At 44.9% G+C, this 144,179-nt stretch overlaps 1 protein-coding gene across 1 annotated transcript; it reads left to right on the top strand.

The window, feature by feature from the left end:
• Positions 1-27,030: 27,030 nt before the first annotated feature.
• LOC146829835 (nicotinamide N-methyltransferase-like) lies at positions 27,031-128,024 on the top strand. Its single transcript, XM_085608512.1, has 3 exons — positions 27,031-27,205; positions 38,124-38,331; positions 127,235-128,024. The coding sequence occupies exons 1-3, from the start codon at positions 27,058-27,060 to the stop codon at positions 127,668-127,670; spliced, it is 792 nt and encodes a 263-aa protein (XP_085464638.1). The 5' UTR covers positions 27,031-27,057; the 3' UTR covers positions 127,671-128,024.
• Positions 128,025-144,179: the final 16,155 nt, after the last annotated feature.

The following is a 144,179-nucleotide window of genomic DNA, read 5'->3' as shown; positions in this document are numbered from 1 at the left end:
AGTGCTCCCTCATGGGACCTGGCTGCCTTATATCTGCCTTCCTGGCCTGTTTCATGCACAGGAGTACAGAGTGATTGGTCACTCACATTTGCATCCTATGTTTCCTCCAATCCCTTCAAACGTAGCACAGTCAGTGGGTTCTTATTGTGTTTTTTTCTTCAGCATGATGTCAAGTCCACAAACACATTGCAACAAAGTAGATTCATTCCAACTGACTTCTGCTGTGCACCTTCCGGAACAAATTCAAACTTTAAACTTGGTCTCCATGACAACCAGCATGCATGTAGGCCTTTATACTTGTCCCTCATGTGTCCCCTATGTAATTTGGAGCTTCACACACAGGTACGGTGCGTTCCGGGGCCCTAGGGCACCCCAAATGCATATCAACGGCCCGTACAGGCGTGTGTACGCTCCATACCACTATGGGTGTTCTCGCGTATGCGTACTCATGGTGGTACGGACCGTACACACGCCTGTACGCTCACTATCACTATGAGTACGCATACGTGAGAACACCCATAGTGATAGTGAGCGTACGCACGCGTGTACGGTCCGTACCACTATGGGTGTTCTCGCGTATGCGTACTCATGGTGGTACGGACCGTACACACATGTGTACGCTCACCATCACCATGGGTACACATACGGCAGCACTCCCATAGTGATACGGGAACGTACACAGGCCCTCTTTGCGAAAGTACGGTGGTTTTCACACATCACAGTGGTGACAGGCAGCACACAGGAAGGAATAGGGCTGACATACTTGTCCATGGATGGACATCAAGGCATTGTCTGGACAGTACTACATGTGTGGGGCACAGGTGTGAAAGGCTGTGATGTGGCACATTACTCCTGAGTCGAGAAGGCACCAGATGTATGATGAGATGTGTACACATGTAATGTGTGACGGTGCAATGTGTTCCAGGCATGCCCTTGACTCCTTTGACATGTGTGCATGTCGTACTGCACACTTGGGATGAGCGTCACTGGCATGGCACGGACAACAACACACGGAAGTGTCCCCTGAGGCCCGGTACAGGGGTTACCACACCTGACATGTCACTACCCACGGTGCACGATGTGACTATGTCATGTATGTGTGGGGGGTTCCCATTAGCTTGATGTTGGAGCTCCCTCAAAAGCAGCAGCTGTTGCAGCAACCAACATGTGTCTGTGTGTAGATTGACATGGCACACTGTTCCGCACACCATGCCACATGTGGTATCGGATGTGAGGTGCGTATGTATGCATGGGACACGGAGTAGCGTAACAAGGACATGTCTGCATCCTCTCTATGAATGTGTGGTGAGTCATCACATGTACACCTTCATGGCAAGGTGTGTGGGCTGTCCTAGTGTAATGTCATGTGACCTGTGGCTCTAGTGTTCCGCTACCAGTCTCTGCAATCGACATCCTACTTCAGCTGATGTGTGGATGTATGTCACTCTTGTGTTGCGTCTGGCTGTTCACTTACACTGGGACACAGCTAATCCCATGGCATGTGGAGGTTCACAATCTCCGTGTGTAGCTGGGCCTTGGTAGGAGTGTCACCTGGCAGCCATACGTGTCCAGGGCATGTGGCACATACCTGACTCCGTATGTAGCATATGTGTATTGACAGATTAACATGTGCTCAGTACAAATAAATTGTTGTTGTGGTGCACTCACTCTTCCTTGTCACTTCCAAATTACTGCAGAGCGCCGCCTCTTCCCCGACCAATTCCGGACTTGGCTGCCATGCGGGAGAATGACTGTATCCGGTGCTACCGCTTCCCCCAACTGTTGATTCTGGAGTTGACGGCGAGACTGGCACCACACCTGCAACCGCTGCACAGGTATCCTACGGCACTGACACCCAAGCTGAAGGTAATGGCAGCCCTACATTTTCTTGCCACGGGTACCTTTCAAAATACCATAGCTCATGTTGGTGGCATGTCCCAGAGCATGTTCTGCCGTGTGCTGCATGATTTCTTAGAGGCCATGTTGATTCACCTGGATGACTTCATCAAGTTCCCAACCCCTGAACAGATGACTGGGGTCAAGCGTGGATTCTATGCCCTGGGAGGGATGCCCCATGTCATTGGGTCCATAGATGGGACACATGTAGCTTTGGTACCACCACACGCACGGGAGGTAGCGTACCGCAATCGGAAGCACTACCACTCCATCAATGCCCTTGTGGTGTGTCTGTCCAACATGGTGATTTCACATGTCTGTGCTCATTTTCCAGGATCAGCACACGATGCCTACATCATGAGGCGTAGCAGGATGCCTGAAATGATGATGCAGCTGCGCAACGAACGAGCATGTGTTGTTGGTGGGTACAGTCTGTCTGTCCTGTATTTTGCATAGCCTACCAGCACGACCGCCTTACCACTTCTAACGATGTCCATGTGCTTCCCATGTAGGGGACGCTGGCTATCCCAACATGCCATGGCTGCTCACACCTCTCTGCAACCCCATCACGCCGGCCCAGCTCCGCTACAACACCGCCCATGGCCGGATAAGGCGAGTGATAGAGAGGACGTTTGGCCTGCTGAAGAGCCGATTTCGGTGCCTCCACAAGACCGGCGGCGCACTCCCATATGCCCCTGCGAAGGTCTGCAAAATCTTCATGGTCTGCTGCATGCTGCACAACATGGCAGTTGAGAAAGCTGTGCCACTCATCCTGGATCAACATGACGAGGACCATCCACCCGTGGAGGACGAAGGGCTTGGCAATGGTGCTAGTGATGTGGAGGATGTGGAGCTGCAAGAGGACATCCGGACTCGGCTCATACGCGACTTCTTTGCTTAGTGGTGAGTAGCAGTGTCCGGTGAGGGGTGGCATTGGCGTTGTCGCCTGCCTCCTCCTGGGTGCCCGGGACACCGTGTCCCTCCTGGCCAGCCTGGCTGCATTGTGGTAGTGGGGCAGGGATCCTGGGTGTCTCCTGGGATGTGGCAGGAGTGGGGGTGGTGGTTGGCCCAGTTGTACCTGACGCAGGTGCTGCAGATCGTTGGACACCAGAGGGGCCAGGTTGGTCGGGGCCGGGTTCGTCCACAGAGTGGTGAGAGTCGTCGCTGCCGGTGGGTCCGTCATCCCGCCGAGCCCGGTCCTGTGAGTCTTCCCCCCCAGTGTTGGGGGGTGATCCACGACGTTGACCTGTGTGTGAGAGAGACAATGTTAATTTTGTTCCATGCAACATCCATGTTTCATTGTTTTCAAAGTTGGCACATTTCCTCGGGGAATTTGGATATGTCTTGCATTCCACTGACAGTGCACTTGTGCATGAGTATGTCCCTTGGCCACAGCTTTTGAGACTTTACCTATGTGTGGCACAGTCTTACTTGCTGCGTCAATTGTGACAGCAGTCAGCAGTGGAGTGGGCAGGTGTGTCGAGCCATGCATTGGCGCCTTCCGTGTAGCACTGTAGGTGTGCATATGGAGTGGTTCCACACACTTATATGATGCAGGTAGCTGTCATTGTGCTCGTGCACAGGTTGTGACATGGCCCTGTGTTTTGCCATGGAGAAGAGGGGGGGTTCTGGCACTGGCCACCCTTGTCTACATGCACGCAGTCCACCTGCTGAGGAGCAGACATCCCCACACCCCACAAGGCTGATTTGCTCTCCCTCTGTGTCCCTTTCTCGCTCCCTCTCTGTCCCCCTCTCCCTCCCTCCGTGTGTCAGCCTCCTCCCTCTGTCCGTCTCCCTGTGTTTCCCTCCCTCTCTCTCCCCCTCTCCCTCCCTCCGTGTGTCAGCCTCCTCCCTCTTTCCGTCTCCCTGTGTCTCCCTCCCTCTCTGTCCCCCTCTCCCTCCCTCCGTGTGTCAGCCTCCTCCCTCTGTCCGTCTCCCTGTGTCTCCCTCCCTCTCTCTCCCCCTCTCCCTCCCTCCGTGTGTCAGCCTCCTCCCTCTGTCCGTCTCCCTGTGTCTCCCTCCCTCTCTCTCCCCCTCTCCCTCCCTCCGTGTGTCAGCCTCCTCCCTCTGTCCATCTCCCTGTGTCTCCCTCCCTCTCTGTCCCCCTCTCCCTCCCTCCGTGTGTCAGCCTCCTCCCTCTGTCCGTCTCCCTGTGTCTCCCTCCCTCTCTGTCCCCCTCTCCCTCCCTCCGTGTGTCAGCCTCCTCCCTCTGTCCGTCTCCCTGTGTCTCCCTCCCTCTCTGTCCCCCTCTCCCTCCCTCAGTGTGTCAGCCTCCTCCCTCTGTCCGTCTCCCTGTGTCTCCCTCCCTCTCTGTCCCCCTCTCCCTCCCTCTGTGTGTCACCCTCTGTCACCTCAGCCCAGCTTCCTGGGCACAGACTGTTAGCAGATCTTTGAATGGCCCTTGGATTGTTGATGTGAGTTTGTTTCTGATCTCCAGGCACCCATTGGGTGTAGTGTGTGTGTCTGCACTGCTGCTGTGGTGGTGTGTGCTGCCACTCTTTCACAGTGTTGGCTGTTCATTAGCTGCTGTTATGTGCAAGAACGTGCCGTCACCCCCATGTGTTGATGCAAGGCGTCCGCCATTTGCTGGCGAGTCTTTCCTGTGTGGGGACACACTGTTTGTCTGGCTGTGACCTAGGCCATATGGGCAGAGGGCATTTTTGTCTGCTTCTGAGTTGCACTATGTGATTTTTGGGGCCCACACTACCGCCATCCGGGTTACCGTGTCTTGTGTTGGTGTTTTCTGTGGCCTGTGACTTGACATTGTCCAGCTGGGTGCATGGGGCATGGTGGCGCTAGTGGCATGTGCGTGTTCATGGAGTGTGGTTGAGTCATGCGATAGCTTGGGGTGGTTGCGTGCCTGTTTGTGAGTTTGGTTGTGGATGACGTTCCCCCCATGTGAGGTGAGTTGTTTGTGTACGCACCCGGGTCTCGGAGTACGTCTAATCCGTCCACTGCCACCACCGGCAGTATGGCCATCACCCTCTCCTCCCAGGGATGGTATTCTACGCGTCTGCGGGGCGGCCCTCCTCCAGTGACGTTGGCCTGGTTGTGTTCGTCCGTCATTTTGGCTCGGACCCTCCTCCGCAGATCGTACCACCTGGCTTGGCATTCATGCCTGGTCCTTCTGGTGTCCGCAACAGCATTCACAGCATCGATGATGGTCTGCCACATGGATGTTTTTTCTGAAATGCTGGTCTGTCTGACCAATGTTCCAAAGAGGTGTGGCTCAACTCTGAGGATTTCATCGACAAGGACCTCCAACTCTGGGCTAGTGAACTTTGGATTCTTGTTAGTGGGCATGGTGAGGGGTGTGGGTGTGGATGGGGGGGGTGTGGATGGTTGTGGGTGTGGTTGTGCAGGTGTGTGTGTGAATGTGATGTGGGGGTGTTTGTGAAGGTGTGTGTGTGAAGGTGTGCAAGTGTAAGGTGTAGTAAAGGTTCAAGTATGGTGCTGTAGGTTGTCTGTGGGGTCTGGCAGCAGTGAGTCTGTTGCAAAGGCTCATGGTTTGTGTGTGTGGGCCCTTTTTATTGGTCCATTGGTGGGTGTGGCTGTGTTTGAACTTTGGGTGGGTGTGTTATAAGGAGTGGTTGTGTTTTGAGCCTCTGTTTTGGATTTTGGCAGTTGCAGGTCAGTGATTGTGTTGTTGTTGAGCTTGTTGGACATGTTTAGTGGCTTTGTGCCATTCGAATGGTGTATTCTTGTGTTGTTTTGCTTTGTCCTGGTTGTGTACGTGCGTTTTTAGCGTGTGTACGGTGTGTACTTCGGGCATATTGTTGTACAGTGCTGTCCTTGTGTCTGGCTTGGTACGACTCGTACATGTGCGATGTTGTGTGAAGGTGCTGGTGTTGGGGCCTGGGGTACGCTCCATACGTCCGCGGGTGAGGGTACGGTTCGTACAGACACGGGGGTACGACACGTACACGGGTGGGGGTATGACTCGAACGTACACGGGTGTACATACACGGGTGGGGGTACGACTCGAACGTACATGTGTGTACATACACGGGGGTACGACACGTACACGGGTGTAAATACATGGGGGGGTATGACACGTACACGGGTGTACATACACTGGTGGGGGTACAACACGTACACGGGTGTACATATATGGGTGGGGGTACGACACGTACACGGGTGTACATACACGGGTGGGGGTACGACACGTACACGGGTGTACATACACGGGTGGGGGTACGACTCGAACGTACACGGGTGTACATACACGGGGGGCTACGACACGTACACGGGTGTACATACACGGGGGGTGCGACACATACACGGGTGTACATACACGGGTGGGGGTACGACTCGAACGTACACGGGTGTACATACACGGGGGGTACGACACGTACACGGGTGTACATACACGGGTGGGGGTACGACACATACACGGGTGTACATACACGGGTGGGGGTACGACTCGAACATACACGGGTGTACATACACGGGGGGTACGACACGTACACGGGTGTACATACACGGGTAGGGGTACGACACGTACACGGGTGTACATACACGGGTGGGGGTACGACACGTACACAGGTGTACATACATGGGTGGGGGTACGACTCGAACGTACACGGGTGTACATACACGGGGGATACGACACGTACACGGGTGTACATACACGGGTGGGGGTACGACACGTACACGGGTGTACATACACGGGTGGGGGTACGACTCGAACGTACACGGGTGTACATACACGGGGGGTACGACACGTACACGGGTGTACATACACGGGGGGTGCGACACGTACACGGGTGTACATACACGGGTGGGGGTATGACTCGAACGTACATGGGTGTACATACACGGGGGTACGACACGTACACGGGTGTACATACACGGGTGGGGTTACGACACATACACGGGTGTACATACACGGGTGGGGATATGACACGTACACGGGTGTACATACACGGGTGGGGTTATGACTCGAACGTACGCGGGTGTACATACACGGGGGGTGTACGACTCGAACATACACGGGTGTACATACACGGGTGGGGGTACGACTCGAACGTACGGGGGCTGGGGGGGTGTTCAGCGCGTATGCGGGCACATGTCGCCATGGTTGCTATGGGAGTTCGGTGCGGACGGTGTTTTTTCCATACGGTTGTAACATCGGACGCACGGGATGGATCGTGATTCCGCGGTCGGACTTCACTTTTCACATTTGTACGGTAAATCGTCCGGAGAACGTGTCGGACACGTTTTCCGACCCGAGGACGTGTGGCGAATTATTCCCAATGCGATTCGTATGGTCTTTTTCCCATGCGAATCGTAATTGGCAGTTTGTACGGCACTTGTACGATTCGTACGGTAAAAAAACCGGATAAGAGTCGTACGGGCCATTTTTTTACCGGATCGTAATTGGCACCTCTATGTGTATCAGAGTGCTCAATGTAAAACACTGTGCCATTACCCTGTGTTAACATATATAGAGTAAAAACAAATCTCACCCTATAATTCATGCCACAAAATTGATCACAGCGCGCAACCACAAATCTGTCAAGAAGGCCTTATTATCAGGTTGTTTTAATAAGCATCATCCCATGCAAAAGTATAAATTATGTAACCTTTGGAATACAGCTAAAAATTAGAACACAAATGATCTTGAATGTGTAGACACGAAGTGTGAAGTGTTGCTAGAAGACAACCGACACATGTTTCGTCATTTATACGACTTTTTCAAGGCTGTTAAGAAAAACATTATAGCCAACACTTTAAATTACATGGTAGTGTACAAGAGGTTACATATTTCTCCTAATTAACACCAAGCAAAAAGATAATTTAATGGTGTAATTACTCAATGTCAGCTTCAAAAAGGAGGAAAGAAGAAGAAAACAAGAGAGATATCTTACTATGTTTTAGGTACAAAAGTTTGTTTGAGAATAACCGACAAGTTGTTGAAAATATCTCCAAAGCATCCATGTGTGAATAAAATTGAAAAAGAGGAGGGGAAAAACACAAGGATGAAAAGTGCATAGGAAAATAAGAAATAGGTATAAATAAGAACCATGAATTTTAAAAGTGCAAGAAAAAGAGCAAAACAATAATAGTGATAAGTAAAAGAAATAGCAAGTGTGACTTGCTCTACAGAAATGGAGAGTTTGGAGAAATTGTGCAGTTTTAGTTTGAAAATGCCTTCTCACGGGGGGGCGTGGCCAGCAGCATGGTGGAGTAGACGTGCTCCACGAGAGCTCCGCTGGCCCCGCTCGTTATCCTGTCTGTATGCTGGGTCTCTTCGCCGTCGCAGTGTAGCGGTGCCGCCGCCGTGACTTCCGACCTCACCCTGCCTGAGATCTGGGTGGTTTCTGGCACCCGGGACTGGGAAGTGGCCGCTTCCAAGATGGCGGCGCCCATGTATTGAGGTGAACCCGGCCCGAGGTGGTGCTGAGTGGTCGTGGTGCTGCTTGAGGCTGATCCGCCAGTCTGCGGCGTCGATCCCCACCAGGAGTGAGGCCTTCCCCGAGGCGGACGACGTGACGAAACAACCCCCCAGGATGTCGCTGCAGCAGTGAGGCTGGCAAGTGAGGAAATGCCATATATCGCGGGGGTGGTGTTGGTGCCAAAGTGACGGACGGCATCGGACTCCTTCTAACGGCCCTGACTAGTGTTGAGGTGGCCGGTCACGCATCACTCCCCCTGGGGTGGCCTTCCCTGTATAAAAGACGTCCTCTCATGCCTCCCCTGACCCACGCAGCGACTGCCCGGCATATATCCCACTTTGGAGGTGACTCTGGAGTTAGCAGTAAGGTTTGTCCGCTCTCCCCCCCTTGCTATGACAGCATGTGATGTCTGTACCCGCGTGGAGGTGGTGAATCTCCGTGTGCAACACCTTGACCTATAGCGCTATCTGTGTGGCTCACCCCACCTGTTTGGTCTGCCATATCAACAATGTAAGCACTAAGCTGCGCTTTCCAAAATACCATGGGCGAGCCGTCCTGTCCTTGAGGACAGACTATGGGACACTTTGCAGACAAAGTGTGGATTGACTACATGGCCACGAGGGTGGGCCACGAGGGTGGGCGCACCATCCCCCGGAGCTGAGTCACCCCGATTTGATCCTTGAGGGTCCTGGAGGCCAGCCGCGCGGTGGCGCTTTGGAACAAGGGATGGAACTATCTGGGAGGGACACCACTATCTCAGATTCAGCGTGTTCAATGAGGAGGCCTTGAGGGGCGCCGCCGGCTCATATTAGCCCTGCTTTCCTTGGCATGCTGTCGGTCGCCTATCCCCCGTAGACTTCTCTGTTGACCGCCGCCTTCGTCCCTTCTCCCCTCCTCTTGTGGAATGGTTGACAGTATATGCGGAGGTTCAGATCCCCTGACTGCGGAGCCCTCCCTGGGAGCATAGGATGGCGTTGTAAGTGAGAGTGCATGGCTGGTTTGCTCCCATTGCGGTCTAGCTGCATGCCTACACTGTCGGGAGAACCTCGGCGGCCACCGGGCTGCGGTCTCCGCTGCAATACCCTAAGTCAGTTGACACACCACCCGTGCCATAGAGGACAGCCCAGTGATCCTTGTTGGTGCCAGTGTAACTGACCTTCCTTGTGTCTGCCCACCATGACGAAGGACAAGGAAAAAGATAAAGAACCTCGTCTGTCCCGGCAGGGTAAACTGGATCGTTTCGCCAAAGCGCTACCAGCTGCACAGGGTGCGGAGAGTGGACCTTCCACCATCCCGGATAATGCGTCCATTCTCCAGGCTATCCGGGAATCCAGGGGGAGCTTGGAGGGGAGAATAGCGGAAGTCCGCTCTGAAGTGACACTTCTGCTGCACGATCTCCGTAAGGTCTCGGACAGGGTGACCGAGGCAGAACACCGCATCTCGGAGTTGGAAGATACTTCGAAAGTCACGCGAAAAGATGTTGTGGGCCTTCTCTCGTCTGTGGCGGGGGTGGCATGGAGAGCAGATGATGCAGAAAACCGGGCCAGAAGGAACAATCTTCGATTTGTTGGATTTCCTGAAAAAGTGGAACAAAGTATTCCAGAACAATTCCTTCTGACCTTCCTGAAAGACCTGCTGCCCCAGGCACCATTCTCGACCTGTTTCATAATAGAACGAGCGCACAGGATGCCCGGCTTTGCTCCACCGCCAGGGGCCCCTCCATGACCTCTAATAGCGCGCTTCTGAACGTTCACGATCGAGACTGAATACTCAGAGAAATCCAGAAGAAAGGAGAGATCCGCTACGAGAATTCTAAAGTGATGGTATTTCCGTATTATTCCCGCGATGTGCAGAAGCAGAGACGGACTTTTGATCAAGTTAAAATCAAACTGCGTGCCATGGGGATCCAATATATGTTGCTGCTTCCAGCTGAACTGAAGGTCATTTTCCAGAATAATACGCTGTTTTTCCAAACTCCGGAGGAGGCATGGTCCTCGGTGGAGGAACGACCGCAACTACGAAGGCCACCGCTGTCAGGCTCCGCCACGTCCCCACTCAAACGACAGATACGGTCCTAAGACAGGCTCGGGGACAGGTGTCGGAGATGGGATCTGCGGCCCAAGTCATCAGCTGGGGCAACACCGGGCAGGACCCTGCGTCCCGGAGGCACAGACACGCTCGTATCGGATTCTGGGGAAGAGACGCGCCGCTCAAAGTCAGCTGATCCTTTGCAGGGCCTGGAGGATATGGGCCACACCGACTTGTCTGAGGGAAATGACTCTGATAGAACACCCAGTGCCCATCCGCTCCTGAACAGTATCCTGGGACTGGAGACGGCGGATCAAACCCCCCGGGATCCAGATGACCAGCCCAGACACCCTCGTGTGGAAGGCGAAAATACTTGAGAAGTGGGGCCTGCTGGCCGCTGTCGGACAGTAAGACTTTCCTGAGCTCCAGTGGTTTTCCACTGGTTTACCATTGCACTGGGAAAGTGATTGACGTGTTTGTGTGTAGGGGGTTTTTGATATTGGGTAGTTAATTGGGAGGGAGGTGCGGGGGGATAACAGAACTCTTAACGGATGATTCGCTCCAAAGTTGTCATGTTGACGAATGGGGGGATGGGGAGAACGTCAGAAGAGAGTAGGGTGGGGGGGCTGTTTTCTTGTTTTGCATGTACTTTGGAGATTATTTGATGGGAAAGGAGTTTGTTTGATTCAACCTAGTTCTCACACTGATGTGCAGAGCGGGGGAGGTAGGAGGGGGGAGTATTTCTATCGAACACAGACACTAGGACAGATTTTGCTATCGTACTACCTTGCCGGAAGATGAATATGAATCACTGACAAAATATCGAAGGTCAAAAAATCGACCTACAAAACTATCGGAGCAAAAATATCGATGACAAGAATATCGAGATCCTATCTACAACATGGTAAGTACAAAAATATCGAAAATAAAATATATAGGTGCCGATTACGATCCGTTAAAAACCGGGTACGAACCATCGGTCGGAGCGTTTTCTCCGTCCGACTCGTACCAGGTCGTAAAACTTTACAAACATGGAATTACGATTCGCACGGAAACACCATTTCCATACGAATTGTAAAAAACACCGACCGACGAAAATATACATACGAATGTGATCCGGGAATGCTGCGACGTGACGTCGGGACGCTTTCAGGCAGCGTTTCACGACCCAGGAATTACGATTCGAACCGACAGCAGTCCGGACGGCAATATTTTCACGGCACCCAAAAAGTGCCAGAAAAGCGAAGTACGGTGCGAAACAACCAGAGTAGGTGGCCCGGTACGCGCTGTACCCCCCCAGCCCCCGTACATTCGAGTCGTACCCCCGTGTATGTACACCCGTGTACGTGTCGAACCCCCCCATGTATGTACACCCGTGTACGTGTCGTACCCCCGTGTATGTACACCTGTGTACGTGTCGTACCCCCCGTGTATGTACAACCGTGTACGTGTCGAACCCCCCGTGTATGTGCACCGTTGTACGTTCGAGTCGTACCCCCACCCGTGTATGTACGGTGCGTACCCCCAGCGACGCTGGGGGTACGCACCGTACATACACGGGTGGGGGTACGACTCGAACGTACACGGGTGTACATACACGGGGGGTTTGACACGTACACGGGTGTACATACACGGGGGTACGACTCGAACGTACACGGGTGTACATACACGGGGGGGTTCGACACGTACACGGGTGTACATACACGGGGGTACGACACGGGTGTACATACACGGGGGTACGACACGTACATGGGTGTACATACACGGGGGTACGACACGTACATGGGTGTACATACACGGGGGTTACGACTCGAACGTACGGGGGCTGGGGGCGGTCGGCGCATACATACGGGGGCTGGGGGTGGTGTTCGGCACGTATGCGGGCACATGTCTCCATGGTTGCTATGGGAGTTCGGTGCGGACAGTGTTTTTTCCATACGTTGTAACATCGGACACACGGGATGGATCGTAATTCCGCGGTCGGACTTCACTTTTCACATTTGTACGGTAAATCGTCCGTGGACGTGTCGGACACATTTTCCGACCCGAGGACGTGTGGGGAATAATTCCCAATGCGATTCGTATGGACTTTTTCCCATGCGAATCGTAATTGGCAGTTTGTACGGCACTTGTACGATTCGTACGGTAAAAAGACCGGATATGAGTCGTACGGGGAATTTTTTTACCGGATCGTGATCGGCACCAGAATGTCAAAAATATCGTTATTAAAAATATAAAGTATTTTTTAGTTAAAAAAAAGATGTAAAATAAACCAAATAATACTTATAAAGAAAATAAACATAATTAAATATATTTTATAATGTTTAAAATTAATAATTAATATATATAATTTAATAAAACATTAATTCAACATATACATATAATATATAATATATATACTTACTTAATAATAAATTTTAATAATTGTTTTAATAACTTATAACGTGTTAAAAATTATTAAAAATTACAAATACATCATACACATAAAACAATAACATGAATAAAAATTAAATAATTATATATAACACATTTAAAAAATTATATTTAATTTGAATATTGTTAAAATTAATTATATATTACATTAGCTAAAATAATACAACAAATATTAAATAGCACCGACAATAAAACTACTACTCCAGCTCCAAAACAAAACAGTAAAGAAAATGTTGGATAGCGTAGAGCTAAAAAGTACTATTTCCACTCCAGGGAGTGTAATAATAGGGAAAGTGTTGGATAACATACAGGTTTAAATTACTATACCCACTGCAAGGAGTGCAACAGTAAGGAAAGTGTTGGATAGCGTAGGGGTAAAAATGACTATTCCAACTCCAAAGAGTGCAACAGTAGGGAAGGTGTTGGATAGCGTAGGGGTAAAAATTACTATTCCCACTCCAGAGAGTGCAACAGTAGGGAAAGTGTTGGATAGCGTAGGGGTAAAAATTACTATTCCCACTCCAGAGAGTGCAACAGTAGGGAAAGTGTTGGATAGCGTAGGGGTAAAAATTACTATTCCAACTCCACAGAGTGCAACAGTAGGGAAAGTGTTGGATAGCGTAGGGGTAAAAATTAATATTCCCACTCTAGAGAGTGCAACAGTGGGGAAAGTGTTGCATAGTGCAGGGGTAAAAATTACTATTCCAACTCCAGAGAGTGCAACAGTAGGGAAAATGTTGGATAGCGAAGGGGAAAAAATTACTATTCCCACTCCAGAGAGTGCAACAGTAGGGAAAGTGTTGGATAGCGTAGGGGTACAAATTAGTATTCCAACTCCAGAGAGTGCAACAGTAGGGAAAGTGTTGGATAGCGTAAGGGCCAAAATTACTATTCCAACTCCAGAGAGTGCAACAGTAGGGAAAGTGTTGGATAGCGTAGGGGTACAAATTACTATTCCAACTCCAGAGAGTGCAACAGTAGGGAAAGTGTTGGATAGCGTAAGGGTCAACATTACTATTCCAACTCCAGAGAGTGCAACAGTAGGGAGATTGTGGATAGCGTAGGGGTAAAAATTACTCTTCCAACTCCAGAGAGTGCAACAGTAGGGAAAGTGTTGGATAGCGTAGGGGTAAAAATTACTATTCCAACTCCAGAGAGTGCAACAGTCGTGAAAGTGTTGGATAGCGTAGGGGTAAAAATTACTATTCCCACTCCAGAGAGTGCAACAGTAGGGAAAGTGTTGGATAGTGTAGGGGTAAAAATTACTATTCCAACTCCACAGAGTGCAACAGTAGGGAAAGTGTTGGATAGCGAAGGGGTAAAAATTACTATTCCAACTCCAGAGAGTGCAACAGAAGGGAAAGTGTTGGATAGCGTAGGGGTAAAAATTACTATTCCCACTCCAGAGAGTGCAACAGTAGGGAAAGTAATGGATAGCGTAGGGGTAAAAATTACTATTCCAACTCCAGAGAGTGCAACAGTACGGAAAGTGTTGGATAGCGTAGGGATAAAATGTACTATTCCAACTCCAGAGGGTGCAACAGTAGGGAAAGTGTGGATAGCGTAGAAGTTAAAAATAACATAGTTATAAATAAAATAATTATTTAAAATAATTAGTGATTTAATTATTAAATAACTCAAAATCATTTAAAAATACCAATAAATAATTATTACAAACATAACTACCAAAGAATAATTAATTAACAATACATTAATAATAAATACCAATAAATAATAATTAATAAATATTAATTACCAAATAATAAATATTAAACAATAAAATATTTTTCATAACCAAAAACATATGAATTATTAAAAAGTAAACACCAATTAAAATATATTTACCAATTTAAAAAAATATATACCGCAAAATAATAATTATGAAACATTAATTACCAATTAAAAAATATTGAACTATTAAATATTTTTCATACGCCAAAATAATAAATATTACACATTAATTACCAATTAATAATTACTTATTAATATATTAATTAGAAATATCAATGCATAATATTTAATTATATTTAATTCACAATTAATGATTAATCAACAATTAAATATTTTTCATAACCAAAATATTATAATTTAAAATATTTACCAATTAATAATTATTGTCCAATTAATTAATTATCAATACCCAACAACAAATTTAATAATTACTTAATTAGATTTCAATTACTTACAAAACTATTCCCCTATAAACGCACGACACACTCCACTAATAAAATAATACACTTAACATAATTATCAATTAATCAACTAATTAAAACTAATTGCCAATTAATAAAAATTAATTACCAATTAATACTTAATTAACAATAATATAATTATCAATACCAATAAATGAAAATAAATTATTAATTAATTACAATTAAATTACTTCCCACCCTATTCCCCTATAAACCCACAACCCGCTACAGAACTTAAATGCAAAAATGTATTAGAATGAATTTATAATTCCTAAAAATGTATAATTAATTCCATATAATTAAATTACTTCCCACCCTATTCCCCTATAAACCCACAACCCGCTACAGAACTTAAACGCAAAAATTAATTAAAATTAATTTATAATTCCTAAAAATGTATAATTAATTCCATATAATTAAATTACTTCCCACCCTATTCCCCTATAAACCCACAACCCGCTACGGTACTAAAACACAAAATTGACTTTAAAAACCATTGTTAACATATAAAAATTGTATACATATATTTTAAAACCAGTAGAACACTTAACAAAAAACATATAACACATACATATTAAATACATAATAAAATACATAACAATAATATAAATATCGATATTAGTAACATCAATATTAGTAAAATCGATATATTTGATGTCGATATTACTAACTTCGATATTACTAACATCGATATTAAAATACTTACCTTAGGATCGATATTCTGTCCATAGATATTATTGACATCGATATTCTGTCCCTTCGATATTTAAAACTCGATATTAGTGTAGGTAGATATTTTAGTTTCGATATTTTGGCTGCTCACCGATGAATATACAGTAATGACATGGAATGTCAATGGTTTGGGTAACAAGGTGAGACGGGGATTGGTAACCAAATATCTCAAAAGACATAGGCCTGATATAGTATTCCTACAGGATACGCACCTTTTGGGTACTACATGCTCCTTTCTGGGATGGGGGTGTTACACAACTCTGGCACACGCAGGATTTACCAAGGGCTCCCGTGGGGTGGCGATCCTTGTTAGGAAGTCCCCAGCTTTTCATGCTACGCAGACGTGGGTGGACACTGAGGAAACATATGCTGCGGTCAGGGGGGTTGGGAACTATAGGACTTATTTTCTAGCTAGTATCTATGCACCGCCTCGCCTCCAACAACGCACGTTCGACAAATTGACTGGCCTCCTCTTGCACTCCGGCCCCGCCATACACATCCTTGGAGAAGACTTCAACGATGTAGTGAATCCCCTCCTGGATCGCTCCTTAGCCCGAAAGGGCACCCCGGATATCACACCTTTGGCTGTTTTTCTAGAGTCACTGGGCCTAGCTGACCTGTGGCGACGCCACCACCCGCTCTGGTGGACATACTTTTATTTTTCCCGAGCCCATAGGGTGTTCTCCCGCCTGGACTACCTTCTCGCTCCGGTGGGGGAGATGCAATGGGTGGCCAGCATTGACTACCTGGCTAGGGGGATTTCGGACCACTCCCTCTTGCTCATGAAAATAGGTGGTGGAGGTGGACGAAGGTTTCCACAATGGAGGCTTACTGCATGGGAACTGCGGGACGACACTGTAGCTGAAGAGCTCCGTGTTGACTCCCAGCTATATTTAATTGAAAACGAAGGTTCTGTCCCGTCTGCCATTACTCTGTGGGAGGCCTATAAGGCTGTATTGCGTGAAAGGGCTCAAAATATACTGGCACACAAGAAGAAACATGCAATTCAAGAGCTTGAAGAGCTAGAACATGCCCTCCTGGACTTGGAAGAGAAAAGTCAGACCACAATGACAGCGGAGGATTTGCGCTGTCTTGAAATAACCAGGCGCGAATACTTAGCACTTGCAACTAATGAGGTTAAAACATGCCAACTAGCAACCCAACATCGCCTGTATGAAACGGGAGATCGGGCGGGGAAACTGCTGGCGTGGCTGGGGTGGAAGGAAATTGAGTCACGGTGGGTAGGGCCGATAAGGGACCAGGAGACTATTTATACTGCTCTGGAAGATGTCGTGGTTGCTTTTGAGCGCCACTACATGGCTCTTTATGGAGCCCGCATTCATGCGGAGGACTCCCAGATACGCCATTACCTTCAGAATATTGACATACCTGCCCTTACACCCGATGAACGAGATAGCCTAGAAGGTGACCTGACACTGGCGGAGGTTACTGAGGCCATAGGTCATCAGAAAGCAGGCAAGACTCCGGGTCCTAACGGCCTCCCGAGTGAATTCTTTAAATTGAACACCACGCAGCTGGCACCCCATCTCCTAAAGCTGTTCGTGGAATCAAAAGAACAAGGATGTCTCCCCCAAGACCTTCGTCTAGCTACAGTGGTGGTCATACATAAAGCTGGGAAACCACCAGAGGACTGCGGGTCCTATCGCCCCAAATCACTCCTTAATATTGAAACAAAAATCTTGGCCAAGATTCTCGCACGTCGCCTGCTAAGCGTGATTCTTTCGTTGGTGCACCAAGACCAATCTGGCTTTATGCCCAAACGTGCCACCTGTCTCAATTTGCGCCGTCTAGCTAATTGGATGGATACAGTAAGGGGTTGTGACACTCCCCATTTTCTTCTCTCGCTTGATGTGGAGAAAGCGTTTGACACGATCCACTGGCCCTTCATGTGGCATACTCTGGAAACAATGGGCTTCGGCCCGGGTTTTCTAGGGTGGCTGGCATTATTGTATAATGCACCTGAGGCACGAGTACGGGTCAATGGCACTCTCTCTGCCAGTTGGCCAATACAACGCAGCACCAGACAAAGCCGCCCCTCTCTCCTTTATTATTTGCCCTCATACTGGAACCCCTAGCATGTGTGGTTCATTCCAGACCTGACTTAGGGGGCTTCCTTGGTGCTCCCGGTTCGCTGGAGAAGGAACGCATATGGTTATATGCAGACGATATTCTGCTCTATGTCACGCGGCCTGCTGACACCCTGCCCCGTCTTCTCCACATCTTTGAGGAATATGGCAGCTACGCTGGCTACAAGATTAACTGGACTAAGTCCACCCTCTATCCAGTAAGCGGAGGTCCTGCATCTTACACGTATCCCAGCTGCCTACGGCTGGCCGAGGAGGGCTTTCTTTATTTGGGCCTATATATTACCACGGATACCGCCCTTCGCGTGGAACGCAATATACGACGGGTGTTGCTGACTTTTCAAGCAGATGGGAAACGATGGAGGAAATTACCTCTCAGTGTCATGGGCAGAGCCGCCATGTATAAAATGGTGACTCTCCCTCAGCTTCTTTATGTTCTTCAGAACACTTATCACAAACTACCTGATACGATTTTTGCTTCTCTTGATAGTGAGTTGCGCCTCCTCCTCTGGGATGGAGCTCACCCACGAATAGCTCTGCGGACCCTGCAACGGAAGCCGTGCCAGATATCAGAGCCTAAGACAGGGCGGCTCACCTTATCGTTATTAATGAGTGGATTCATGCACCAAGAGATCATCCGGCATATCGACTGGAACGGCTTCAATTCCATGAACGCTCCCACCTACACTACCTATATGGGTGTGCGGGCACGGCGCGACTCCTTCCCGCTACCCATCGGGTGATAGAGGCCTGGAAACTTGCTGGGAAGTTGATAAGATGGGAAGGGAAACCTATACGGGAGACCCCATTATGGGAGGGAGCTCATCTGCGTGAGATCAGAAAGCTGAAGGGTTTCAAACAATGGGACCTCATTGGCATTTCCAAAATAGGAGACCTCCTGGAGCGAGGCTCCCAGGCCTCCTTCTCATTCCTTCAATTCAAATACCAAATGCATAATTCCCAAGCCTATGCGTACCTTAGGCTTCGTCATGCGCGGCGAGCAGAGTGGTTGGACAATGGGGCGCTGCCGGAATACGCTCCCCTTGATGGCAGACTCCTTCAGGAGGAGATCCAGATGCAGGCGATTTCGCTGACATACAAAACAAGGCTCAACAATATGCCAGATAATCTTGGCCCAATTCTTGCGAAGTGGGAACTCACCACAGGACCCCTTGAGGATATAGACTGGGAAGCGGCCCTCATGCATCCACGTGAGGTGGCGATCAGATTAAGATTGTGGCTCATCCAACATAAGATCCTGCATAGGGTCTATTATGATAGGGAACGATTGCACAGGATGGGGAGGGTGGAGGACCCTGCATGCCTCAGATGCCACAAGGAACATGGTACATACATTCACACCCTTTGGGAATGTGCCCACATCCAGACCTACTGGCATAAAATAGTGGGCAAACTAAATAAAATACTTGGGGCAACAATTGAGATGGATGTGAAATTCCTGCTATTGGGTATTCCCACTGATGTCGATCTTCCACGATATGGGCTCTTACTCGTTAATCTGGGGTTGGTGGTGGCGTAGCGCTGGGGGTACGCACCGTACATACACGGGGGTACGACTCGTACGTACACGGGGGGTATGCTCCATACATACACGGGGGGTACGCTCCATACATACACGGGGGGGTACGCTCCATACATAGACGGGGGGTACGCTCCATACATACACGGGGGGTACGCTCCATACATACACGGGGGTACGCTCCATACATACACGGGGGGTACGCTCCATACATACACGGGGGTACGCTCCATACATACACGGGGGTACGCTCCATACATACAAGGGGGGTACGCTCCATACATACACGGGGGTACGCTCCATACATACACAGGGGGGTACGCACCGTACATACACGGGGGTATGACTCGTACGTACACGGGGAGGTCGGCGCGTACTCACGGGGGCTGGGGGGGGTACGGCACGTACTCACGGGTGCTGGGGGGTGTTGGGCGCGTATGCGGGCACATGTCTCCATGGTTGCTATGGGAGTTCGGTCCGTACGGTGCATTTCCCATACGGTTGTAACATCGGACACACTGGACGGATCGTACTTGCGCGCTCGGACTTCACTTTTCACATTTGTACGGTAAATCGTCCAGGGATGTGTCGGACACTTTTTCCGACCCGAGGACGTGTGGGGAATTATTCCCAATGCGATTCGTACGGACTTTTTCCCATGCGAATCGTACTTGGCAGTTTGTACGGCACTTGTACGATTCGTACGGTAAAAAGACCGGATACGAGTCGGACGGGGACATTTTTTACAGGATCGTAATTGGCACCCTTGTATTGATGACTTCTTATCCCATCTGTCAGTAGTATTGTTATTAAATTGCATTAAATTTATAATAAAGTTATTAAAAAAAAGAAAATGCTTTCTCACAGAGAGATAGGCTCCTATGAATGTGTATACCTGTAAAGCACAGCTAGTTTGTTTTCTAACTCTAGAGGAGTTCTATTAGTGAAAATCAATATCTTGCAGAATCTGAGCCACACATGATACATATTCTGAAGAGTAACATGCTGGATATTAAGGGGTAGATTTTCAAACCCCTTGCGAAACTTTTTTGCCGCTGTTGCATCACTTGTGTGACACAGCAATGGCATAACAAATGCGGCCAATTTAGGGAGATGCATCACATTGTAAAGCCCTGCATCACATTATACCTGCCTCAGGTAAAATGTACGCAGGGTGGGCTTTCCCATGCAAAACGCCATGTAGAACTGACTCAGTGAAATCTACCAGATTTCACTGCATCGCTCAAAACCTTCACTGCTTCAAAATCCCAACACTTGTTCAGATCAGGCATAAGGAATGACGCACAGCTTTTTGAATGGGACTCACCCGTCTGTTGTGGCACATTGCTGAAGTTGCTTCACTTTCATGAGGAACTCCAGCATTGCATCACTTTGTGCCAACAGATGCGTCAGAATTTCTTACACACCTGTTACTCCTTGTACCATGGAGCATTGTATTGTAAATACAGAGCATCCATGGTAGCGCAAGGACATTTGGCACTGGTGTAAGGAAACTAACCCATATATGCAGATGCGTGAGAGTTGGGTTTCCGAATATAAATCTGTGTTTCCTTACAAGTTGTTTGTATAGTTGTTGTAGGTGTAGCAGGTAGAAGAGATACTTCATTTTTTGATATTCCCAACTGGGAAGTAGAAGCTTCAAAAACTTCAATGGGACTTGCTGTATGTAGTGAGTAGAGACAGGTAACTACTCAGGATCCCACATGGCCTACTTTGTAAAGCCGGCATATGATGTGGTTTTATGATATCTATTGACACAAATCTCGTGTTTTTGCAATCAGCAAGAGGTGGTAGAAGAAGAGTTCTGGTACCTTTAACAGCCTGAATAGGCACAGAAACAAATTATTCCTTGTCCGTAATTTTCTCCCTGACCAGTTCACAAATCAGAGGATGCTGTTGTTTCCTTCACTTATCCAGTAGTGATGCATTTTATTTTGATGTTGCTTTAAAGATTTTGGGCCATATGTAGGTGGCCTAACATTTAGCACTTCATAAATACCGAATTTTACCGATTCGGTATTTATGAAGTGGTAAATGCTATGTAGGTAATCCATCGGTAATATTTACCGATTCGGAATGGGTCGGTATTTTAGAATCGGTATTTATCGATTCGGTAATGGTAACTGGCTTCCCATTGATTCCTATGGGCCAGGAGGCCCATAGGAATCAATGTGAAGCCAGTTACCATTACCGAATCGGTAAATACCGATTCGGTAATGGGGGGAGCACAATCAAGGGTGGCAGGGTGTCACAGTGACACCCTGTTGCACCCCTGATTCCTGCATGTGTGCACATGTGGCACACATACATGCCCTAAGGGCATGTATGTCTGCCACATTGCACACTTCTAAGTGCAAAAAAATGCTTTTTCAAAGCCATTTGTCATTTACCACCAACTTTTAGTTGGTGGTAAATAACGAATCCACACAACACCCACACACTCCGGGCCCGATTCACAGAACTAACTCAAGACAAAATCCTAAACTTACTACCATTTTGGTATTCAGAGAAGGCACTTACTCCTTTTGGTATTCACAGAAGGCACTTACTCATTTCGGTATTCACAGAAGTTAGGAGTCCTAACTTTAGGACTCCTAAATGCCTTCTGTGAATACCGAAAGTCTTAAAATTAGGATTTTTCTCAGTTTAGTAGTAGTATAGTTAGGACTCCTAACTTTAGGACTCCTAAATGCCTTCTGTGAATACCGAAAGTCTTAAAATTAGGATTTTTCTCAATTTAGTAGTCCTAAATTTAGGACTCCTAACTTTAGGACTCCTAAATGCCTTCTGTGAACACCGAAAGCCTTAAAATTAGGATTTTTCTCAGTTTAGTAGTAGTATAGTTAGGACTCCTAACTTTAGGACTCCTAAATGCCTTCTGTGAATACCGAAAAGTCTTAAAATTAGGATTTTTCTCAATTTAGTAGTCCTAAGTTTAGACTTAGGACTACTAAATTGAGAAAAAATTGAGAAAAAAAATGAGTAAGTGCCTTCTGTGAATACCAAAATGGTAGTAAGTTTAGGATTTTGTCTTAAGTTAGTTCTGTGAATCGGGCCCTCCCCCTACATCTCATTTCTGGATTCGGTATTTACCGATTCGGTAAAATTACCGATTCGGTAATTTTACCGATTCGGTAAATTACCGAATCCAGAAATGTGCCCCCTACATACCAAAAGCCTGAATACCGGTCGGTAACAGGGTTTTTACCGAAAATCGGCCGTTACCGACCGGTATTGGGCTTCCTACATATGGCCCTTAGTTTCTGTGAAGCAGTCAAGGATTCATTGAAATCAAATAGTGCTTTTTCCGCCACTGTGCTGGGACTGGTGAGGTCTGGTTCCTACATTTTAACCCCAAAGAGGATCTCTTTGAGAGTCTGTCTACCTAGGGATTATCTAGGCAGATTGTTTAGTACTCCTTGGACCCCTTATAGGTGATGGACCCAACTGAGACCTGAGCCTAATACTCTTGCTGTTAAAAACGTCTTTAGGTCTCAATTTTCCATTTCCACTACCATGGTATTTCCTAATATTAACTGATGATGTTTGACATATTTCCTTTGGATGTGATTGGGCTTGAGTAGCGTGCATAATGACTCAGCTGCTATTTTGTATGCAGGAGTGGGACAATTCTGTCACACGCTAACCTCATGCGAGTGAGAGACCAAATCTGTGCAACAATCTTTCTCCAATGATGTACTTTTGTTCCATGTTAGGTTAACCCCTTCACTGCTAGGTCTTTTCCTTACCCGGTGCTGAGCCTTTTTATGGCTATTTAGGGTAGTTTGCACTCAAGCCCCCATAGCGTTTAGTTTACATAAGGTATTCATGCCAAATTTACACCCTTGTTTTCCAACATCCTGAGAATTCTGAAGGTACCCAGTGTTCACATATTCTCCAGGAGAGGACTGGGAAATTAGCTGAAATACAGCTACATTTTGTTTTTATGGCAAAATTGGGAAAAAAATGCTGCAGAAGAGTCTGTTTTTTTGTCCTGCAAATGGTATCAGCAAAGGGTGCTGGTGCTAAAGTAAACATCTTCCAAGCTTTCAGGAACAGGCAGACTTTTGTCACAAAACCAACATTTTTTACACAGTTTTGACATTTAACTGGGACATATTCTATTTTCTGTGCTTGCAACCTTCTTCCAGTTAGTGGAAGAAATTGGTGTGAAACCAATAATTGATACTGGAAAGCTATACAAATCTAAAAGGTAGACACAATTCTGAACTCAGCAAGGTGTCACTTGTGTAGATCCTTTAAGGTTTTCCTATAGAAAAAAAACAGTTGAAATAAATTTAATATTGAAATTGCGTTGAAACAAAGAGCCATTTTTGCCTACATTCTCAACTTTGAAAGCAATATAATGGTATGTCTGCGGGACCCTTCTGATTGCAGGGATATCTGAGGCTTATAGGTATACCAAGAACACGAGGAACCTAGAGACAATAACTTAGCTGCACCTTGAAATGTGATATTATTGTGCATCAGGTGTACAGCAATTATTTTGAGTAAATTATAAAGAGTGAAAAATAGGAATCAAGGAAACCTATGTATTTCCAAAATGGAAACAAGATACAGAGTTTGCACATATCTGGATTTGTGGGTATCCATAGTAGCACGTTAATTAGAGGGCATTTTTCTAAATTACTTTTTATTAAACACTGTCTTATATTTGGAAAGCAGAAATGCATAGAATGACAATTGGTAACAACACTTTTTCAACTATTCGGTGTTCACCTTATACTCCACAAAAAAGTTGTGTGGGTAGGCCTGGTGCCAACAAAAGTAAATGGGCCAAAATGCAATGTGGACACATCATATTTTTCTACCGAAAACTGACCCTTTTTTTCAAATGTGCCTAGCTGAGGATTTTGGGCAGTAGCTCAGCCAGCATTAAGGGAAACCTAGAAAATCTGTACATTTTGAAAGCTAGACACCAAGGAAATCCAGGATGGGGTGACTTGGGTGGCTCTCGCCAAGTTATGTTACCCAGAATCACTTGGAAACCTTAAAAGTTGTCTAAAATACATTTTCCTCACATTTCTGTGATGGAAAGTTCTGTAATCTGTGTGGATCTGCAAACTTCCACCCACCCAGCGTTCCCCCAAGTCTCCTGATAAAAATAGTACCTTACTTCTGTAGGGAGCCCCAGTGCCTGCCACAGTAAGCGTCTCAAATCACAACATGGACACATCACATTTTTCCACTGAATAATGTACCTTTCATTTCACAGTGTGCCATGCTGTTTATTTTGGGCCCTAAGCTTAGCTGGCATAAAGCTAAAACTAGTAAATCTGTACATGTTTGAAAACTAGACACCCAGGGAAATCCACGATAGGGTGACTTGTGTGGCTTTCACTGGTTTTGTTACCCAAAATCCCTTACAATCCTGGAAATTTGTAAAAAAACAAAAAAAAATTCTTCATTTCTGTGATGTAAAGCTCTAGAAACTGCAGGTAGCCAGAAACCTGCATTTCCCAAAGTCACCCGATAAACAGAGTACCTTGTTTGTGTGGGTAGGCCTAGTGTGCATGACCGGGACCGGCCAAAAACATATTGCCGAGAGATCAAAATTAGCTATCACAAAGGCCCTTTTTTTGCAGGAAGGTCACCAGCATTATTGGTCCCAGGCTTGGTGGGAATATGGGGAAATCAACCAAACCCAGATATTTCTGAAACATAGACACCTGGGGGAGTCCAGGGAGGTGTGGCTAGGGTGGATCCCCCAAAGTTTACTTTCACAGAATCTTCTGCAAACCTCAAATTTAGGTAAATAAAATCAAGTTTTGCCCCCATGTCTCCCGATTAAAATTCAGCCTCACTTGTGTGGGTGAGCCAAGTGCCCACAACATGGAAGGGACCAAAACGTATTGTGGAGGCATCAAAAAGATCAATCACAAAACGACCTGTATTTTTGGTCCCAGACTCGGTAACCATCTAAAGAAACATACCAAACCCAGACATTTCTGAAAAGTATACACCCTTCAGAGTCAAGGGATGTGTTGGTTGCATGAATCCCCCAATGTTGTTCTACCCAGAATCCCCTGCAAACCTCAAATTTAGTTAATAAAATAACATTTTCCTCACATTTCTGTGTGTGATCACTGCCCCAGTACAAATCTCCTACCACCCACCATTCCCCTCAATCTCCTTAGTAAAATATTACTTCATTTCCCATTGTGGGAGCTTGTACATGGGAGGCCCACAGGGGGATCTCCAGCACTTCCCCCCTGGGCTGGGACAGGTCCTAATGAGTACGTCCTCAGCATGTGAGCGCCATGGCTGAGGACGTAACTGTTATGCGCTTTGGACCCAAGCAATTAAGAACTTTGATCTGCTGACACAATTTATAACCAGTCTTCTTTACAGTGTTGTGGTCATTTAATCACTAATAAGGATTGACTTAGGGCTACTTGCACAAACCATTTGTGGAGTTGCAAACGGCCCAATTCACACAATCGGTCTATTCCCAGTCACAAAAATGCTTAGCAAGGGGCATTTTGAACACAAAGTGGAATGGTACATACAAATGTCTTGTGACTAAAATACTGTCACAAAACATTTGCCATTTACAGCTAATTGAAAGCTGTTAGGAATCCATTTGCAAATGTGAAGGTGTCACTAAGAGACCCCTTTCCCCTTTGATAATGGTTGAAAAAACATTTTTTAAGGGGAGGCAGTGGTCCTAGGGACCAGTTCCACTACCTAGATGTTCGCTCTGATCAAAAGAGAGTCAGTGGGACATCTTGCCAAAGGCACGCAGCATTGTGGAGCCTTGCACAGCCTTGCCTTGCTGGAGGATAGCAGCTTCCAAATAAGGACTAAGTCCAATGGTAAACCCTTGAACCAGGGAAGCGGATACATCTTTCTGCCTGGTGAAGCACTCTCCAGTGGAGCATAATCCAGGTTGGTCCCACTGAGAGCAGATTGCTGACAAAATCAGTTTATCCAGCAAGTCTTGATGATGTTACATAAAGTTTGAAGGACCCTAATGGACCTTGTTAAGAAGGAAACAAGTTGACCTAGATGGTTTTCCTAGTTTTGTGCTGCTTCAGCATAGCTCACATTTCCTTGAAGTCTGTTGGCTACTTGTGCTATAGCCACCAAGGGTTTAGTGGAGATTCTCTCAGAATGTTGTTTTGATATAACTAAAGTGTTTTTTGTGTTTTGGTATGAGTACCTCCTCTCAAATAGTAAAACCATTTTTAAAAAACATGTTCACAAAGTGGTGATTCCCTACATTGGAACATTGATCAGATTTTTAGTGAATCTAATAGCACTCATATGGTTCTGCTTCAAGGTTTGAGTATTTTTGTGATACTCATAATTTCATTGACAAAAAAAAACTAAAGAGAAAAAGCCCAAAACCAAGAGTGTTCAAAGAATGAATATCAAGAGCATGTTTTTGAAGTACTTTTATAAAAATTCTATTCATTTTATTGGCAGAAATTACATTGCTGTATCTGTTTCAGTTAAGATGATGGGACATGTGGCAAACCTGACCACATTATGCTTTGCAAACAGTATGCTAAATATGTATAATCTTGACTCAGCTGACAGCAAAGAGTAACAGAAGTTTGAATGACGTTTGGAGCAAACGCAAATCAAACCGTTTTCTGTTCCTCAATAATTTGCAATTTAGATTACTTTATTATAAAAGTAGGTGCACACACAGAAGACGTAGATTTTGAAACTTCACATTATTGAAAATGGCATCATTTTCTGAGCTGAAAAAGCTCCATGATCGACACTTGGATCCGACTGCGTTGGTGACTGAATATTTGACAAAGGATTCTGCCTTTGTCGATGATGTGTTAACACGGATATTTCCTTCGATCAACAAAATCTTCACCTCAGGTCTGTTTTTAATATCTCCTGCCATCCCAGCTGAAGGTGGGGAGAAATATTGCGGTTGACAAATATGTAATCTATGTTTATGCATTGAATTCTTGCTTTTGGTGCCTCAGTTGTTTAATCGGTTCTGGTTATTCAAAGACAAGAATGATCAATATATGTTAATGCAAATTGATGTAGCTACTGAAGTCAAAAGGATTAATAGACAAATGACAAAGATCAAATTACATTTTTGTGCTTGGGGGCAAAAAACACATTGATAATGAAAAGTACATTGTAATTTATATACATATTTACCATTCATCCATAGATTGTTGTTCATTGTGCATTGAAAAGCAAGATGAATGTCAAGAATGTCATTTATTTTGACTCATGTTGCACAAATAATGTAAATTTTGAGACTGGAGAATCGAAATAAAAAACAGGAGGCTGTTTCTACAACCCAATATGAAAAATTCACTAGATGGGACCTTAAAATTTTAATGATACTAACATTCTGATGCCTCATGAATGAAATATGCAAATATATTTCCCTGGTTCTTTTAATGAATCTTGTATATCTCAGTACTTCATGATAATACAATTATGAGCATATGTGCACAGTTTCATATATTCTAGCCTAGATTACATAAACTAGACTTAAATTCACATCAGGCATAAAATGTAACCCCTCTTTACCATTAGTTTGCCCTGAGCATGAATAGTGCTCGTTCAAGGGCTGCATTCAAAGGTACTTCTGTCTCCCACATTTATGTAGTCAGCAGTGCTTTCCTATTGCCGCATATTTACATTTTGTATTATATTGGTTTACTCCGGCGTTATTCACAAAGGTAAATCTACTACTAGTAGAATGCACAATGGGTTTTTACATCTGCGGGTATTAACAAAATAGGAGTGTAAAGTCACCCAGGCATTTAGGGCCTAATCACGAGTCTGGCAGTCCTTGGACTGCCGGACTTGTGGTGGGACAGTTTTATGACTGCCACATTACAACCCTAGTGGTCCTGCCACCCTAGGACCACCGTCTCTGCTAGGGAACCACCGTTCCAGGTCTGTTGGCTCAATGGACTAATGCGTCCTCTGCAGGGGCCTGTGTTCGACCTTATGGTCACATGTTCAAATACCAGAAGGCCCACTCAGCCTTTCATCCATCTGACGTCGATAAAATTAGTACCATTGAGTTGGGTAACAATAAACATCTGCTATTCAGCGCAAAGATACCCCCGCGTGAACGTACGCTTTACAAATACACATTCCCTGCCTGTGGCGCAGAGGGCTGCCGTGGTCCAGGCAAGCATATTACAAGTTTCTTCTCTATTAGGGTTATCATGGTGGTTTCTATTCCTTAAAAACCCTGGTAGAAAGGAAACAAAGGGGGTCCTACAGGGCAACCCTGTGCCTCATACCCTGTAGATGCAGACAGTGGCAAAACATGTGCCCCCCTCTGTGCATGTACAGAAGTCCCAGCACAGTATGAACTTTTCAACTTTTTTATAGGCACCGCAGTGGGATACCAAAGGAATCACCCGCCAATGACAAAGGTTTGCCGGTGCAGCTGCGAGAAGGTCCCACCAAAGCACCATCAAACTAAATCAGTCACATAGAATTAATTTTCTACACCCCTGTAAGAATTTATAAGTGGAAAGTTACTACTGCCAAAAACGAACAGTAGTAAGTCCAGCACCATACATGCTCCACCACTGAGACGGAGCACTTTCATGGAAAATGAGGGAGACTGGAGCCTATTCACAGAACTATCTTAAGACAAAATCCAAAACTTACTACCATTTTGGTATTCACAGAAGGCACTGACTCCTAAATGCCTTCTGTGAATACCGAAAGTCTTAAAGGATTTTTCCTCAGTTTAGGAGTAGTAAAGTTAGGACTCCTAACTTTACTGCTCCTAAACTGAGAAAAACCCTAACTTTAAGACTTTTGGTATTCACAGAAGGCATGTAGGAGTCCTAAAGTTAGGAGTCCTAACTTTACGACTCCTAAACTGAGAAAAATCCTAACTTTAAGACTTTCAGTATTCACAGAAGGCATTTAGGAGTCCTGAAGTTAGGACCCCTAACGTCTGTGAATACCGAAATGAGTAAGTGCCTTCTGTGAATGCCAAAATGAGTAAGTGCCTTCTGTGAATACCAAAATGGTAGTAAGATTAGGATTTTGTCTTAAGTTAGTTCTATGAATCGGGCCCTTAGGGCCTCATGTACGTAGCCGAATACCGGTCGGTAACGGCCGATTTTCGGTAATTATACCGTTACCGACCGGTATTTAGGCTTGTGACATGTAGGGGGCTCATTTCTGTATTCGGTAATTTACCGAATCGGTAAAATTACCGAATCGGTAATTTTACCGATTCGGTAAATTCCGAATACAGAAATGAGATGTAGGGGGAGTGTGTGGGTGTTGTTTGGAGTCGGTATTTACCACCAACTAATAGTTGGTGGTAAATAAAGTATGGATGTGTGAAAGCATTTCATAGCGCTTAGAAGTGTGCAATGTGGCAGACATACATGCCCTTAGGGCATGTATGTGTGCCACATGTGCACACATGGCCGAATCAGGGGTGCAACAAGGTGTCAATGTGACACCCTGCCACCCTTGCATGTGCTCCCCCATTACCGAATCGGTAAATACCGATTCGGTAATTACCGACTCACTCCGATTCGGTAACATTTACCGAATTTTTACCTACATACACTTTACCGATTCTTAAATACCGAATCGGTATGATTCGGTATTTTAGAATCGGTAAAGTGTATGCCACCTACATGAGGCCCTTAGTGTCTTAAAATAAACCGCAGAGTTAAAATTTAACTACATTATTTTAAATAATGAAAAACATAAAACATATTTTTTTATGTTTAAAAAATTATCTAAAACAACATGTTTTGTTTTCTTATGAATTATTTTAACATTTTATAATTTAATAATCTAAAGTAAAATATAATTGAATTACTTTAAATTAATTATGTACTTAACTTTTGCACCGCCTTTCATTCACTTATGTGATTCAGCGGTGGTGTAAAAAAGTGGCCAATTTTCAACGTGACTCATCTAGGGAGATGTGTCATGTTGTAAAGCCCTGCGTCACATTATACCTGCGTCAGGAATATGTATGTAGGGTGAGTGTTCCCACACAGGAAAGCCTTGTGAAAGTGATGCAGTGAAATCTACAAGATGTCATTGTACCACTTCAAGGACACCACAGCGTCAAAACCTTATGTCTGCTTCAAGCAGAGTGACGCAGTACAATAAGTATAGACCTCAACATGCATTACTGGAGTTGCACCGTGCTTGCGACATGACTCAAGCAATGCATGACTTTTGGGCCAGCAGATGTGTCAGAATTTCTGATGCATCTGTCAATCCTTTTGCCATGGTGCACCGTATTATAAATACAACGCATCTATGGTGGTGCAAGGGTGTCACAGGCTGGTGCGGAAACATTGACACATCACTACAGATGTGTCAGTTCCTTGTAAATCTGCCCCACAATATTTTAACTTTATGTAGGATTTTTTTGTCTTCTATACTTCAGAAAAATAATAGTAATTTAATATATTTGACTAGAAGGAGTACCTTTCCAACAAACAGTTTGTCTCTCTACCGATTTTAGTATTTAGTATAGGGAGTGCCACCAGCTTTCTGTCGAAGCCCTCTATTGATGGAGAGCTACCTGTCAAGGCCCGATGGAATGGCAGCTGTCTTAGTAAGCACCTTACACAGCCCACCTTATTTAGAGCATGCTGTCTGAGGCCTTTTTTTCTGTTTCCCACTGCCAGGTAAAACCAGGTGGTGGGGCTATAAAAACAAATATTGACTACGTACACAGAGGAAACACTCTCTGGATACACGGCTAAGTATTTGTTTGATTGTTTTTGTTATGCTCCGGTGACTCACTGTGTGTGATGCTCTGCATGTTCTGGCATGCATCGGACCTGTGGACATTGAGCAATGGTTCAAGGCACCGTAAAGACAGCAGACGCACAAAGACACAAAGATTGATGAGAGGAATTCCTGCAGTTTGTCTAACCACCAGCAATCCATCAGGGTAGTATTCTGACCCATTGTTCTTTTGGCCATCATCTGTCCAGTCCTAGCAATATGCAAATTAGTCTTGGTACTGCTTCAATATGAAAAGTCCATCCCAAATTGTAAAGACACGCCCTCTCTGAAATGGAACATGAGAAACGGAAGAAAGGTTTGAGCCTGATTGGGCCTCATCAGTTGGGTACAGGTTGGTTCCAGGTGCATAGTGAGCAAGGGTCACTTCGCCGCTTAGGGTTACATTTATTAAAAACAATGCTTGCAGCTCTGCATAATAGGGAAAGGGCAGCAATGTGCCATATTTAAAAGAATTTCAGCTTCTGTCCTTGTGCTACACAAAGCAATGAGGCAAATTACTTGGAATGCAGCACACATGGAAAGAGTAACAACAATAAGTAAAACTATTTCTCCTCATTATGCCTCCCCTGAGAAGCATTGCCCTCTTACTATAACGTCACTGTAACCTTTGTTTTTTAGTGAATTTACAAGTTTTTTTTAAAGCTATTTATTCAAACCCAGGGCCCAGCAACACATTTAAGGGGAAGGGAACATGTATCCCCCCTCCCTTGGCCGATGTAAAACCCGGGTACTCTATCTACATGGGTCCAGCTTCATATGTGAAAGGAAGGGGCACTTAGGGTATTCCAATGCAACTGCCGTGGTTTTTGACACATTCAATGATTTACCAACATCTCTGTGTGACTCTGCAGATGAGGTCCTTGGGTTCTGATGTGAACGTGAGACCCTGACTTGTAATGATCGTCTGGAGAGGAAGTAAGCTATCCTTTTGAGTGCTGGGCCTAATATTCCAGCAGTGTGTAGCCTGGTGAAGAGTGTGTAGTGGGAGACAGTGTAGAAAGCAGCAGAGCAGCAGAGAGGCCAAGGAGGAAGAGGTCAGAAGTCTGCCCATGGTCCAGGATGGTGCGTATGTCATCTGTGGCAACGATGAGCACTGTTTCGGTGCTGTGGCTGTTTCAGAATCATAATTGTGAGTCATCCAGGAGGTTTTTGCATTCTAAGTGGTCCTAATTGTGACTTTGGCTAGACAAGGGAACAGAGAGAATGGTTGGTAGTTGCTGAGTACTGCAGGGTTGGCTATAGGTGTTTTTGAGGAGGTCAATGATTTCGTCAAGTTTACAGCTATCTGGGAAGGGGCTATTTTGTTCCAGGTGTTGATGATGGAAGTGAGTGCAGCATTTATCGTGGCTCTTCCCAGGTTGTAGATATGGTGGGAGCCCCTGAGTGGACTGTCTTCATATTGCTGCAGTGTAATTGGTAGATAGAGGGTTATCATGCTATCAGTTGGCAATCGTTGGTTGATGAGCTTAGCAGGCTGGAACGATTGACAGAGGTGACTCGGGTTTAAAGTTGCTGCAGATCTTGGTGGTAATTTCATGGAAGAAGTTGGAGAGGTCGTTATACATCATGGATGTATGTATGGAAATGGGCATAGACTACCTATTGAATGTATGCCTGCCTGACAACTTATGTAACAGAGATCAATCATCTGCCATGCTTCACATGTTGTTATAAAGCCATCCAAGGCCACACAAATCAGGCCTTGTGTGTCTTATTAGTAGTAGTAGTAGTAACTGATTTCTTTCCATAAAACATACATTCCATACAATTTTTTATTCTATGAAATAATCCAACACTTAATACAGCATTAAAATCAAGTTCAATTGAATAAGTGCATCATGCATGTAAAATAATTGCTCCCTTGTCCAATCAGCCTGCCTCTTTTAAGTAGTAATAGTTTTTGTAAAGTCAATAATACGAGTAAATGGAACACAAAAACAATTCCTACCTTTTGATGCTTTGTTACGTTCACCGAGCCTACTATTCAGCTAACCTATTCCTACAGACTAGTTGTAGACACTTGCTAAGATTAAAATTCAATTTAGTTTCAGTAAAAAATGTAACAAAAGGATAATGAACTTGAAACTTGCCCGGACACTAGTCATACTAGGGGACACAAGTACTAGTGATGGTCAGTGTGCTGTTCAACTATGCTCCTCTGCCACCCCTAGAATGTCTGCTATTTCGCTCACCTTATCAGCCCTACGGCAAAGAGATATTTACCTACTGTGGCCAATGTGAACACAGAGAACCTTAAATCCTCTGTATGTCTCATAATGCTTAAGTAATAACACAGCGGGTGAATCCATTTGCCTCTAGGCTTGTTATATTTGGGGAAAAAAGCAAGACATGGCTTAAGCTTTCATGGGCTGACATAGGGCACATTGTACAGATATTACCATGACCATCACTTCTGGTAGCATTCCACATAGATGTAAAAGTCCTTATTTCAAGTGTATCATAGCAAAACTTTGGGTACAAGGTTTTTGGCAATGGCTGCTGTCTATAAAGTCTTTTTGCCAGTCTATCAGAAGGAGGAATTGATTTGTAAGTCTACCTAGAGGTGTGACGAAGACTAGCCTGGATATACTGCCAATAACACGTTTTTAACTGATTCTTTGAGGAAAATGTCAAGGTAGTACAGTCTGTCCAAAATATGTGAAGCATGTGGGCTGGCATGAGCACAGCCTCAAGGGCAATGGGCAGTATCTAAGTTGCTTTTTACTATGTATCAATGAAGCCTTTGTGCACTATTTGTGTGGCCTTGCATGGTGCAAGCTAAATGCAAATGGGTACTAAACTTGTGGCCGTAGAGATTGCATAATGCATGGGCATTAAAAGCAATATCAGTTCATATCAGACTATCAGAATCATATTCACATTCAATGCCTCTGAGTGGTTGAATACACTCAATTATGCTACACTGCACACATCAAAGCATAGCCTCACACAGCAAACATTGTGCAAAAAATGGCTGAAGTATGGATTTTCCTATGCAAACACCCATAATAGATTCCCATGTATTAAGGCGCTGTGACAAATTCATAGCTGTCATTCTTGGCCCTCACATACACAGTTGTCAAGAGCAGGAACATATATATTGCAGATACCTAAACCTATTTTCCAAGTGTCCACCTTTTTATTTTATTTTTTTGAGTTTTACATAGGTCTGGCTAGACCCGGAGGTATCAGAGTGCTTTAAATGAGGATCAGAGTTACAGGTTACAAGTTACATTTGTTCCAAGAGCAAAAAATCAAACATGGGAAAAAAGAAAGCAAAGTTACGGAAATTCATCAGGGGAGGGGGAGGGAAGGGATAAAAACAGGGAGATGGGGAGAAACTGTGCCCAATGTCTGGCTGTGTAGGTGATGGCCTATGAGATGAACCAGGGCCGCTCTCCTCTATAGCTGAATCGAGCAGCTCCACCAGGCATCTTACAAAGTGCTCGGACTCCGCTGTCAGGATAATGATCAGGTGCAATCAGAGAATGCCGCTCCACCACTTGCCAGGAAGTGTTCCTACTTCTTCAAAAGAAACAATCCTGTTCCTCTCCCCAACACTGGGGACCAAGTTCAGCACCTGTAAAATCCAAAGCCAGCACCCATTTCCACCACTGGGGGTGGAGAACTCAACGCTCCCGCTCGCCGCTGGTCAACAACTCCGAGCAGATTCCCAGTGTGGCAGTCAGTCTCAATTCTGCCTCCCTATGTGGCGGGCGCCATGTTTAGGTCAGGCAAGTCCTGTCTGAGTGCCATATTGAAGTCAGTCAAGTCCCTCCCGGGCTCGTCCGGTACAGTTCTCAGTCCCCCAGGCAACCACACTTCACCTAGGAATGTTCTGCCCCCAAGGCTGACCTCCTCACTGCAAGGAGGTGCCACTCCTGCTCATCAGTGGAGGACCACACTCCCATTACCTCTTCTCAGCGCTTGGTTCTTCACCCTTGGGCAGGTCTTGCCAGCAGGTGCAGGATGTGCCGCTCCTCAGCATCTTCCGCCTTACCATCGTGCACCATTGCCGTCTTTGGAGCAATGTGTATCGTGCGTCTGCTCCTCGCTCCCGCACCTCCAGATGGCAGCCATCATCTCTGCGAGTGCTGGACCGTGCTTCATTCAGGCAGTCGACACCAGTGTGCACGGCTGGATTCTTTGAAGGGGCTCACTCCGTCATCAGCTACGCGTCTCAGGGCGCAACACCAGGTATCAGCCGCAGCGCGGCCCAATGCAGACTCTGTCGCGACACCACAATCAGCTGGGCCTGTCTCAGCACTCAGCTGCTGCAGCATATATCGGCTATTTTCCCTGGAGAGCGGGACTACTACCCGATCGTCTAGGGGGCTTCTCCAGTGGTCAGTCTAGGCCGCCATGGCAGCTTGACTTCCAGTCCAGTCATAAGCGATTTCATGGTATTCAGGTGCCATTTTGTGTGCCGTGCCTCGGGGATCCCGGCAACCAATAATTGACTTTCAAAGGCCATTAGAGCCTCTGTTTTCAACCCTGATGTTGGTCCGAGTACTCCGATCACGGAATCATATCTTTTTGTAAGGGTTGGATGCGACCAAGTGACGCTCTGTAGCGAAGCACAAGGGGTCAACATGGAGCACCAGCTCCAGGCGGCCATTTTAGCCGCTGCCTCGCCCACCCTCTTCATTCTTGGTCCTCACACACACAGTTGTCAAGAGCAGGAACTTATATATTACGGATACCTAAACTTATTTTCCAAGTGTCCTCCTTTTTATTTTATTTATTTATTTATTTGAGTTTTATACAGCGCTTGCTAGACCCTGAGGTATCAGAGCGATTTACATGAGGATCGGAGTTACAGGATCAGAGTTACAGGTTACAAGTTACATTTGCACCTGTCGGTGGAGAATGTAGTCCTTCATTCACATGCACACTGCAGCCACATCCGCACGAAGAACCTAAACTGGCTGTGCAGCTCACAGTAATGCCAGCGCTATGAGACAGCATAAAAACGCACTATTTGTCTCATTATGCCTTTAACCTGCATATGTGCATATGCATATACGTGTGCATAGTGTGACCAGGGCTGTCAAGGTTGCATGTATGAATATTTGTTTCAATAAAGACGATATCACTTGTATGAACTTACTGTTAGGAGGCCAGACATTATATGAAGTGTTTGGACAAACCAGGAACAACTGGTTTAATTAAATACTTCAGCCAGAAGCACAGTTACAGAAGCTGTTCTGGGGACTGCCTCAAAGTACAATGAATTTGAGTGCCATTATATACATTTATTTGGGCATCATAAAACAATTCATAGATCCTTTTTTAGGGTAGATTACTCCCACCTGATAACAATTGCAGGTGGGTTTCAACCTCGCATGGACACAATGAGGGCCAGTGGGTAACATGTCCAGATATCTGGCATGGAGAGCGCATGATCACTGCATGTGCTGTGTGTGCTGTGTCCTTATTGGCTGAGTGTTCCTAACTTCATGTAGAATCTAACTTTATGTTGTTTTGGGAATGCACAACCCTTTGTCCATGTGCGCTTTCTTAGGGAGCGATCTCCCTGGACCATGGTGTTGTTGCTGCCTATCTGTGGTATTCGTCTGGGTTTTTCATGCTCATGCGTTTTTTCTGCTGGTTACGTGTCACCACACCCATGATATGTCAATCAGTTGCCTCAGGCCTAGGCCTAGGTCACTGAGTCTGCCTGATCACGTATTTCTGACTCGGTGTTGATGAAGAGGTTGTATTGTGTGTTTTGATTTTATTTTTGTTCACACATGTATCATTGTATTTATTTCCACGTCTTGACGCTCCATTCACTTGGGTGAAGCAGACAGACGCAGACGGATGCTGGCAGTACTGGTACCAATCTGAATGCCCGTATTGGCTCCTTTCCCTATTCTCCAACTGTGGTCGTCTCCCTACTTGGGAATCAAATATTTTAGCTTATACATGCTGCTCAAATGGGACGACAGGGATAGATAACCTTCGGTACTCATGAATTTGAAACATTGAGGAAGTACACTGCTGTGGGTTTTCTCTAGGACCGATATTGCGATGCTTCCATTTGGCAAATCTCTCTCATTCACAATCATATTTTCCCTGAAGAAGTCCATTTACATGGATGAAATGTGTTGCCTGTCTTCATTGCATACATAGTATGCTCTGTGAAAAACAATAAAATAAAATAAAGACAAGAATCATATCCATGCTTTGTGTTATTGTTGTGGTGCATCTCTACATCTTATACTACTATTTGTAACCTATTCAGTTTATGATGTACCGTTGCAACAGGTGCCTGTAGTGTGTGTGCACAAATTGCATACATATGTATAAAACTGTAGTTTCAGACAATGGGTTAGGAGCAGACTTTATGGTCTGCTGCTCTGTGCTCGACTGAAATATGTGTCATTGCATACATTGACATCATTATTAAAAGCCATGTGCACCTTTAATTTTGACTTGTGAAATATAGTTGTAGAGACCCACAACAGATATGATTATGAGTCCAGTACGTTTTTTGGCCTGACATATACAACATCCACATTGTGCTGTGCTGATACAGAAAGAGTGTGTCACCTTCATCCTGAGGATTGACGATGACACATCAAGCTTTTGCTTCTCGCATCTCACCTCCGTCGATGACACAACTAAGGTAGTTTGCAGCTGGCCAAGCCTGGTCCCAGTATCTGGCCAAGGCTCCATCATGGTTGCCCTGAACTTTTGTATTTGTCCCGTTCAATCGTGGCCAAATAGCCCTGTTGTGCAGTTTATGTTTCTGACCAAAACATTTCAGTCTATTCTTTAATAATTAATAACCCAAGGTCAACTTATTGGATTATTGACATTGTGGTAGTGTTTTGTTCATTTAATTAAGCTCTAGTTGTCACACGAGGTATGTTACACGTTGCCTCTAAAGTTAAGCCTTACTGCTCTGTGCCGAGCTACCCAGGGGTGTGCAGAGGTTGATTTAGTTTAATTACTTCAAAAACATAATCAATAATCCATTTCTGTATATTTTTCTTACCAGGTGCTATCAAAGGGGAGCTCCTGATTGAGCTGTCCAATGGTCCTTTCTTCCAATGGACCTTTCCAGCCTGTGACTACTTTTCAGACATCATTCTTGGTGGAGCAACTGATCAATGTGTTGCAGTGATTGAGAAGTGGCGGAGAAATGAACCCGGAGCTTTGGACTGGAGTCATGTAGCAAAGGCACTTTGTGAGCTTCAGGGCAAAAGGTATGTATTCTGCAACTGATGATGTGTTTCAAATGCCTACCTATGTTTACCTTGCCAGCAGTCCTAGCACCAAGGGCTTCAGGATTACTTATTTGAAATCAGCTTCAATTTTCCAGAGCTGAGCAGCAGGTTCATGCCATTTTTCTATTGTTGATACTAGAAATTTTTAGGGCACTCATAAAACAGTTTTCCATCTTTGAACCTGTAAGTGAGCAAGCATGAACTGTCTCTCACTTTTTCTTGAAATGCATCACATCAAATGGTGTGCAAAGTGGTTTGCCGTTCGGTAAATATGTATTAGATCGCAGAGATGTTTACCAACTCTTTCTGAATCACAAATAGGAGAAGTCATGATTGGGCGGTAAACAGTCATAAAATCGAAAAAAAAATATCGAATACACAGAATATCGAGTTTTTAATATAGAATGGACAGAATATCGAATTGCCAAAATATAGTGGTGAAGAATATCGAAAATCAGGTAAGAAATATCGATTTACATAATATCGAAGTAAGTAATATCGACAGTCATAATATAGTTGTTAAAAATATCGATTTTTTATAGTGTTTTAAGTGTTAATATATGTGTTAAAAGTATGTATTAATTTTGGAATATATGTTTGAATATTTTTAAAGTAGTGAATTTTATGTTATTTATTTTTTGTGTAATTTAATTCCGTAGCGGGTTGTGGGTTTATAGGGGATTAGGGTGGGAAGTAATTTAATTATAGTACATTAAATAATAATATTTTGGAATTATTAATTATTTTTAATGTAGTTTTGCGTTTTAGTTCTGTAGCGGGTTGTGGGTTTATAGGGGAATAGGGTGGGAAGTAATTTAATTGTTATTAAGTAATTATTAATTGGTGTTGATAATTAATGTATTGTAATTAATTATTAATTGGTAATTAAATTTTAATAATTGGTAATTATTTTTTATTCATTTGTATTAATTGGTTAATTGATAATTATATTTAGGGGTCGATTCCGATCCTGTAAAAATATTCCCCGTACGACTCGTATCTGGATTTTTTACCGTACGAATCGTACAAGTCCCGTACAAACTGGCAAGTATGATTCGTATGTTAAAAAGTCCATACGAATCGCATTGGGTAAATTCCCCGACACGTCCTTGGGTCGGAAAAGGTGTCCGACACGTCCCCGGACATTTTTACGTACGAATCTGAAAACTGAAGTCCGAGCGCGCAAGTACGATCCGTCCCGTCCGTCCGAATGCACAACCGTATGGAAAAAACACTGTACGGAGCGAACTCCTATAGCAACCATGGAGACATGTGCCCGCATACGTGCCGAACACCCTCCCCCAGACCCCGTATGTACGCGCAGAACACCCCCCCAGCCCTCGTACGTACGCGCCAAACACCCCCCCAGCCCCCGTATGTACGCGCCAAACGCCCCCCCGTCCGCGGAGGTACGCGCCGAACCCCCACCAGTGTATGTACGGAGCGTACCAACACCCCACCAGTGTATGTTCGGAGCGTACCCCCACCCGTGTATGTATGGAGCGTACCAACACCCCACCAGTGTATGTTCAGAGCGTACCCCCACCCGTGTATTTTTGGAGCGTACCACCACCTGTGTATGTATGGAGCGTACCCCCACCCGTGTATGTTCGGAGCGTAGCCCCACCCGTGTATGTTCGAAGCGTGTCCCCACCCGTGTATGTTCGGAGCGTACCCCCACCCGTGTATGTACGGAGCATACCCCCACCCGTGTATGTATGGAGCGTACATCCAGCCCCCCCTGTATGTGCGTTGCGAAACACCACCACCAATGGACGGTCCGGACCAACACCCTGCCCGTGTCTGTAGGCACCCTACCCCAGGCCCCTACACCAGCACCCTCACCCAACATCGCACATGTACGAGTCGTACTAAGCCATAGCAAAGGTCAGCACTGTACAACAACATGGCCCATGTAAGCACCGTACAGACGCCAAAATCACTCGTACTGAACCAGGACAAAGCAAAACAACACAAGGAGAGTCAATTCGATTCGCACAATACCACAAAACATGTCCAACAAGCCTAAATACATCCTATACACTGACATGCAACTGCCAAACAGCTAAACAGAGGCCCAAAACACAACCACTCCTTATAACACACCCACCCAAAGTTCAAACACAGCCACACCCACAAATGGACCAATAAAAAGGCCCAACACACACAAACCATGATCCTTTGCAACAGATCCACTACTGCCAGACCACAGAGACAACGCACTGCACCATACTACATACATCAATACACCTTACACTTGCACTCTTTCACACAACCACCATCACAAACACCCCCTCATCACATTCACACACACACACCTTCACAACCACACTCACACACCCACAACCATCCACACCCACACCCCCACAACCATCCGCACCCACACCCCACACCATGCCCACTAACAGGAATCCAAAGTTCACAAAGGAGGAGCTGGAGATCCTTGTCGACGAAATCATCAGAGTCGAGCCACAGCTCTTTGGAACATTGGTCAGACAGACCAGCAAAGCCGAAAAATCAGCCATGTGGCAGAGGATTGTCAATTCTGTGAATGCTGTTGGGGCCACCAGACGGACCATGCATGAGTGCCAAGCCAGGTGGTACGATCTGTGGAGAACGGTCCGCCGCAAAATGACGGACGATCACAACCAGGGGAACTTCACTGGAGGAGAGCCGCCCCGCAGACGGGTACAATAGCATCCCTGGGGGGAGAAGGTGATGGCCACGCTGCCATCCCGGTGGGAGTACACGGAGTAGAAGGAGTCCGAGACCCTGGTGAGTACACAAACAACTCACCTCACATGGGGGAACGCCATACACAACCAAAATCCTAATCATGCACGCAACCCCCCCAAAGCCAGCACCGGACACAACCACACTCCAAAAACACACACATGCCACTAGCGCCTCCATGCCCCATGCACCAAGCAAGGCCATGCCAAGTCACAGGCCACACAAAACACCAACACAAGACAGGATGTCCCCGATGCCGGGAGGGTGGGCCTCAAAACTAACATTGAGCAACTCAGAAGCACACAAAAATGCCCTCAGCCCATATGGCCCAGGGCACAGCCATACAAACAGTGTGTCCCCACACAGTACTGTGTTGCCTGCAAATGGTGGCCGCGTTGCAGGATGACATGGGTATGAAGGCACAATTTGCACATAACAGCAGCTAATGAAGATGCACCACTCTGAAAGAGTGTCAGCACACACCGCCACAGCAGCAGCGCAGACTCAGACACTCCACCCAATGGGTGCCCGGTGATTAGAAACAAACCCACATGAACAAGCCAATGGCCTTTGAAAGACCTGCAAACTGTGTGTGCCCAGGAAGCTGGGCTGATGTGACAGAGGGTGACACACAGAGGGAGGGAGAGGGAGAGAGAGAGAGATGGAGGGAGACAGAGGGGGACACAGGGAGACAGACAGACAGAGGGAGGAGGGTGACAGATGGAGGGAGAGAGGGAGACAGAGGGAGACAGACAGAGGGAGGAGGGTGACAGAGGGAGGGAGAGAGGGAGACAGAGGGAGACCAAATCACCCTTGGGTGGTGTGGCCATGTCCGCTCGTCAGCAGGTGGACTGTGTGCATGTAGACAAGGTTTGGCAGTGCCTTAACCCCCCCTTTTTCCTTTGATGAACACTGGGCCATGTGTCAATCTGTGCACGAGTACATCCGTGCTGCAGGCACAAACCTAACCTTACACCCAGTATACCCACCCACTGTGTTTGTTAGAACCCTGTCACAAATGCTTAAGTTACCTACCTGCATTCTCAAATAGCATGGAAAAAAACACCATTTGGCCACGTACAGTGCAACATGTAAGGCGGCTCTGCATGGCTCGCTACGCCCGCTCACTACACTGCTGATTGTGTTCCAAAAAGATGCATCAACTAAGATTGTGTCACACATAGGTAAAGTGTCGAAAGCTGTGGCCAAGGGACATACCCATGCACAAGTGCACTGTGAGAGGAATGCAAGACATATCCAACTACCCAGAGGAACTGTGCCAACTCAAAAATGAATGAAATATGGATGTCGCTTGTAACACAATTAACATTGTCTCTCTCACACACAGGTCAACGTCATCGATCTCCCCCCAACACTGGGGGGGAAGACTCACAGGACCATGCTCTGCGTGAAGAGGACCCCACCGGCAGCGACGACTCTCACCACTCCGTTAATGACCCAGACCAACCTGGCCCCTCTGGTGTCCAACCACCTGCAGCACTTGCGTCAGGTACAACTGTGCCAACCACCACCCCCATTCCTGTCACATCCCAGGAGACACCCAGGAGCCCTGCCCGCACACGACAACACAGCCAGGCTGCCCAGGAGGGACAAGGTTCTCCGGGCACCCAGGAGGAGGCAGGCGACAACGGAAATACCATCCCTCAGGGGTCCCGGAGACTCGATGTGCCCACAACGTCAGGCCTAGCGCAAGTGGGCAGGGGTGGTGGGAGTGGAGGACGGCGGAGGCGCGAACCTGACCAGTTGGCTCAGGAACCGGTAATGTCACACGTCCGCAACATCCTGGACACATACCGGCATGACTCCGGGGGCATCAGCCAGGCCGTGGAGGCCCTCAACCAGATAAAGAACGTGCAGGCCGAGCAATATGCCAGTCAACAGCAACACCAAGGACGGATGGAGGCAAGACTGGCTGAGCTTGTGGCGGTGCAAACGGACATGACCTGTGTACTCCGTAGGATTGCTGAAAACATGGGCAACCCTCCCTGTGCCACCAGGCGAAGAACATCACCAGCCACAAGGAGGGATCAGGAGGAGGAGGATTCATCCGACGGAGCATCACAAGCATCGTCACGGCCTGCTTCTGAGGGTCCCAGCAGGAAGGTGGGTCATCCACGCAAAAGACCGTGAGAGTCAGCGGAACATCACCATCTCCCAGGTCACCTGGCCTGGCACCTGGCCCTCTGGCCCAACAGCAGCACATCAGCAAATGACATTCTCTGCCACATGGACTTGCTGGTCACTGTCTGACCAATGTTGACAAAGACTGTGGCATGGACTCTGATGACTTCCAATGGCAAGGATATCAACTCCCCCAGTGAACTTTGGATTCTACACACCCGGCAAGCACCTCTTGTCATCCCCCCAAACACGTACCCCACCACAAATAAAATTCACCACTATCAAGAGATGATGCCGTCATTTTGCATTATTCCATTACATGTGTGTGTTGTAAAGTCAAATGATGCATGAGTATTTTAAATTACTACAACCATCCATACCCTGGGGTCTGAGTCTGGCACAGGACACACATGGGTCACAATGTATCATCCAATACAGACATGGAGCACCATACTCACCCATGATGGGCCCAACCAGCTGAGGGGGTGCCCGCACAACTGTGCCTACAGACCTATTTAGAAGAGCAACAGTCATGCGCAGAGGTCAGGGATCATATGGAGTGTCCTGGGGTGCTACTCCCAGGTATGTGTAGACAGGTCGCAGAACCATGTCCTGCATGCTTGAGTCAGGTGGATGTGGAGAATGGTGGGCCGGCCAAGGTTGGATGCATGGAGATGGCACACTGGGGTCTTGGATCACAGTGCCACAAGGTTGTGTTGGGGTTGTGGGCTGCATTCTGAGTGTGGGCGTGGATTGAGAAGGTCATCCTGCAGCTTGCAGTGATCCATTCCCCACATCTCTGTTGGACGTTGATGTGGCTTGGTCGCCGGATGTAGAAGCAGAGCTGTGCAGATGCACCCTGGATGTGGACAAGTATCATGGGAGTTGTAACGCACATGTCCGTAGAGTGCAGGGTAGGATTAGACACGGATGTTGTAGTTGACCTGGGGGATGGTCTCTCTTGCCTTGAGGTGGATGGAAGTGGGGATCTTGTGCATAATGCAGAGTGTGCTGCAGCATGAGGCACAGATGCTGCTGATCAGCATAGCACATGTCAGCAAGCAATCCATGATGAACACCAGCTCGTTTGCGTGGACACTGGGTGCCCTTGCTGCAGGGCCTGCAGCAGCATGCGCCATGTCAAGAAAACAATGCCACAAGTTGCACACAAAGACAAGGATCTCAGGAAGGAACTATGCAAAAGGTGTATGTCAAGGAAGGAATGTCTGGTTCAACATGGCACACACACACACAAAGGATGCACATGCAGCACAGTGGCGGTCGTGGAGACTGACATGCCACAATACCTACACAGCCATGGACATCATGCACAATACCGATTCTAATCCCTTACAAACAGCTTGCATCTTGCTACTCTACACATAGACTCATATGCACTATCTCTGATAACTATGCCAGACATGCCGCTTGCACAGTGGCAACAGACCACCATTGACAGAGATGAGGCACCTTGGAGGCAGAGGGACACCTTTATTAGTCAAGTGTGTCGGAATGCTAATGCAACTCTGTCAACACATACACAGGTCATGTGGATGAACATGTGGGACCGACACTGGCACCCCCCTTTGCACCACAGATGCTGGAAATCCATAGAACTGGCACACAAGTGACGGGTTACAGCTAAACACCCCCTGCTGCTCACGGAGAGGCTGCTATACACCATTGAGCCTCTAATGAGGAATTCACACACCATGTCAACCCGGTGCAACCCGTATGTTTCCGAGGGCAGTGTTACACACATTGATGGCTTCATGCACAATCCCATTACAGATGACTGACACCAAGTCTGACCATCAATTCAGGTGAATTCAGCTCCATGTCATGTGCCCATGGTGATTCTACATGTATGCAAAGTAACCAAACATGAACAGGAGCAGTGCACACACATTCCAAACAAATACCACACCCAAAAAGCCGTACAGCATCCCTTACCCTAAGGAGATTTTCACACTTGTCCGTGCATGTAACGCTGATTCAGCACATGTTGCTGTGTTCATGAGGAATAGCAGGAGCACAACAATGCCACCAGCAGACAGCATGCGCAAGTACCTGTGGATGAGAGACACACAAGGAGTCAGCCAAAAGAAGCACATCCGCATGCATGTGCATGTACTCGACACGTATAAGGTTGTCAACATGCTAGGTGACAATGATGACTCTGGAAAAACATTCTTTTATTGCACCATCACTCGAGTGACACATCCAAACACACCTCTGACTCACTTGGCAGACATGCAGATGGACACACACATTGCAACACATGCCACACACGGCCCAATGCGTGCACAATCAGACACTGGAACTCACCACTAAGCAAAGAAGTCGCGTATGAGCCGACTACAGATGTCCTCCACCGTCTCCTCCTCCTCCACATCACTTGCCTCGTCACCAAGCCCTTCATCCTCCACGGGTGGATGGTCCTGCTCATCCGGATCCAGGATGAGTGGCACACCTTTCTCCACTGCCATGTTGTGCAGCATGCCGCACACGAGGAAGATCTTGCAGACCTTCACCGGTGCATATGGGAGTGCATCGCCGGTTTTGTGGAGGCAACGGAATCGGCTCTTCAGGAGGCCAAACGTCCTCTCTATCACTCGCCGGGTCCGCCCATGGGCGTTGTTGTAGTGGTGCTCGGCAGCCGTGCTGGGGTTGCGGAGAGGCGTGATCAGCCATGGTTTGTTGGGATAGCCAGCGTCCCCTACATGGAAACATCATGGACAAAAGTGGGTCAGGAGAAGCAGTAAGACAGGAAGATGATGCTAAATACAGGACTGCCAGAGTATACCCACAACAATACATGCTCGTGCGTTGCGCAGCTGCAGCATCATTTCAGGCACCCTGCTACGCCTCATGATGAAGGCATCGTGTGCTGATCCTGGAAAGCGAGCACAGACATGTGAAATCACCATGTTGGCAAGACACACCACAAGGGCATTAATGGAGTGGTAATGCTTGCGGTTCCTATACGCTACCTCCTGTGCCTGTGGTAGTACCAAAGCCACATGTGTTCCATCTATGGACCCAATGACATGGGGTATCTCTCCCAGGGCATAGAACTCACGCTTGACACCTGTCAACTGCTCAGGAGTTGGGAATTTAATGAACTCATCCAGGTGATCCAACATGGCCTCTAAAAAATCATGCAGAACACGGCTGAACATGGTTTGGGACATGCCACCAACATGAGCAATGGTATATTGAAAGGTACCCGTGGCAAAGAAATGTAGGGCTGCCATCACCTTCATCTTGGTTGTCAGTGCAGTAGGATACCTGTGTAGCGGTTGGAGGTGTGCTTCCAGCCGGGCGGTCAAGTCTTCAATCAATGGTTGGCTGAAGCGGTAGCAGCGTATACAGTCACGTTCCCTCAGGGCAGCCAAGTCTGGCATTGGTCGGGGGAGAGGCAGAGCCCTGCAGTAAATTTGAAGGGACAACGAAGAGTGAGTACAGTACACCACCAATGTCAATGTACTGAGCACATGTTCAACAGGCAATACACATATGCTACATACAGAGTCAGGTCTGTGCAACATATCCTGGACATGTATGCCAGGCAGGTGACACTCCTACCAAGAGCCAGCCACAAACGTGGATTCTCAAGCTCAACATGACATGGCATGAAACTAGCTGTGGGCCAGTGTGAGTGAACAGGCAGACGCATCACAGGAGTGCCAGACATCCACATATGTGCAGAATAAGTATGTTAATCATACAGACAGGTTGCGGAACACTAGAGGCACAGGTCACATGTCATAGAAAAAGGACAGACCACACACCTTGCCATGAAGTAGTACATGTCAAGACTGATCACACATACATTGAGAGTATGCAGATATGTCCTTGTTTTGAAACTCCGTGTCAATGCATACATACACACCTTCCGTCGGATTACACATGTGGGCTGGTGTGCGTAACAGTGTGCCATGCCCATCTACACACAGACACATGTTGGTTGCAGCAACTGCAGATGCATTTGACCAAACACCTACAGCAAACCTATGGGAACACATGACACACACATGACATAGTTACAGCGTGCAACACGGGCATTCACATGCCAGTGACGCATGGCTCAACAAGTCTGTACTACATGCACACATGTCAAAGGAGTGAAGGGGATGTGTGGCACATAGTGCACCATCACACATGACATGTGTACACAGCTCATCATACATTTCTTTGCTTCACACCTCAGGAGTAATGTGCCACATCACAGCCTGACACACCTGTGCCCGACACATGTAGTACTGCACAGACAATGCCTTGATGTCCAGCCTTGGCTAAGTATGACAGCTCTATTTCTGTCTGTGTGCCGCCTGTCACCACTGTCAGGTGTGAAACGCACCGCACATATGCTCTGAGGGCGTGTGTAGGGTCCCTATCACAATGGGAGTGCTGGCGTATGCGTACGCCATAGTAATACGGACAGTACATGCGTGTGTAGGGTCCCTATCACTACGGGAGTGTTGGCGTATGCGTACGCCATAGTAATACGGACCGTACACGCGTGTGTAGGGTCCCTATCACTATGGGAGTGCTGGTGTATGCATACGCCATAGTAATACGGACCGTACACGCGTGTGTAGGGTCCCTATCACAATGGGAGTGCTGGCGTATGCGTCCGCCATAGTAATACGGACCGTACACGCGTGTGTAGGGTTCCTATCACTATGGGAGTGCTGGCGTATGCGTACACCATAGTAATACGACCCGTACACGTGTTTGTACGGTCCGTATTACTATGGCGTACGCATACGCCAGCACTCCCATAGTGATAGGGACCGTACACACGCCTGTACGGTCCGTTTCACTGCATTTGGGGTGCCCTAGGGCCGTGGAACGCACCGTACCTCTGTGTAAATATTGAAATAACATAGGGGACACATGAGGGACAAGTATAAGGGCCTAAATGCATGCTGGTTGTCATGGAGACCGAGTTTAAACTTTGAATTTTTGCATCAGGTGGCCAGCAGAAGTCGGTTGGAAACAATATACTTTGTTGCAAAGTGGTTGTTGACTTGACATCATGCTCAGTTTTTAAACCATGCAAAGCCACTCACTGGGGTAGGTTTGAAGGGATTGGAGGAAACGTAGGATGCTAATGTGACTGACCAATCACTCTGTACTCCTGTAAATGAAACAGGCCAGCAAGGCAGATATAAGGCAGCTAGGTCCCATGAGAGAGCACTTGCCTGCACATCCTTTCATTCCACACCACTGCTGCTGCTCGTGATTCCTCCTGCACCATGTCCAGGTCTGTGGAGAGGGCCCAGCCATTCACCATGGAGGAGAATATGGCGTTGGTGGATGTGATCCTCCCACAGTACACCATGCTGTATGGTCGACCAGGGGAGCAGGTGAGTGCTGACACCACTAGCTTAGACTGTGCCCCTTTTTTGTGACTGTGACTTCGGGCATTGTGTCCATGTGTGACAGACATGCAATGTTGTTTAGAGTGGGTCCCAGGGTGGGGAAGGCCTCATGTCTCCCATGCAGAGCATGCTGTAGTTCCTGTGTGCACTCCTCACTTGCATAGTGCTTACTGTGACAATCAATGCATGGTGCATGCCACATTCTGCCTGGCTACTCCTCCTGGGAATGTTGTTTCTACAGTCCTGATGTGATTCTGTGGTCCCCCCAGTGTGACAGGTGACAGTACTCATAGATGTGTGTTTGTTTGGGGTACCTGTGCTGTGAGTGTCCAGATGATGTGTTCGTCCCCTGGACATTGGTGTGTGTGTGTAAGTCCCCTGTCATGTGGGTGAGTGCATATGGGGAGTGTTGCACACCAGCTGCATGAGGGATGGATATTCCCTGCCCATCTGATGTGAGCAGGGAGCAGTGCTGTGTGACTGCCGTGCTGAGCCAGCCCCACACGTGTGACACACCCCAGTCTAGTGGCACATGGGCAGAGTGAGGTTTGTACCCGCAGTTGGCAATGGTAGGTGATTGTCCTGTGTGTGTCTGTGTACTCTGCTGAGGTTGCGTCAGTGGGCTGGGGCATGTGACTGCTTTGAGGTGCTGTACATAATCCTGGTGTAGCTTGTGATGCACAGTGTGATCCAGGATCATTGATTGTGTGGCACCCCTCATGCCATCTGTGTACTTTCAATGCCACGTAGTGCATTTGGCCTTCTCCAGAGGATAATGTCCCTATGACAAAGGTGCAATGAGTTGCCTGCATACCATGGCCTGTTCAAACAAGACAAATTATTAATATGTGTGTCTCTGTGTCATTGCTCAGGTGTATTAAAGTATTCTCACTTTTGCATCCTCTAAGGTAGGCGTCCATGCCAAGGGGGAGATATGGAAGCAAGCCGTCAGTGCCGTGAGAAAGACGGAGGGTCGGAAGCGGCGCCTAGCCCAGGTGAGGAAACGCTGGCAGGATATCCGGTGCTGGACGAGGAGGATCGCACGGGTCCTGCTGGGGGACTCACCTGAGAGCCACAAGAACCGTGGGCGCCGGCGTCTGACACACATCCATAAGCGTGTGCTGGCGGTGGTCTTTCCCGACTTGCATAGGCGCTTACAGGAGAAGCAGAAGCAGGAAGGGGGTAGGTACATGTGTGTTTGTTGTGTGTCACCAGCTTTTGGAAGTGCGCAGTTGCATGGATACACTGCCAGGGTTTAAATGTGCAGTGCATAACCTGTTCCCCAAAGTAAACCGGTGCTGTTCTTCCTCCCTTCCCCTCCTTGCCATGTGTTCCCTGGTCTGTGTGTAGTCACTCTTGCACAAGGTTATCTAGGCTGGCAGTTAATCCAAGTGCCCAATGCTTGCAGCATCATGTGTGGGGGTGGTGTGTAACAGGTTTTGGGACCTTGCCTGTGCCCTGGCCAGTTCAGTCATTGTGGGGTCCATGTCAGTTGGCACTGATGGTGAGTCCCGACATAGGAGTGTGTCTTAAAAGTGTACTGCCTTACATGCATGTCCAATGTTGTGCCCTCTGACATGATGTGCATGAGTGGGAGTAATGCATAGTGCAGGGACGGTTGCTTCAGTTGCAGTCATATCCATCCTGGACCATGGAGGAGTGTGGCCACTACCGTGCCCTGGGGCACCTTTTCCTAGGTATCATGTGTGTCATCCAACAATGTGGACAGTCTCTGTGTCTTCGGCATAGGTTGGGCTCTGTGGCATTGTACCCTGGCCTCATCTGTATTTACGTAAAGTGTGCTACATGTGTCCACTGTACAGTGTGACCCAATTTTGCTTGTGCATACTCACAGTGGGCAGTGCCTGTGTGTCTTGGTACGACAATCTGATGATGGTTGATTGTCAATGATATATGTGGACAGGCGCACCAGGGGTAGTTTGTGTACAATCAGGATTTAGTGCAGGCCATGTGTTTTTATCCCAGAGTAAGAGGTGTAAGTACTTCCTCTGTCTCAATGACATTGTCTCAGGTAGGGGGTGGTTTGTGCGGGCAAGGCCTACATGTCAAAATCTGAAGTCTCCTTGCTAGGTCTGGCCTGTGTGTGATGTTTGTCTGGACATACACTCACTGTGCAGTGACCCAGTCATGTTGGGCATGGGTTAATGTATTAGCTTTGCAGCATGTGCAAAAAGCTAATAGACATGGTTCCTGCTCATCCCTTTTTTGGCAACGCTGTGTGGTGCAGATGCTGTGCACGATTGTCCCCAGAGCCTGGCTCCTCTGTCCAATTTGATATCAAGTAATTTGCTGTTGTGTCATGCTCTCCATTGTTTCTCAGTGGCATGGTGGGTCAACCAACTGTGTGTTGCAGGGCCTACATATGTACCTTGTATTGTAGATGTTACTCATGTTGCTTTTCAGGCTATGCACAGTGACCTATGTAGATTTGACTCAAATGACATATGTATACAGGTGTCTGATTATTTCCTGTCTCTTCACCTTGCCCACAGCATCGTCGGGGAACTCCGAGGGAGACACTGGCATAGACCGTGAGGAGGGAACGAGCACCAGTGCTGTCTTGTCTGGCGCATCGAGTGGCACGGAGGCCGAGGGGAGTGTGGCGGATGACCTGTCCAGTCCCACCACCGACTATGACGCTGACGGGTCCGAGGCTGAGCTCACAGAGGGGGCGGCGGCTGCTCCCACAGCTGAAAGCAGCACTCCATCTCTACCCGCCCCCTCCATTCACATCACCGGCCTCCCACTTGCTCGGGTCCCTTCCCGCTGTGCTAGGTCACCACGTGTCTCCTTCTTGCCAGGCACCGCACCCCCTGCCCCTGTCTCCACTGCTGCCGTGAATGCCGAGTCTGCGGACATCCTGCACCAGTTGCAGGTTGGTCAGACTGGGATGCTTAATGCCCTCCATGGGCACACCCGAGTGCTCACCCATGATGGAGGCATACATGGAGGGCATCTCTGCTGCGCAGTCGGACCAACGCCAGTTGCTGAGGTCCATAGACTCGACACTGACTGCAGCAGTGAGTCTCCTGCAGCGCTGTGTCCCCCCCTACCCCTGCACCATCCACACTTCCCACTCCCATGCCTGTCCCAGGCACACCCAGACATACCCATGCACGCACCCCACAGGACACAGGCAGCACACCACCAGGGAAGGCCAAGCGCACACCTCCTGTCACTCACACACAGGGTGAAGTAGGCACACCCACTGGGTTGGGGGGCAAACGGAAGACACGCAGCCACAGTGGGAGTCCACATTCCTCACAACCCACTCCCTCCAAATCCACTCCCCTCAGCTCTCCTGGCCAAGATTCCAACAAAGATTCCTTCATGGCTGCTCTGTCCCTGAGCCCCAGTGTGACACCACCCCGCAAGCGGTCAAAGGAGTCCCCGGTCAGGGTAGTTGAGTCCCCCCTCTGTCCACACCCTCCCCCAGTAGCGCTGCGACCCATCCCTCTGACCCCCCCCCCCTCCTTGGGGCCTGTGGTTCCTTCGGGTGCAGGGGAGACGCTGGGGGACCTTGCAACCGTGTGTAGCGCCATTCTCACCACCACCTTTGGCGCTGCCCCACCCCCTGTGGTGGAGTCCTCCGTCCCTGCACCCACAACACCTACCCTTGCCCCTCCTGTCCCTGCGGTGCCTGGGCCTTCCCCCCCACATGATGCCACCCCCCCTGTGGAAGCAAAGGAGGTATGAACTGTGCAGGCAAGCTAGGGGACACGTGTCCCTATGTGTCCCCCACCAGGAATTGGACTATGGACTGCCCTATGGGCCTTGTACATATTGGACTTTATTAACCAATTGTTTTTTCATGCTGAATAAAGCAATGTTTTTTTTCCTTTGAACACTACTGCTTTTCTGGTATTGCTGTTGGTGGTGCTGCTCCATGATTTGGGTTGGTGATAATGTGTTAGGTGTCTGGGAAATGTAGTAGTGTGCTGCTCATGGAGTGGACCCTGGTATCTGTGTGCCATCACAAGGTATTTGCGAAATTTCTTTGTTCATGTAAGCTCTTATTGCATGGTGACATTGTCCCACGGTGTGTTCCTTCCTCTGTGGACCCTGACATCTTCCCTGCAGGGTGTTTCCTAAATGTTGTGCTGAGCTGTGTCTACATTTCCTTGGTGTGTGACGGATTATTATTATTATTATTGTTAAATGAAATTTGTAGAGCGCACTGACACCATGGGTTTCCTGGCGCTATAGGACAAAGGTGATACACAATCTGGGGTTAATGCAGGGTTAGCAGGGTGGGGGAAAGAGAGAGGTTTTGAGCAGCTTCCTAAAATGAAGGAGGGAGCTGCTCGATTTGAGGATCAGGGGAAGGGAGTTCCAGAACTTCGGTGCCAAAAGGGCGAACCTTCGTCCGCCAAATTTGTTGGTTCTGGTTTTGGGTATGACAAGTGATTTAAGATGAGCAGAGCGAAGATTGTGATTTGGACAGTAGGGAGTGATGAGGGAAGTCAGGAAAGCAGGGCTGGGGCAGTGGACGGCTTTGAACGTGAGGCAGCCCAACTTGAAGGCCACCCTCTGTTCTATGGGCAGCCAATGTAGTTTATGCATCAGAGGTTTGGCAGATTGCCATTTTGGAGATTTGAAGATGATACGAGCTGCCTGGTTTTGGACCACCTGAAGGCGGTGGAGAAGGGTTTTGGGAAGTCCGTGGTAGATGCAGTTGGAAAAGTCCAAGCGGGAGAGCACAAGAGATATGATTACTTGAATCAGAGCAAGTGGGGGGAGCAGGTGACTGACCTTCCGGATCTTTCTGAGTTGGAAGGAACAGGATGAAATCATGGAGCCGACATCAGGTCGGAGAGAGAGTTCGGCGTCGATAGTCATGCCGAGACTTTTTACAGAGATCGAAGGGGTCGGTGGGAGGCCCAGTTCAGTGGGCCAGAACTGGGTTCCCCAGAAAGAGGGGCTGGAGCCCGGGAAAAGAAGCTCGGTTTTCCCGGGGTTCAGCTTCAATTGGTTGGAATTCATCCAATCTTGGATGTGGAGCATAACGGAGTGAAAGTTATCTATCGCATTGGGGGAGGTGAGTGGAAAGATGATCTGCAGATCATCGGCATAGTTATAAACTGTGATGTCCCAGTTACGGAGTGAGTGAAGTAAGGGCCGAAGGTATAGATTGAACAGTAAAGGTGACAGGGAGGAGCCCTGGGGAACTCCGCAGGTTGTGGGGGTCTTGGGTGCTGTGTAGGGGCCCAGCCGGACGGCTTGGGTTCTACCAGACAAGAAAGACCGGATCCAGCTGAGGGCAGGGTCCTGGATGCCAGCCTGTTCGACACGGTTGAGCAAGATGTTATGGTCAACCGTGTCGAACGCGGCCGAATGGTCCAGGACAACGAGGGCCTGGGGGGTCCCTGAGTCAGCATTTCTCCTCAGCGTGTCGAGAACAGCTAAGATGACGGCTTCAGTAGAAAATGAAGGCCTGAAGCCGGCCTGATTAGGCTCCAGGTAGCAAGAAGTCTCTATAGTTGGAGAGGCATCTAGTGACATGTGCTTCGAGGAGTTTTGAGAAATAGGGCAGAAGCGAAATGGGGCGATAATTGGAGAGTTCCTCTGAGTCCGCGCCAGGTTTTTTAAGTAGCGGGACTAGGATGGCCTCTTTGAAGGATCTGGGAACAGTACCTGTGCTCAGCGAGCCATTCAAGAGAGGTAGGATGCATTCAGGTAAGGAATGACATACACTTCGTAGGACTGATGGTGGGCAGCCATCGTTCGGGTAACCTGATTTTATCCGGGACGCAAGCTGTACTAGGCAAATATGGTTGATGGGGGGGAATTCGGTGAAGGCGGAAGGGTTGTTAAGGGGAGTTTCCGGAGTGGTGATCTGAGGGACGGTGGAGATCGATGCCTTGATTTTATAAATGTTTTCGACGAAGAAGAGGTTGAGAGCGTCACAAGTTTCTTGGGTGGGGGTTTGGCCTAGGAGGGTTCTGTCGTCAGATGTCAGTTCGTTCATGATTTTAAAAATGTCTTTAGATTTGTTGTCCGAAGAAGAGATTCGGTCAGAAAAGTGGGTTGATTTGGCTGAAAGTATTGCGATTTTGTAGTCTCTGCGGGCTGAGGTGTTTTGTGATCTGGCTGGTTCGGAGTAGTTGCGTCTCCATGCCCTTTCTAGCTGTCGTACCTTTAGTTTAAGTTTTTTTAGGTCGTCGGAGAACCAACGGTGGAAGTTGTGGTGTCTGGTCGGGGGAAATTTGATTAAGGGGGCAAATTGGTCACTGGCTGACTGCAGCCAGAAGCATATGTCACTTTCTAATTTGTCAATGTTGGTTCGCGAAACGAGGGCAGGGCGGGTGTCTGAGAGAGTCGCAAGAAATCCTTCGGAGTCATAGGTGTTCCATTTGCGAGATAGACCACCGGCCATCAGTGGGGTGGGTGGATTGCCACTGATCGTAAGGGTGGTATCTATTAAGTGGTGGTCTGACCAGGTACAGGGTGAGATGGAGGAGGGAGAAAGAGTTAGGTTTTGGGTCCATATTTGGTCTAGAATGTGGCCCTTAATATGTGTAGGCGAGGTGATTTGTTGAGACAGGTTGAGGCTAGTGAGAGCCTCGAAGACCTCCAAGGCGTGGGGCCCAGCGTTGATGTCATTAAACCAATAATTAAGGTCGCCGAAAGGGCGAATCTGGGGTGAGAAGTGAGAAGGTTGATCAACTGATCGGTCAGGGTGGCCGTGAAGGAAGGCATCGGTTGGGGGGGCGATAAAGAAGAAGGAGAGTTAAGGCCCCGCTATCCGTTTTTAGGCTGAAGATAAGGTTATCTACTCCCAGGAGTGAGATGGATGGAGTAGAGATGAAGTTAAGGCGTATGGAGATTATGGCCGCTACCCCGCCCCCAGGGCGGTTTCCTGGCTGATCGGCGCGGAGGATGTAATAGTCTGGGGGGAGGGCCGCCAGAATGTCAGGAAGCGAGTCCGCAGTCAGCGAAGTTTCAGTGAGCAGGAGGACATCCGGTTTCTCATTGGATAGAAGGATGAAGATGTCGGCGTGATGTTTGACCAAGGAGCGGGTGTTAAGATAAAGAACTCTGATGGTGGTATTGCTCTTGGTAGGCTGGGTAGGGGGGGTGACCACATTGGTGGGGCGCCGATCAGATGGGGAGATACCGGTCAAGGAGATGCGTCTGATGGTAGAAGGGGAGGGAGTGAGGTTGGTGAGTTGTAGATCCCTCAGGGAGTCGGCTGAGTAAGCGATGGTATGGTCGGCCTGGCTGACCCCTGGGCCCGGTCTGGCGTGGACGGGCGCAGACGGGCTTCCCTTTGGGGTGCCTTCGGCACGCTGATGGCGCGCCCGCTGCGCTCGCCCGCTGCGCGTTCGGGGAATGCGCATTAATATAGTGAGTGATGGGCGTGGCCTCTTAAGAGTGGGCGTGGCCAAGGTCTTGGCGCGAGGATGGCGTCAGTGTCGATCTCAACCCGCAGCAGTGCTAATATCCGCTGCGCGGGGGAATTTGGCAGAGTGCAGCTTAGAAAAGTGCCCAGAAGCAAGTGGACTACAAGTAAAATTACACAAAATACAGTGGTTTTAAAAGCAAATTAGGGAGCGTTTCCTCCCAGCTGTGCCTCAGGAGTGATCAATGTCCTATGGCGTGCTAGTTATCAGCGCGGCTTATATAGGTGGGGCGGAGTGGGCGTGGCCTCGAAAGAGTGGGCGTGGCCAAGGTCTTGGCGCGAGGATGGCGTCAGTGTCGATCTCAACCCGCAGCAGCGCTAATATCCGCTGCGCGGGGGAATTTCGCAGAGTGCAGCTTAGAAAAGTGCCCAGAAGTAAGTGGATTACAAGTAAAATTACACAAAATACAGTGGTTTTAAAAGCAAATTAGCGAGCGTTTCCTCCCGGCTGTGCCTCAGGAGTAATCAATGTCCTATGGCGTGCTAGTTACCAGCGTGGCTTATATAGGTGGGGCGGAGTGGGCGTGGCCTCCTAAGAGTGGGCGTGGCCAAGGTCTTGGCGCGAGGATGGCGTCAGTGTCGATCTCAACCCGCAGCAGCGCTAATATCCGCTGCGCGGGGGAATTTGGCAGAGTGCAGCTTAGAAAAGTGCCCAGAAGCAAGTGGACTACAAGTAAAATTACACAAAATACAGTGGTTTTAAAAGCAAATTAGGGAGCGTTTCCTCCCAGCTGTGCCTCAGGAGTGATCAATGTCCTATGGCGTGCTAGTTATCAGCGCGGCTTATATAGGTGGGGCGGAGTGGGCGTGGCCTCGAAAGAGTGGGCGTGGCCAAGGTCTTGGCGCGAGGATGGCGTCAGTGTCGATCTCAACCCGCAGCAGCGCTAATATCCGCTGCGCGGGGGAATTTCGCAGAGTGCAGCTTAGAAAAGTGCCCAGAAGTAAGTGGATTACAAGTAAAATTACACAAAATACAGTGGTTTTAAAAGCAAATTAGCGAGCGTTTCCTCCCGGCTGTGCCTCAGGAGTAATCAATGTCCTATGGCGTGCTAGTTACCAGCATGGCTTATATAGGTGGGGCGGAGTGGGCGTGGCCTCCTAAGAGTGGGCGTGGCCAAGGTCTTGGCGCGAGGATGGCGTCAGTGTCGATCTCAACCCGCAGCAGCGCTAATATCCGCTGCGCGGGGGAATTTGGCAGAGTGCAGCTTAGAAAAGTGCCCAGAAGTAAGTGGATTACAAGTAAAATTACACAAAATACAGTGGTTTTAAAAGCAAATTAGCGAGCGTTTCCTCCCGGCTGTGCCTCAGGAGTGATCAATGTCCTATGGCGTGCTAGTTATCAGCGCGGCTTATATAGGTGGGGCGGAGTGGGCGTGGCCTTGTACGAGTGGGCGTGGCCAAGGTCTTGGCACGAGGATGGCGGCAGTGTCGATCTCAACCCGCAGCAGCGCTAATATCCGCTGCGCAGGGGAATTTGGCAGAGTGCAGCTTAGAAAAGTGCCCAGAAGTAAGCGGATTACAAGTAAAATTACACAAAATACAGTGGTTTTAAAAGCAAATTAGTGAGCGTTTCCTCCCGGCTGTGCCTCAGGAGTGATCAATGTCCTATGGTGTGCTAGTTATCAGCGCGGCTTATATAGGTGGGGCGGAGTCCGTTCAACTTTGCCCATGCATGCTGGGCAATGTCTCCACCTGCATCATTAGTGGCATCCTTGGTGGTCACTGTACTTGTGTATGGAGTATATTGACATGACTTCATGTGGACATGTTCCCTTTTACACACTATGCATGTGTGTACTCCCAGCCTCGCACACATGTGTTACGTGTTCTGCAGGGTCTTTGAGCACCTGACTGGCAATTGTGGGCATTGTATCTGTGGGTACTGCACCCTTTTCTTTCCATGGGCACTGCTGGGGGGACTCTGCACCCATCCCTCCTATGTCTGGGCACTGCTGGGGGGACTCTGCACCCACCCCTCCTGTGTCTGGGCACTGCTGGGAGGACTCTGCACCCATCCCTCCTGTGTCTGGGCACTGCTGGGTGTGATAGGCACCCACCCCTCCTATGTCTGGGCACTGCTGGGAGGACTCTGCACCCACCCCTCCTGTGTCTTGGCACTGCTGGGAGGACTCTGCACCCAACCCTCCTATGTCTGGGCACTGCTAGGAGGAGTCTGCACCCACCCCTCCTGTGTCTGGGCACTGCTGGGAGGACTCTGCACCCACCCCTCCTGTATCTGGGCACTGCTGGGAGTGATAGGCACCCACCCCTCCTGTGTCTGGGCACTGCTGGGAGTGATAGGCACCCACCCCTCCTATGTCTGGGCACTGCTGGGAGGACTCTGCACCCACCCCTCCTATGTCTGGGCACTGCTTGGAGTGATAGGCACCCACCCCTCCTGTGTCTGGGCACTGCTGGGAGTGATAGGCACCCACCCCTCCTATGTCTGGGCACTGCTGGGAGGACACTGCACCCACCCCTCCTATTTCTGGGCACTGCTGGGAGTGATAGGCACCCACCCCTCCTGTGTCTGGGCACTGCTGGGAGTGATAGGCACCCACCCCTCCTATGTCTGGGCACTGCTGGGAGGACTCTGCACCCATCCCTCCTGTGTCTGGGCACTGCTGGGAGTGATAGGCACCCACCCCTCCTATGTCTGGGCACTGCTGGGAGGACTCTGCACCCACCCCTCCTGTGTCTGGGCACTGCTGGGAGGACTCTGCACCCAACCCTCCTATGTCTGGGCACTGCTGGGAGGAGTCTGCACCCACCCCTCCTGTGTCTGGGCACTGCTGGGAGGACTCTGCACCCACCCCTCCTGTATCTGGGCACTGCTGGGAGTGATAGGCACCCACCCCTCCTGTGTCTGGGCACTGCTGGGAGTGATAGGCACCCACCCCTCCTATGTCTGGGCACTGCTGGGAGGACTCTGCACCCACCCCTCCTATGTCTGGGCACTGCTGGGAGTGATAGGCACCCACCCCTCCTGTGTCTGGGCACTGCTGGGAGTGATAGGCACCCACCCCTCCTATGTCTGGGCACTGCTGGGAGGACTCTGCACACAACCCTCCTATTTCTGGGCACTGCTGGGAGTGATAGGCACCCACCCCTCCTGTGTCTGGGCACTGCTGGGAGTGATAGGCACCCACCCCTCCTATGTCTGGGCACTGCTGGGAGGACTCTGCACCCATCCCTCCTATGTCTGGGCACTGCTGGGAGGACTCTGCACCCACCCCTCCTATGTCTGGGCACTGCTGGGAGTGATAGGCACCCACCCCTCCTATGTCTGGGCACTGCTGGGAGGACTCTGCACCCACCCCTCCTGTGTCTGGGCACTGCTGGGAGGACTCTGCACCCACCCCTCCTATGTCTGGGCACTGCTGGGAGGACTCTGCACCCACCCCTCCTGTGTCTGGGCACTGCTGGGAGGACTCTGCACCCACCCCTCCTGTGTCTGGGCACTGCTGGGAGTGATAGGCAACCACCCCTCCTGTGTCTGGGCACTGCTGGGAGTGATAGGCACCCACCCCCTATGTCTGGGCACTGCTGGGAGGACACTGCACCCATCCCTCCTATGTCTGGGCACTGCTGGGAGGACTCTGCACCCACCCCTCCTATGTCTGGGCACTGCTGGGTGGACTCTGCACCCACCCCTCATATGTCTGGCCATGTACGCTCGGGACATACACGGGTGGAGGTACGCTCCGAACATACAATGGTGGGGTGTGGGTACGCTCCATACATACACGGGTGGGGGTACGCTCCATACATACCCGTACCCACGCTCTGCGGGTCTGGGTACGGCCCGTACCCATGCCTTTGGAACGTGGATACGGTGCGTACCCCCATTGTTGGGGTGCCGTAGAGGTCTGCATCGTACCCAGGCCTTCTGAGCGTGGGTACGGGTCGTACCACGCGTACCTCTACGTCGCTCCAACAATGGCGTTACGGCCCGTACCCACGTTCTAAAGGCCTGGGTACGGGCCGTACCAGCATTGTTGGGGTGATGTAGGGGTATGCGTGGTACAACCCGTACCCACGCTCTGAAAGCCTGGGTACGGGTTGTACCACGCATACCCCTACATCACCCCAACAATGCTGGTACGGCCCGTACCCAGGCCTTTAGAACGTGGGTACGGCCCGTAACGCCATTGTTGGGGTGACGTAGGGGTGGGCGTGGTACGACCCGTACCCACGCTCTTAAGGCGTGGGTACGGTACGTACCAGAATTGTTGTGTTGCCGGTTCGCGTCAAAATCCACTTCCGTTGTGGCGGACGCATGCGTTGCTGGACACGCCCCCACCCCCTAGAAGTGACCAGGTCCTGCAGGTCAGGTATGTCTAGGGCATGTATGATTTGTGACTTGGGTGGGGGTTATGTGTCCTGCACCCCCCTTTGCCCCTGGGTGTTGTTCTGACCTTCTGCGGCGTCTGCGTCGGTTCCTGTAGAGCAGGTGGACTGCTATGAGGGCCGGGATGACACGTAGGTTCGGGTCCATGGCTGTCCGTCGCGTACAGGTGCTCCTTGTGCGCGTCGTCCTGATTTCCCGGCAGTTTTTGCCAGCCGGAAAATATAATCTGTGCGGGGTGACGTCGGTACGGATCGTACTTCCTGGTTAGTGAAATGCAGCCTGAAAGCGTCCCGACGTCACGTCGGCGCTTTCCCGGATCACATTTGTATGTATATTTTCGTCGGTCGGTGTTTTGTAAGATTCGTACGGAAATGGTGTTTCCATACGAATCGTACTTGCATTTTTGTAATGTTTTTTGACCGGGTACGAGTCGGACGGAGAAATTGCTCCGTCCGACGTTTCGTACCCGGTTTCTCCAGGATTGGAATCAACGCCTAATTGTATTAATGTATTATTCGGAGCGGGTTGTGGGTTTATAGGGTAATATGCTGGGAAGTAATTTAATTATAATTAAGTCATTATTGAAAATATGTTTGTGTATTGATAATTAATTTAATGTTAATTAATAATTGGTATTTTTTAATATTTATTAACTTTTGTTATTGGAAATTAATTGGTTGTTAATTAATTATTAATTGGTAATTAATTTGTATTAATTGTTATTTAATTTGTATTCATTTTTAAATGTATAATTATGTTAATTGTATTAATTTATTATTTGTAGCGGGTTGTGGGTTTATAGGGGAATATGGTGGGAAGTAATTTAATTGTAAATAATTATTTATTGAAATTATTTTTGTATATTGATAATTAATTTATTATTAATTAATTATTAATTGGTATTATTTGTATTTATTAATTTTTGGTATTGAAAATTAATTGGTTGTTAATTAATTATTAATAGGTAGTTAATAAACAAATATTGGTATTTATAATTAAATTATTATTAAATATTTTGTGATTGGTAATTACTTTTAATAATTTTTTTATTGGTATTAATAAATACTTTATTTTTAATAAAATAATAAATTATTATTTTCCCTACTATTGCACTCACTGGAGTGGGAATAGTAATTTTTACCCCTATGCTATCCAACACTTTCTCTACTATTGCACTCACTGGAGTGGGAATAGTAATTTTTACCCCTACGCTATCCAATGCTTTCCCTACTGTTGCACTCTTTGGAGTGGGAATAGTAATTTTTACCCCTACGTCATCTGATGCTTTCCCTACTGTTGCACTCACTGGAGTGGGAATAGTACATTTTACCCTCACGCTATCCAACGTTTTCCCTCCTGTTGCACTCTCTGGAGTGGGAATAGTAATTTTTACTCCTACGCTATCCAACGGTTTCCTTACTATTGCACTCACTGGAGTGGGAATAGTAAATTGTACCCCTACGCTATCCTACGCTTTCCCTACTGTTGCAGTATTTGGAGTGGGAATAGTAATTTTTACCCCTATGCTATCCAACGCTTTCCATACTATTGCACTCACTGGAATGGGAATAGTAAATTTTACCCTCACGCTATCCAACGTTTTCCCTACTGTAGCAGTCTCTGGAGTGGGAATAGCAATTTTTACCCCTATGCTATCCAACGTTTTCCCTACTGTTGCACTCTTTGGAGTGGGAATAGTATTTATTACCCCTAGGCAATCCAATGCTTTCCCTACTGTTGCACTCAATGGAGTGGGAATAGTAATTTTTACCCATGCGCAATCCAACGCTTTCCCTACTGTTGCACTCTGCGGAGTGGGAATAGTAATTTTTACACGTACGCTATCCAATGCTTTCTCTACTTTTTCACTCTCTGGAGTGGGAATAGTAATTTTTACCCTCCCGCTATCCACTGCTTTCCCTACTGTTGCACTCTCTGGAGTGGGAATAGTAATTTTTACCCTCCCGCTATCCAACGCTTTCCTTACTGTTGCACTTACTAGAGTGGTAATAGTACATTTTACCCGCCCGCTATACTACGCTAAAAATATTGAATATTTTTAATTAATATTACGTTAATATATAAATGTATTTATTTTTTTTACTTACATTAATTATTTATTAATTTTAGAGTTATTTAAGTATTTTTAATTATGTTTTAGTTAATTATATTTATTATTTCATTGATTTTACATTACTTTTAAGACATTTAAAAAAATTCGATATTTTGACCAGCTATATTTTTTACAACGATATTTTGGAATCAATATTTTTGTACTTACCTGTTTGTAGATAGGGATTTGATATTTTGGCATTCTATATTTTTTCCTCGATATTTTTGTAGGTCGATTTTCTTCTCCTCGATATTCTGTCAGTGATCCGATCGGGCATCTCCTCTTTTTCTTATGATTATCAATGAGATGTATCACTGGTTTGTGACTGCAATTGTGGTAATATAAGTTTAAAAAGTTACCCATTTAGGAATTGTACAGGTGTGCCTGCTCCTGTAAATGGTATTCCCAAATGGGTTTTTGTTTACAACAATAGCACAGCTTTGAAAAACAAATCCCATTTTGGAATTCACCTAAAGGGATGGTGGTATTTTGTTCCCCATAAACGGTCATCCTTGTGTTTGGAGCCAGTCACTGGGAGTCACAAAATGTGCCCTACCTATTTACTAAATATTGGGCAGCTTTTTTCATACCCGATGTAACTAACAATTCTGCAATGTAATTATATTAGTACAAAGGTTTTATTGCAGCTAGTTCAAGAGAACTTGGTATTCAACCCCCAACCACTATATTTGACCTATCAGTTTGTACAACATTCTCTCAGCTTATCAGCAAATATAAAAGAAGAAATGTCAACATTTTGACACATATAAACTTATGATTGAGGAAAGAAAAGTTGAGATGAGAAGCATGTGAAGATCTGGAGAGCTGAAATATTTGTTTTTTACTGAAGAAGTGAGGCAGATAGACTTTATTTGGCACATGATTGGGTATCTCACTTTTCTGGTATCTTTAATCCAGTAGGTAAAAAGGTAGAACATTCTCCAATGGATTGGCCTTAAGATCTCTCTGTAGCCACCCAAGTTAGTATCTTTATCACAGTATCCAAGGTGGAGGAGGCGATGGCACAGGGGATTTGCTTGAAAGTGCCAGGCCCAGATGGTGTTCCCTTTGAGCTTCTTGCAAGCAATCCTAAAATGTGAGCACCACTGTTGATCAATGTTTTTAAGTCAGATTTGAAGGCCAGGAAGTGTTCAATCCACTTGTCCTTCATGGATTTGTCCAGTGCCTGCGACACAGTTATCCGGGATACATTGTGGGCCATGATGAGAGCTATGGGTGTAGAGGATGCACTACTATCCCTTCTCCAGAGGTTTCACCTTAACACTACGGTCGCCATAAGATAAGGCACCCGAGGAGAAAAACTGTGTCAATCGCAAAGGTTGACTGGATCTCAGACCGACAAGCCTACACACCGGTGCCTGACTTCCGGTTGTTGGGGTTGCTGTGGCTGCAAGGAGAGGCAGGGAAGTGGCAGGAAAGCAGCATTGAATGCCCCCATAGGGGGCCATAGGTGAGCTTATCCGGTCATCGTGAGTGGAGGACCGGAGCCCGCAAGAGCCCGCAAGAGACTGTGCCAGTGCCGTTTGTGAGGCCGTTGAGAGGCAATTGTGGGGCCGTTGCGGAGCTTGCGGCATCTTTGCGGCTTGGACAACGGATTGGAAGCGAGATTGGCCATGAGACAGGGGTGAGTCCAGGCTACACTTAGGCTCATGCAACACTGCTCGCTAGAGCTTGGACAGAGCTTGTGCCCCCTTGGGAGTGCCCAGCCCAATTTTAGACGCCTCCTGTCGAGGCAAAAAGCACCAAACAAGCACTAAATAAACCTGAGCATCAGTCTCAGCATCAGCACAACCCAGCAATGTGAGCTGGGCATAGGCTCAATTAACATAGAGCAGCACCAGCAGGGGGCGGCCTCAGTTTTTGTCAGAGACTCTTGCTCTGCTGGCGCCGCCTCTGCCTGGACTGTCCTTACCACTGCCCAGGCATCGGATGCTACGTTTTAGCTTTGTCAGCTTGGTTAGCTGGTGTACCCCCTCTCTCACAGCAACACCTTTGCCCCACCAGGCTGCTACCCTGTACCTGGGCTCTTGATACTCCTGACACCTGTCGGCATCCCCAGACCCTACTGAGGCTACAATAACAGACAAGGCAAGGCGGGGAAGAGAAGAGGGGATCATGGGGGGAGGGGTGCCCAAGCGGCGGTGGTAGTAGCTACCAGTTGCCAAGTGCGATCCCAGTTCATAGCAGAAGCGGTTCAGCTAGGCCTGGGTGCGTCTTGCAGGGCATCTGGTGTGTTCCCGCTTGGGACCTGGACTCACCCACAATCCCCAGCCCAGCTCAGAACCAGGAACCAGGAAATGGGAGTTGCTACAAAAGCTGCTAGAGCTACAAAAGCAAGTCAAGCCTGCGATAAGATGAGCCAGTGACTGTTATTTTCTGGGGAGGTCAAAGTTGGGGGTTCACTACAGGGACTTTCTGGCTTCTGCAAAACACCCCTGGAGGAAAGGGGAGCAAAGATGCAAAGTGACGCACAGAGGGCAGAGGGCGGGTGGCATCATTTTGACAGGCGGTGATGCATTTGCTATTGAAGCCTACCTGCCTGCTGACTCCTGCTGCCTCCTGCTGTTGACTGCTATTCGCGGCCTTCAGTCTTGAGCATTGGCTGTTAGCCGTTGGACACGGGGGACTTGTGTCACCATTTGGAGGATTACTTAAAGAACTTAAAGGACTTACACTTTTTTATAACTAAATATACAATTTATACAAATTTACAAATATAAAAAAGGGGTGCGAGCGAACTGCAAAGCCACAAAGCCAGAAAACCCCCCAAAAATTAAAAGCCAGTCACAGCAGTGCAAAACTTGAGGTCAGGACGTGTGCGTGGAGGGACTACAGATAACATCACTGAGCGTAAACCAAATTAAATATTCAGGGGCCTATTCACAAAATGCATTAGTAAGATGTTTAGTTCTACTACAATAGTTCTACTATCATAATACAAACTGCTGTTCACACACCTATGTGTAGTGGTTCCACCTGTGCCTCCCATATCTTTCTTTGTGCAGAGATCTTCACCCCTGCTATAGATAAGTATACATTTTACTTGCAAATATGAGAGGCACAGGGAGGCACAGGGAGGAATTGCTGCAATGGGGAATAATAACTGCGGAAGGGGAGGGGTTAAGGAAGAAGTATAGAGGAGTTAAGGAAGGGTTAGATAGGGGTTTAGATAGGGATATTCACCCATCCACAAAAGAGTAACACCATTACTTTACATAAACTGCTACCTCTTAGGCATTTAGATTGACCAGTCCTGATGATGATCCCATAACCGCTGTTGGGGACTAAAACGTCGTGAACAACAACATCTTAACTCCGTCTAAAAAAAGATATATATATTATTGTGGAGTACAAGATGTGTTTTCTATTGTGGCTACTGTAATCTTTATCACTGAAAAGTCACCTTACCACTATATGCCTGAGGTCAGGAAATTTATTTCCAGAACCCTTTCACTTGTTGCTCACTTCATTGTATGTTTGTTCTTGTTTATTGAATGAATAAATAAATGTAATAGGTCCATTGGGACACAAATACACCCAATGCTGATTTCAGTTTTGTGGTTATAGACTAAAATCCTCCAAAATAGGGACCGCTGTTTCTAATAATATACTGCTACCCTTGGTCCCTTCCGGCCTCCCTTGTTCCTTTCCACAGCCTGTCACTGCCAGGCACACAAAATAAATAATTCTCTCAAACCCCAATGGGAAATGACTCCCATGAAGGAGGTGAGTTTTTTTATTTAAAAAGTAATCCCACTATAATCTATTTTTTTTTTTAAATAAAGAGAAAACTCTAGTGTCCATCCTCTATGTGCACAGTTCTATATATATATATATATATATATATATATATATATATATATACATATTACCTACTGGCGGTCGCCAGTAGGTAGTTATAGTTAGGACCCCTTTTCCATAGGAAAACCTCAACATTCTATTTTGAATAACTTTGGCGCCGGTCGATGAATCCTCGCGAATTTCTCAAAATAGGTGGGGCGCTACGCTCCGCTCCTACCCTGAAAGTCTCGGGGGGATTCGTCAAGCGGGGGCTGAGATAAAAGGGGGGTCCCAAAACGCGTTTTTCCCATGCATTTTACCATAGGACCTTTAGAACGAGCTACAGCCCGAACGGCTGAACAGAATTACTAGAAATTTGGCAGAGAGGTAGTCCCTAGGTCAAGGAAGTGCCTTTTGTAGGTTTGGTGTAAATCTGTTCAGTAGATTCTGAGAAAATAGCCTTTAAATCAATATATATATATCTGAGCCCGCTTACGGTACGCTTACCGTACGCTTACCGTAAGCGTACGGTGGCGTGCGCGAGCGCGATTCTGATTGGCTCTTAGATCTTAGTAAACATTCGAATCGGCCGAAACCAGGAAGCGGCGTCCGCCATTTTGTCTCTCGCACTGAGTGTTGTTTATGAAACATGATGGTAAAAAACATGTTACTGGGCTGTTTTGACAACTCCCTCCCACATAGTCATGTTGAGGGAGTCCCCAAACATCCCCCAAGAGCAAAAACGGTTTTATTTTTTTTTCGGCAATTTCGCCGAGTACGCTTACCGTGCGGTTACCGTAAGCGTACGGTAAAAAAATAAAAATCAAAAAAACACTATCCAAACTTACCCCACCCCCTGTGCTTTTGGTGGCCGAAGGCCACCAAATGTACAGTGCTTATTAATTGGTAAAAAAAACTATATTTTGGCAACATGAAATTATAAAATCGAAATAAAAAAAACACTATCCACATTGACCCCACCCCCTGTGCTTTTGGTGGCCGGAGGCCACCAAATGTACAGGGCTTATTAAAGTTGATAAAAACCGTGCACGGAACGAACTGCGTTAAGTGGGCGCGCACGCCTCGAATGGCGTAAAGTAACTTAGCATTTAAAAAAACGTACAAATTCACTGAAAAAACCATAGGTTTCACACACGTTATAGTTAGGAATTAGCATTTAAAAAACCTTGCAAATTCACTGAAAAAACCATAGGTTTCACACATGTTATAGTTAGCGGAAATTTTACTGATAAAAAACCAATGAAATTGCCCCGTTATAGTTAGTGCTGGCAACTATAACTCACGCGACCGCAATCTTCTGCTGATGACATATGTGTCTTTATGAAAAAAAAATATTTGTAATATATGTATAGCTAAAAATGTATGGAAGAAGACATGGGCAAATAAGTGTCTAAATACAGTATTAGCATCAGCAGAGGATTGCGGTCGCGTGAGTTATAGTTGCCAGCACTAACTATAACGGGGCAATTTCATTGGCTTTTTATCAGTAAAATTTCCGCTAACTATAACATGTGTGAAACCTATGGTTTTTTCAGTGAATATATATATATATATTACCTACTGGCGGTCGCCAGTAGGTAGTTATAGTTAGGACCCTGTTTCCATAGGAAATCCGCAACATTCTATTTGGAATAACTTTGGCGCCGGTCGACGAATCCTCGCGAAATTTTCAAAATAGGTGGGGCGCTACGCTCCACTCCTACCCTGAAAGTCTCGGGGTGATTCGTCAAGCAGGGGCCGAGAAAAAAGGGGGGTCCCAAAACGCGTTTTTCCCATGCATTTTTCCATAGGACCTTTAGACACAGCTACAGCCCGAACGGCTGAACAGAATTACTTGAAATTTGGCAGAGAGGTAGCCATAAGGTCAAGGAAGTGCCTTTTGCAGGTCTGGTGTAAATCTGTTCAGTATTTCCTGAGAAAATAGCATTTAAAAGCATATATATATATGTGGGCGGAGCCTAACCACACATCTCATCCTGAGATCTGATTGGCTGTCAGCACTTCATCCAAGAAGTGTTGGCAGCCATCTTGGGACCAATATACATGATAGCACCTCATTAAAAAGCATTGCAGTTAATAGAAGGTTTTAAGACTTTAGTTACATTATAAATCATTTGTTGATGGTACCATACTCATTTTAGGAATTGTGGTATGTTCTAAGGTGATTTCACCATGTGAAAAATCCTTCTGCTGGGATATCATGATTGAGAGAAAAATATTTTCTCATGCTTTTACCACAGAGGTTTGGAAGGTGATCTATAGGCTAAACTGAGAGCTTATTTTCTGTAAATTCACATTATCTTACTCAGTCATGTGAGAATGAAGTCTGACATTCTCAGTAAAACATGTACATCCAACAAGGGCAGAGACTGTCAGTTGATTTCTTTGTGTTCTACTGCAGCTTCCCAGAGTGTTCCAAAGAACTACTAGAGCGCTAACAGTCCTACTTATGATAAACGTATGGCACACCTGAAGCCATCTTGCTTGGATTAAAGTGGTAACTCTTAAAACATTTAATTTAAAAAGGAACAAAATGAGGGGGTTCATTTTTCCATAAAAAGTATGATTAGTGCTGCAGAAAGAAAAATTAGGGCACATTTTGAGTGACTTCTCAAATCCTCTTCTATTTCATTAAAAAATTCTGACATGCAGACTGAAACATGCACTTTCAATACCAGCAGCAGTTTTCCCTGGTGAGCAGTAGCTTTACTACAGTGATCTAATGAGCAAAAAGAGTGCTAACATTCTGAATTTATGGCAAATGTGTGACACATCTGAATGCCTTCTTGATGAAATCAAAGTAAAAAACTGAAAGTATTTCCTACTGAGGAGACTGCAGTAAATGAGGAAATTAGGAAACTTCATAACAAATAAGTCTCCCAAGATGGCCACCAGAGACAAAAGAGCCCAAATGTAGCCCAAATATCACCCAGATGTAGCCCAAGTATAGCCCAATGACAGAATGTCCCAGAATGTTCTTAAAAACAACTAGAGCGCTTACTGTCTTCATTATGACAAAAGTATGGCACACCTGAAGCCATCTTGATTGGAATAAACTGGTAACACTTAAAACATTTAATTTAATAAGGAACACAATGAGGAGGTTCATTTTGCCATAGAAATTATGATTAATGCTGAAGAAAGAAAATGAGGGCACATTTTGAGTGACTTCTCAAATCCTCTTCTATTTCATTAAAAAATTCTGACATGCAGACTGAAACATGCACTTTTAATACCAGGAGCAGACTTCCATGGTGCAGTAGTTTTACTACAGTGATCTAATGAGCAACTAGAGTGCTAACATTCAGAATTTATGGCAAATGTGTGACATATCTGAATACCTTCATGATGGAATCAAAGTAAAAAACTGAAAGCATTTCCTACTGAGTAGACTGCAGTACATGAGGAAATTAGGAAACTTCATAACAAATAAATCTCCCAAGATGGCCACCGGAGACAAAAGAGCCCAAATGTAGCCCAAAATCACCCAGATGTAGCCCAAATATAGCCCAATGACAGAAGTGTGCAAAACACTTATTATTTTGTGTTTTTGCAGTGTTATATAGTGCAGACTTGTCAGGTATTGGAGTGCTTTACATGAGCATTGGTTACATCACACAAGAACAAATTCATTTTGGTTGTAGACATGGGGAGACTAAGTGATTTGACCAGAATCACAGAATGTCGAGCTGAAGCAGAAACTTCAACCTGGTTCCCCAGTTGCAAAGTCTGCAGTTCTGGAAGTAACACCACATCCTCTCCCCTAAGTGCAACATTTAATCAAGTGGTCAACTGGATAAAACAACATAAAGATAACAAATAATTTAAAAGTGCTTTGTCGCTATTTGAAAACTCAGAAAATATGTCCTTATTTTAGTCTTTTAGAGCACTAACCATAATTTTGATGCCAATAAGACCCTCTCATATATGTAATTTCTAAAGGAAATGCTCTAGGTATTACAGTTTTGATTACATCAAGATGATGTCAGGCGTTCCACACTTTTGTAATAAATATAGAATGTTAGCAATCTAGTTGTTCACTAGGATACTGTTGAGAGGCAGAGGCCAGGGGCACGGACTCTGAAAATTGAAGGCAGGTAGGAGGGTGCAAAGGCAACAATTTAACCACACTGAGCAGGCAGGAAGGGCCGTGGAAGCACAACAGACTATGGAGGGCAGTGGAAAGGGGGGCAGGGGCAACAAACCAACAATACAGGACTTGCAAGAGAGGCTGTTGGAGGGAAGATCTATTACGGGTCAAGGAAGCTAGGGGCGGTCCCCAGATCCCCGGGAGCCACCACAGAACTGAGCAGGAGAGTGAGTCAGGGACAAAAGGGGCACATTAATTTGAGCCGGGGTGCCTAGGAACGCTTGCTCCAAAAATGAAGAAAACAGACATATGAGACATGGAATTGGAGGCAGAATACAATGGCAGTTTAATGAGAAGATGCAACTTCAAAGAAACCGCAGAATAGAGACATAAAGTACAAAATACAGAATCCAGATAACCATACAGCTGTCATAATATTCTCTGTATCTCAATTAATGTACTGACAGAGAGAGAGAGAAAACACATCTATAAATGCATCATGAGAAACAAGTTACACCAAGGAAAATGTTACCTAGGAACACTCACGTTTACTCTTAGAGCAAGCATTCCTGCAATTACAATACAAAATCTTTTAAATGCAAAAGTAAAGAGAACAATGGTTAAACATAACATGACATTTCATATAGGTAAAATAGAATAAGATACTTCAAGCAAAGCAGAGCAAGACATTTTAAGCAAAGGAAGACAAGAGCTCCCAGCTCTTGGGGAAAACCTGCACTGCCTGTTAACCTACATACAGACGGCGAAGTAGTCCGTCGATATCTGTGGGTGCTCCCTTTTTATATCATTTTGTGGGCTCCTTTGCACGCTACATCTACCTACGTATGCTACCCAAAAGCTTCGTCTGCAGATTTTACCAGACATTTCGTCATTTACCCACTTAATGCTGACAATGGACTGGGTGAAAAGGTCAGTCTCTCAGGCCAATCGCTTATCGTAAGTTCCATAGAGCAAGCAGAAAATAATGGGTATTGTACGGGAATTCAATATGTTCATGTATAAAATCTCCTCAGTTCTCCTAACTTGACGCTCTGTGGTTGCCACTTCCTTAAAAGCGGGAAACCTGCCCAGGAAGCAAGTACCAGTCCAGGATGCAGCCTACTGTATGTCGACAGCTTCAGGGGGATGTTGAACTTTGATACCGAGCACGGAGCACTCGGGTAGGGTGGGGGCTACTAGTTTGGATCAGAAGGCCTCGCAGACCTGCCTTCAGACTGCTATACACTAAAATTGCAGAGCTATGGACAATTTAACAAAGAGGCCTACATATTGAACAGAAGGGCCTACACAGGGGTTTTATGCTGGCTGAGTGGTAAGGATGTCTCAGGATAATTATATAGCAACACAGGACCCGCTGGTCAATTTAATACGGCCTACAAATGCAGCTGGCAGGGCAAGGACAAGGGTCTCATACTTCAGGTGTGGACAGAACGGGCCAGGGGCCCCCTGTGATACAAAATCTACCCTCCTTCAAGGCTGTGGCAATGTAATAGACCATTGTGGGCAGAAGGAAGAGGCAATGGTAGTACAACCATACATGCCAACAGACCCGATTCAGCCAGGAAACGTCCAATGTTTTTAAGCTCAAATGGGCTTTATTTGATCTGTCTCCTGTCTACAATATCCTCTTTTTCAATGTAACTCAAAGGGGAAAATCAATACCCCAGTTTTTTTTCAAAATCTCCCTCTTACCAAGTTCAAAATGTTCGCAAGTATGGTACATTGGATCATGGAAGGAAATGGGATAGGGACATGGACTTGGATAACAGAGGACAGGAGGGACATGGAGAGGTGCACCAAACTGACCCTGCAGGACAGGCATCAGGGTTTGCAGCAGCACAATACACCACACAGGGCATGCAGGACGGGAGTGCAGCACAACAATCCATAGAAAGCAAGAGGGAGGGGACAGGACCATGCACATGGACAACAGAGAACAGAGGGGCAAGAGGCAATGGTAGCTAGCTGACCATAATGGACAGACAGGAGAGAAAGCTGCAGCATAACAGACCATAAAGGGCAGGAGGGACGGATCAGGGGCATTACAATGGAACAGACAAGCCAGGAGGGAGGGAGTAGGGCTGGGGGCAAGGGGGCACGGCAGGAGCAGCAAGATAGCCATGGAGGTCAGGCAGGATGGGCACTAGAAGCAAGACACACCATGAAGAGCAACAGTGAGACTGTGATGGCATACACACAGACCATGGAGGGAAGGTGGGAGGGGGTCAGGGGCAGCTAACTGACCACACAGGGAAGGTGAGAGGGGCCATGGCAGCACAGAAGACCATGCATGGCAAGTGGGAGGGTTAGTGGCAGCACAATGGCTATGATGGGCAAGAAGGAGGGTGGAGGGGCATGCGCAAAGGACGATGGAGGATAGAAGGGAGGGTCAGGACCTGTGCACAGACAAGAAAGTTCAGGGGAAGGGACCTCACAACAGACCACACGGGGCAGGCAGGAGGAGCAGTTGCAGCACAACAGACCAGGGAGGGCAGAAGGGTGTGGCAGTACAATGGACCATGTAGGACAGGAGGAAGAGGATAGGGGCATGGCATGTGGACAGGCAGGGTGGAGGTGACAGGGACAGGTTACAGTCATCTGACAATGCTAGGCAGGTGGGAGGGGAGTGGCAGCTCAACAGAACACTCAGAGTAGATAGGAGTGGCAGGTCCATGGGACATGGTGGGCAAAAAGGATGGAGCAGGGGCATGCACAAAGACATCGGAGGGCAGGGGGAAGGAGAATAGGGGCAGCAAGCTAAGCACAGAGTTTAAGCAGGAGGTCAATGATGGGGCATAGAATTGGGCAATGGAGGGCAGGAGGAGTGGACTGGTACATCATACTAAATTGAGGGCAGTGGCAGCACATCAGACCATGCATGGCAGGAGGGAGGAGGCTAGTCCATGGATTCACACAACAGAGGATAGGGAGGAAGGGGATGGGGCAGCAAGCTAACTGTTCAGAGAAGGCGGGTATTAGGAACTTTATTGTTTTTAAAACATTGTGTCTGTGCGAACTACTTAAAATATGAACAAGTATGCAGCATAATCTCACTTTTATTCAGGAAGAAGAGGACGTTTGTGACTGTGACTCCGGGCTCACTTGGCAGGAACACCCCCTGACCCTCCACCCCCTATCGCAAAATGTAATGCCCGTGAAAAGGGTAGGTGAACACAGTGTTATATAGAACATAGTCCTGAGAGCACGATTGAAAATGAAAACTAGATATAGTGTATGGTATAAACTATGCACCAAAAAGTGTGATATAAGATGAACCGGGCGTGAAATATAATATGCAATACATTGTGCGCAATGACAGATTCATTGGAGAGCGCGAGATAGCACAGGCACTAGCGCGTGCTATGCGATATGCGCCTTGGAGTGTAATATGCACAGGGCAGTGTTGTGTAACCTAACTAGTCTCTAAAGTTGTAATATAAAATATGTGCTGGGGAGTGTAACGTTGCATATGCACTGTGACAAAGATATGGATCCCAGATTGTAATAGGTATGGCATAGCACTGTGCGTTATAACATAGGCATCGAGAAAGGCACGTTAGATGGGGCAATATAACCCGTGCAAAGACAAGTGTGGCATGACATATTCACGGGGTGGTGTTACAGTGCACATGGGCTAGAGAGTGTCATAGCATATGCACTAGCTAGTGGAATACAACACAGAGGTGTGTGGCACTCGGCAGGCAATGGTGGGTGTAACACAGCATTGGGCTCTGTCAGGAGCACGCTGTGACTCTCAAGTGATGTTCGTCCCCTTTCCAGAGAGTAAAATAAAAAGTATTACACATCCGGCAGTGGATGTGTGTTTTATTAACCGTGAGGGGGTTTCTTGCATAGTTTTGGTCGAATTTTTGTCGAATCCCCTTTGAATGGCTTGGTGTGCATGTGTATTAAATGTGCCCGTCAATAGCTACCCATGTTTGTATAAATAAACGACAAGGGTGTCTACCAGGATTAGGCACGGTAGGGCATCAGACATGTCAGAGCTTCACTAGTGGTGTAAATACATTCCACGTGGATTCATTGCATGCATAGTCGCCTTTTAATGAATATCACGCAAATCGTCATGGTGATAGGTACGTACGGTTTGTCCAGCATGTCCTAGGTGTGTCTAAAAATATATATTTTTTAAAAATAATAAAAAACAGTGGCCGGCCCTGGGGATTGGGGTAAACAAAATATAATTAGGAGACTGGCCCTGGGGGATGGGGTCATCAGGGCCAATAAATTAGAATAAGAAGGGGAACCAAACAGCCCCCCTTCTTAAAAAACTAAAATAAATAAAAGACTGGCATCGTGCCGGAGGCCATGCCCCCTCCGTGCAGCACTCTGCAAACGCGCCCCCAACAGGCATCTCCAGTATGCGCAAGGGAGCTGCGCTGCAGCCAGGTGTTCTGAGGCCAAGCCCCTTTTTACACCTCTCTGCAACGCAGCTCTGTGGCGCTTACTGGAGGTACCTAGTGGTCTAGTTTGACCCTAGGGACCCTTAGGATTCAGGGGGACTTAATCTCTCAACTTAGAACAGCCACAGGGCGCGTTTACACAGTGGTGAAGGGAGTTGACGGGGCCTGAGGTGACGTGTGCAAACACACACTATGGCACGTTTTAAATTGGGGATATAATTTCCCTTCAATACTGAGGGCCCCTGGGGGCTAACTAGCCCACCAAGTGCTTCCAGTAAGCGCCACTGAGCTGCATTGCAGAGAGGTGGTCCAGGCCGTGCCACTTTTTACACCTCTCTGCAACGCAGCTCTGTGGCACTTACTGGAGGTACCTAGTGGGCTAGTTGGACCCTAGGGACCCTCAGGATTCAAATGAACTTAATCTCCCAACTAAAAATGGACATAGTGCGTGTTTACACAGTGGTGAAGGGAGGGGACGGGGCCTGAGTTAACGTGTGCAAAAACGCCCTGTGGCCTGTTTTAAGAGGTAGTTTTAATCCCCATGCCCTATTATACACTAGGGGCTTACAGAGGAGGTCATGCTAATCACAGGGGGACCCCAACGCATAATGTTCCCTAGTGTATGTAGGTGTTTTCACTGTATTCTAAGTGTCTTTTAACATAGCACTGGCTCTAGGACTGGTTAGTCAGACTCAGTTACCACCAGTATCCGTCTGAAAAAGTTGAGGGTACAGGATGATTTTGCAACAAGGCTTCTTTCTGCTCTTCTTTTTGTTCTTTCTGCACGTTATCCTTCTTCCTGCACTTATCTTCGTATTTGAGGACTTCTGTTGCTTCTTTCTGCACTTCTTTTGTTTCTTTCTGTGCATTTTTTCTTCTTTCTTCACATGTCCTATCTCTGTAGGCATAGTTAGAAATTAGCATTTAAAAAACCTTTGAAATTCACAGAAAAAACCATAGGTTTCAGGCACGTTTTAGTTAGGAATTAGCATTTAAAAAACCTCAGAAATTCACTGAAAAAACCATAGGTTTCAGGGGTGTTATAGTTAGCTGGACTTTTCACTTGTACAAAACCATTGAAATTCCCCCGTTATAGTTAGTTCAGCTAACTATAACTCGCGCGCCCGCAATGCACTGCTGATGACGTCACATATTACATCACTCATGACATGGTCAGTGACATCACTCATGACATCACTGATGACATCTCAAATGACATCACTGATGACATCATCCTTGTGATAGAGTGGCAGACCTCCTCTCACCCTAATATAACCTTTGATACACACATTCAAAAATAGAGACTAAAATTTTCAAAACAATGGACATACCAATACCAGTTACAACAACCTCTTCAGTAATTCTAAGATCCACATACACATCCACTCATTCACCAACAGTCCTATACAGTCACTCATACATGTACTCACTCATCATATGTACTCATACACCTATACATCCTGTTACACAATGCCACTCATCCATAGAGTTACTCACACACATAGTCACTCATGCTAATAAAGAATCAAACATACATTTACTTGCATATACAGTTATACACACACCACCATACTTACTTCTACGGAAACTTACACATACTTAGTCTTTTAAACAATCACTTATAGAAACACATACTTATTCATACAGGAACTCTTTCAATCTCTCACTCTCACATATACTCACATATATACACCAATAGTCACATACACTAGTTTAAAACATATGTAGTTACTCATAAAGACACTATTGAGACAGTCATTCACTCACTAACACACCCATACACACACTCATCCACCCATACAGTCCTGCACACATGCTTTGTTCAACACATACAAACAGTGAGTCACTCATTCATGCACCTATGCACTACGTAATACCCCCCACCGAACCATGCAGACACTCAGACTGATACTCAAAAAACCAACTAATAACCTATATAGACACCCATGTAGCTACTCACCAACCCATGCAGCCACTTATACACAAAGTGAGAGACTGATACAGATATTTACATATTTAAACATTGCTCTCTAAGCCATGTATTCACTATGATACACTTAATCAGTCAGTTACACAATCAATTTTTCAAAAACAAATCATTCATTTAGACACTTATATACCCATTTATAATCTGTCAGCATATTACAGTCAACATCAGTTATTTTACGAGGTATAGGCGTCCCCCACATATTTGGTGGTCTACCAAAGATCACTTCATACGGGGATAGCCCTGTTCGAGAATGTGCTACCATTCTCATGTAAAAGAGTGCAACTGGTAAGGCTACTATCCAATCGACACCTTTCTCGCTACATATTTTGGACAATCTGATTTTCAAAGTTTGATTGTGTCGTTCCACGAGACCTGCTGCCTCGGGGTGTCGGACACAATGGAACTTCCACTGATATCCTAACAGGAGTGAAACATGTTTCATTAGCTCGGATGAGAACGGCTGGCCGTTATCTGAATAGACAGCACGTGGTAAACCGTACCGTGGGAAGAATTCTCGAACTAACTGTTTGGCAGTAGTCGGGGCAGTGTAATCTGAGACTGGGTAGGCTTCGGTCCAACGGGAAAGTGCACAGACAACTACGAGAACATATTTGAATCCTCGACATCGTTCCATCTGAATATAATCCATCTGGAGGACTTCAAAAGGGTGATCAGGAGGCTGAAATCCACCCTGTTCTACGGAAATGCTTTTACCTGGGTTAAACTGACAACATATCATACAGGTACGGACCTTTTGTTTAGCCGCTGCTCGTAAATGTTTGTTGAACCAAATGTGTTGAATACTGTCTAGCATAGCTTTCTCTCCTAGATGCGCTGGACTATGTATTGTATTTATGATTACTTGGACCATAGAGTCAGGAAGAAACCATACAGATTTTTCCTTCGTCATCCATCCCTGATCAGTTTGGATCCCTCCTAATTCAGTCCATTTCTTTATCTCGTCTAGAGTAGCATGTGTCTGTATGTCAATTACATCAAGAGCGGGATCCTTAACTGTCATGCAATATGTTGGAATCGGAACTATTGTCTTTGTCAGGTCAGTTGTGTGAGTTTGAGCAGTCTGTTTAGCTGTTCTGTCAGCTAAATCATTGCCTTGAGAAATGATATCAGTGATTTTCGTGTGAGCTTTACATTTCATAATCGATATTGCAGTAGGTAGATGTATTGCATCTAATAAAGCATGAATGAGGGGTCCGTGCTGAATGTGGGCACCATGGGAAGTTAAGTAACCTCTCTCTCGCCACAGCACGCCGAAATCATGAACGACTCCGAATGCATAACGTGAATCTGTGTATATGTTGACTTTCTTATTTGTGGCCTGAATACAGGCTTGTGTCAGAGCGACGAGCTCTGCTGCTTGAGCGGACAAAATATTTATACAGTTTGTTTCAATGACTTCAGTATCTGTTGTGACTGCATAAGCAGCTACTAATTCTCCTGTACTTGTTCTCATACATGAACCGTCTACATACAACGTCAGGTCTGGATCTAACAACGGGACATCTGTCAAGTCTTGTCTGGGTTTCGTTGTAATAGTAATGACTTCACTACAATCATGTGCTAATGGATCTGTTTCAGTTACTGGCAAAAGTGTAGCAGGGTTCAATGTATTACAGCGTTTGATTTCTATGTGTGGCTGGAATAATGTTAATTCGTAACCAGTAAGTCTTGCTTTAGTCAAATGTTGTGTTTGCGTTCGGTTCAAAAGAACCTCTACTGCATGTGGTACTTGTACTGTCAATGGATGTCCTAATACTATGGCATCGCTTTGTCTTATTGCTAAAGCTGTTGCTGCTACTGATTTCAGGCACGCAGGAAGAGCCTGAGCTACGGGATCTAATGTACTAGAGAAATAGGCACATGGTTTATGCGATCCTGCTTGTTCCTGTGTGAGTACTGACAAAGCAGTACCTTCGCGCTCTGTAACAAAGAGTGTAAAAGGCTTACTGTAACATGGCGTTGTTAAAACAGGTGCTTGACATAAAGCTTTCTTTAAGCTTTCAAAGGCTTGTGTATGTTCCTGGGTCCAAGGGAGGACAGTCGACGTGGCTGCCTCCTGTGTTGTCAACTGAATGAGTGGTTTTGCTAGAAATGCATATTGAGGGATCCACTGCCTACAGTATGAAGTGAGGCCTATAAAAGCCCGCACCTCCTTTTGTGTCTTGGGTATCGGCATATTATCAATTAACTGGATGCGATCAGGTGTAAGCTGCCTCCCCTCCTTGGACAGCGAGTGACCAAGGTATATAACTCGCTGTACACAGAATTGCAGCTTAGAAGGGGACACCTTGTGCCCTTTGTCGGCCAAAAACTGTAAAACCGTCAGTGATGCTTTTTCACATTCAGGTTCGCTTCGAGCGGTGATCAGTAGATCATCGACATATTGAAGCAGAGCAGTGTTAACTGGCATGTGGATACTGTCAAGTTCTCTTTTCAGTGCTTGGCTATAGATGCTGGGGCTTTCTGTGAATCCTTGAGGTGCGCGTGTGAATTTAAAGCTTCGTCCATTTAAACTAAAACCGAACAAGTATTGGCTTTCCGGATCTATTGGGACGCTGAAAAAAGCATTCTTGAGATCAATTACAGTAAAGAAAGTCGCTTCAGAATCAATCGCTGTCAATAATGACGAAATATCTGGGACCACAGGGTATTGTGGTACAATGCACTTATTTAATTCGCGCAGATCAATAACTAATCGATATACTGGCGGGGCCTTTGGATCAGTTCGTTTAAGAATCGGAATTATCGGGGAATTACATACATTGGAGTCTGTTTCCACAACCACTCCTTGGGCAATAAGCTCGTCAATGATTTGCAGTAAAGCCACTACAGCATCTGGAGGTAACTTGTATTGTCGCATTCGTGGTAGTACCACTCCTGCCTTTAGTGTGACTCGATATGGTGTAATGTTCATGCAACCAACATCAGTAGGGCCTTGTGCCCATAAATGTGTCGGTAAAGTCTGTAGTCTGTGATCCATGTCTCGGGACACATAGTGCCCTTTGAAATCACGTAAAAACAATCTTACTCCTTCCGGAGAACAACATATTATAGCTCCTAGAGCTTTCAGTGTTTTTATACCTAACAGATTTTCTGGACATGATTTAGTAAGCAATAAGTCTGTAGTTCGTGTCAATGGTCCTATTGTAAGTGGGAGAGGCTGTGATACATCATTAATAATAGGTTTTCCTGAAAAACCAAGGGAAACATTCTGTGAGCCTGAGAGGGGTACCCCTGGAACTTCACTACGTTTTATTGTTGTTCGGCTTGCCCCAGTATCAAGTAAAAATGTTCTATCTTGGCCTAATAGTTCACTATGTACGTAAGGTCCTTCTTGATCTACAGGAACCTCGATAAGGGGTAAGCCGACTTCCTTCTCTAGGCTGTTTCATGAGTATCGTTGATAATCAGGATATTCGTACTGTGCGGTCTGGTACATTTGTCGTGTCGTTGTTTGTGTGGCAGCAACAGGCAACGGTGGTGCAGCTGGCACAAACTGTTGTGGAGCTGGCATGGACTGTGCATGCTGCTGAGTTCCATGGTCGTTCTGATCCTGTCTAGGTGGCCGTGGTCTCTCTTTTGTTATACCTGCGGCGATATTACGTTTTAATACTGGACAATCGTGTATATAATGACCTGGCTGTTTACAATAGTTGCATGTCCCTTTCACAGAACTTGCTGGATCACTGGAGTGTATCATACCCTTTTTATGACTGTCTGTTGGAACTGTCTGGGAAACTAGCATCTTCATTTTCGTGTCTTTCATGCGTCTATGTTCATGTTCTTGTTCCTCTCTAATTCTGTTGTGATGGTACTGTAACATTTGTAACATTTGAGACGGAGTGTTACCTTGCCAGGTACTTTCAAATTTCAATACTCTATTCTTAACTTGGGGCAGGGAATTTTCAACTAATTTAGTCACAAACAGATGTGGATACGATTCACTACTTGCTTTTATTCCACTATTTATACCAAAACATTTCTCGAATCGGGCATAGAAATCACTAGTATCTTCATCTGACTTTTGTTTACAAGCTGAAATTGCACCCCAATCTTCTTTTTTCGTAGCTAACAAACGTGGCAATACCTGTACTAGTAAACCTGGTAGTAATTTAGTCTTTTCCCCGAGTCCTGCTCCTGCAGTTCGGGCCTTTTCTTCATTTTCTAATGCTGTCCACTCTATCTTTTGATCTCCTACCTCCCACTCTTTTTCCTTGAGTTTTTCATAAATGCCAGCAGGCAGTAATACTTTTAATATTGTCATAAGGTCGGGATAGGTATATTCTCCCATGAGTAACATGTCTTTAAGGTCACGGTGGAAACCCGCTGGATCTTTTTCATGACTGGGTACTACCTTCTTCATTTCTAATAATTCCATTTTAGTTATGGGTGCATATACAAATACACGTTTGAACTGATCGTCTTCGCCTTTTATTGGGTGCACTTCTCTTAAAGGATTCTGTCTATCTATGTAATGCGTCGTTCTTTCCTTAATGGACAGTGGGACATGTTCTGGACAAATAAAAAGAAAATACTGCTTTCTGTATTCTAATATTTCGCTAATTAGCTCAGTACCTGAACTTCTCCATCTATTCGCGAGTAATTCAGTTAATATATTTGGTAGAGGACCAGGATCAGAATGTTGGCTTTTATATAATATAAGGAGTTGTTGAATCATGTAAATCCCAGCTAAACGCTGTTCATCTGGGGTGAGATTCAAAAACGCGTGTGCTACTGTGTCATCACTATATTTTCCAGGACTGTCGGCCCAATGAACGGCTGACCTGGCTAATTCTTGTTCATCCATAGAATCAAGTAAATGATAGCCCCTATGCTCTCGGAGTAGCTTGTCAGCAGCCTGAAACAAATGCTCGGGGGACCTTATCTTTCTTGTATGTATTATAGGTGTTTGGAAATTTCTTATTGTGTCTGGACGTATCGGACGTATCGAATCAGTAAAACATCCATTATTATTACAGGATCTTCCTCTGCCTACATAGGCTATGGTTTCTGACTGTCCCGTGGGCAGTCCTAATTCTTCCTCCTCCTCGTTTTGTTCAAACTCGTCTACCGCTAATCTTTCTTCGTGTATGCGTTCTATTTCTTTACGGATCTTTCGACACATGACTACTATACATGTTTGCCTGTTATGTTTCCCCTCCGATATATTCTGGCTCCATTTGGTAAGAATTTGCATTACTTCCGGGTTTACCCCCGGCCGGTCTTGATTTCTGATCACACAATTTATGAGGAAACGTAACAATTCCCCCTGTATTTCTACTTTCTGGTATTTCATAGCTCGGTTAATACATTCAGGGTCTCGCCCTGACTGGACAAAATGATATATATCATCTAAATGTGTAGTCATTCCTGGTAGCTTCTGTAAATACATGGTAGCTCGTCGGATGCGTAATGATGCCAGGATCATATCGTTCTCTGTGCCAGGCACAGGGTCATATCTACAATCCACCAGAAGTTCCTTAAGCGTGCGGGAATTTACGAATTTAGGCGTACGTTCACGTACTGAGTCCTGAAAGGTAAGTTTATGTGTTCTGGGGGGAGTGGATAAAACCAAGGAAGGAATTGGTGTGCCTCCGACAGCACCTTCTGGGGTGTCGAACGTAAAAGGATTTGTTGAACGTGATACAGCAACTAGAGGCGTGGGTACAGCTGTAGAAGCAGCTGTAGGAACGGGTGTACTTATCGGAACTTGTGTCGGAGTTTGTTGTTGCAGAGGTACAGACGCAAGGTCTTGGTGTTGAACCCCCCCGGCGGGCGGTCTATGTGGTGCGGTATTAGCATATTCGGGAGCTATGTCGTCTAAATACGAAGAAAGAAAAACATCCTCTGCGGTTCTGGGATGTTCCTTAGGATGTACTTTTATCGGAAACAATGGGGGTGGCAAGTCTTTTGGCATTTCCGGAATAGCCTTAGGTAACCCTTCGGCCAGAAGAGGATACATACCATTCATAAGGGCATTTCTTTGTCTATTTACTTGTTCTGATTTTACTCGTGTACCTTCTTTGATTAATAGATTTTCTCGGACTTTACTTGAACTTTCTTTACTTTTCTTTTCCTGTCTGAGCGCTTTCTCGGTACGTCTATATGATTCTTTACGCCATAATTCAATGGCATCTTTCTGTGACTGTCTAGCTTTCCTCTTCCACAACTCTTCTTCGACTTTCATAATACAATCTGCATTCCAGGTCCCCGCTGCGGGCCACTTGTGACTTTCTGGTAATTCTTTAGTGTACTCTACCCATAAATCAAGAAATAATATAGCATCTAAGCCGTGTTTATGATACATGAAGTACCCTGGAGTGTCCCTAGGAGGAATGGGAACAGCTTCTTCGAGTACCCCTTTTCTAGTCGTGATCTGTCTTAATTTCGAAAAGAGCGGCATATTGACAACTGATCTGATACTTTAATCCTAAACTGAACTGATCTGATACTTAATCCTGGACACACTTAATACGATAAACACAATGAACAGTCATTCATACCACAATATACAGAACATATTAACATATCTTAACATTTAATATTTAGTAAACACTAATGATGATGCTCTATGGAAACTGGACCTCGCTAATACTCAGCATTAGCTGGGTTAATCTGAATTTTATATACTTAACATAACTAGAATGATAATAATGATGATCTACGGAACTAGACCCCGTTAATACCCCGCATTAACTGGGTTAGTCTGAATTTTATATACTTGACATACTAGATATACTGCTAAACAGTACAGATACACTGCTAAAACAGTGCAGACCGGATTTGTGTACCCAAACCCGTCTTGACCGGCACAACCTATGTGCACGTCAGAACGCCTCCCCAGCAATGGTACTCACCGGGTAGCTCGGAAACGGAAAGCCTTGGGACTGAACGGGACCGGACTGGACTCGACTCGACAACTGCGGGACTTCAGGACATCGGGACGTCGGAACCTGGCGGGACTCTGTATACCTCGGATCCTGCTCTCTCAGCTAGGCTCTGGTCGGGATACTTCGCACTTCTCACCGCCTCGTCTGGGTGTTGATCGCAGCCTCAGTCACCCCCGCTTGACCGGAGGGAGATACAGGAAATCCTGCTGGTACGCGTAGTTGTCCGTCCAGCTGTGGCAGGAGACCGGGCCTGCAACGCACCACCGGCGCGTGAGATGAGAAAGTGTCCCTGTTCGGGCGCCAATTATGTGGTAAATAATTTTACTTAAATCAATACGGGATATCAATAAAATAGTTCAGTAAAATAAGAGGCAGAATCCGTGGTATTAGAGGTTCGGAACGGGCTTTATTCCAAAGAATTAATTGCAATTGGGAGCTTCATATTCCATCACCACGGAGGTTCAGGAAGTGAAGTACAATACTTTATTGACAGGTAATTACTTTTATAGAATAGACATTTCATTGAAACAGATGCAAGAGGCGTAACAATTGATAATGATAGATAAACCATACATACGTAATTGAAATGGGTGTAACTGGGTGTAACTAGGAAACGTCATTAGGTGTGATGTCACAAAATGGGCGTATCTGGAGAATAATCTCGCAATGTCAGCAGAAATATTTGGCAGAGATGCGCGCGCAGCAGCATGACGTGTGATTGACGTGCAACTAGGGGGTGACGGGGACTTGACATTTAGCTCTACATGTGGCGACAGAAGTCTGGGGATCAAGTCAACCTAGTCCCAAATCATATCTAACATCCTATGTTTAAAGAACTATGTTATCCAAAAGGGAAGGTCTCTCGAACGGAATCTATTCTATACTGACTGTGAGTGCGTCTAGATGTCTACATGAAATGCAAGGGCAGAAATCTTCCATAACGACAGGGCTATGAATTACTTTACATAAAGACAGGGAAGCCGGGCCTTTGCTCGGTAGCTGGCAGGATGTTTACTTAATCTACTAGACAGGAATGCATTGGATGAGGAGCAAAGCAGATAACTCGAAGGCTGAATAGAATCTTGGCAGGCAACGGACTGAGCCGGGCTGAGCTGGTAGCCGCGCAGGGAGTAGAACAAAGTTCATGGGCACATCAGCGAGCTCAAGCTGGGGCTGCCAGAGGTAGAAAACAGAAAAGGCTTGATGGCAGAATTCAGGGCCTAGTCGCCTGAACTGCAAAAATGGAGTAAGTGAACCACATAAAGTCGGTGGCCTCTCATCATAGGAACAGAATATCCGACCCATTCATGGCGGATCTGAAAGAGAACATGTTAACGTTGGACGCACATGTGTTTGCGTGTTCATAACTGGAACTGGAGAAAACATAGATGTACTTGTAGTATGTATAAGGGATCGTTGGGGTCCAAGATAGGGGACATAACTGGTCAGGAAAATCCACATTTCCACAGTAGAAAAGTGGACCCATAGGAGAGAAGCAAGACCACAGGAGGAAAAGAAAGGGATCAGTTACCGGGCAGAAAAAAGGCCGTGCTGGCCGCAAATTCCTGAGTTCCAGAGGAAAAAAGTGCACTCAATCACCTAATTCAAGCTCCACCGGACAAAGACGCAACCTGGGCATCAGTGGCTACATCAAGCAAGTGCTCAAAAAAGCAACATACAGACTCTCCAAGGCTAAACATAAGCACATGAATAGAGTTAATTCTGAAATACAGTTTGAGGGGGTCACACAACATCTTGAATAGAGGGTCTATATTAAAACTAGTAGAAGCACTACCATCCCTGAATCATATAAAATCTTGCGACCTGGACAGAATAGAGTTCAAATCAAATCCCAACCAAACAGGCCACGATTCCACAATAGTAACTTGGATCGACCATAACATCACAGATCAGATATTGCAGCACTTGGAAGAGTTCTCTAATTGGGGCATAGATATAAAAAGGTAGAGCCTCCCCCCCCCCCCCCCCAGGTATCCCAGCCTGTTACAAAAGCAAATACAAAAACAGGGCATCCTAAAAGGAGCTAAAGGCCCGGACCTGACAAGCTCTAAGGTAGAAGAAGGTCATTTACGCAGACAAATTACAATAACTATAGCTCAACAAGAGGCAGTGAATCTTGAGGGGCACCTCCAAGTGACAATCGGAACCAGAGCATTGGGAAGCAGCATGAACTAGACTAAGCTCATCTCCAGAGAAAGCGTGGCGTTGCAGGATCTGCTCCTGGAATGTAAATGGTTTAAGCATAAAGCTATAAGAAGCCGACTTCGTAGAATTCATCAATCAGCATGATGTTATGTTATGTTATCTGGATTTGTAGAGCGCGCAGCTGCCCCAGCAAAGGGGCGTCCCGGCGCTATAAAGCACAAAGGACCGGACACAAGTAGTACCAAAGACAGGAGCACAGCATCACTAAGAATCCTGAAGAAAAAGGAAGGTTTTAACAGCCTTCCTAAAGGCAAAGAGTTTGTTAATTGCGGGGACATGGACAGGAAGAGAGTTCCATAGCCTGGCAGCAAGTACTCTAAAGGAGCGGCCGCCGGTCCTAGCTCTCCTAAAGCGCGGAACTGTGACCAAGTGAAGACCCGAAGATCTTAGAGAGCGCGAGGGAATATAAGGCAGAATAAAGTGCTCCAAAATCTGAGGAGAAGAATGCTTCAGAATTTTAAACACAAGGCACAGAGATTTAAACTTAATCCTCTGAGCAACAGGGAGCCAATGAAGTTTGACAATGGTATTTTTGGCCGAGCAAAATCTCGGTAAGCCAATCTCGGTAAGCCAAGACATACTCCTTTTCCAAGAAACTTGGCAGATAAACAACTCTCCATTAATTGGTTATAAAGAATAGTTCATTCCAGCAAAAAAGGAGGCACAGCACGGAAGGGCAAAGGTGGCTTATCAACCTTCATTTCTACCGACTTCCTTTGGAGAGATCAAATCATCAACCTTGATTCACCTTGAATGCAATGCACCAAACTAGATTTTCGGCCCTCAATGTGCCTGCTAATTCTGAACATCTACATCCATCCAGCTGGAATGCAGAAGGGGCAAAGAATTAAGCAATTAATCACCACAATCAAAATGTTGAAAGGCACTTACCCCAATGAAAACATGATAATAACCGGGGACTTCAACATGAACTTAATTCATGGCCAGGAGAGAAACCTAGCGAGCTTTGTACAGCTGAGATTGGGTAATACAAGCAGACAAGACAGCATGGGAAAGAAATGTGCAGGACAATTGCACAACCTCTGCATGCACACATTAAATGGCTCGTTGGACAGCCCAGCAGCATTCATGCGGGTTACAAGGAAAACAGGTTCTACAATTGATTTCACCTTAGTAGACCCTGATTTGTTTCCTTACATAACGGACTTTCAAATAGAGGAATGATTCGAAAGCAATCACTACCCCCAGACTTTCTCACTAACCATCACCCAATCGGGTCAGAGCGGGCCAAGCCTCTTATATTATTATCTCAACCCTACAACCAAAAACGGTTAACCTGGAACGTAAAAAACAGTGACTTCATTATGGAGACATGTAGCACACTATTAACACCTCTAGATGCAAATCAAGACATAATCAAGGCCTGGGAGTCATTTGTAACCGACTTAAACAAAAAATTCCAAAACAACTACACCGGTCACAAAACTGCAAGAAGATAGAGCCCCAGGCCCCAATGGCCTACCAAACGCCCCGTTCAGGGGTATTTCCAACATTTTGGTCCAGCCACTTAACTCCTCTGTTTTCACACAGCCTAAAGACCGGTATTATACCGTACTCTTGGAGGAACAGCATTCTTCAGCCCATACACTAATCAGGGACACGTTCAGACCCTAACAACTATAGACTGATAGCCCTCAAAGATGTAGAGGCATAGACCTATGCATCAAATTTATTGGCAGACCTGGAGTCCTGGTCCTGCAGCCTAACTCTGATCCCAAAAACACAGAACGGGTTCCAGGCTGGCATGGGCACCCTAACAAAGTGCCACGATCTAAGCTATGGGCCAAAATGACATCTTGGGGAGCCTCTTATGAATTATTGGGAGCTATCTTCAACTTCTACTCGCAAACTTGGGTCCAAATAAAAAAAGGGGACGGCCGGAGCTTACCAAAGAAATTTCTGACAACCAACGGCTAATGCAGGGATGTGTTCTGGTGCCCAGCTAATTCAACATCTACACCACCGACCTAGAGAGCAACCTCCGTCTTATTCAGGGTGACCCACCTAAATTGGGAAAGACAACAATAGTGAGCCTGCAATACGCGGACGATATTGTGCTGTTCTCCCAAACTCCACTGGGATTGCAGTGACCTATCGCACAACTAGCTCTATATATTTAAAAAGAATAACTGATGATTAATCTAAAAAAATCTAATGTCTTATGCTTCTGTAGCACCCATAAAAAATGCCCGAATTTCATCTGGAGGATAAATTCCAGCATCCTCTTGCAGGTGGATACATATAAATATTTGGGGGTCCTTCTAGACTGTCAACTAAGTTACAAACAACATCAAGACCATGGTCAAACTAAAATAAAACCATTATTATTTGCCTTTAAAACTCTGCAGAAAAACATAATCAGCAGCACAACAAACCATCTACTAAAGGTTGTAGCAGCCAAATCTTTGCCACCTATTATGTACATCTCTGAATTGTTAAACACTAAGGACTCCTCAACCCTAAATTTAGCCCAGTCGAGACTATTCAAGAAGCTGTTCATTATCCCACGTCAGATCTCTCAGGCACAGATATGTCTGGAATACGGATTAAAAAATCAGATACCAGCCAGACAAGGAGCCATGGTCAAGTACTACTGGAGAATGAGGGCAGCCGAAGACAACATGCTGGCCCACCACTGCTGGGAGGAGGTTGAAAAACAATCAAGGCAGCACCTGTCCATAGTTCTAATTTTAAAACAAGCTCTTTTAACATTGAACCTTGAGGAAGCTGGAACATGCAAATGCCATACTCCGCATTCCAAAAAATGACCGATAAAGAGATCAAACAAACATCATTGCAAACAGATAAAGCTCTATTGGCCGGCAAAAGACACGCATGGATGGAGATGCCAACCTAGAAACAGATGAAACCGCAACCATATCTACAAGAAGGCTTCTGAGATCACCACAAGCGGAAACTAACTTTCCTAAGACTGGGGTCCCTCACGATAAAAGATCTCACTCCAAAATGGCCACGGATCTGGTCAACTTCAGATTGCCACCTCTGTGGTAAGGGAGCAGAGTCTCTATCACACATACTATGCATCTGCCCGGCTTTACACAATGAAAGGAAAATCCTCTTATAACCAGCCTTAACGGAAACTTAAATAGGCACTCATAAAATGCTTGAGTGGCTCCTCTGTCCAACTGTCTTGTAAGACTATTACATTCTTGAATTGGGCAGCGCAAGAAATCAAAAACAAGGATTCAGGGTCAAAAGAACTTGGAAAGAAGAATAAATGACTGGTATTTGATCATGAAGATGGGCAGAATCCTTTCCATAACTTCTATATTGCACTTTCCTTCACTCCCCTCGCACTCTTAAGCACAAGCACTTTACTTGAAGTTGGAAGCATAGATATGTCCATTCTTGAAACTAGCAGCTTGGAAACAAGGACACTATGATCAAAGAACTCGGAAAGAGTGACAGATGACCGGCACTCCATCAAGTAGTCGGGCGGAGTCCCTTCTAGAATTTTATCTTGCACTTTCTCTCTTTCCTTTTTCCCTGTTAGCACAAGCACTTTACTCGAAATAGGAGGAACAATCATGTCTACAACTAATTATATAGATCTTGTGGTTGAAATACATCATAACATATTTAAGCCTGGGCAAAGCACTACGCTACGCTCGCGTAGTTTGCGAAGTTCGCGCTACTTCGCACTACGCGCACTGCACGTAGCACAGTGTGAACATGCGTAGCATAGTGTTGCGTAGTGCTGCGGTCATTTTTTGCTTGCTCGCGGTCCTCAACGTCAAGTTGGCGACCGCAAGCAAGCAAAATGACATCCCGGCGAGACTTTTTCCTTGTTCGCGATCAGCAACATCAAGTTGGCGATCGCGAGCATGGAAAATAAACCTCCCGGCGAGATTCCAAACGCGAGGAGGTCAGGTTTCTCATTGCGAGTGGTTGCGTATGCTCGCGACCGCTCGCGATGAGAAACTACCAGTTCGCGTTGAGAAAGCTGCCGCTCGAGTAAAAATCTACTTGAGCAGCAGAAAACTACAGCTCGCACTGTGCAAGATGCCATTTTCAATGATTGCACAGTGCCGGTTGATTGTCCGCACTGTGCAATCGCTGAAAACGACATCTGGCACAGTGCGAACAAGGTACTACGCAGTTCGCGAAGTGCTACGCGTAGCTCGCGTAGTGCGAACTGCACTTTGCGTAGCTTCGCGAAGTGCTACTTCGCGAACTTCTCCCAGGGTTAAACATATTCTTGGCCTTGGGAATGAATTAGACTATGTGTGGGGCATAAATACAAAATAGTTTTATTGAAGTTTTTGACCCAGTACACTCATGTTACATTGTATATCTTATGGTGGTATGTTCCATCCTTTTATGAATTTAGGAAATCAAATAAAAGTATATTATCGCTTTACAACACCTTATCGGTGTTTTGGGTTAGGCCCTCAAATATCAGTAGGAGTACGTTATTTTGTTGTTCCCTACCTATATTCACTTTATTAATGTGGTAATAGGCAGGGACATGTATTTTTTTTCTGCAATTTTTTAAAAAATGTACGTATGTGCTACTGTGTTTTTCAAACTAACTTTTTTAATATTTGTAAGTAGTGCAGAAATATCTTGGTATTTCAGCAGAACTCTGTCTAATATACTTTTGAAAGGATTGAATATTTAGAAAATTGTAGTACACTTTATTAGTGTATTACATTGTTTTTTATTTGTTCTACATTTTTTGGTACTTCATACGTAGTTCTCTGTGAATTTTTCAGAAATAATCAGAAGATATATAGAAACTTTATATAATTTTCCTTACCTATTACCACTTTAATAAAAGTATAGGTAGGGAGAAAATATAAAACCTAATACTTACCTATATCTAAGCCCGTAACTCAGAACACACCCCAAAAATTACCTTTGCCACAGATATCTCTGTTAAAATGACTTATGAGCAATTTTCCCTCTAATTGTTTTCCTCTGTGTGAGGTAGTGTGCGGTCTCTGTGCACTCCACCCACAGCACTGTGTGCCAAGAACCTGAACGCGTGTGTGGGTGAAGTGACAGGGGTTCTGCCTCGGGTTTCCTGCTTGATTGTGCAGATAACTGACCTAGGTACTGGTACGGAAGAGGCCTGTTTAATTGGGCAGGCAGGGCCGGACTGGGAGCCTGGCAATTTTGATGCACCGGCTCCCACCCCCCAGGGGTGGGGTGGCGGAGAGGGAGTGTCAATCAGTACTGCTTAAAACCGGTCCCCAGCACTGGCGCTTTTGTTACTGAGAGCCGATATTGCAGCATTGCTACAAAACTGCCCCAGTAACAAAACTGGCCCCCACTGCTCCAAAACTGACCCCCACCCTTTCAGCCTCCCAGGCAAATGTCTGATGCCTGCTAAGGCCAGTCCAGCCAGGGGGGTAGCCTTCATATTGGTTGCTGGCGTACAATGGTTGTGTCATGTTCGAAATGAGAAAGCGCAGTGCAGAGCATCTTCAACCACGACAAATCTACACTAACATATATTAGGAAACCCGGCAACCGGCCTCATTCCGCAGCACCAGTGAACCTCTGCTCTCGAATCTACCTACACAGCGGTGGCTCAGGGACATCTTAAGGATTTTAAGGGCCCTCAGCCAAACACATTTTGGGAGCCTGTGTGTGGATAAGCTTTGAATTTATGATCCAGTTTCAGCTTTCTTGTGTCCTTTTGGCCAGATCACAAACAGTGCACAGACACACTGGTTCAAATTCCAAATATGTTTTTAGTTAAAATTCAGGAATAGTGATGTATTTTTCCAATATTGTAACACAGTAGAAACTCACTAATACAACTTCAAATAATCACTGCGACATCCCATTTCTCATATCTGAGATCCTGTTTGGATCTAAAAGAAACATTTTTTATGGATGTTTAATGAAACAAAACACATTTGTCATAAAATGTCTGTAATACACTCTCACACATTCCACAGATTAAAAATAAATGTAAGGAAAATGCTATTCTTAATAATCTGTTTAAGAATTATTCAAGGTCATCAGGGCAAGACGGGGGCTACTCCACTCTTTAAAACTGTTAATCATAAGTTCACTTATCAGCTCTGAAGATGGTTTCCTGTATACACAGGGGGAATGTACACCATGTGTGCTTTCAGAGTCACTATAATTTGTTAGTGATTCTGAAAGCACATGTGGTGTTTTAGGCTTGCTCAGGGCTTTAAGTGGGATGAAAAAACTGGGGGTTCTCTCAAAGGGGCGTGCCTAATGTAATTAAGGTCGTGGCTTAAAAACACGTAAGCTAAAAATCTGTGCTTAGCATAGTGTGCCGCCCTACTTGAATGTTGCTGTTTCTTTCATTGCATTCAGATATTTGCCACAACAAGTAACATTATACCTACAACAAGACAGGACTATTGGCTTTGTCAAAGGTTGTTAGTTGCATAAGATAAATAAGCAAAACTATGGCTTTGTTGAATATAATACTGAAATGCCTCAGTTCTGAAATGATCAGACTGTGAAAAACTATAAAAAGTCCTCTGAAGTTACACCAAAGGCTTTGAGCAGTTCCACTGCTGCAGAATTGAGAATTCGTTTGACCCTGAGGGTGAGAGCAGAAATGAAGAGCCTGATAGGGACCTGTCTCAGCACCAGCTTTTAAAAACTCAGCATCGGCAGGACCCAGCTCACTTAAAGCCCTGTGCTTGCTGCATGCTTTTTGTTAATAGAGCGTGGCTGCTGGCAGATTGTGTGCATTTTTTAAAGTATACATGTTAATTGCAGAAGCAGGACGTGTGCTTTCAGAATCACTAACATATAATAGTAATTGTAAAAGCACACGGAATATGTTTAGGCTAGCTGCATTCCTTTTGTTATTGGAGGGCATCAGATTGCGTGCCTTTTTGAAAGTTTTAATGTTAAATGCAACCCTGTGCATTAGTATGTCGGGCTCTGCAATCAACATGAAAACTTTCAAAAAGACACGCAATCTGATGCCCTCCAATAACAAAAGGAATGCAGCTAGCCTAAACATATTGCAACTAACAACCTTTGACAAAGCCAATAGTCCTGTCTTGTTGTAGGTATAGTAAAAGCAACGGGCATGCAAAGTTTTGAAGAAATTCATTAAATTGGAACAAAGCTATTAGCGGACATATAGTAGAGGCATTACCGCCTCTGGAAATCCTAACTACAAATAAGACATACAAATATGTGGTAAATGTTACGACTTCATTCCGATAATTCTCCATAAGGGAATTTTGTCACTCCAACTTCCAGACTGCAAGTAGGCAGGTAGAGTCCAAGTACTACAAGAGAGAAGAGTTTGGAAAATATATTGATCACTGAAAAATTGTATATTGTACTGTGATCAAGAGGGGGAAGTGGCAGTTATTAAGGTGGTGATTAGGAATCTCTAGAAGGAGTGCAACAAGTTGGAAGGGAGGTGAGAATTCTCTGAGCATAGCACTCAGATGTATTGTCCAGGTGTCTAAATACAATCTAAAAGAAATGGTGCAGGAGGGCAGTAATGCAGTTATAAACTGATATATTTTAATCACAGGAAGCCTGGAAAATAATGTATTCGTAATCACAAACATCATTCAGAATGCTTGTGTATGTGCACAAATGTAAGTGGTTCATGTGTATGTGTTTGTGTCTGTCTCCATGGAGCATTTGCTATCAAGACTGGACCAGTCACAATTTCGTTTAATGTCTGTGTCATACAAACCCCATATGGGTGAGAGCCACATGCACTATAGGGACAGAACCTCCTACAGTATTATATGTTTGAAAATTTTTTAAAGGGTGCTTTAATCTTGAAACATTCACTTTATTCTTCAGCACGATCAATCAATCAATCAATCAGTTAATTTGTAAAGCGCACTACTTACCGATAAGGGTTTCAAGGCGCTGGGTGGAGTGCTGCTGCTACTGGTCGAAAAGCCAGGTCTTGAGTTGTCTCCTGAAGGTCAGCAGGTCTTCAGTTTGTCGTAGGTAGAGGGGGAGGATGTTCCAGGTCTTGGTGGTGTGGTGGGAGAAGGACCTGCCTCCGGAAGTGGTTCTACGGATGCGTGGGACCGTGGCCAGGGCGTGGTCAGCGGAGCGGAGTATCCTGTTGGGTACGCAGAAGGAGAGTCGACTGTTGAGGTAGGCTGGGCCGGTTTTGTGGAGTGCCTTGTGTGCGTGGATCAGGAGCTTGAAGGAGATCCTTCTATCGATGGGGAGCCAGTGCAGGTTCCTTAGGTGGGGGCTGATGTGGTCGCGGCACGGGACATCGAGGATCAGGCGTGCAGAAGCGTTCTGGGGTTTTTGTAGTCTGTTGATGAGCTTGGACGAGGCTCCGGCGTAGAGGGCATTTCCGTAGTCGAGTCTGCTGCTGACTAGGGCCTGGGTGACTGTTTTCCTCATGTTTGTCGGGATCCATCTGTAGATCTTGCGGAGCATGCGGAGGGTGTTGAAGCAGGTGGAGGAGACTGCGTTGACTTGTTTGGTCATGGTGAGTTTTGAGTCGAGGATGACTCCCAGGTTGTGTGCGTGGTCGGTAGGGGCCGGGGGGTCCCCAGTGATGAGGGCCACCAGGAGTCGTCCCATGCTGAGGGGTTGGACCCGAGGATGAGGATCTCCGTCTTGTCAGCTTAAGTTGGTGAGGGAGAGGATCAGCTGCGTGTCGTCGGCATAGGAGATTATGTTGAGGTCGGGCGATGCGTGCTAGTGGTGCCATGTAGACGTTGAACAGCGTCGGGCTGAGGGAGGATCACTGTGGGAAGCCGCAGATGATCTTGGAGGCCTTGGACCGGAACGGGGGAGGCAGACTCTCTGAGTTCTGCCGGAGAGGAAGGAGGTGGTCCAGTCCAAGGCCTTCGCCCGGATCCCAGCGTCTTGGAGGCACGTGCATAGTGTGAGGTGGTGAACGGTGTTGAAGGCGGCGGAGAGATCCAGGAGGATGAGGCCGTCTCGCCGTTGTCTAGAAGGATCCTGATGTCGTCAGTGGCGGCGATGAGGGCGGTCTCGGTGCTGTGGTTGCTGCAGAATCCTGATTGGGAGGGGTCCAGGATGTTGTTGTCTTCGAGGTTACGGATGAGCTGGATGGTAACTATCTTCTCTGTGACCTTCGCTGGGAATGGAAGCAGGGAGATGGGCCGGAAGTTCTTGAGGTCGCTCGGATCCACCTTGGGTTTCTTCATTAGGGCGTTGATCTCTGCGTGCTTCCAGTTCTCAGGGAAGGTAGCGGTCTCGAAGGAGAGGTTGATGATGTTGCGCAGGTGGGGTGTGATGGAATTGATGGCTTTGTTGAAGATGTGGTGTGGGAGAGGGTCAGACGGGGATCCGGAGTGGATTGTGCCCATGGTCTTGATTGTGTCCTCGATGCTCACGTTGGCCCAGGTTGTCAGGGAGTCGTGGACGGTGGGGTGCAGTGGGTCCGATGCGACGATGCCCACAGGGGTTGTCCGGGGTTTGAAACTGTCATGGATGTCGGTGATTTTTCAGTGAAAGAAGGTGGCGAGGAAGTCGCACAGGGCTTGCGATGGCGGGATGTCGTTGGCACTGGAGCTGGGGTCGGAGAGTTCCTTCATGATCTTGAAGTTCCCCTTGCTGTTGTGTGCGTTGTTGTCAAGGCGGTCTGTGAAGGAGGTCCTTTTGGCGGTCCTGATGAGGTGGTGGTAGTTGCGGATGGCATCTTTGTGAGCAGCGCGGCTGTCCGGCGTCTTGTCGCTATGCCATATGTTCTCCAATTTCCAGCAGGTACGCTTTGAGGTGAGGAGTTCCGGGGTGAACCAGCTGGCTCTTTTGCTGGTGTCTCTGTTGGTGGGATTTTTCAGCAGGCTATGGTGTTGGCGCAGTCGTTCATCCAGCGTTCGAGAGTGAGTGCACCATCATTGGGGTTGGTGGGGTTGGTCGGAGGGTTGAGTGCGAGGCTTGTCTGTAGTTGTTCTTCACTGACTTTGCCCCAGCAGCGGCGGGGGATCTGTCGTGTGCGGTGGTGTGTGGGGGGTTTTCGGAAGGAGAAGTGGATGCAGCGGTGGTCTGTCCGGGGGAGTTCGGAGGCATGGCTGAAGGTGACATGGGGGCTTGAGGAGAAGATGGTATCAAGTGTGTGACCGGCGATGTGGGTCGGCGTCGTGACAAGCTGTTTTAGTCCGAGGTTGTCAATCAGGGTGGAGGAGTTGTTGTCGTTGTTGTTCTCCAGATGATAGTTTAGGTCTCCGAGGAGGATGTAGTCGGTGGAGGTCAGCCCGTGCGTGCTTCCAGAGAGGTCGGCGGTGGAGTCGCAGAATTGAGGCCGGGGTCTGTAGACAAGGGTGCCTCTTAGGGTGGTCTTGGGGTCCGTGTGGATCTGGAAGTGCATGTGTTTGGCGGTGCTGAGGGTGTCGTTGGTGTTTGTTGAAACCCTGATGGTGTTTTTGTGGAAGATGGCGATTCCTCCTCCGGCCCCGTTGGTGCGGTCTCTGCGGGTGATCTTGTACCCTTTGGGGATGGCTATGTCGATGTCTGGTGAGGAGGCTTCGTTCATCCAGGTCTCGGTCAGGAAGGCGACGTCCGGGGATGTGGTGTCGAGTAGGTCCAGAGCTCGACACTGTGTTTGCATGCGGAGCGGGTGTTGATCAGATTGTATCTAAGCTGGTTGGGTTCCGTCGTGGCGGATGTCTCGGCACCTTCGAGGCAGGAGAAGCTGCAGTTCAGGCACGTGAAGTGACCGTGGGTGCGCTTTGGGGCAGCCTTGCAGCAGTTGTGGGTCCTTCCTGGGTTGAGAGCGACAAGGGTGTTGGCGTTGTAGCGGAGGCAGTCTTTGTGGCTGGTTCGGGGGGCAGGGGTTCTGGCGCTGGGCGCGGTCCAGGTGCGGACGGGCGCATATGGGCTTGCATTAGGCGCGGCCGCACAGCGGCCGCCATATATTGGAGGGTGGGGGAGGGAGGAGCAGCTGGGAGGCGGGAGGTGTGTTGCAGGGGCAGCGAATGGGTGCGGAGGGGGCGGGGCCGCAGGGGAAGCAGCGGCGGGGACGGCGGCAGGGAAGCGGAGCAGAGCGACCGCAGGAAGGAGACAAAAGAGGGGGCAAAAGCAGTCAGAAAAAAGGGGCACAGAATCAAAAAAGGGGGCAACAGCAGACATAAAAACGGGGCACAAAATTAAAAAAGGGGGCAACAGCAGACAGAAAAACAGGGCACAGAATCAAAAGAGGGGTCAACAGCAGTCAGAGAAACGGGGCACAGAATCAAAAAAGGGGGCAACAGCAGACAGAGAAACGGGACACAGAATCAAAAAAGGGGGCAACAGCCGTCAGAAAAATGGGGCACAGAATCAAAAAAGGGGGCACAGAAGAAAACAGTGAGCGGGGGCAGGAGGGCACAGAAGAGGAGTGGACAGACAGAGATATGGCACTGCAGAGCGGATACGAACCTAAGGCCACCACTGGCCACCAGGGATGAGGCGCAGGTGGAAGCCTGCGGGTGGTGGAGGGCCTCAACTTCGGCGGCGATCAGTACACCTCAGCGGGGGTGCAGGCGGAGCTGCAGTGGAGATGAGCGACCTACCAGGAAGGTCAAGGGTCACTCTCCTCACCGCGCAGCGGCCGCCATATATGGGCAGGTGGGGAGGGAGGAGCAGCTGGGAGGTGGGAGGTGTGTTGCAGGGGCAGCGAATGGGCACAGAGGGGGCGGGGCCACAGGGGAAGCAGCGGCAAGGACGGGGGCAGGGAAGCGGAGCGACCGCTGGAAGGAGACAGGCAAGGGGCAAGGATCAAGAGGGCACAGAAGTCAGCAAGAGGGGCACAGAATCAAGAGGGGCACAGCAGCCAGAAAAATGGGGCACAGAATCAAAAGGGGTCAACAGCAGACAAAAAAACGGGGCACAGAATCAAAAGAGGGGGCAACAGCAGTCAGAAAAACGGGGCACAGAATCAAAAAAGGGGGCACAGAACAAAACGTTGAACGGGGGCAGGGGGGCACAGAAGTGGAGCGGACAGACAGATATATGGCACAGCAGAGCAGAAAACGAACCTAAGGCTACCACTGGCCACCAGGGATGAGGTGCAGGTGGAAGCCTGCGGGTGGTGGAGGGCCTCGACTTCGGTGGCGATCAGTACACCTCAGCGGGGGTGCAAGCAGATCTGCAGCGGGGGGGAGCGACCTACCAGGAAGGTCAAGGGTCGCACAACATACCACAGTGTCAAAGTGGATGTGGAGTTATTATTATAAATATACACTTTGTGCAAATTGATGGCTAGTGTGTATATATATATATATATACATCTACATATATATATATATATATATATATATATATATATATATATATATATATATATATATCAGTCAATGTTGCTCCCCAGGCAAGGCTGCCTCCTCGTAGCCTCTGTTCCAGAAAACACAGACACGGACCATATTCTTTGTGCGAAAATTTATTAGCTTATCCGCAAGTTTGTCGCCATAACGTTTCGGCTCCCCTGGAGCCTTGTTCACATGACAACATGCAAATCCAAAACACTTCCTTAAATAGGAAGACAGATACTCTGCACGTGATATGGTTTCAACATAGACATGGAAAGCAGACTTATAGAAATACATGCCCAAATCCAAGACATCGATTTTTTATATAAATGTGCCTTATATCATCGCAATATTTTTCTGATGTTGACATTCGAAATTTGGGCAAACATATTAGCATAATGCAAACAGGAATTTGAGATGTCATCAGTGATGTCATGAGTGATGTCAGTGACCATGTCATGAGTGATGTAATATGTGACGTCATCAGTAGTGCATTGCGGGCGCGCGAGTTATAGTTAGGTGAACTAACTATAACGGGGGAATTTCATTGGTTTTTTACGAGTGAAATGTCCAGCTAACTATAACATGTGTGAAACCTTTGGTTTTTTCATTGAATTTCTAAGGTTTTTTAAATGCTAATTCCTAACTATAACGTGTGTGAAACCCATGGTTTTTTCAGTGAATTTGCAAGGTTTTTTAAATGCTAATTCCTAACTATAACGTGAGTGAAATGGTATTTTTTTTCTTCTTTTTTTTTACATATTTTTATTTTAATTGTCTATCCTTTTTTAAAGACTATGGATAAATTTTAAAAATTCTACAATATGTTTTTATTTTACAATTTTTTTAAAATAAACAGGTAAAATTTATTAGCAATACATTTTTTATTTTTTTATTTTATTTTTTACCGTGCGCGTACCGTAAGCGCACGTCGCGTCGTAATTACGCTAGTTTTCTATGCTGTTTGCGTTCATTTACGCAATTTGCGTAGACGCACGTCACGCGCGCATAGCGCGTAACGTGTACGCTGCACGCGCACGTTACGCGGAAGTGAAGGGGCGTGCCAGTTTTGCGCATGTGCACGTGAGCGTGTCTTTTTTACGCGCATGCGTACTTTTTGCCGTAACCGCGCCGTAAGCGTACCGTAAGCGTACGGTAGGTCATGTGATCATGAAACACAACTTTTGATTGGTTGAAACTACTTTCAGTTCTAGAACTCTCCTACACCACACCCATTCCCCTCATTTCTGCTTGTGATCCCTTAGGAGAAGGAGCTGGGTTGTCTTTGTGATACGATGGCAGAACAGCAGAGCACTTCTGAGAGTGAGGCTAGCAGCACTACCTTGAGGCAGAGAGCGAGGAAACAAAAGACCTCTTACGTATGGGATTATTTTACTTTTCCAGAAGGCCAGCAAAAGGTAAATGCACCCTTAGTGACTTGTAAGCTGTGTAAGCGTGTACTTTCAAGAGGGAATCCTGACAGGAAGTATTCCTTTGGGAATCATACCATGATGAGACACCTTAAGGATGTACACAGAAGGACACATGCTCGACTTACTGAAGGTAACCCTTCAGTAAATCAACCAAGCACATCCACAGCAGCTCAGCCTGGACCATCATCTGCAGGGCTGAGTCCTTCTTCTGCAGGTCAGGTGAGCCCTTCATCTGTGGGGGGAGCATCTCCTTTTTCTGGCTCTCTGGAAATTAACCCTCGGTTTCTGAGGGTTGATATACGGTGCGCCACTTGTCATGATCTAATTTGTCATAGGGAGACCAGTATTTCCCTAGTGAACAATAAAATAGATCAGCACATTTGTCGTAGAGACTAATATTCCCAATCTTTCTTTCCTCTGTCCCTGCATGAACACAACGGCTCTTTTAAGAGCCAACCTTACCTTTCATCTATTTTTTATATATGTTTTTTAAAACTTTTTTTTTTTTTTTTTACCGTACGCGTAATTTTTTTTTTTTTTTTTAAAAAAACACTAAAAATCAATTATCACATTACAAGGTCCTTGAGAGACTGCAATTAAAAACTGAAAATATGATTGTAGAGAAGTAGAAAAAAAGGAACCATGATATTATTGACTTACCATACCCACTCCAAAAAATATTTATTCATTTAAAATTTTTTTTAATTACTTTAAAAATGGTTCTAGTTTTCGAAAATGTTCTATCTCAATCTGAAAAAAAAGAAAAAAGTATTAATATTTAATAAAACATTTTATAATACAGTACACATATTTACATATTTATGAAAAAATATTTTTGCCTTTCTTTTGCTGTTTTCAGAATATATTGCATTTCACTATAAATTGTGAAAGCAATTGCATTCATCATTTAACAGCAGGCAAAAAAAAATTAACAATCTCAAAGATTGTTTTAAAAAAAGCCCAGTATCTCTTTTAACTTAAACATAACATAATAGAAATGCATAATATTCTAAAAAAAATATCAACTAATATCAATACTTATTTCTTTAAAATACCGTCTGACATTTTTGTTTCAGAAGTATAATCACAAAAATATATCACAAATAACTCCACAATACATCTGGTTCCATTTCCTTTAGGCCAAATAGTAATTTTAAAATTCTTTTTTGATTAAATTTCCAATGGTAATCCAATAAAATTCTAAAGTTTAATTTGTACAGATCTCACCGATTCTCTGTAACATTTTGGTTCCCGAAAGATTTATTAATAATTTATTAAGTCCACAATAGAATTGGTTACCTTTCCGCATGGCCAAATAGTAATTTAAAAAATCTTTTTTGAAAAAATTTCCAATGGCAATCCAATAACATTCCAAAATTTAAATTGTGCAGATGTTACCGATTTTCTCTAAATTTGTGGTTTTCGAAAGTTTCATTAAAAATTAAAAAAGTCCACATTACAATTGGTTATCTTTCCATTAGGCCAAATGATAATTTGAAAAATCTTTTTTTTTAAAAATTCCAATGGTAATCCAATAAAATGGTAAAATTGTTTTGTCCAGATCTTGCCAAGTCTCTCTAAAATTTAGGTTTCAGGAAGATTAGATAGGAATTTGCTAAATCAAAAGGCAAACGTTGCTTAAAAACCAATTGGGAATCATTACACAGTGTCCAGCCTTTTTCAGATTTAAGATAAACTGTGTAATGTCCAGAAGTAACAGTAGGTCCTTCATGGAAAATTATTGCAACAGTTACAAAAGTTTTTCCTGAAATTGATAATTGCTGTCCTGTAAACTTCTTTATTAAAGTATCCAATTTTGAACCATCAGCTCTACATCGTTGCATCATTAAAATTACATACTGTCCGTATTCCTTTAAAATTAACGTTGAAAACATGTCAGATTGACACTCACCGCATTGCATGCTATGATTAGCATCTTTAACTAATTTAGCAAAAGTGACTGTTTTACTCTCTGGCAATGTCAAATAAATAAACCTTTCATTATCAACATTAGAGCCACATATATTATAACAGTTTTCACAACTATGTTCCCATTTATAAGAGAGACCAAATAAATTATCAATGGCAACTTCTTCTTCTTCCAGTACCTGAAGAAAATACATAAAAATTCTTGTGCGTCTTGCTGTTCATTTTGAGAAAACTGTGTTCGTCCTGAACATACATCTAAAAGTTTTCTAATTTCAGTAGCACTTTCTATTTTAGTTTTATCAATACTCAGCTTTTCAAAAAGGAGACTCAGCACAGAACAGAATCTTTTTCCCTGATTTACTATTATCTGCTCTTGCAAACTTTCCAGATAAAATGCAACATTCAGCACTACATTAGCGTAGCAGTTGACACCAGAGCTATTTTCAAAATGACATCCTACAACCTGTTCTTCTTTTTCCTTATTCTTTTTGCTTGCAATTACATCACTCCTCTTTTTTTTCCTCCTCTCTACATCTTCTTTACAGATATTCTCATTTCTCCTTTTACGAGAAACTACACGTTTCTCCAACACAGGATACTGACCTAAATGAGGAGCATAGCTTCTTCTTAATCTATTATACTCCTTTACACAATTTGCATCAGCACTAACTTTTGAATCATCAAAGTCAATCATGAATAAACCTGATAATGTTTTCACTCGTGACAAAGCAACATATGCCATACCTTCTTTGAACACAGTTGAACCAATGTTCACAAATGCACAATCTACAGTCAATCCTTGAGACTTGTGAATAGTTACAGCATATGCTAGAGAAAACGGAAACTGCTTCCTACGTACATATAAGTCTTTCACAAGCATGAAACAAACTGAACAACGACAAATGTCTTTAACTTCTTCTATCTGATCAAATTTTATTTTTAAACATTCAATTCCATCTTTTTTCTGATAATTAATAAAACCCACAACTCTTCCCATAGCTCCATTAACTAAACCTTTTTCAACATCCAAATTTCTCCTTAAAAATACTCTACAGTTCATGCAAACATATAGATTTTTTTCTAATCCAGCTGTTTTGGAAATGTTCTTCTCTAGTGAATCCAATTTATTTTTCAGTGTGCCTGTTAATGTGATAGTAATTCTTCCATCCTCAATTTTGTCCACTGCTTCCAATTTCCTGATCTCTTCCTTTTCCAATTTCAAAAGCTCCTCATTGAATATTGAGCATTCACGTAGAGTTGGCATTAAGCAGATGACACTTTTGTTTTCTGCAATGTTCTTGTATATCTTCTCTGCAACTATTTCTTCCTTTGGAAATAAATTATGTAGCAGCCGACTCTGTAATGCTTTTTTGCCAACTTCAGTGAGTAGTCCAATTCTGATATCTTTCAGAATACTTCCATATTCTTCATCGCTTGCTTGCCTCATATTAGTAGTAAGTTCCTTGTACTCAAAGAAGGACCAAATATTTGTATTACCGATGCTTCCCAATGACTTCTTCGTGTCTTCATGTGTCACAGTATTAAACACTGGTTGTCCTTTAACTGGAGTAAGTTGCAAAAGATCTCCAAAAACTATGACGTGTTTTCCTCCAAATAACATGTCATAGTCTGTCTTCAGAATTTGCTGCATTCTTAAATGCACAAAGGCAAGCATTAAGTTTGATACCATGCTCACCTCATCATTAATGAGAACTTGCATCTTCTTCAATACTCTTGAAACTTCCAAGCATGCTTCTCCAGTTAGCTTGTTGTATTGTATTTTGTTCTCATGCTCCACTGGTAACATTAGCAAACGATGTAAAGTGATTCCTTTTATGTTATATGCTGCTAACCCAGTTGGAGCAGTAACCACACAAGACAAAGTAGAATCCGTTTTTTGTTGTAGATAGCTTCTGATGACTTTTATAAGGAAACTTTTTCCAGTTCCAGCTTGTCCGCTTACATACATCCTGATTGGATGAAATGATGTGCATGAGCACTCTTTTTTTTCATGTAGAAATCCGTGATCAATTTTGTTTCTGATCTCTTCATAAATTTGTTGCTGCTCTTCATTCAGTTGTCTTTCCAAATTTTGTAAGTCTATAAATTCTTCTTGAGCTTGATTCATAGCCGTTTCCACTTCATTCATGGCTATTGATGCTTCATTTTCAACGATTGGTTGTCCTAGGGGATCTTGACTGAGTGTTCCTGAACTTTGGCTGTCCTGAGAACTGTCTCTAGCTATTTCTGCTGCAATTGTAGTTTCCTGTTCAATTTCTTCATTTAACATTTGCAGATAACTTGAGAATGTACTGCATTGTATGCTATCTTTGCAAGCATTAAAAGAATCTTCATAGCTTTGAAATTCTCCCAGTAGTTCATCCTCTGTACGCCATGGTTTAAACAGCTGTAAAAGAGCCAAGTAGTAAAATTCCTTCTTGTCAGTAGTGTCGCAACTCAGCTTCCTGTGATTTATCAAACTTCCTTTTGTTTGCTTCACCAAACATCCTTCCTCACCAATGACTTTATATTTTCCATTGTTGATGTCTTCTGTGGCTTTCCGTGAATAAATGTAGTTCTGCAGCACTTCATAGAGAGACATGTTCTCCAGATGATGACTTCTCTTGGGATAATATGTGTCCAACATGTTTGATTTCAAAATATCTGTACTTTCTGGGTCATTCTCGGCCAAATATTCAATTTCTCCAACAGATTTCAGTACCCGATTTCTCATTGCTGCAAGGCCTAAACTTGCCCAAATTATTCTTCTTGATTTCGAGTAGAGACTTGCAGAAGATAACCTATCTGAACATTCGTAGGATCCAATTTCTCGATGCGATAACATCTTCAAACTGAAACTGTACAGCTTCTTACTGACAGTCTTCTCGTGAGAAATCTCTTCCCACATTTCCTTCAATTCTGTTTTTTCTGATTTCGTAATGTAAGACGTTACATATCGAGCAACAGCAATGGAATTGTCAGCTACATACTGTATATCCATGTTAGCGTTCCACATGGATAAAATGACTGGGTTGTAGTCATTTATATTTTTTGATTCTTCTTTTCTTTTAAGGTTGTAGGTATTCTTAGGTGATTTTCTTGTGATAGTATGTCTCACAGCTGACATAAAACTGTTTACTCTTCCATTTGAAAGAACAGGTCTAGGAAATCCAAATCGACATTTAGTGTAGTATTTATCTTTGCTCTTGTATTTCCGTCGACAGTATTTTCCACACCGATGACTTTGGAAACGTAAAACTTGCTCCTTTAACTTTTTCTCTTCTGTGCTTTTTGGTATAGCACATGTTGCATATTCTTCAATGTAAGATAACACTGCTTCATCAGTATCTGTTCCAAACTTTGGGGCATCCTTGATCCACAACAGCATATGAATATGAGGAGTACCTCTTGCCTGGTACTCTTTTCTCCAAAAGAAATCCACTACTTCTCCTAGAGGTGGATTTTTTTTATTGCAGATGAAAGACATCATAGCCTCAAATCTATGATTGAAATATCTGCAAACATTAACCGGATCCAATGAGCACAGTTCTCCTGCTGTCTTGTATTCGATGTTTTTAATGTTTGAATTTGCCTCTCGTAGAAAATCCAGTAAATCATCCCAAGCGTACTCGGCACAGCTTAGGGTAACGAACCATGTTGGTGTTCCTAAATTCCGTAACATGCATTTTAATTCACCATGGCGTCGGTACCAATATTCATTTGTCCCACGCTGACAAGCCATCAGATTGATCAGTTGTTTTTCCAAATGATCATCTCGGTGCTGCACTTTCTCCATAAAATCCTTAGCAGACACATTTTATAAATATACTCCACTTTTTAAAATGTGATTTACTGCATAAGACAGTGCAGACAAATCGCTTTCAAATAAAAGATGGAACAAATAAGGAATACTTTGTCGAAATCTGGGATCTTCAGCATATAGTCTTGTAGTCCGATACTCAGAAGCTGGAATCTGTTCCGGACGTTCATCGTATCGTCCTCCTTTTCCTTTAGGAAACAGCTGGGGAAAACATCGAGCTTCCAAGCTCTCCTCCCATACACTCACGGGAGTTCCTTTTGCTTTCTTCATCTGAAAGAGATCAATATTGTCTCCCATAACTTCTTTTGAATGAAGAGGATGTATGCTAAAATGTTCATAAATTTCTTCTTCCTTTGACTTGTCCACTTTTTCAATTTGTCCAGTTGGTGTTTCTGTGTCTTCTTGTAAATCTTCTTCTTCTTCTTCTTCTATATAAATTGATTCATACCATTTGTTATTTCTTTTCAAATACAAATTTGCTCTTTGTACTTTCCGCACATCTAACAGCTCATGCCAAATCTTCTTATTGTTTGTAGGTACACCATTAACCAGAATAATTAATGGTTCAGTTTCCAAAGTATCCGCATCAATAGTTTCCATATTTTTTTTCAAATCCAAGGGCAAATACATCACTCTACCTTTTAAACCTCTCAGTAAATCTGAAGGAGGTAATTTACCAGTTTTGGGCTCCATACGTACTATGGTCTGGAACGGATGAACACATTGAATGAGTATAGACTCATATGTATTTAAATCAGAAAGTTCGGCAGGAATAGCATCCACTTCTAAATTATTATGTACAGCTCTGGTCGGCATTCTATTTTCTTCTAACTTATTATAACAGTATTTACAAATACGCTGATCTTCACCCAATTCAAAACAATTTTCAAGAAATATATATGTGGCAGAATCCTTCCAATTATAATTATCTTCATTTTCACTCTTTCTGTAGAGATCAACATTCCTAGTTTGTTTTCTATAATGAGTTTTGCGGCAACAAATACAAGTAATATTTGGTCTTTCATTAGAGATTATTGCAAATTTTGTTATGTGATCATTAAATGTCTTACTTACAGAGGGTTCTACATTCTCTTCCACTTCTTCCTCATTTACTGTGTCCTTCTCTGCACTGTTTTGTTCAGGACCAAAGTAACAAAACTGAATTTCATTAACAACCTTCTCTACATCTGATACCGTTCCTCGGAACAGAGCCCTATTCAATTCATTTAACTTTATTGCTGGACTTTTAGCAAAATACAACCGTCTCACAAACTTTCTCATTTCAGTATGATGAACAGCCAGCATCCTAAAATGATGGAAAACACTATTACACACTTTTCTAGATAGACAAGCCAGAGAATGACCCTGCAAACCAGTATTCTCTCTCACTCTGCATGGATCCAGACTTTGAAGCACCTTAATCTTCTGTTTTACACTTTTTTTTACTATATTCTCTTAGAAACTCACGAAATTTATCAATAGATTCCTGACGCACAGTGCAAATACTACTACAATTCCAAGTGTACACTGGGGCTTTGGGACGTCTCCCCATAGCCTCATCCGCCATCACTTGTACCTCATCTCTTGGAACCATTATCTCCTTCTCCATTATGCAACCATTTTTCACTTCGTAAGCACGACCTCTGGTGTCAACTGCATGCAGCAAACTATTACTTTGAAAATAGCTCTCTTCATTAAAAAAAGGTTCACTACTTGAACTATGCATCCACTTTCCTAAAAACACTTTACAAAAGTTTGTTCTGTTGACTACTCTTTTCCTTTTGCTATGTAATTTCAGTACATTAACCATTTTGTCTAATGTACGCATCCTATTCAAAATTAAAATGAATAGTTTCCTTTTTAATTCTAATGCCTTTGCTGCAATGGCTTCAATTTCTTTTTTTCTCTTGTAATATTTTGCCTTTTGCTTATATTTCTTCACATCCTTTATCCAATTGGACATAACTCTTCTCTGAAACATTTTTCTACGTATCTCTTTAAACGCTGTTTTTCTGTTTATGTAAATCTTTTCAGTTGCAGAAGGTATATTTGCATTAACTAAATTCTCAATTTTTTCCTGTCCTTTTATTTTCAAAACATTCTTTCTAGTACAGACATTTTGTAAATTTTTCCTTTTTTTGAATATGTTTTTTAGAAATTGTTTTGTCTGCTTACCAGAAGATTTTTTCTTTTTCCCAACATGAGCATCTTCTACTAACTTAGGTCCTCCAGTTGTCTTCAAATATAGGTTTTTTTTGTGGTCTTTTTTAACTCTGGATTTTGTAGGCATCTTAAATTTTGTTCACTGCTCTTCAGCAATACCTGAAAAAAACTAAAAAAAAAATCCTTTATTTTATTTAAATATATTACTACATTTCTTTTCACAATAGTCACAAAATGAAATTTCTTTGCCAATTTGAAAACACACTTACTACTCTTTTTTTTGGCAAGTGATAATCACTTTTACAGACTGACACATTATAAATCCACTTTTCAGATTTTTTAAAAAGCACATGTCCAAACTGCTTTTTCAGACCACCACCATGTGTAACCTGGGTGACTGCCTACACTCCAGCAAGGGCAACCAGCCTTAGTGATGCTGAATGTATTTGCATTACTGACTGAAACCTCAAACCCCACTCGCTTGTAAATACTGTGCATGATTCCACATGGAAAGCAGCTGGGTGTGTGCTAAGAGTCTGCTTCTGCACCAAAAAATGGCTCCCCCTTTTTCCTACTAATGCAAATATAAAATCACCAGAGTAGTACACAATAAATCTCTGCCTGTAATTCCTATATGCACACAGAGTCATGTTTTCACATTAGTCACAAAACGAAATTTCTTTCCCAATTTGAAAGCACACTTACTGCTCTTTTTTTTGACAAGTGATACTCACTTTTACAGACTGACACATTATGAATCCACTTTTCAGATTTTTTAAAAAGCACATGTCCAGACTGCTTTTTCAGACCACCACCATGTGTAACCTGGGTGACTGCCTACATACCAGCAAGGGCAACCAGCCTTAGTGATGCTGAATGTATTTGCATTACAGACTGAAACCTTAAACCCCACTCGCTTCTAAATACTGTGCATGATTCTACATGGAAAGCAGCTGGGTGTGTGCTAAGAGTCTGCTTCTGCACCAAAAAATGGCTCCCCCTTTTTCCTACTAATGCAACTGTGAAATCACCAGAGTAGTACACAATACATCTCTGCCTGTAATTCCTATATGCACACAGAGTCATGTTTTCACATTAGTCACAAAACAAAATTTCTTTCCCAATTTGAAAGCACACTTACTGCTCTTTTTTTTGACAAGTGACAATCACTTTTACAGACTGACACATTATGAATCCACTTTTCAGATTCTTAAAAAAGCACATGTCCAAACTGCTTTTTCAGACCACCACCATGTGTATCCTGGGTGACTGCCTACATTCCAGCAAGGGCAACCAGCCTTAGTGATGCTGAATGTATTTGCATTACTAACTGAAACCTCAAACCCCACTCGCTTGTAAATACTGTGCATGATTCCACATGGAAAGCAGCTGGGTGTGTGCTAAGAGTCTGCTTTTGCACCAAAAAATGTCTCCCCCTTTTTCCTACTAATGCAAATGTAAAATTACCAGAGTAGTACACAATAAATCTCTGCCTGTAATTCCTATATGCACACAGAGTCATGTTTTCACATTAGTCACAAAACAACATTTCTTTGCCAATTTGAAAGCACACTTACTGCTCTTTTTGTTGGCAAGTGATAATCACTTTTACAGACTGACACATTATGAATCCACTTTTCAGATTCTTAAAAAAGCACATGTCCAAACTGCTTTTTCAGACCACCACCATGTGTATCCTGGGTGACTGCCTACATACCAGCAAGGGCAACCAGCCTTAGTGATGCTGAATGTATTTGCATTACAGACTGAAACCTCAAACCCCACTCGCTTGTAAATACTGTGCATGATTCCACATGGAAAGCAGCTGGGTGTGTGCTAAGAGTTTGCTTCTGCACCAAAAAATGGCTCCCCCTTTTTCCTACTAATGCAAATGTAAAATTACCAGAGTAGTACACAATAAATCTCTGCCTGTAATTCCTATATGCACACAGAGTCATATTTTCACATTAGTCACAAAACGAAATTTCTTTGCCAATTTGAAAGCACACTTACTGCTCTTTTTTTTGGCAAGTGATAATCACTTTTACAGACTGACACATTATGAATCCACTTTTCAGATTCTTAAAAAAGCACATGTCCAAAGTGCTTTTTCAGACCACCACCATGTGTAACCTGGGTGACTGCCTACATACCAGCAAGGGCAACCAGCCTTAGTGATGCTGAATGTATTTGCATTACTGACTGAAACCTCAAACCACACTCGCTTGTAAATACTGTGCATGATTCCACATGGAAAGCAGCTGGGTGTGTGCTAAGAGTCTGCTTCTGCACCAAAAAATGGCTCCCCCTTTTTCCTACTAATGCAACTGTGAAATCACCAGAGCAAAACGCAATAAATCTCTACCTGTAATTCCTATATGCACACAGAGTCATGTTTTCACATTAGTCACAAAACGAAATTTCTTTGCCAATTTGAAAGCACACTTACTGCTCTTTTTTTGACAAGTGATAATCACTTTTACAGACTGACACATTATGAATCCACTTTTCAGATTTTTTAAAAAGCACATGTCCAGACTGCTTTTTCAGACCACCACCATGTGTAACCTGGGTGACTGCCTACATACCAGCAAGGGCAACCAGCCTTAGTGATGCTGAATGTATTTGCATTACAGACTGAAACCTTAAACCCCACTCGCTTCTAAATACTGTGCATGATTCTACATGGAAAGCAGCTGGGTGTGTGCTAAGAGTCTGCTTCTGCACCAAAAAATGGCTCCCCCTTTTTCCTACTAATGCAACTGTGAAATCACCAGAGTTGTACACAATACATCTCTGCCTGTAATTCCTATATGCACACAGAGTCATGTTTTCACATTAGTCACAAAACAAAATTTCTTTCCCAATTTGAAAGCACACTTACTGCTCTTTTTTTTGACAAGTGACAATCACTTTTACAGACTGACACATTATGAATCCACTTTTCAGATTCTTAAAAAAGCACATGTCCAAACTGCTTTTTCAGACCACCACCATGTGTATCCTGGGTGACTGCCTACATTCCAGCAAGGGCAACCAGCCTTAGTGATGCTGAATGTATTTGCATTACTGACTGAAACCTCAAACCCCACTCGCTTGTAAATACTGTGCATGATTCCACATGGAAAGCAGCTGGGTGTGTGCTAAGAGTCTGCTTTTGCACCAAAAAATGTCTCCCCCTTTTTCCTACTAATGCAAATGTAAAATTACCAGAGTAGTACACAATAAATCTCTGCCTGTAATTCCTATATGCACACAGAGTCATGTTTTCACATTAGTCACAAAACAAAATTTATTTGCCAATTTGAAAGCACACTTACTGCTCTTTTTTTTGGCAAGTGATAATCACTTTTACAGACTGACACATTATGAATCCACTTTTCAGATTCTTAAAAAAGCACATGTCCAAACTGCTTTTTCAGACCACCACCATGTGTATCCTGGGTGACTGCCTACATACCAGCAAGGGCAACCAGCCTTAGTGATGCTGAATGTATTTGCATTACAGACTGAAACCTCAAACCCCACTCGCTTGTAAATACTGTGCATGATTCCACATGGAAAGCAGCTGGGTGTGTGCTAAGAGTCTGCTTCTGCACCAAAAAATGGCTCCCCCTTTTTCCTACTAATGCAAATGTAAAATTACCAGAGTAGTACACAATAAATCTCTGCCTGTAATTCCTATATGCACACAGAGTCATATTTTCACATTAGTCACAAAACGAAATTTCTTTGCCAATTTGAAAGCACACTTACTGCTCTTTTTTTTGGCAAGTGATAATCACTTTTACAGACTGACACATTATGAATCCACTTTTCAGATTCTTAAAAAAGCACATGTCCAAAGTGCTTTTTCAGACCACCACCATGTGTAACCTGGGTGACTGCCTACATACCAGCAAGGGCAACCAGCCTTAGTGATGCTGAATGTATTTGCATTACTGACTGAAACCTCAAACCACACTCGCTTGTAAATACTGTGCATGATTCCACATGGAAAGCAGCTGGGTGTGTGCTAAGAGTCTGCTTCTGCACCAAAAAATGGCTCCCCCTTTTTCCTACTAATGCAACTGTGAAATCACCAGAGCAAAACGCAATAAATCTCTACCTGTAATTCCTATATGCACACAGAGTCATGTTTTCACATTAGTCACAAAACGAAATTTCTTTGCCAATTTGAAAGCACACTTACTGCTCTTTTTTTGACAAGTGATAATCACTTTTACAGACTGACACATTATGAATCCACTTTTCAGATTTTTTAAAAAGCACATGTCCAGACTGCTTTTTCAGACCACCACCATGTGTAACCTGGGTGACTGCCTACATACCAGCAAGGGCAACCAGCCTTAGTGATGCTGAATGTATTTGCATTACTGACTGAAACCTCAAACCCCACTCGCTTGTAAATACTGTGCATGATTCCACATGGAAAGCAGCTGGGTGTGTGCTAAGAGTCTGCTTCTGCACCAAAAAATGGCTCCCCCTTTTTCCTACTAATGCAAATATAAAATTACCAGAGTAGTACACAATAAATCTCTGCCTATATTTCCCACCATATGTAACCTGGGTGACTGCCTACATTCCAGCAAGGGCAACCAGCCTTAGTGATGCTGAATGTATTTGCATTACTGAGTCCAACCTCAAACCCTTAAACTATTCTTTTTTTATACCAATACACCTTAATTTATCATGAAAACATAGTCCATATTATTTTACATGTTCCTCACATTTAAATTTCTCCCAAAACAGAAAATAATAAACACAACTTCAACAAAAAGAATTACATTTCTATTATTCATTTCTTAATTTACCATATACATCTCCTCTCAAACTCTAAACTCACCTTTAAAATTAGTTAGTTGTGAAAGAAATGTGGCACTCAAACAGCAGATTATCAGAGCCAGGATCTCTGTTCTCTACACCTCTCTCCTCTCAGCAGAACCAGATAATGGCAAAGTTTCCCTCTATTTTTCCACACATATACATGTTAATTTCAAATCTCAGTGCTTCCCCCTTTTTTTCAAATGTAATCACACATTTCTATTGGTTGAAAACCAATCCTTTTCCAAAAGTACCCTTCCCCCAACTTGACTTCCGCCTAGTACCCTTCCCCCAACTTGACTTCTGCCTGCTACCATAGCAACAGCTCATGGAACACTGCTGTGTGGAGTTAGGTCAGAAGTTCGCCAAACAATGTTTCAATTCCATAGAGCAAGAGTGCTTGACTTTTCTAACCTAACAGCAAATCCATAGTACTGTTCTTTGGTAACACATTTTTCTGTACCAATACAAAACATGCTTCTATAAATTTACACATACAGCCTAGTTTTTAGTGTAGAATGGTATGAAACAGCCAATCAGTTCTTTTTTTGTATAAAAAAAATATGTATGCCTCCATTTCCAAACTGTCTATCATTTCTTTTTACCATTCTACTGAATTACACCTCTTGAGTGTTTCCAGTTCTCCTTTGAAGATGTTCACAGTGTGGATTGTAGGGCACAGCTATGTCTTCTGGTGTGAAAAGTATGCAGAGAAAACAGGTATGGTGAGAGACCTTGCTTTGCCAAATGTAGACATTAAATGGATTGGTCAGAGAGGGTTAAAGTGGCACCAATTGATGCCATTGGTGAAATCCTTCTTGCAAATCCAACACCCTGACCTCATAATAGTGCACTGTGGTGGCAATGACCTAGGCACTTTGACTGGGGTAGGTCTGGAAATGCTTATGAAGGACACCTTTGCACAACTGTTTTCACTTTTCCCTAAAACTGCCTTTGTGTTTTCTAACATATGCCAACGGCAAAAATGGAACTGGTCCAATCATTTCTGTCCACAGATTAACAAAGCAAGAAAGCACGTCAACAAATCTGTTTCTGCTTTCCTCCGTGACTATGGTATGGGTTCCATTTACCACAACAACTTGCGTTACGACATGCAAGACATTTATAGAGGAGATGGTGTGCACTTCAATGATGAAGGGAACAGAGTCTTCCTCTTGAACCTTAGACTCTGCATCGGTACTTACTTGTAGGTACCAATAAAAAATCACTTCATAAACACAACGGCTCTTTTTAGAGCCCCCTAATATCTAAACACTTAAATCTGAATTTCATTTCTTTTTTTTCTTTTTTTTACCGTACGCGTACGGTGAGCTTACCGTACGCGTACCCCGCGATTTTTTTTAAAATCAATAAATGTTTTCTTTGTACTTTTCTGTCCTTCTTTGACCCCCTTACAAATGTTAGGGGGTCTGTAACTCTCCTCCTTTCCCCCTTTTCTTGTTATCACTCTTTTTTTTCTGAGTGAAACACACGAAATGGCGGCCGCCGCTTCCTGGTTTCGGCCGATTCGAATGTTTACTAAGATCTAAGAACCAATCAGAATCGCGCTCGCGCACGCCACCGTACGCGTACGGTAAGCGTACCGTAAGCGCACCGTAAGCTGGCTCAGATATATATATTGATTTAAAGGCTATTTTCTCAGAATCTACTGAACAGATTTACACCAAACCTACAAAAGGCACTTCCTTGACCTGAGGACTACCTCTCTGCCAAATTTCTAGTAATTCTGTTCAGCCGTTCGGGCTGTAGCCCTGTCTAAAGGTCCTATGGAAAAATGCATGGGAAAAACGGGTTTTGGGACCCCCCTTTTATCTCATCCCCCGCTTGACGAATCCCCCCGAGACTTTCAGGGTAGGAGCGGAGCGTAGCGCCCCACCTATTTTGAAAAATTCGCGAGGATTCGTCGACCGGCGCCAAAGTTATTCCAAATAGAATGTTGCGGATTTCCTATGGAAACGTGGTCCTAACTATAACTACCTACTGGCGACCGCCAGTAGGTAATATATATATATATATATATATATATATATATATATATATATATATATATCGCACACGTACAATCCAGCGCAATCCTTCCCAGGTAGATCAAAAGGAATCACACGGGAGCCGTGGCCTCTATTTTAGTGCAGATTTATTGCAGACACAAACGTCCTACGCGTTTCGGAGTGGCACACTCCTTCGTCACGGGCAAACTTTGTGCATTTCATCTTTGTTAATAAAGTAAATCAACATGTCACGTGATACAATTAACATAAACAAAATACTATTTCATATTATAAATCATATGAGTATTTCTGTTTTTTTTAAAAAAGGTGTTTAAGGTTTTTTGTTGTACGGAGAGAAAGTAAATGACTAGTATATCATGAACAATGTTTATGTACATTGAAAAATTCATAGTTTACGAATAACACGTTTGAATAGCGTGTTCGAATTATACACATCAACTTGAAGGTCGTCTTTACAATGATTACTAAGTAAGTCAACTCCAGGATAGGGGAAAAACAATTTACTTAATTCTGGTCGACATAAAGACGGCAAGAAATGTACCGTACAAATAAATTAATGTCGGCCATCCTGGGATTTGAACCCCTCATGTTCAAAAGTAAAACACTGGCGTCTTAGCCCACTGTGCTACGGGAGTATTCGCTCATACTACCCCAAAGGAGTGCTACTAGTCCTGGGCTAGCTTAGTGAATGGTTTAACTAAAGTGCTGTGAACAGCCTAATTATTCATACTGCAATCATAGTGCAATCAATATAACGCCCCAGTGGGCATACATTATAAAACCGTTGAATCAAGGTTTTGCAAGTTATTACTAATGACCAAAAATTTAATTTAATAAGTAAATACTAATGGTTATTTCCTAAATTTTCAAAGCAAACACTTTAACAAATACGACCATCACAGTTTGATATAAACCATTCAATTTCTAAAGGAAAGCCCAGGCATGTTCAAATATCTGCTCTCGGGCTGCGCGTTGTCTACATCAGTATCGTAGAGTCTGTCAAATACATTTGAAGAACATGAGGGTCATAAAAAGGATTCATACATGCTGGTTAGCACAGTTCAATAGCGCCCCAGTGGGCCAAATCATACTCAAAGAATTTTACTGGAGTGCTGCCCATGTGGGCAAACTGTTCAACGGGTAGCCAATTCATCTACTTCTCCAAACATCTGTTTACCTTAAAAGAAGACAGAATGTCTATTAAAATCTTCATATCATTACAAAATTATTAAAGTGATCACACAAAATTTCTAAAAAACAGCAAGCAGAGACAACGGCAGGAATGCATTGACATATTGAACCAAACATGTATTTAATATAAATGTACTGATAATTCCTCATCCATATTCAACCCATGAGGCATCATGGTGTTGAATCTGATAATGAATTTGGATTCCAATTTTCTGAGTTCTAGCAATCTGTTGCCACCTCTTGTATTAGGAAAAACACAGTCAATGGCAGCAAATTTGATAAGACTGGCATTGCTCTTGTGATTCTCTTGAAAATGCCGGGCTACTGGATATGTTTTATCATTTTTGTTAATGGCCCTCAAATGTTCTAACACTCTCTTCTTTCCTGAATGGATGGTGCTCCCTATATAGTATTTGGAACATGGACACTTAAGAATATACACCACAAATTCCGTATTGCAATTTAAATGTTTTTGTATAACCCATGGGGCCTCATTGTTGTTAAAATTCACTGATTTAATACTGCTGTAAATTTCTTTGAGTATGATTTGGCCCACTGGGGCGCTATTGAACTGTGCTAACCAGCATGTATGAATCCTTTTTATGACCCTCATGTTCTTCAAATGTATTTGACAGACTCTACGATACTGATGTAGACAACGCGCAGCCCGAGAGCAGATATTTGAACATGCCTGGGCTTTCCTTTAGAAATTGAATGGTTTATATCAAACTGTGATGGTCGTATTTGTTAAAGTGTTTGCTTTGAAAATTTAGGAAATAACCATTAGTATTTACTTATTAAATTAAATTTTTGGTCATTAGTAATAACTTGCAAAACCTTGATTCAACGGTTTTATAATGTATGCCCACTGGGGCGTTATATTGATTGCACTATGATTGCAGTATGAATAATTAGGCTGTTCACAGCACTTTAGTTAAACCATTCACTAAGCTAGCCCAGGACTAGTAGCACTCCTTTGGGGTAGTATGAGCGAATACTCCCGTAGCACAGTGGGCTAAGACGCCAGTGTTTTACTTTTGAACATGAGGGGTTCAAATCCCAGGATGGCCGACATTAATTTATTTGTACGGTACATTTCTTGCCGTCTTTATGTCGACCAGAATTAAGTAAATTGTTTTTCCCCTATCCTGGAGTTGACTTACTTAGTAATCATTGTAAAGACGACCTTCAAGTTGATGTGTATAATTCGAACACGCTATTCAAACGTGTTATTCGTAAACTATGAATTTTTCAATGTACATAAACATTGTTCATGATATACTAGTCATTTACTTTCTCTCCGTACAACAAAAAACCTTAAACACCTTTTTTAAAAAAACCAGAAATACTCATATGATTTATAATATGAAATAGTATTTTGTTTATGTTAATTGTATCACGTGACATGTTGATTTACTTTATTAACAAAGATGAAATGCACAAAGTTTGCCCGTGACGAAGGAGTGTGCCACTCCGAAACGCGTAGGACGTTTGTGTCTGCAATAAATCTGCACTAAAATAGAGGCCACGGCTCCCGTGTGATTCCTTTTGATCTACCTGGGAAGGATTGCGCTGGATTGTACGTGTGCGAATTTCGGGGGTGGCTACCCCAGCCGTGAGCCCGCCGAACCAGAGGCTTGGGAACAGCTACAAATCCTGTGTTCATATATATATATATATATATATATATGTATTCAGTGAAAAAACCATAGGTTTCACACACGTTATAGTTAGCGGACATTTCACTCATAAAAAACCATTGAAATTCCCCCGTTATAGTTAGTTAAGCTAACTATAACTCACGCACCCGCAATCCACTGCTGATGACGTAACATATTACATCACTCATGACATGGTCAGTGACATCACTCATGACATCACTGATGACATCTCAAATGACATCACTGATGACATCATCCAGTGAATGTGTGGTTTTTTCACTGAATTTGCAAGGTTTTTTAAATGCTAAATCCTAACTATAACGTGTGTGAAACCTATGGTTTTTTCAGTGAATATATATATATATATATATATTCACTGAAAAAACCATAGGTTTCAGGGGTGTTATAGTTAGCTGGACTTTTCAATTGTACAAAACCATTGAAATTCCCCTGTTATAGTTAGTTCAGCTAACTATAACTCGCGCGCCCGCAATGCACTGTTGATGACGTCACATATTACATCACTCATGACATGGTCAGTGACATCACTCATGACATCACTGATGACATCTCAAATGACATCACTGATGACATCACTGATTACATCATCCAGTGAATGTGTGTTTTTCTGAAAATTAAATATGTTTTATATATGTATATCTCAAGGTCGATGGAAGAATAAATGGGTATATAAGTGTCTAAATGGATGATTTGTTTTTGAAAAATTGATTGTGTAACTGACTGATTAAGTGTATCATAGTGAATACATGGCTTAGTGAGTAATGTTTAAATATGTAAATATCTGTATAAGTGGCTGCATGGGTTGGTGAGTAGCTACATGGGTGTCGATATAGGTTATTAGTTGGTTTTTTGAGTATCAGTCTGAGTGTCTGCATGGTTCGGTGGGGGGTATTACGTAGTGCATAGGTGCATGAATGAGTGACTCACTGTTTGTATGTGTTGAACACAGCATGTGTGCAGGACTGTATGGGTGGATGAGTGTGTGTATGGGTGTGTTAGTGAGTGAATGACTGTCTCAATAGTGTCTTTATGAGTAACTACATATGTTTTAAACTAGTATATGTGACTATTGGTGTATATATGTGAGTATATGTGAGAGTGAGAGATTGAAAGAGTTCCTGTATGAATAAGTATGTGTTTCTATAAGTGATTGTTTAAAAGACTAAGTATGTGTAAGTTTCCGTAGAAGTAAGTATGGTGGTGTGTGTATAACTGTATATGCAAGTAAATGTATGTTTGATTCTTTATTAGCATGAGTGACTATGTGTGTGAGTAACTCTATGGATGAGTGGCATTGTGTAACAGGATGTATAGGTGTATGAGGACATATGATGAGTGAGTACATGTATGAGTGACTGTATAGGACTGTTGGTGAATGAGTGGATGTGTATGTGGATCTTAGAATTACTGAAGAGGTTGTTGTAACTGGTATTGGTATGTCCATTGTTTTGAAAATGTTAGTCTCTATTTTTGAATGTGTGTATCAAAGGTTATATTAGGGTGAGAGGAGGTCTGCCACTCTATCACAAGGATGATGTCATCAGTGATGTCATCAGTGATGTCATTTGAGATGTCATCAGTGATGTCATGAGTGATGTCACTGACCATGTCATGAGTGATGTAATATGTGACGTCATCAGCAGTGCATTGCGGGCGCGCGAGTTATAGTTAGCTGAACTAACTATAACGGGGGAATTTCAATGGTTTTGTACAAGTGAAAAGTCCAGCTAACTATAACACCCCTGAAACCTATGGTTTTTTCAGTGAATTTCTGAGGTTTTTTAAATGCTAATTCCTAACTATAACGTGCCTGAAACCTATGGTTTTTTCTGTGAATTTCAAAGGTTTTTTAAATGCTAATTTCTAACTATGCCTACAGAGATAGGACATGTGAAGAAAGAAGAAAAAATGCACAGAAAGAAACAAAAGAAGTGCAGAAAGAAGCAACAGAAGTCCTCAAATACGAAGATAAGTGCAGGAAGAAGGATAACGTGCAGAAAGAACAAAAAGAAGAGCAGAAAGAAGCCTTGTTGCAAAATCATCCTGTACCCTCAACTTTTTCAGACGGATACTGTTGGTAACTGAGTCTGACTAACCAGTCCTAGAGCCAGTGCTATGTTAAAAGACACTTAGAATACAGTGAAAACACCTACATACACTAGGGAACATTATGCGTTGGGGTCCCCCTGTGATTAGCATGACCTCCTCTGTAAGCCCCTAGTGTATAATAGGGCATGGGGATTAAAACTACCTCTTAAAACAGGCCACAGGGCGTTTTTGCACACGTTAACTCAGGCCCCGTCCCCTCCCTTCACCACTGTGTAAACACGCCCTGTGTCCATTTTTAGTTGGGAGATTAAGTTCATTTGAATCCTGAGGGTCCCTAGGGTCCAACTAGCCCACTAGGTACCTCCAGTAAGTGCCACAGAGCTGCGTTGCAGAGAGGTGTAAAAAGTGGCACGGCCTGGACCACCTCTCTGCAATGCAGCTCAGTGGCGCTTACTGGAAGCACTTGGTGGGCTAGTTAGCCCCCAGGGGCCCTCAGTATTGAAGGGAAATTATATCCCCAATTTAAAACGTGCCATAGTGCGTGTTTGCACACGTCACCTCAGGCCCCGTCAACTCCCTTCACCACTGTGTAAACGCGCCCTGTGGCTGTTCTAAGTTGAGAGATTAAGTCCCCCTGAATCCTAAGGGTCCCTAGGGTCAAACTAGACCACTAGGTACCTCCAGTAAGCGCCACAGAGCTGCGTTGCAGAGAGGTGTAAAAAGGGGCTTGGCCTCAGAACACCTGGCTGCAGCGCAGCTCCCTTGCGCATACTGGAGATGCCTGTTGGGGGCGCGTTTGCAGAGTGCTGCACGGAGGGGGCATGGCCTCCGGCACGATGCCAGTCTTTTATTTATTTTAGTTTTTTAAGAAGGGGGGCTGTTTGGTTCCCCTTCTTATTCTAATTTATTGGCCCTGATGACCCCATCCCCCAGGGCCAGTCTCCTAATTATATTTTTTTTACCCCAATCCCCAGGGCCGGCCACTGTTTTTTATTATTTTTTAAAAATATATATTTATAGACACACCTAGGACATGCTGGACAAACCGTACGTACCTATCACCATGACGATTTGCGTGATATTCATTAAAAGGCGACTATGCATGCAATGAATCCACGTGGAATGTATTTACACCACTAGTGAAGCTCTGACATGTCTGATGCCCTACCGTGCCTAATCCTGGTAGACACCCTTGTCGTTTATTTATACAAACATGGGTAGCTATTGACGGGCACATTTAATACACATGCACACCAAGCCATTCAAAGGGGATTCGACAAAAATTCGACCAAAACTATGCAAGAAACCCCCCTCACGGTTAATAAAACACACATCCACTGCCGGATGTGTAATACTTTTTATTTTACTCTCTGGAAAGGGGACGAACATCACTTGAGAGTCACAGCGTGCTCCTGACAGAGCCCAATGCTGTGTTACACCCACCATTGCCTGCCGAGTGCCACACACCTCTGTGTTGTATTCCACTAGCTAGTGCATATGCTATGACACTCTCTAGCCCATGTGCACTGTAACACCACCCCGTGAATATGTCATGCCACACTTGTCTTCGCACGGGTTATATTGCCCCATCTAACGTGCCTTTCTGGATGCCTATGTTATAACGCACAGTGCTATGCCATACATATTACAATCTGGGATCCATATCTTTGTCACAGTGCATATGCAACGTTACACTCCCCAGCACATATTTTATATTACAACTTTAGAGACTAGTTAGGTTACACAACACTGCCCTGTGCATATTACACTCCAAGGCGCATATCGCATAGCACGCGCTAGTGCCTGTGCTGTCTCGCGCTCTCCAATGAATCTGTCATTGCGCACAATGTATTGCATATTATATTTCACGCCCGGTTCATCTTATATCACACTTTTTGGTGCATAGTTTATACCATACACTATATCTAGTTTTCATTTTCAATCGTGCTCTCAGGACTATGTTCTATATAACACTGTGTTCACCTACCCTTTTCACGGGCATTACATTTTGCGATAGGGGGTGGAGGGTCAGGGGGTGTTCCTGCCAAGTGAGCCCGGAGTCACAGTCACAAACGTCCTCTTCTTCCTGAATAAAAGTGAGATTATGCAGCATACTTGTTCATATTTTAAGTAGTTCGCACAGACACAATGTTTTAAAAACAATAAAGTTCCTAATACCCGCCTTCTCTGAACAGTTAGCTTGCTGCCCCATCCCCTTCCTCCCTATCCTCTGTTGTGTGAATCCATGGACTAGCCTCCTCCCTCCTGCCATGCATGGTCTGATGTGCTGCCACTGCCCTCAATTTAGTATGATGTACCAGTCCACTCCTCCTGCCCTCCATTGCCCAATTCTATGCCCCATCATTGACCTCCTGCTTACACTCTGTGCTTAGCTTGCTGCCCCTATTCTCCTTCCCCCTGCCCTCCGATGTCTTTGTGCATGCCCCTGCTCCATCCTTTTTGCCCACCATGTCCCATGGACCTGCCACTCCTATCTACTCTGAGTGTTCTGTTGAGCTGCCACTCCCCTCCCACCTGCCTAGCATTGTCAGATGACTGTAACCTGTCCCTCTCACCTCCACCCTGCCTGTCCACATGCCATGCCCCTATCCTCTTCCTCCTGTCCTACATGGTCCATTGTACTGCCACACCCTTCTGCCCTCCCTGGTCTGTTGTGCTGCAACTGCTCCTCCTGCCTGCCCCGTGTGGTCTGTTGTGAGGTCCCTTCCCCTGAACTTTCTTGTCTGTGCACAGGTCCTGACCCTCCCTTCTATCCTCCATCGTCCTTTGTGCATGCCCCTCCACCCTCCTTCTTGCCCATCATAGCCATTGTGCTGCCACTAACCCTCCCACTTGCCATGCATGGTCTTCTGTGCTGCCATGGCCCCTCCCACCTTCCCTGTGTGGTCAGTTAGCTGCCCCTGACCCCCTCCCACCTTCCCTCCATGGTCTGTGTGTATGCCATCACAGTCTCACTGTTGCTCTTCATGGTGTGTCTTGCTTCTAGTGCCCATCCTGCCTGACCTCCATGGCTATCTTGCTGCTCCTGCCCTGCCCCCTTGCCCCCAGCCCTACTCCCTCCCTCCTGGCTTGTCTGTTCCATTGTAATGCCCCTGATCCGTCCCTCCTGCCCTTTATGGTCTGTTATGCTGCAGCTTTCTCTCCTGTCTGTCCATTATGGTCAGCTAGCTACCATTGCCTCTTACCCCTCTGTTCTCTGTTGTCCATGTGCATGGTCCTGTCCCCTCCCTCTTGCTTTCTATGGATTGTTGTGCTGCACTCCCGTCCTGCATGCCCTGTGTGGTGTATTGTGCTGCTGCAAACCCTGATGCCTGCCCTGCAGGGTCAGTTTGGTGCACCTCTCCATGTCCCTCCTGTCCTCTGTTATCCAAGTCCATGTCCCTATCCCATTTCCTTCCATGACCCAATGTACCATACTTGCGAACATTTTGAACTTGGTAAGAGGGAGATTTTGAAAAAAAACTGGGGTATTGATTTTCCCCTTTGAGTTACATTGAAAAAGAGGATATTGTAGACAGGAGACAGATCAAATAAAGCCCATTTGAGCTTAAAAACATTGGACGTTTCCTGGCTGAATCGGGTCTGTTGGCATGTATGGTTGTACTACCATTGCCTCTTCCTTCTGCCCACAATGGTCTATTACATTGCCACAGCCTTGAAGGAGGGTAGATTTTGTATCACAGGGGGCCCCTGGCCCGTTCTGTCCACACCTGAAGTATGAGACCCTTGTCCTTGCCCTGCCAGCTGCATTTGTAGGCCGTATTAAATTGACCAGCGGGTCCTCTGTTGCTATATAATTATCCTGAGACATCCTTACCACTCAGCCAGCATAAAACCCCTGTGTAGGCCCTTCTGTTCAATATGTAGGCCTCTTTGTTAAATTGACCATAGCTCTGCAATTTTAGTGTATAGCAGTCTGAAGGCAGGTCTGCGAGGCCTTCTGATCCAAACTAGTAGCCCCCACCCTACCCGAGTGCTCCGTGCTCGGTATCAAAGTTCAACATCCCCCTGAAGCTGTCGACATACAGTAGGCTGCATCCTGGACTGGTACTTGCTTCCTGGGCAGGTTTCCCGCTTTTAAGGAAGTGGCAACCGCAGAGCGTCAAGTTAGGAGAACTGAGGAGATTTTATACATGAACATATTGAATTCCCGTACAATACCCATTATTTTCTGCTTGCTCTATGGAACTTACGATAAGCGATTGGCCTGAGAGACTGACCTTTTCACCCAGTCCATTGTCAGCATTAAGTGGGTAAATGACGAAATGTCTGATAAAATCTGCAGACGAAGCTTTTGGGTAGCATACGTAGGTAGATGTAGCGTGCAAAGGAGCCCACAAAATGATATAAAAAGGGAGCACCCACAGATATCGACGGACTACCTCGCCGTCTGTATGTAGGTTAACAGGCAGTGCAGGTTTTCCCCAAGAGCTGGGAGCTCTTGTCTTCCTTTGCTTAAAATGTCTTGCTCTGCTTTGCTTGAAGTATCTTATTCTATTTTACCTATATGAAATGTCATGTTATGTTTAACCATTGTTCTCTTTACTTTTGCATTTAAAAGATTTTGTATTGTAATTGCAGGAATGCTTGCTCTAAGAGTAAACGTGAGTGTTCCTAGGTAACATTTTCCTTGGTGTAACTTGTTTCTCATGATGCATTTATAGATGTGTTTTCTCTCTCTCTCTGTCAGTACATTAATTGAGATGCAGAGAATATTATGACAGCTGTATGATTATCTGGATTCTGTATTTTGTACTTTATGTCTCTATTCTGCGGTTTCTTTGAAGTTGCATCTTCTCATTAAACTGCCATTGTATTCTGCCTCCAATTCCATGTCTCATATGTCTGTTTTCTTCATTTTTGGAGCAAGCGTTCCTAGGCACCCCGGCTCAAATTAATGTGCCCCTTTTGTCCCTGACTCACTCTCCTGCTCAGTTCTGTGGTGGCTCCCGGGGATCTGGGGACCGCCCCTAGCTTCCTTGACCCGTAATAGATCTTCCCTCCAACAGCCTCTCTTGCAAGTCCTGTATTGTTGGTTTGTTGCCCCTGCCCCCCTTTCCACTGCCCTCCATAGTCTGTTGTGCTTCCATGGCCCTTCCTGCCTGCTCAGTGTGGTTAAATTGTTGCCTTTGCACCCTCCTACCTGCCTTTAATTTTCAGAGTCCGTGCCCCTGGCCTCTGCCTCTCAACAGTATCCTAATGAACAACTAGATTGCTAACATTCTATATTTATTACAAAAGTGTGGAACGCCTGACATCATCTTGATGTAATCAAAACTGTAATACCTAGAGCATTTCCTTTAGAAATTACATATATGAGAGGGTCTTATTGGCATCAAAATTATGGTTAGTGCTCTAAAAGACTAAAATAAGGACATATTTTCTGAGTTTTCAAATAGCGACAAAGCACTTTTAAATTATTTGTTATCTTTATGTTTTTTTATCCAGTTGACCACTTGATTAAATGTTGCACTTAGGGGAGAGGATGTGGTGTTACTTCCAGAACTGCAGACTTTGCAACTGGGGAACCAGGTTGAAGTTTCTGCTTCAGCTCGACATTCTGTGATTCTGGTCAAATCACTTAGTCTCCCCATGTCTACAACCAAAATGAATTTGTTCTTGTGTGATGTAACCAATGCTCATGTAAAGCACTCCAATACCTGACAAGTCTGCACTATATAACACTGCAAAAACACAAAATAATAAGTGTTTTGCACACTTCTGTCATTGGGCTATATTTGGGCTACATCTGGGTGATTTTGGGCTACATTTGGGCTCTTTTGTCTCCGGTGGCCATCATGGGAGATTTATTTGTTATGAAGTTTCCTAATTTCCTCATGTACTGCAGTCTCCTCAGTATGAAATGCTTTCAGTTTTTTACTTTGATTCCATCATGAAGGTATTCAGATATGTCACACATTTGCCATAAATTCTGAATGTTAGCACTCTAGTTGCTCATTAGATCACTGTAGTAAAACTACTGCACCATGGAAGTCTGCTCCTGGTATTAAAAGTGCATGTTTCAGTCTGCATGTCAGAATTTTTTAATGAAATAGAAGAGGATTTGAGAAGTCACTCAAAATGTGCCCTCATTTTCTTTCTTCAGCATTAATCATAATTTCTATGGCAAAATGAACCTCCTCATTGTGTTCCTTTTTAAATTAAATGTTTTAAGTGTTACCAGTTTATTCCAATCAAGATGGCTTCAGGTGTGCCATACTTTTGTCATAATGAAGACAGTAAGCGCTCTAGTTGTTTTTAAGAACATTCTGGGACATTCTGTCATTGGGCTATACTTGGGCTACATCTGGGTGATATTTGGGCTACATTTGGGCTCTTTTGTCTCTGGTGGCCATCTTGGGAGACTTATTTGTTATGAAGTTTCCTAATTTCCTCATTTACTCCAGTCTCCTCAGTAGGAAATACTTTCAGTTTTTTACTTTGATTCCATCAAGAAGGCATTCAGATGTGTCACACATTTGCCATAAATTCAGAATGTTAGCACTCTTTTTGCTCATTAGATCACTGTAGTAAAGCTACTGCTCACCAGGGAAAACTGCTGCTGGTATTGAAAGTGCATGTTTCAGTCTGCATGTCAGAATTTTTTAATGAAATAGAAGAGGATTTGAGAAGTCACTCAAAATGTGCCCTAATTTTTCTTTCTGCAGCACTAATCATACTTTTTATGGAAAAATGAACCCCCTCATTTTGTTCCTTTTTAAATTAAATGTTTTAAGAGTTACCACTTTAATCCAAGCAAGATGGCTTCAGGTGTGCCATACGTTTATCATAAGTAGGACTGTTAGCGCTCTAGTAGTTCTTTGGAACACTCTGGGAAGCTGCAGTAGAACACAAAGAAATCAACTGACAGTCTCTGCCCTTGTTGGATGTACATGTTTTACTGAGAATGTCAGACTTCATTCTCACATGACTGAGTAAGATAATGTGAATTTACAGAAAATAAGCTCTCAGTTTAGCCTATAGATCACCTTCCAAACCTCTGTGGTAAAAGCATGAGAAAATATTTTTCTCTCAATCATGATATCCCAGCAGAAGGCTTTTTCACATGGTGAAATCACCTTAGAACATACCACAATTCCTAAAATGAGTATGGTACCATCAACAAATGATTTATAATGTAACTAAAGTCTTAAAACCTTCTATTAACTGCAATGCTTTTTAATGAGGTGCTATCATGTATATTGGTCCCAAGATGGCTGCCAACACTTCTTGGATGAAGTGCTGACAGCCAATCAGATCTCAGGATGAGATGTGTGGTTAGGCTCCGCCCACATATATATATGCTTTTAAATGCTATTTTCTCAGGAAATACTGAACAGATTTACACCAGACCTGCAAAAGGCACTTCCTTGACCTTATGGCTACCTCTCTGCCAAATTTCAAGTAATTCTGTTCAGCCGTTCGGGCTGTAGCTGTGTCTAAAGGTCCTATGGAAAAATGCATGGGAAAAACGCGTTTTGGGACCCCCCTTTTTTCTCGGCCCCTGCTTGACGAATCACCCCGAGACTTTCAGGGTAGGAGCGGAGCGTAGCGCCCCACCTATTTTGAAAATTTTGCGAGGATTCGTCGACCGGCACCAAAGTTATTCCAAATAGAATGTTGCGGATTTCCTATGGAAACAGGGTCCTAACTATAACTACCTACTGGCGACCGCCAGTAGGTAATATATATGTATATATATACATATATATATATATATATATATATATATATATATATAGGCCCTTTGCAAACATATAGTTTATATTCATACAAACTGGTTTTGATAAATTGACATAACTTGTGAGAAAAGATCACGTTTTAATCAATAATAAAATCAAACTAAAATGTTTGTATTTTATTTTCAGAGATGCGGGGGCTGAGAAGCAAAGTCTGTTAAGAGGAAAAATGAAGCACGTTCTAAGATTTGACGCCAGCAAAAGTAACCCCTTATCTCCCACCATCCTGCCTCAAGCTGACTGTCTGATTTTGCCTCATTGTTTGGAGGTCCTCATGACAGATGAAGAAGGGTTCTGCAGTGCTTTAAGAAATGTCTCATCACTGTTAAAAAATGGAGGGCATTTAATAATGATAGCATGCCTTGAGACCACTTATTACATGATTGGGAGCTTTAAGTTTCCCCATCTATGTATGGATGAGAGTTTTATAAGGAAAGCGTTAGGGGATGCTGACTATGTCATTGAGGAGCTGCAGGTGTTTCCCAGGACAGTTAATCAATTGTATGACGTGATAGATTACAGTGGTATAATACTTGTTCATGCTCGAAAAGAAATTCCTGTTTAATGTACTTATGGATCCCAATTAATAGACATAATATTGAAAGGATTAGCGTGTACCTGTCCTGCATCAAATGTCTTCTTTCACCGCCTTTGTTGACCCTATTGCTGCTGAAACCAGTGGTGCTCTGCTCTCTGCCTCTCCTCACTGCTTGACAACTGGACATTGCTTTTGCTGGGACCGCCTTCCCTCGGCTCTGCCAGGTTCTGTCTCAGTGAATATCCCCTTGTCCTTTCCTGCTAGGTGAAATGGAGTCAATAACTTCCTGTGGTAGTAATGATTGATCTTGCATTTGAATTGCAGCTAAAAAGGTTGATTCAATCTTACAATAAAATGATGGTCCATTCTCTCAAACAATTGAAATCTTGTGCATTTTGTTCTGCAATGTTCTAAGTCTGTTTGTGTGTCCATTACTGCCCATACATAGATGGTTCAGCTATCCAGTGGATATTTTCCATTGGAGAACAGGATATAGCCCTCTTTCCACTATTTATGAATTCCAAAAGTTCATTTTATATTTAAATACAGCTATAAAAAGCAAATGAAATGTGTATCAGTAGTAATTCCAAAGATGCACTCATTTTAGGGTTAAATCATTTTTTAATAAATAAAACAAGGACAGTCCACCCCACTGTATTCTTTCCAGCACCCTTCCCTTCCTCTGAACACCGAACCTTTTACCCACTGCCCCCCAAGCCATCTGTACCAGTTTAGTGCCTGACGTCATCCTATGAACCACAGCTGTTCAGTAATGTATTGACATCTCACAATTGTCAAAGAATTTGCAATCTACGTGCCTGACTTCTATCTTGGCATTATGTCCATCCACCCTTCATGATGGAGGTTTCAATCTGCTCATCCTGTTTGTGGAGGTTTTCCTGCCTAATTTATATATGCAGAGGAAAGACTCCATCAGCCTTATCATCTGACCAGCAGGTCTCCTCTGTCCCCAGCACACATCTGTCTGTCCTTCAGATCTGCAGCCTTGCAAGTGTGTAGCAGGAGATTGATCATGTTGTGGTCTTGGGTTCTCCTTGCCATATCCAACAGTCTTCAAAATCACCTGAGATGAATGTGCAAAGTAATCCCACCTGCAGACCTCTTTGTAAAGCACACCTATTTTCAGGCCATGACATTTTACCTTTCTCTTTTAGAAGATGCAGAAATTAGAGTGTATTTCTTACCTTATCCTTCTTCTTTATTGTTTTTTTGTAGTTACCTCAACTAATCTTGATATTTGTAAAATTATATTTTTGCTTGTCTCATGTCTATGGAAAAGAACCTCAGCGGCAATGAAATTTTGAAGCAGTTTCTGGAAACAGGCGATATACTCTGCCTCCAAGAGACTTGGGCCTCGTCCAGCACTCCACTGGTAGGGTTCTACGAACACTTCATGCCAGACATAAAAAAGAATCTATTTGGCAGACCAGCCAGCGGTCTATCAGTTTTTATAAAGCACAAAAGCACCCTGGAAACTACGGCAATTGACTTAAACATACCTGGACTGCAAGCCTTACACATCAGAAGCCTGTACCTTAATTCATGTCCAATGTCTCTTTTAATAATTAACTGTTACATCAACCCGGCACAGCCTACCATGAAAGAGAAGCTGAAGGGACTGCTGGGGAAACTTGAAGACCTCCGGTGCAAATACAAAAAACAGCAGGTTATGCTAGCGTGGGATTTAAACCTGAGAGATCTGGACACAAACAAACCCCCTACCCTGAGATCCAGTAGGGCAGCACCCCTGTCCAATTTCATTAGCAACCATAAACTGACCTCCACTCACGCTCTGAAAATGGCCCACTCGAACACATGGGATCCTCTCCCCACCTTCAGAGACATCTCAAGAATTGACTACATCATGGTCAGCGAGGCACTGGTGGCCAAACTAGATGACTTTGAATCAGAAGATAGGTCGGAAAGCGACTACAGGCCATTTAGAGCGGTCTTCCAGATGACAGTTCCGTCTGCTCTCTATCACCAAACCATCGGAGCATCAAGAGGGGATGAAAAATACAGCGCTCTCAGGAGGATCAAATGGTCGGACAATACAGGCACAACGCTACAAACTTGGCTTGAAGAAACACAGGAAGGCTATTTATCTTCGTCGCTCTCACCCATAACGGCCTGGGAAGACATTGTGGAAAACCTACAAGCTAAGCTCGGGAATCCCCAGTCACATCCCCCCCAGGCTTAATGGGCAACCAAGAAGGGGCTGGATAGGGCTAAACAAAGACATACAGGACAGCAAAGGCCCTCGCAAACAAGACAAGAGGGGGCAAAAAGAGGGGGCGGCTTACCGGAGGGACCATCAGTTGCCACATTAAGGGCAGCACTAAGGAAGTAAATATGGGAACACAAAAACGCCACCAGGTAAAGGGAATGGCTCAAGGTTCTCTCCCTGCTAAAACAGAACAATCCAGCGCATCTGTGGAGACACATAAACCAACTGAGCAGCAGAGGAATCTCAAGAGAAAATGGAGTAGCAGAAAAGGACTGGCTGATCTATGTCAAACAGCTTTACACAACTACCCGAGCATACAAAGATAGCTCAGACGGGGCCTGCGGAGTTGATGGCACAGACTGGCAACCATACATCATGCCCGAAGGCACAAAAGCCAGCCATTGCAACCGATCTGAGGGTAATAGATCGCCGGCGGACACACATAGTGTAGTAACAGCCCAGCTAATCCCTCAAATGGTCATTAAGACCATCAAGAACATGAAGAATGATGGGGCCCCTGGGCCAAACGGGATTCCAGCGCCGGTTTTCAAAAAGGCCCCTGACTTTTGGGCTGCAATATTAACTCCCCTATACAACTACACTCTCCAGACAGCAACAACGCCTGATGCCTGGAGGGGCTCCATCTTGGTCCCTATCTTTAAACAAGCATTGGCATAGCCAATAGGTCACGCTTTTGGGACCTTGTAAGTATTTAGTTGTGCAACACAATATCCTTGGTGCAACATCAACCGTTGCATGGCTAAACACTTATAAGTACGAGTAAGAGACCTATTGGCTATTCCAATGCTTGTTAGATTTGCGTGTGTGACTAGATAGGCACTCTTGTCTTGGGGTGCAGTGTTTAATAGTGTTCATGCATACAAGTGGGAGGTGGAGGAGACACAGTTTACATTGAGTTGGCTGTCTTGTACTTTTAAGGCAACCAGGCTATATATACTATGCAGGGCCCACCCGGAAGTAAACCAACCACTGAGGGCTTTTAAGCTACCGGGGTTATAGGTTTTCGAGGTTAGAGCAGGTGGGGTATACTGGGACAGCTGCATCGCGTCAACCAGGCTGGAGGGGAAGAGGGGTGCTGTGCTCTAACTTAAAGGGGTGGTGTCCACAGAAGGCAGAGTAATGCGCTTGTGAAAATGCGCACAGCAGGAACACTTGTAAAATGGTGGCTGAAATAAGATTGTCAGCGGGAAGGAAGGCTTGTGCTGGGCAAGGCCTGTAATGTGCCCATTGCTGTGCCAGCACGTCTAAGTGAGGAAAGTGCTGGAGTACTCCAGGTTGGCAGCCTGCGCAGACACTACACCATTAGTGAAGGCCCAGACATTGCCTTCTCCTGCAAGGTCAAAGAAGCCTCAGTGCTTGTGCAGGGCTTCGCACCCCAAGCACTTCTAAAGCTCTCAAAGGTGGAAACACGTCAGTGTGGTAAACCATGGCATGGCCGTGGCCTGACTGGCACCCTGCACATGCTGGTGAGACATGAGACATTTGGTGAGTTGCTGCCTGCCTGAACAATACTGAGAAGGCATCCCTTTCAATTCTCACGCTTACGTGAACTGACGTCTATTGCAAGTGGGGGAAGTATGCTTCATATGCCTGCTGAACCTGTAAACGAGGGGGGCGCAAAAGGCAATTTTAAAGGCAGGATGCTTAGTAAAGTAAAAAGGGAGGCTAAAGAAACGCGTGTAAAATGTTTCTCAAAAAAATGTTTAAAGAGAGTGTGAAGCGTCCCGGCAGACCCCGCCCTAATATAATCTTTTTGCACGTATTAATTTTACGGCCTTAATTTGACTTAAACGGAACAGTTCTGCACAGCATATTGCAAAATAGTCACAAGACTGATTTAAAAAAAAATTGATTACGGGGAAGTAGGCAGTGTTTAACGCCGGCTTAATATGATGCCCAGCACGTGATGACATATAAGGCCCCTGAACGCGATAACATTATCTATATACTATACTATATATAACGCCTATAAAGGTGGGAAGTTGAAGAGAAGACAATCCTCTCCGCTCAGCTGCCAGACCCCTAATGTTCACACGGGGGATAACGGGATTAGGGATGGAACACAGACACTCAAATAGTCTACAGAGAAAACCCCACGATAAAACAATGCAGCAAGCTACAAATTAATGCAATAGACACAAATGTAACAAAAAAAACTGCTGCTTCAGACCGCTTCACGTTTGACTGGCGAGGAAGTCTTTACAAACATTACATTCTGAGAAAGTTCCAGAAATAGACAGCACAGGTGAAGGACAGGGTGTGTGGTGCTGGGGATAGCACGACTCCGGCACGGTGTCACCCATTATCAAGCATGGAGTTAAAATTATCGCCGTTTTAGTGGCAGGAAACTGCCGCTAAAGCGGCGATAATGGGCTTGATAATATGCCGCAGAGAATTCCCATAGAAGCCCATGTTGACACCAGAACATGGGCTTCTACTGGAATTCTCAAAGGCATATTATCAAGGCCATTATCGCCGCTTTAGCAGCAGTTTTATGCCGCTAAAGCGGCGATAATTTTAACGCCGTTTCTTGATAATATGCCCCACAGTTCGGAAAATGGTGGGGAGCCACGGTCAACTGCCAATTAGCTCAAGGGAGCCGCGGGTCAGAAAAGTTTGGGAACCACTGCCCTACACTGTTAATAATTTATTTTTCTACATTATATTTTGTATAGCGGTAAAAAAAAGAAAGAATTGCACACTTTTCTCAACGATACGGCATTTGGTGTATCGACCTTGTAAAGATGAACAGCCGGTGTATCCGCAGCTCTAATATCAAGGGCCAATAGAATTATGCAATTGTGCAAGTAAGGTTTTCCCTAAAATTATGGCTCTGCGAATTGCCACATAATCCATCATCACCGGCATAATCTTCATATTTTTACAACAAAAAAACGTATTCTAGTCCTTCTAGCGCAAACGGATGAAAATTTACTAAAAACATGGCCACCCATGTTCCTGCGCAGTGGAACGGCCCTTCCCAAACGATTACTGGTCATCTTTTAGTTGTTTATTGCTGCTGCATTTGGGTACTAAACTGGCTCCTGTGAAGTAAAATCATTTACTTGACAGTATTACCACGTGTAAAGATGAAAAGTAATAATGTCACAAAATGTGCAGCATTACGTCGCATAATTTGTCTTTCCTTGCTGCATTCTTTAATCATCCATGCCGCATAATTTGGTCATCTCCCTACCGTAAAATTCCAGTGGCCCGGTCTAGTGTTTAGTTTGCATACAGACCTCTTACTATGACCTTTAAAAAGTGCCTCTCCATGGTGGGTGAAATAAACAAAGGGTATATTCTACTTAATTTGCTTCGAAATTCGCCCGAACAAGCAAACCGCTCCATACCACCGTGTCTCAACTTATTAAACAAATGCACGTCACCCCCGCGTGCGAACATATTTTAAGTGCACAGGGAAAACTCACAGACCCGACTGAAATAGAGCGAACTGTGCCTCTGGTAGGAGGCTGTGATTATCGTGTTTAAATTAAGACAACATCTGAATGGGAGGTCTGCAGGAGTGAAGGAACAGCGGAAAAATATTTTTATTGCAGAAAGGTACAGTCTACAGGAGACGGCAATCCAATCGCAAGCTATGATTATACCCTCCGAGAGTTGCCTATAAATCCAGGCAGGGCGTGTTGGTTTTGCTTCCGCCTTCTTCCCCGTCAGTTTCTGAGAAGAAGAAAGGTCTATACATAGTTGCTATCACCACTGGGAGCTCTAAGGGAGCACGCCTGAGCTCAAGGGTGGAGCTTGGTCTGTGAGAATCAGAGGGTGTGAATCTTAAAAAAATCAATACGGGCGCAGCAGACACGATCCAAGCACAAATGTGGAGGTGGGTGCAAACAGCGCTCACGAATGTCGGTTACTGCCTAGAACAGGGAGTCTGTTATGCAACTCAGACACTTTAACAATTTTGATTAAGAAAGAAAAAGAAGTAACTCAAGTTTCAAATAGTCTCTGCAGCTCGGGATGCCGGTGACAGGAGAAAGGAACGATACACGTGTGTTATGATTCAAAAGGCAGTGCAGGGTCTCGCTGGAACACACCGACTAAGCAGCACTCGTCCTCCAGTGCACACACGTAATTATAGTGTAGCTCCGCAAGTATGGCCTGCTTACAAACGCAACCCATGCCCAGCGTCGAGTCAAATAACCTTTTTTCTGTATCAAAAATAAAAATATACAATGTGCGCGAATATCTTTCTCTTTACCTGCGGGTTGACTTGCTGAGTTCTCCTTCTAGAATCAACGTAAAACAAGCGGCGCGGCTAACTTTGCCCTCCACCTTGGGAAACCGATTGTGAAAATATAAATAAATAAAGTGAGCGCGGTGTCCCTAGGCGGGTGCCGCGGTCGTAAACGTAATGCTCCTCGCTCAGCAGCAGGGGGAGGGGAGAGAGGAGTGGGCCTGCGCGATTCTATTGCAAGAGCGAGCAGCAAGGTGCGATAATTGATAACATATGGCGCCAGCTGCTCGCTCCCGCAAGGGAATCGCCGAACGTGCATGTGTTGCCATTGAAGGCAATAAAATGTGTGCACGTTTTTGGCCAAAAAAGGGAACCGATGGCTAAAGGTCTCTTTGCTACGCAGCGCATGCGCGCTGCATAGGCGAGACCTAAAAAGGAGACCGCCTAAAGCTATCAAATTATAGGCTTATTGCCCTACTCGACCTTGAGGCCAAGGCCTACGTACACCTGCTACTAAAGGACCTGGAGGAGTGGGTGGAGGAGACTAGTATTATGCCTCCTTACCAACTGGCTTCAGGTCACAGGCATCAACAATGGATAATGTATTGGCACTGAACCATCTATCTGCCCAGGCTACCCAGAAGAACCGCCCCCCACTCTTCTGTTGCTTTGTGGATTACAGCACAGCATTCAACAAAGTTGTTCGCAGAAGATTATGGTGGAAGTTAGAAAACTGGGGAATTCCACCAAACCCACTGAAGGCAATATGATCGCTCTATGAGCACACCTGGGTAAGAGTCAAAACCAGCACCAGCATAGTGTCCTCGAAAATAATTACAGAGAACGGGCTGAAGCAAGGGTGTGTGCTGGCACATATTTTGTTTAACCTATACACGGTGGATCTGGAGGACGCCCTAAAAAGAGCCTGCCTAGTAGCACCAAGACTAGGTAACTTGAGGTTGCAGGTGCTTCAAATACGCCGACGATACAGCCGTAATGGACCATACAAAGGTTGGTCTACAAAGAGCCCTAACCACACTAAATCATTTCAACAGAATCAATAACTTGACAGTAAACCAAGGAAAGACCAAGGTCGTCATCTTCGGGACCTACCACCAGAAAAAGGAAGCGCAATGGCAAATGGGCAACTGGCATATCAATACAGCAGAGTCATGCAACTACCTGGGGGTCTGGCTGACGGAACGGGCAAATATGAAAACCCACTTGAAACACTAGAGTACTAAGGCCAACATGGTGATACATTTACTCAAGCAATTAAACCACCACCTGATCAGTCCGTCTGCCGGCCCAATACTAAAAGCGAAACTTCTACCAGCAATCAGTTAGGGCCACCTTGCTTTCTCCGGGTCACAGCACGCTAGCTTAAATTCAATACAATCTAAGTTATAAAACGGTGCTCCAAATTCCGAGGAAAGCAAGGAATGCAAGGCTAAGGCTGGAACTAGGCTTGGCAAGGCCCGATTTGATGTGCCAGGGGGACTTTATAAAACTTTATCTCAGGATTTTAAGGACCCCAACGAATTCATTAAAACACCAACTGAGATCCATCTTTGAAGAGCCACGCATGCTCTGGCACATCGCCCTGCACAAAGCAATCAAGGCATTGAACATAGTGGAAGAGAGCATATCGAGGCCGGAAATTCCAATGATCGCCTGGAAAAGAGCTATAAATAAACAAGTGGGCAAAATCTCATTCGATCTCGATTGTAAATCCCTCCGCTCAAGTCCACACCTAGACCCGGTGAATAGCTCCTATATGGTAGGAAAAGCCCAGGTTTACCTAAGTGACGCTCTCACTTCATCAACCCGAAGTAAAATACTGTCCATATGATTAATCACTCTAGGAATTGCGGGCTTCAATCCGGCATGGGCCCAAAGGGGAGATGCCACAAACTGCAGACTCTGCCCATAGAAGAAGGAATTGTGGCTGCACCTCTTATGCTGCTGCCCGAATCTCAATGACGAGCGCCCAATCTATAACATCTATGGAATAAAATCCTGTAGCAAAGTGTCAGCTATGTGCTTTTCCAAGTCTAGCACAATGACCCTAGCAAGACTGGGGAAATTGATTTACAGCATCAGACTCACCTTAAAAAAGGCAAATGAATGAAACAAAACTCTGGAGCAATGTATTACAAACCCAAGGAATGACGGTAGGTGGCCTCATAACTGCATTACGCTTCTCCATACTTCTAGCACCCCCTTAGGACAGAGTCATAAAGGAATTCGGACCCATAGTCAATGGACATATGCCACAGTTACACAATGTCATCCATCCCCATAGAACAATGTGGGCTTTTGGATTGCCATAAGACCCTACCTCCGCAACCACAAACCCTGGGGAAGGCTGATTGTGGTGGAACTGGGGAGGGGAAGCAAACTTCTTTTATAAAAAAAGTGTTGGGAGGAATGATATGAGGTCATACTGGTATATTGCTATAGTCATGAGAGGTGAGCTGTGGAAGGAATCCTGACAGTAAGTGTCTATATAGGTGAGTGGCTGACTGTATGAGTAAGTGACTGGGTAGGTGAGTGCCTTTATTAGTGTGTTAGTGACTGTATGAGTGAGTGAGGGTAGGAGCTGTTTTGTGAGTGAATGAGTGAGTATATGAGTTGCTATATGAGTGAGATAGTGAGTGTGTAAGTGGCAGTATGAGTGCTATAGTGTGTGAGTGCTCCAATGAGTATGAATAAATGAGAGGGTGTGTGTGACTGAATTAATATATGGCTGACTGTATGGGTGAGCGAGTGACTATGTGAGTGGGTGCATGACTGAGTACTTCGCTGGGTGGGTATTTATATAAGTTAGTGACTGGGTATGTGTGTGCCTCTAGGGATCAGTGACTGAGTGTAAGTGGCTCTTTGAGTGAGTGTCTGCATGGGTAAGTGGCTGCATGGGTTAGTCAAAATCTCTGTAATTTCCTGTTTCAGTCAATGAGTGTGGCTGTGACACCTCACTGATAAAAATAGTAGGTATGTGAGTGGCTGTATTGCTTAGTGAATGGTTGTGTCATAGGTTATATGGATAAGTGACTGATTGTGTGAGTGCCTGCATAAATGAGTGATTGTGTGAGTGTGTGACTGGTTAGGTAAGTGCCTTTAGTAGCATTAGATTAACTGTATGAGTGACTGATTAAGTTTATGAGTGAACCAGTGGTGGACAAGCTGCTCTATGAGTGAAGTAGAGGGTATATAAGTAGCAGTATGAGTGAGTGTGTTAGTGAGTGAGTGGGTAAGTGTTTGTATGAGTAAGTGAGAGGGTACATGAGAGGATGTATGACTGCATGAATGCATGATTTTCTCTATGGATTAATGAGTGACTGTGGAATTGGCTACATGGGTGAGAGTGTAAGGGTATAAGTGGATATATATGGGAGTGCGCATATATCTGAGTGCTTGCATAAGCACCTGATTAGGTGTGTGAGCATCTGTATAAGTGAGTAACTGGGTATGTTTGTAGCTGTAGGGGTTAGTGACATGTTGTTATGTTATGTTATGTTATATGGTTCTTATAAAGCGCCTATCACCACCGGTCTCTAATCGCTAGACAGACGACCAACAACATAATGACGCCTCTACAACCATCTGCCTGCTCAACTTAGACCGAAGATGTTACCTTTCCGAACAGAAAAGTCTTCAGTTTTTTCCTGAAGGAGAGTAGGTGAGAGTCTTCCTTCAGGCTGGATGGAAGATCATTCCAGAGTTGAGGAATGAATACTGAGAGAGCACACCCTCCTTTGGTTTTTAAATTGAATCTGGGTTGAGGCAGATTAGGGACAGACCCCGAGCGTAAGGGCCTACCGGGAACATACTTCCTCAGGCGCTGTTTGACATATTCCGGGGCATTGCCAAAGAGTGCTTTGTGGGCCATGCAGAGGCCTTTGAATTGAACCCTGAACTTCACGGGCAGCCAGTGCAGTTTACGAAGAAGAGTAGATGCGTGCGAGCTTCTAGGAAGAGAGAAGACCAGTCTGGCCGCGTCGTTTTGGACAACCTGCAGTTTACTCATCAGCTTCTGTGATAGGCCCAGATACAGAGCATTAGCATAATCTAGCCTCGAGATGACAGTCGCTGAGACGATAGTTTGCAGCGTGGAGGCTGAGAGAATGGTAGTAAGCTTACGTAACTGCCGCATCACGGCTGTGCAGGAGCCCACCACAGCCGACACTTGGGGGGCCATGGTGAGGTCCGCATCGATCTTTAGGCCAAGACTCTTCACTACCGAGCCGGGGATAGGAGTTTTGCCGAGTTCTGGGGGCCAATACAAATCATCCCAGGGAGTGGCTTTGTTGGTTACCACCAGCACCTCCGTTTTCTCTGCATTTACTTTGAGGAAGTTGTTAGTCATCCAGTTGACCGTGAATCTCAAAAGATTCCTGACTGATTCATGGGCCTCTGGTGTATCTCCCAGCTGAACCAGTAACTGCGTGTCGTCTGCGTAATTAAAGACCTCACAGTTCCTGCGCGTGAGTTCGTCCATCAGGGGTTGCAGATAGATATTAAACAATAGAGGGGAGAGTGCGGACCCTTGAGGCACCCCCCAGGTCACATCCTTCATCTCAGATAACTGGTCCCCCATCTGAACCCTCTGAGTGCGTCCTGACAGGAAGGACTCCAACCATTTGTATGCCTGGCCAGCAATCCCCAGCTTCGCGATACGGCTCAGCAAGATGGAATGGCTGACCGTATCGAAAGCTGCCGATAGATCTAGCAGAATCAGAGCGCAGGGTTGTTTATTATCTGCTCTTATTCTGCACTTTGAGTGAGTGTCTGCATGAGTTATTAGCTGCATGAGTGAATGATTGCCTTTATCGATTGCTGTTTTAGTCAACAAGGGGGGTGTAACCCACAGTAAGAGTGAAATAGAGGGGATATTATTGCCTGTGTGAGTGGATGTATGGATGAGTAATTGTGTATGTGAATGCCCGAATGATTTAGCGAGTTGATGTGTGACTGACTACGTAGATAAGACATTGCATGTGTTGTGCCTGTAGGAGGTAGTGACTGGGTGGGAGATTATTTATATAAGTAAGTGACTGGGTGTGTTAGTGGCTGTAGGGCTGAGTAAGTGGGTAGGTAGGTGTATGTATAAGCCATTCACTGGTTATGTAATGAGTGCTATATCTGACTGAATGGATGTACAAGAGACTGTAAAAGTCGGTGACTGACAGCATGAGAAGTTTTGTGGGTGAATAACTAACTGTACAAGTGAGTGAGTGAATGTGTGTGTAGGTACTTCAATGACTAAGTCAGTGTGTTTCCATCATTATGTGACTGGATGTATCAGTGGCTGTATTATTTTGTGTATGGGTATAGTAGTGTATATAAATGTCATATCATTGTATACTGAAGAATGTCTCTTGGCGTGTCCATAATTGGCTGGGTATATCGATCAGTGTGTGGGTTGATGTATTAGTTTTTCAATGTGTGTGTCCCTGAGTGCACAAGTCTATACATGGGTGCATGTCTGGGTGTGTTAGGGTCTGTATCAATGTGTGCCTAGGAGAGGTAGTGCATACAACACTGTGCCTGGATGTGTGACAGTCTGCATCTGTGTGTGCAAAGGTTGTGTGGCTTTCTATATAGATGAGTAAGTGGGTGCATTAGTGTGTGTAGAAATGACTAAGTAGCTGGTTGAAAGTCTGCATAGGTGATTGTTAGAAATGGGGTGTTCTAGTTGGTAGAGGTGAGTACCTTTTTCCAAGTAGGGACCCTTGCTTGTAGTCAGGGTAAGGAGGATACACACTCTAGATAATCTCTGCTCGCTCCCTTGGTAGCTTGACACAAGCAGACAGTCTTATCCTAAAGGCAATCTGTAAAGTATTTGTACTCAAAACACACAACAATACAGTGATAACACCACAAACTGACACCACACTAGTTTTTGAAAAATAAAGTATAATTTGTCATTTTGGTCAACAAGAACAAAATGACTAAAATTCAACATACAGGTAATAAGATATGACTTTAGAACAGTTATTGCAAAAATATACCTTGTAGAACACAAATAGCGTCATCTGAGGCTATTGCGACTTTTTGAAATCAATAAATCCAAAGTACAGCACTGACAGCGAGGAGCACGGCATTAGCATGGCGTCACACAGACCCCCATATAAACAGTACCTTGAAAACAAAGTCTGTGCACGGTATCCTGAAGATGAGGCGTCAGTGCCAAGGCTGGCTCCCTGGCTTCCATGGGGAAGGCAAGGAATTGTGTCCATGAGGAGGTGACATGTCGAGTCCAGGATAGGGGAAGACGGTTGCATCAGCAGTGAGGCATAGGGTTTGGTGATGATGCGAAGTCGTCGAGTTCATGGAATTACCCTCAGTGGTTATCGGTGCCATAATAACAAGATGCAGGCATTGGTGATAACGGAGATGGTGCGAGCACTGGCATCGGGCACGGCAAATAACTGCAGGCATCGGCCAGTGTTGAGATGCATCAAAGCTGTGGTGTGGGCTAGGCGGTGTGTCGTTCACTTCACGAGCGGTGCCCCTGGCCTCGGTGCAGGTCAAAGCATCACAGCGGAGTCGCTGATGGGATTGGACACAGGTTTTCTTGCTCCCAACAGCAGGAACAACCTCCAGAGGCATGACACTGGAAAAGGTACCTCCTGGTAGGTCAGAACTACCAGTAATAGAGTTCAGGGGAACTGTGGGTGAAGAACTTTGTGTTCCTCAGACTTCAGAACAGGAGGCCATCCCACACAGGCCCTCGAAGATTCTTCTTCAAGTAGATTCACAGCAAAGTTACAGTCTTTGTCCTTTCCTTGGCAGAAACAGCAACTGCAGACCAACCCCACACAGCACACAGCAAAGGGGCAGTATTCCTACGTACAGCTCTCCAGCGCTCCTACTTCGCTAAGGTTCCTCATGAGTCTGGAAATTATCTAAAGTTCTGGGGTTTACGGTCTACTACTTATACCCCATGTTGTCTTTGTTCTTTTTGTGCAAGGGTCTCTGAGCCTAGTCCAAACCAGGTCTGTCTTCACTGGAGCAGCATGACCATGGGGGAAGGAGACAACATTTTGCAAGAGAGACAGGTCTTATTCAGGTACAAGGAAATCTCCTCCCGCTACTCTAAATGCAACCATGCCCCAGTCAGCTCAGCTCTGAGTCATCCAGGAAGGGCCAGGCACACCTCAACCCCCAGTGCCTGTGTACAGTGAATGCACATCCCCAGCCCCTGTCACTCCAAAACCAGACAGTCAATCCATAAACAGGCAGAGGCACACAGAATGGTTAAACAAGAATAAGACAACTTTGAAGGGCTGGCATTTATCGACACACAATTTAAAAAACATCTTTACTAAAAGATGTATTATTAAATTCTGAGTTCAGAACAACAAAACTTTATTTCACTATTTTGTCCCAATGGGAAGTTATACTTGTAAGATGTTACAAAGTATCTCCCATTCTATCCTATGGGACAGACAGACTTTCAATGGTGAAAACAGAAATTGCCAATTATTTTACCATCAGGACATGTCACACATACCAGTACATGTTCGACCCTTCACATGCACTGCACCCTGCCAAGGGAGGTACCTTGGGCATGCCAGAGAGGTGTCTTACATGTAAGAATAGGGAAGGTTAGGGTCTGGCAAGTAAGTGCACTTGCCAAGTCAACATGACAGTGTAAAACTGCACACAGACACTACAGTGGCAGGTCTGAGATATCTTTTCAGGGCTACTCATGTGGGTGGCACAATCAGTGTTGCAGGTCAACTAGTAGCATTTGATTTACAGGCCCTGGCACACTCTGTGCACTTTACTAGGGACTTTTCAGTAAAGAAAATATGCCAATCAGGGAGAACCAATTGTAATAACAATTTACACAGAGAGCACTTGCACTTTGACACTGATCAGCAGTGGGAGAGTGCCCAAAGCATCTAAGCCAGCATAAAGAAAATCAAGCACAGCATCGAAAATACAGGAAGTAGAGGCAAAATGTCAGGGGAAACTATGCCAAAGATGTCAAGTCTAAACGTTATTAACTGACTAAGTCAGTGGATGTATGTAATATTGAATATGTATGGCACTATCTTTAGAAGAAACTGACTGGCTGCGTTAGTATTAGATAATTAAGTCAGTGTCTGCATCACTGTTTACAGAAGTGAGTGGATAACTTTGTAGGTGTATGGCTAAGTAATTGGCTATATCAGTAGTTGCATGGAAATGTGACTGACATTAGTGATTCTATGCATGGCTGACCGGTTGTATAAGGTACTGTGTTGGTGACTGAGTGCACATTTTAGTACCTGTAGTTGCATGTTAACTAAGTGTTTAAATAGCTCTATGAGTAAGTAAATTCACATAGTAGTAGATGCAACCATAAGTGAGAAAGTATGCCTGTTTTGCCTATGACACTGAGTTAGTGGGTGAGTAAGTGGTTGATTGGATGAGTGACTGGGTGTATAAATTGTGTAAACAGTATATGTGTGAAAGTGTGAGTGACTGTACACGACTACCTTGGTGTATAGTTTTATAATGTAAATGTGCTGAACTACACTGACATTTATAATTATAAAATGGGCAAAATAAAGTGATGGCAAGATATTGTAAGAGCACTTTATGTTTACCATGGAAATCTCTAAGCAATATGTCTATGCTGATAGAAGTGCTTCGAGAAATGTAAAGATGCTCAACTGCAGCCACTATTGAAAAAAAGAACAAAGATATGTTAGTATTTCAACTTCAAAATTACAGAAACATAATATTCAGGCACTATTTTTGCACTCATCCATTCCCCCATATACTAAGCATGCACATATTCAATTACCCCGGTACTACCCATGCACTCATCCATTCATACAAGCAGTTCCCATGCACTTATCCGATCACCCAGGGACTAACTTTGTACTCATCAATTCAATGAAGTGCTACTTATGCACTCATCCAATCACCCAGGCGCTACTTACATATTCATACAAATAACCAGGCACTACCCATTCACTAATCCAATCACCTAAGCATTACCCATACACTTAGCCATTAACTCAGGCACTACCCATGCAGTCATGCAATCAACCAGACACTACCCATGTACTCATCCATTCAATGAGCTGCTATCCCTGCACTCATTCAATCACCCAGGTGCTACTCTTCTACTCATCCAGTCACCCAGGCACTACCTGTGTACTCATTCTTTCACTCAGGCACTACCCGTACATTCATCCAATTGAGGAAATATGAATTTTCTGATCAGTTATGTCCCCTATCTTAGACCCCAACGGCTCCATGTATATGTTACAAGTACATGTATGTTCCCTCCAGTTCCAGTTATGAAGACGCAAACACATGTGCGTCCACCGTCAACATGTCCTCTTTCAGATCCGCCATGAATGGGTCGGATATTCCGTTCCTAAGTATGAAAGGCCACCGACTTTATGTGGTTCACTTACTCCATTTTACAGTTCAGGCGAGTAGGCCCTGAATTCTGCCATCAAGCCTTTTTCTGCCTTCTACCTTTGACAGCTCCAGTCTGAACTCGCATCTGTATCCATGAACTTTGTCCTACTCCCTGACTCGGCCGGTTGCCTGCCAAAAACTGTATTCAGCCTTCAAGTTATCTGCTCCGCTCCTCATCCAATGCATTCCTGTCTAGCAGTTTAGGTAAACATCCTTCCAGCTACCAAGCAAACGGTCCGGCTTCACTGTCTTCATACAAGTAATTCATAGCCCTGCTACCATGCCCCCTCGCATCTCATGTAGACACTTAGACGCTTGCACACGCATTAACAGTCAGTATAGAATAGATTCTGTTCGAGAGACCTTCTCCTTTTGGATAATACAGTTCCTTCAACATAAGATATTAGATATGATTTGGGATTAGGTTGACCTGACCCTCCAGATTTCTGTCTCCACATGTAGAGCTAAATGTCAATTCCCCTGCACCCCCTAGTCACACGTCAATCACACGTCATGCGGCTGCGCGCGCATCTCTGCTAAGTATTTCTGCTGACCTTGCAGGATTCTCCTATGGATCCGCCCACTTGTGACATCACTTTTAATGACGTTTCTAAAATACGCCTATTGACACGCCTTT

This window comes from Triturus cristatus, chromosome 5_2 (assembly GCF_964204655.1).
Source record: "Triturus cristatus chromosome 5_2, aTriCri1.1, whole genome shotgun sequence".
In the NCBI taxonomy this organism is placed as follows: domain Eukaryota; kingdom Metazoa; phylum Chordata; class Amphibia; order Caudata; family Salamandridae; genus Triturus; species Triturus cristatus.
The sequence above is the reverse complement of the archived record's forward strand: the minus strand, read 5'-3'. Positions and strand labels throughout refer to the sequence as shown.

Bases quoted from the DNA above. Each gene is read 5' to 3' on its own strand.
- LOC146829835 (XM_085608512.1), top strand. From the start codon at position 27,058: ATGGCATCATTTTCTGAGCTGAAAAAGCTCCATGATCGACACTTGGAT. The intron at 27,206-38,123 runs GTCTGTTTTTAA...TTTTCTTACCAG, and splicing joins CAACAAAATCTTCACCTCAG to GTGCTATCAAAGGGGAGCTC. The intron at 38,332-127,234 runs GTATGTATTCTG...TTTTATTTTCAG, and splicing joins TGTGAGCTTCAGGGCAAAAG to AGATGCGGGGGCTGAGAAGC.